The sequence below is a fragment of the Ahaetulla prasina genome, chromosome 1, assembly GCF_028640845.1.
Source record: "Ahaetulla prasina isolate Xishuangbanna chromosome 1, ASM2864084v1, whole genome shotgun sequence".
Lineage (NCBI taxonomy): Eukaryota > Metazoa > Chordata > Lepidosauria > Squamata > Colubridae > Ahaetulla > Ahaetulla prasina.
Genome location: NC_080539.1, coordinates 254094818 through 254238996, shown reverse-complemented (window position 1 = coordinate 254238996; position 144179 = coordinate 254094818). Strand labels below are relative to the sequence as shown.

Here is a 144179-nt window from a genome sequence, read left to right as displayed (position 1 = left end):
CTATTGAAGAACCATTTCGCGCCAACACCGTCCAAATCGTCTGCGTTTTGAATTTGGAGGCGCAGACAGCAAGAGGCGAATCCATCAGCGATTACATGGCCGCCCTGAGAAAGCCTCCAAAGACTGTGGGTACCGAGACTTGGATGAGGAGCTGTTAGAGCAACTCATCCGTGGGGTCAGAGACATTCGTTTGCGGGCGGCTGCTATCAAAAAGCAATCTAACGCTGGCAAAGCGCTCTGGGCGAAGCCAGAGCTCATGAGATGTCCACCCAAGCGGCGGAAACCCTGCAAAGCCACTCACGCCAACGGCGAGCGAGCAAGCGAAATCAACCCGGTCCACAATGAAGAAATCCAGACCGAATCAGGCGGCGAGGATGAGGAAGGAGTTTGCCTCACCGAGAGAAGGGGCAAAGAAGACCGGGATGAATGCGGAAGTTGCGGAGGGCAACACCAGCGTCAACGATGCAAGTTCAAGGGCGCTACATGTCGGTGCGAGAAGAAGGGCACCTGGCTCAAGTCTGTCGAGCACCCCAACCTTCCCGAAAATTCAAACCAACCAATCAGGCGCAGGATCGGCAAGGCGACCCGCGATTGGTCAAAACAAAAGGCGCGAATTCAAATCGAGCGACCGTGATCATAGGCCGTGCAGCAACCCGTCGAGAAGAAAATCTTCACTAAACCGAAAATCGAAGGAGTGCCGTGCCGACTAGAAGTGGACACAGGGTCAGCGATCACAATCATGTCCTGGGACACTTTTGCAAAAGCTTTGCGAGAATCGCCAAACGCAAACTGCAAACACAACGGCTACGAGTGCACGACTACCAAGGGAATCGCATCCCTGTTCGAGGGACCACCTCCGTCCGCGTCGAGTACGGACCACACAAGAAGACCCTGCCCATCACGATAGTCGAAGGGACCCTGCCAAGTCTGTTGGGACTAGACTGGTTCCGTGCATTGGGCATGGGAGTGACTGGCATCTACAGAAGTGACTTTAACCTAAAGACACACTCATGACCGAGTTCGAAGATGTCTCCAAGGACTGCCTGGGCAAGTACAAGGGCACCCCTATTTCCTTCAATTTAGACCCCCAGGTAGCCCCCATTAGGTTAAAGGCAAGGAGAGTCCCTTTTGCCCTTAAACCTAAGATTGACAAGGAGATAGACAAGCTCATCAGTCAGGGGATTCTGGTGCCAGTCGATCACGCAAAGTGGGAGACGCCAATCGTCACCCAGTGAAACCAGATGGGTCAGTTAGAATCTGCGCTGACTACAAGGCGGCGTTAAACAAAGCCTTGCAGAAAAGCGCTTACCGGTCCCGTGGTGCAACACTTGCTGCACTCGCTGGGGCAAGGACACGTTTTGCCAAGTTAGATTTGGCTCAAGCCTATCAACAACTGCCCGTGAGCGCCAACACAGCGAAGCCCAGACAATTGTGACTCACAGAGGTGCTTTCAAGTGTACCCGGTTACAGTTTGGGGTGAGTGTGGCACCTGGTCTATTCAAAATTTAATGGGCGACTTCTGCAAGGGCTCCCGGGGTAGTCCCTATTTCGATGATGTATTGATATCAGCCGAAAATTTAGAAGAATTGGGGGCGTTTGAGAAAAGTTCTGGGCATTTTCGGTCAGCGGTCTAAAGGTTAAAGTGAACAAATGCCAGATAGGGGTAGAATCCGTAGAGTTCTTGGGCTACAGAATAGACAAGGAGAATTCACCCACTGAAAGCAAGGTCAAGGCAATCTGAAGGCTCCAGCGCCCAAAAACAAAACAGAGCTACAGGCATTCCTGGGTCTAGTGAATTTTCGCGGTCTTTTTAAAAATAAGGCAACCGTTGCCGAGCCGCTACATAAGTTACTGGGAAAGAATACTGCTTGGTCTTGGGGAAAGTCGGAAGCTAGGGCTTTGAAGCAGTAAAAACCTACTCTCGGCGATAGCTTACTGATTCAGTATCATAGCTCATTGCCATTGGTATTAGTTTGCGATGCTTCCCCTTACGGGTGGGGGCTGTGCTCAGCCACAGGTTTCCAAATGGCACAGAAGCCCCAATAGCCTTCTACTCCAGAGCGATGTCCTCGACAGAGGAACTATAGCCAGTTGGATAAGGAAGCGCTAGCTATTGTGTCAGGGGTAAAAAGTTTCACGAATCGTTTTGGTAGAGACTTTGAAATTGTGACAGACCATAGACCACTGTTAGGGATACTGGCTGGCGACCGCCCAACGCCTGTGGCACTTTCGCCACGATTGACCCGATGGACTATCTTCTTAGCCGCCTATTCCTACAAACTGCAGCATCGGCCGGAAAGAGTTGGGGCATGCGGACGCATTAAGCAGATGCCCACTACCAGGGCGATCGAAGACCCCACTCCGGGCGCCCATACTGTTAATTGACTCTCTGGACTCTGGCCCAGTCACATCTAAGGAGGTGGCTCGGGCATCATACCGACATTACTTTGAGAACTGTACTCGGTTGGGTACAAAGAGGGTGGCCCGCTGCGCGGCGTTTTAAAGAATTTGTAAAAACGTGGGGAACTTTCGGCTCAAGGGGTGCCTGCTATGGGGGATAGAGTGGTGATCCCAGAAAATTGAGGAAAAGGGTGTTGGACCTCCTCCACGAGGTCACCCAGGGATCGTTAGGATGAAGGGTCTAGCGAGAAGCTATGTGTGGTGGCCCTTAATGGACTCAGAAATTGCTGAAAGGGTAGGAAATGCCAGGCCTGCCAGGAGTCAGACCGCTACCCCCAACAGCCCCGGTTCGGGAATGGGAGAAACCCCAGGGCCCTGGTCTAGAATCACATTGATTTTGCCGGCCCCTTCCACGGCCAAACCTTCCTGGTCGTAGTAGATGCCTACTCCAAATGGCTGGAAATCATTCTCATGAGATCCATGACAGCCGAGGCCGTGATCTCAGTCCTACGGCACCTATTTGTAACCCATGGGTTGCCCGACACGCTAGTTTCCGATAACGGCCCGCAATTCACGGCAACCCAATTTGAGGAGTACTTGGCAGAGGAGGGCATCCGACATGCCCTCTCGGCGCCTTTCCACCCCGCCACGAATGGCCTTGCAGAGCGTCCCGACCGGAGCGCAAAGGAGGCATTGTCCAGACTTAAGCCAGGCGACTGGCAAACAAAAATCGATGTTTTCCTGGCCGTCCAACACAGAACCCCCTGTGTCACAACCGGCAGAAGCCCAGCCGAATTATTAATGGGCCGAAAGCTCAGGTGCCCCCTAGACCGTCTAAATCCAAACTATACCGGAGGGTTACAAGGGAAATAGGAAAAACAAGAGAAATGGACATAGGCGACCGGTGTGGGCACACAACTATGGTGAAGGCCCAACCTGGATAGCAGGACAAATCCTAAACAGAACAGGTCCAAAATCATACTTGGTGGAGTTAAAGGACGGCCGAGTATGGAGGCGCCATAGACCAAATACGAAACGCATAGCCGAACAATCTGAATTAATAGAAACAGGCCCTGACTACACTGTTTGATTCCACAGCTGACTCAAACCGGAGAACTCGCAGGACTTATCTGAAATTCGGAGGTCCAGCGACGCCCACAGGTTCCAGTAGAAAACAGCAGGGACGACTCTGCTAATAATCCAGGGCGGATGGCCTAGAGAAGGAGCTGAGAGGAGCAAACAGCCCTCCGGTCAGCTCGACCCACTCCCAGGAATGTACTGCGCAGGTCCGAAAGAGTCAGGAGGCGCCCAGTCTATTTGCGTGATTACGTTGAAAAATAATATGTAAATATCATGTAAATATGGGTAAAGTGTTTTCTGGGAAGGAGTGTAATGTATCTTTAAATATTTTGGGAAACAAGCACGTTGCTGATTGGTTAAAGCCGCGGTTAAACTGTATATAAGGAGAGGTTTTTCCCCAGCCTGTTGCTGGGTTCACCATATATTAAAGAGCCACTACACGAAAATCCCAAATTGGTTATCTACAAATGGAGGCAATGACATAAATACAATAGACCTCAATAAAATGGTAAGATACTTAGAAAATTTTAGATGAAAAATAATTAAAATCAGTGCAAACATTGAAAAAATAAGGATAAATATGGAATAGTGGACTTACCTACAAATTAAAACAAGATTTAAAAAAGACAAATTCGGTATATATGAAAAACAATTGGAGCTGGATAAAATTTTATTAGGAATGGGGAGGGGGGAATGATTACAAAATTATACAATTTTTTACTAAGATATAAAATGGAGGAAGAAGTAGTAAAAGAAACGATGATTAGCTGGGCTAAGAATTTTGGGCACAACATAGAATTAGAACAGTCAGACAGACTATGAAAAAGGAACTATAAACTTACAACAGTTACAAAGAAAACCTCTATAAAATGTTTTATAGATGGCATTAGCCCCCAGCGAGATTGGCCCAAATGTACCCAAATTTATCCCCCAAATTTTGGAGACGCAACCACAAATCTGGAACATTCCATCCAGTGGTGGGTTTCAAATTTTTTTACTACCGGTTCTGTGGTTGTGGCTTGGTGGGTGTGGCTTGGTGGGCGTGGTAGGTGAAGGATAATGTAAAATGTCCATTCCCACCCCAATCCAGGGGAAGGTTACTGCAAAATTCTCATTTCCTCCCTATCAGCTGGGACTCGGGAGGCAGAGAATAGATGGGCAGGGCCAGTCTATTTGCGTGATTACGTTGAAAAATAATATGTAAATATCATGTAAATATGGGTAAAGTGTTTTCTGGGAAGGAGTGTAATGTATCTTTAAATATTTATTTATTTATTTATTTATTTATTTATTTATTTATTTATTTATTTATTTATTTATTTATTTATTTATTTATTTATTTATTTATTTATTTATTTATTTATTTATTTATTTATTTATTTATTTATTTATTTATTTATTTATTTATTTATTTATTTATTTATTTATTTATTTATTTATTTATTTATTTATTTATTTATTTATTTATTTATTTATTTATTTATTTATTTATTTATTTATTTATTTATTTATTTATTTATTTATTTATTTATTTATTTATTTATTTATTTATTTATTTATTTATTTATTTATTTATTTATTTATTTATTTATTTATTTATTTATTTATTTATTTATTTATTTATTTATTTATTTATTTATTTATTTATTTATTTATTTATTTATTTATTTATTTATTTATTTATTTATTTATTTATTTATTTATTTATTTATTTATTTATTTATTTATTTATTTATTTATTTATTTATTTATTTATTTATTTATTTATTTATTTATTTATTTATTTATTTATTTATTTATTTATTTATTTATTTATTTATTTATTTATTTATTTATTTATTTATTTATTTATTTATTTATTTATTTATTTATTTATTTATTTATTTATTTATTTATTTATTTATTTATTTATTTATTTATTTATTTATTTATTTATTTATTTATTTATTTATTTATTTATTTATTTATTTATTTATTTATTTATTTATTTATTTATTTATTTATTTATTTATTTATTTATTTATTTATTTATTTATTTATTTATTTATTTATTTATTTATTTATTTATTTATTTATTTATTTATTTATTTATTTATTTATTTATTTATTTATTTATTTATTTATTTATTTATTTATTTATTTATTTATTTATTTATTTATTTATTTATTTATTTATTTATTTATTTATTTATTTATTTATTTATTTATTTATTTATTTATTTATTTATTTATTTATTTATTTATTTATTTATTTATTTATTTATTTATTTATTTATTTATTTATTTATTTATTTATTTATTTATTTATTTATTTATTTATTTATTTATTTATTTATTTATTTATTTATTTATTTATTTATTTATTTATTTATTTATTTATTTATTTATTTATTTATTTATTTATTTATTTATTTATTTATTTATTTATTTATTTATTTATTTATTTATTTATTTATTTATTTATTTATTTATTTATTTATTTATTTATTTATTTATTTATTTATTTATTTATTTATTTATTTATTTATTTATTTATTTATTTATTTATTTATTTATTTATTTATTTATTTATTTATTTATTTATTTATTTATTTATTTATTTATTTATTTATTTATTTATTTATTTATTTATTTATTTATTTATTTATTTATTTATTTATTTATTTATTTATTTATTTATTTATTTATTTATTTATTTATTTATTTATTTATTTATTTATTTATTTATTTATTTATTTATTTATTTATTTATTTATTTATTTATTTATTTATTTATTTATTTATTTATTTATTTATTTATTTATTTATTTATTTATTTATTTATTTATTTATTTATTTATTTATTTATTTATTTATTTATTTATTTATTTATTTATTTATTTATTTATTTATTTATTTATTTATTTATTTATTTATTTATTTATTTATTTATTTATTTATTTATTTATTTATTTATTTATTTATTTATTTATTTATTTATTTATTTATTTATTTATTTATTTATTTATTTATTTATTTATTTATTTATTTATTTATTTATTTATTTATTTATTTATTTATTTATTTATTTATTTATTTATTTATTTATTTATTTATTTATTTATTTATTTATTTATTTATTTATTTATTTATTTATTTATTTATTTATTTATTTATTTATTTATTTATTTATTTATTTATTTATTTATTTATTTATTTATTTATTTATTTATTTATTTATTTATTTATTTATTTATTTATTTATTTATTTATTTATTTATTTATTTATTTATTTATTTATTTATTTATTTATTTATCAAAATTTCCGCTACTGGTTCTCCAGAACTAGTCAGAACCTGCTGAAACCCACCTCTGATTCTATCACATGTGGTGGATGTGGCCATCACAAGGAAATACTGATACAAAATTCAAAAATGGTTGGAAGAAATCACAGAGCGAAAAATAGATTTGAAACCGGAACTATTTTTATTAGCAATACTGGACTCGAAATGAATAAAAAACTCCAATATATTACACTACACATACTCACTGCAGCAAGAATCATATTCGCACAAAACTGGAAACAAAATAATATACCCTCAGACGAAATAGTAATTAGGAAAATTCATGAATGCGCAGAAATGGACAAAATGACTATGGAGTTAAAAGAGAGGAATGATTTGGACTATTATGAAGTATGGAATAAAATGTACAGTTGGTTCGAAAATAGAAACCAAAACAAGAAATGTTTAAACTAGTAGTGATGAAATTTAAATTGGAGCAACTGAACAACATTAAATAAAAAGATGTAAATATAAATGAATATAAATCGGTAGATAAGAACAATACTATTATGTGTGTCAATATATATATATTGGTGCAATGTTTTTATTCCAATATCGAGAAGTAAATAGAGATGATAGAATAGAGAACTACAAAAGCAAAATACGTATGCTGATACAGAAAGCTGCAAAATGACTTTAGATGGTATGTATTGTTTGTTATGTTTTGGTTTTTTTACTTTATTTGTGGTTGTTTTTTAATGTTGTTTTTAAAGACAAAACTGTTTAATAAAAATTATTTTTTTAAAAAAGAAAATATATAGGGTCACCTTAAGAGGGCTATACGTAAGAGATGCCTTTGCAACCTGAGAGATTTGGGGTGCGTCTCAGTGGTGGGATCCTCCCAGTTTAACAACTGGTTCGGTGATTACATGCTTTGTGCCCATACGTGCTTGACACACGCCAGCGTGCCTAATGCGCATTGTGCACGCATGCAAAGTTTGAAGAAATTTTCACTTCTGTGTTTCTTGGAGGAGAAACACAGCTGCGACGCAGCAATCTGCTCTGCCACGCCAATCAGCTGAGAAGATAAAGGTAGGAAAATAGCACGGGCGGGTGGGCCCATTGGGGTGAATTGGTCTGCTCCCAGCTGATCGTTGGAGCTACCGGTTTGCCCGAACCTGTCTGAACGGATAGAATCCCACCCCTGGTGCTTTCGCAAGGAATACTGGACAAAGATTCCCAAGGAAAGATGCACCAAGCTGATAGGCTCCTACCCCAAAGACTGAATGCTGTCATAAACCAAAAGGTGCTTCAACAAAGTTTAAGGTTGTGCATCTTTATGCAGCCATATTATTCTTGTTTTTTATTATTTTTCTCCCTAAAAAAATTCAGTTTGTTTTTCAATTGAATTGCACAATGCATAGCTTATATGTTATATTAAAGGTGGGAAAAAATTCTGAAATGATTTAACTTGGTCTGGTTTTTTTTTTTTTTTAACATCTCAAAAACCTAGCATTTTAACAGGGGTGCATATTCTATATCCAGTGTTGGTTTATATACAGTATATGTATGTAATATTGACTGATTGAGAGAGACAGAGATACAGATACAGATGGTGAACGTCCTTCAATATGGCACAAGTTTCGATTACTACATTTCAACACTCAGGCCCAGGCTAAATCAGAAATCGGAAATAGGATATAAAAAAGAGTCATCTTCTTTAGTTCAATTTTTTTTAACACATAGATTCTAGTCCCACCAGGCCCAAGGTTGACTCAGCCTTCCATCCTTTATAAGGTAGGTAAAATGAGGACCCAGATTGTTGGGGAGGCAATAAATTGACTTTGTAAATATACAAATAGAATGAGACTATTGCCTTACACACTGTAAGCCACCCTGAGTCTTCAGAGAAGGGCGGGATATAAATGTAAATTAAAAATTAAAAAAAAAATTGTTGAGAAACCCGCAAAAATGTGTTCACTCTCCTGTTAATTCACATAATTGGGAAAGCTATAATTGAAGTATGTACCATGAAGTTATGCATAGCAATACACTGGTAATAGAAAAAAAAATTCTGAAGATTGTTGTAAAAGCATGGAGATATTTGACAGTTACCAAAGTGTAATGTACTACAACTGTGTACTTAAATATTAGCAATACTATAATTATTTTTAATAATGAGATCCTCTCCCGAATTTATTAAGCCTAATAGCAGGTTACAGTAGTGTAAAATTTGCAAATGATTTCCAACTCAGCAACTTCATACCAGAACTATCCTTTGAAATGATTTTGCTAATGTAATGGCGATTTCAATGTCTCTTGCAAAATAGCCAGACTTATTCACCAGGTATACTTTGATAGTCATAAAAGTTGCCATATTGTACTTCATTAGCAAGCAGAATTTGGTTTCACCTAGTGCAATTAAACCATTTTCTCACTGACTGGATTTCATTTTTTATGTTGTGATATACAGGCAGTCCTCGACCTATGACCACAATTGAGCCCCAAATTTCTGTTATTAAGGGAGATATTTGTTAGGTTTTGCCCCATTTTAAGACTTTTCTTGCCTCAGTTGTTAAGTGAATCTCTGCAATTGATACATTAGTAACCCAGTTGTTAAGTGAATCTGTCTTCCCCATTGACTTTGCTGGTCAGAAGGTCACAAAAGGGGATCACATGATCATGCAACAGTCATAAATATGAACCAGTTGCCAAGCATCTGAATTTTGATCACATGATGATGGAAAATCACAAAATTTGTACTGGAAAAAAATTATGTCACTTTTTTCAGTGCCGTTATAACTTTAAATGGTCACTAAACAACTATTTTAAGTCGAGGACTACCTGTACTTTTCACTCTCATTACTGTCTCGTCTAGGCTATTTGTGCTGAACTATCTAGCAAACTTACTTCTAGCTCATGAAAATGTGTGCTACAGTACATGTGTCTTTCAGTATACTGAAGTATTGTAGTAAACATCTCTTAAAGTGTACTGTATTGTATATTCTCCATACAACTATGTATTTTACACAGGTACTGCTATGCATTTTACATATAGATCAACATATTTTCATGAGTTGCAATGTTGTGCTAATTTCAGAAAAGTGTTTCTTTTTCTCTTTAATCCATCAAGTAACTTGACTATTTCCTTAGCACCCATCTTTTCTTGATGTGTCACAGACTGATAGGCAACCTAAGTTCTTAGAACAGCCAGAGCCATGCTGATTAGGCCAAGAAACCATTCTATATTAGCATCTTCTCTACTAATTATCAATAATTTGTCTCAAACCTTCAGAAAGGAATCACAAACAGCCATTTTCTTCTTGTTGTACCTCAGCAACTGGCATTAAGTAGGACAAGGCCTCTGAGGAAAGAAATTGCATAGCAGTATTGATAAATTTATTTTCCGCTATCTAAAATAGTCACTTCTTGGAACAATGAAATCCATATATTTAGCAGTGCGTAGTATGAGGGATAATCTATATACTTTCAGAAACAAAGCAGTTTTCCCATTTTCATATTTTTAAAATCCCTACTAGATGATTTTTCCCTTTTATGAAATTCATTCTTTCCACTTATAATTTTAGATGCTATTTTTGATATCTCTGTTCTGCAATAGTTTAAGAATAGAATAGAATAGAATAGAATTTTTTATTGGCCAAGTGTGATTGGACACACAAGGAATTTGTCTTGGTGCATATGCTCTCAGTGTACATAAAAGAAAAGATACGTTCATCAAGGTACAACATTTACAACACAATTGACGGTCAGTATATCAATATAAATCATAAGGATTGCCAGCAACAAAGTTACAGTCAAACAGTCATAAGTGGAAAGAGATTGGTGATGGGAACTATGAGAAGATTAATAATAGTGCAGATTTAGTAAATAGTTTGACAGTGTTGAGGGAATTATTTGTTTAGCAGAGTGATGGCCTTCGGGAAAAAACTGTTCTTGTGTCTAGTTGTTCTGTTGTGCAGTGCTCTATAGCATTGTTTTGAGGGTAGGAGTTGAAACAGTTTATGTCCAGGATGTGAGGGATCTGTAAATATTTTCACGGCCCTCTTCTTGATTCGTGCAGTATACAGGTCCTCAATGGAAGGCAGGTTGGTAACAATTATTTTTTCTGCAGTTCTAGCAAGTAAAAGTTCTAGTTAAGTAAAAGCAACCAGAATGTAGTCATAATACTTTAAATATAGCCATTTTTCCATAAGCATTATGATATTGGTCAATTTTTCTACCCACCCATTCCTAATTATTTTTGTCATGGATTTTGCCTTTTTCATCCCTTTCTGGGTTGATGATTTTACTCAGGCTGTCATCAAAACTTCCAGTTTTGCTTGTTGCTTTGGGATATGTTAGTTCGTATATCATCAGTGAATATATGTCATGATGTGTCATTTTAAATTTACATTTGATCATTTAACAGTTTAGACAGCTTGCATTTTTTCCTTCCTTCTGAACTCAGTAGCACCATCAGCTACAGACGGAAGGCTTTGTTCCCTCAGCCATGTCGGGATGTATTAGATGCTGCCTAGCTGCCTAGCTATGCTTGTCTATTCTTTGTGGAAGAAGCTCATTTCATCTCTACCACAGAAGTACAATGGAGTTATTATGATGTATATTTTCTCCTATGTTGTCTTCTTCTGATGATTTTATGCTTTCCTGTAGGAAAGAGTCAGCAAAGCAACGGCTATCAAATGAGGAATAAAGAGTCACTGAAGTGTTTTCAGAATGCCACAGGCTTTATGTTGTGGGAAAATATTTTTATATCATGCTCTTGTTAACACTTCTAGCTGCAACTTATTTTTAGGTAAATTTGACATGACATTCATGACAATGAAAGGAAATATTCATTGAAGACCCAGTGAAATTTCTAATGAGAAACATAACATGTTTTTTTTAATGGATCCAACTGTTGGTACTGTATTTTCAGATCAAAGAACATTATGAAGTGGGGTGTCAATGTTGTTGGTTTTTTCTTTCTTTTTTTTGACAGAACTAAAGTTGACATGAGGCAGAAAAAAACCCATCATATTCTCTGCGGTCTACCCTTTAATTGAAAGGAGAGACTCTCCCATTCTAAGCCAGATATATTTTAACGAATTGCTGTATAATTCTGTTATGATGTTTTGGATAAGCAAGCGACTAGCTGTTGAAAAGTTGTTTGAAGCTCTTATATGTATTTAAAATATAAACTATCTACTTTTGGTTCTTTTATTACATTTGTTACATTTAATTTTTTGATCTTTGAAGATGTGTAATCTGTATTGTAAAATTCCTCAAATTTACAGATCTGTCCATTAAAGTGATTTGAACCAACTAGGATTATTAAAAAAAAACCCGGAAAGAAGGTTAGCAGAAGATTTATGAGCAAAGTCAAATACTTACCAGATGCTGAAAATACAAATTGACTGGCTTGTAAAAATGTACTTGTGTTGTCCAGATAGGTATCAGAAAATGCCAGCAATAGAAAACAACACTTTAAAAGACAACTGTCATGTGACTATCTTGTGAGGTAAGTCACAATTTACTACTCAATTTTAACAAGGAGAACTGAAGTCAGGAACTATTTCTCAAATAAGGTCAACAGAAGGTGTTAACTTTCAGTGTCTGTGTGGAGCTCCTAACCTTCTTACTTACTCAGTAACAGCTTGACCATCTATCTATAATTAAAAGTTTGGGAATAATTCATGAAGAATGAATTAATGAATTATAAAATGAATTATGAATGAATTAATGAAATGAACTAATGAGTTAATTAATAAAATGAAGATATTAATATGGTTCCCCAGAATCAGGACTTGATTCTGGGAAACAATATTAATTTATTTGGTTACAAGAATATATTAAAACTATACAGGTTATTCACTGTTTATAGCTTTCTTTAACACCATGGATGGCCTTTTTTATACTGTTCCAGAGGAAAAGATTGGTGGTATGTATAGCAACACTTCTACAACTTTAATGTTTTTACTACTAAGCAAAGTGTATTACTGTGCCCCCACCCAAAAAAAGATTCATTACTGTACTATAATCCTGTAGAGCATTCAGCTGTATTTTATCTAAATACTATGCCCAATAGAGAAGGTAAGCAATAGTCAAAGTATGAAATTATCTGATAGACTGAAGAATTAAGAAGAGACATGAAACACAAAATACAAGTCATACAAATAGCAGCTGAAGAATATGGGTATCTTTAGCCCATCAAATAACTGTAAGGCAGGGATATGCAGAGATCTCTTTGGGCTAACGGAGGCATTTTATTTTGAAGGTATGACATGGGTGATCTCATAAAATAATTATCATAAAAGAAGGCATAGCTTGTTGCAGAAAGTTATCATGATCAATTGTGAGGACTCTCTGACCCTGGATTTCTGGCCTGTCTTTTGGACAGGTAGACACATTTCCAAACAGGACATTTGAGCTGTGATCGTCCATCATTTGTGTTGTTTAAGTGAGCATTTCTTAAACTTTTTTCTTCTCTGAGTTTTAGATTCATTCTTGTAAGTGAAAATGCTAGAGATACACATTGCTTTATAGCATGCCAACTACTCATTTCTTATGTTAATTTTAATTAAAAGAATCTACTGTCAGATAAAACAGGCGCCAAAGATGGTGTCTGGAAACAGACTGGTGCCCACAGGCACCACAATGCCTACTTCTGAAAACTCTGTTGGTAATGCTCGATGGTATCACGTGTATAGCTGACATTATCAAAGAAAATAAACTTACAAGTAAAGAGAAATTGCCTTATGGGGAAGAACCATTGAGCAATTTAACCAGTTGTTCAAGAAAGTTGGAGAACCTTCTTAAATATAGCCAAGGAAATATTATACAGAAGAAAGGGCAAGCTCAAAGGCCAGCAGGTCCAAATAAAGTAGGACCTTCAAAAGTGACAATATTGCAAATTAATTTATTTATATAGCACCAGTTATGTACATACATATAACAAAGGATTGATTTAACAGTCCTCTGTCTCAAAGAGACTTACAGTTTGCACAAATGCACACACGTGGAAAACAGAAAGGAGGTAAAGAAAAAAATGTGAAAGAATATGCCATAATTTCCAGCGTCTTTGACTTAGAAAGAAGAGCCAAATCAGATATACCAAACCAGTAGAGATGACAGTTCCAAACAATAAAAGGAAGGCACATTCTGCAGGAAGGACTCACCATCATCTCCTGCGCTAGCTGATCTGGGAAGAAATAGCTTTTTTTTTTTGCTTTCCTAACATCAACGTTGTACCCACAGTACGAGCATTCTATTGAGATTAAACTGATACATCTTTTCACACATTAGCAATTTAGATCAATAATTTATTCATTTAGATATAGGCTGCTTTTTTTCCAACCTAGGAAACCAGTTAAGTTAGCCATATGTCATATGGAAGCCTCTCATAGCAAGACAAATATAGCCATTCTTGTCCTCAAACTGGCCAAAAAAGGGAAACCAATAATGAATAAATTTCAAAATTCTAAAGCAGTCTAAAGATTTCAGGCACATCTTAAGTGGTTCCATTTCCTGTTAGTCTGGATAAGATCTTCTTCCTCTTCCTCTTCCTCTTCCCCCCTTTACAGATTGCTGCCTGGGTTTATATCAGATTTTTATGAAAGCATTAGAAAAGAGTGTCTATCATAATTTCCTTCACTTACTAGGTCCTTGTTCTTCCTTTCCATCATTTTGCTTACTGGAGCTCCTCCCAACATGCCAGCATCATTTCAAAGCTTTAGTATACATTGATTGAGCACTGAACTTTTGTATTTTGTTCATGAAGACTTGTCCATTAACATATCAATATAGATTTTCCAACGATTGTGTTAAGCATTAAGCCTTATGTGCACATTATTTTCATTCCATTTCAAAATTCAGAGATTAAGTTGCTTGCTTACTGGCAGTACCTTATTAATATTGGACATAGCCCATCAATAATGTTAGAATTAAAATAAAAGTAAAATTAGGCATGTTTTTATCCTCTGAATTTAAGGCTCTTGTAAAGTGCTTAAATTTGGCTGGATTGTAGCCAACATTGTAGCCAACAGGGTGGTTCCATCTGTTTGGTTAGTGGGAGAGGCAGATATGGCGGAAGTGAGGGGCAATATCGATCTTTGGGGGCGTGTGCTCGCTGTTTAAAAGCGATCAAACGCCCCGACCCCTCAGACTTTTCCCATTCCCCAGGCGGCCAGGATCCTCAGAGCTTGGGCCTCCGGTTGATGCTGTGCAATGCACGGTCCGTGGTCAATAAAGCCCCCCTGCTTTGCGATCTTATGCAGGAGGGATCCGCGGACCTTATGGGCATTACGGAGACCTGGTTGGGCACAGAAGGGGGAACTCCCCTTGTCGAAATGTGCCCACCGGGTTTCCGAGCATTCCATCAACCGAGGGCCCAAGGTAGGGGTGGGGGGGTGGCGGTTGTGATTAAGGAAAGTCTGGAACCGAGGGAGACCACTGTGCCTCAGATAGCCGGTTGTGAATCCCTCTTTGTGAAATGGGGTCATAGGGTGCAGGTGGGCTTGTTGATCACGTACCTGGCTCCTTGCTACGTGACTACAGCCCTGCCCGAGCTGCTGGAGGTGCTTGCCGGGGTGGTGGTGGAGACCGCCAGACTTATAGTCATGGGGGATTTTAACTTACCATCAACCGGCTTGTCATCAACGGCAGGTCGGGAGTTCATGGCCTCCATGACGGCCCTGGACCTGACACAAATAGTTGATGGCCCTACTCACATGGGGGGAGGCACACTGGATTTGATTTTTATCTCTGGACAGTGGTTAAATGATCTGGATTTAGGAGATTTAATTACCGAGCATTGTCATGGTCAGATCATTTTCTCCTTCGTCTAGACTTTCAGACCGCCGCTCAACACCGCAGGGAGATGGGACCAACACGCTGGTTCCGTCCCAGGCGCCTGATGGACCCGGAGAGGTTCCTGATGGAGCTTGGGCCATTTCCCGAGGATCTGGCCCACAGCACGGCTGAGGAATTAGTTGCAGCCTGGGAACGGGCCACGACTGGCGCTTTAGACCGTGTCGTGCCTTTGCGGCCTCTGACCCAGTGCAGATCTCAACCAGCCCCCGGTTCTCCGAGGGGCTGAGGGAGATGAAACGCCGGAGAAGACGCCTAGAGAGTGCCTGGAGATCCAGCCGTTCCGAGGCTGACCAGACACTAGTTAGGTCCTATAGTAGGACTTACCTAGTGGCACTGAGGGAAGCGAAGCATTCCTACGTTTCCTCCCTCATTGCGTCGGCAGATAACTGCCCGGTGGCCCTGTTTCGGGTGACCCGCTCCCTCCTTCATCAAGAGGTGCGGGATGACCCCTTACAGGGCCGTGCCGAGGAGTTTAGTGGTTATCTATATGATAAAATCGTTCAGCTTCGGGACGGAATGGATCAACAGTGGGTAGATCCAGGTGAGGGGCTGGAGACACGTCTTGTTGAGACTCTTTGGGATGGATTTGACCCTGTGACTCCCGAGGACATGGACAGGTTGTTGGGGCGGTTGAATGCCACCACATGTTTATTGGACCCGTGCCCCTCCTGGTTGGTGCTGGCCACACAGGAGGTGACACGAGGCTGGCTCCAGGGGATTATAAATGCTTCTCTGATGGAGGGTGTTTTCCCCGCCGCCTTGAAAGAGGCGGTGGTGAGGCCCCTCCTCAAGAAGCCCTCCCTGGACCCGGCTGTTTTAGGAAATTATCGTCCTGTCTCCAACCTTCGCTTTGTGGCGAAGGTTGTTGAGAGTGTGGTGGCACGTCAATTACCCCAATACCTGGAGGAATCTGTCTATCTAGACCCGTTCCAGTCTGGCTTCCGACCCGGGTACAGTATGGAGACGGCTTTGGTCGAGTTGGTTGATGATCTCTGGAGGGCCAGGGCCAGGGGTTGTTCCTCTGCCCTGGTCCTATTAGACCTCTCAGCGGCTTTTGATACCATCGACCATGGTATCCTGCTGCACCGGTTAGGGAGTTTGGGAGTGGGAGGCACCGTTTATCGGTGGTTCTCCTCCTATCTCTCTGACCGATCGCAGATGGTGTTGGCAGGAGGGCAGAGATCGACCGCGAGGCCCCTCACATGTGGGGTGCCGCAGGGGTCGATTCTCTCGCCTCTCCTGTTCAAAATCTATATGAAGCCGCTGGGTGAGATCATCAATGGCTTTGGGGTGAGGTACCAACTGTACGCTGACGACACACAGCTGTACTTTTCCACCCCAGACCATCCCAACAAAGCCATCGAAGTGCTGTCCCGGTGTTTGGAAGCTGTACGGGTCTGGATGGGGAGAAACAGGCTCAAACTCAATCCCTCCAAGACGGAGTGGCTGTGGATGCTGGCACCCCGGTACAGTCAGCTGCAGCCGCGGCTGACTGTTGGGGGCGAATCATTGCCCCCAGTGGAAAGGGTGCGCAACTTGGGCGTCCTCCTGGATGGACAGTTGTCTTTCAAAGATCATTTGACGACCGTCGCCAGGAGGGCTTTTTACCAGGTTCGCCTGGTTCGCCAGTTGCGCCCCTTCCTCGACCGGGATGCCTTATGCACGGTCACTCATGCTCTGGTTACCTCTCGCTTGGACTACTGTAATGTTCTTTACATGGGGCTCCCCTTGAAGAGTACCCGGAGGCTCCAGTTGGTTCAGAATGCAGCTGCGCGGGTGATAGTGGGAGCCACATGTTGCTCCCATGTAACACCTCTCTTGCGCAGTCTGCACTGGCTACCTGTGGTCTTTCGGGTGCACTTCAAGGTGTTGGTGACTACCTTTAAAGCGCTCCATGGCTTAGGGCCAGGGTACTTACGGGACCACCTGCTGTTACCGAATGCTTCCCACCGACTTGTACGCTCGCACAGAGAGAGACTCCTTAGGGTGCCATCCGCCAAGCAATGTCGGCTGGCGGCCCCCAGGGGGAGGGCCTTCTCTGTGGGGGCTCCCACCCTTTGGAACGAACTTCCCCCTGGACTTCGGCAACTGCCGGACCTTCGGACTTTCCGCCGAGAGCTGAAGACCTATTTGTTTGTTCGCGCAGGACTGGCATAGGATTTTAATAGGATTTTAATTGGTTTTAATGTTTTAACATTTTAAAATTTGGAGTTTTATTCTAAATCTTTTAATTCGGCCATTTGTATAATAAGTTTTTTAAACTATGGTTTTATGTGTATATTGCTGTTGTTTTTTTTATGGCTGTAAACCGCCCTGAGTCCTTCGGGAGAAGGGCGGTATAAAAATTTAATAAATAATAATAATAATAATAAAATAATAATAATATTGTATTGTATACTATAGCTATATATTACCACAAAGATTATTAAATTACTTTCTCACAACCCTTTAGATTGAGAAATTCTACTATGTTAACCTAGGTAATAATTCCTGGGTTTAGCTGAACCACGTCTTTTAAAAATCTTTTTAAAAGATCCATAATGTATGGAGGATGTTGTCCTATTGGGGTGTTATATTGAAATCTTAAATCATTTGAGCAATGTTATTATGTCAAAGCTGAGGGAACGGAGCTGTCCGAGATACACACAACATGACAGTCATTTGTGGCAGTGTGCAAATTTTATAGGACATCAAAGCTTTATGAAAAAATTTGGAAAATGAACCAAGAATCAGGAAAAAATAGATTCAGAAGTAGCAGATTTCTCTACTACTACTATTGTAACCAATGTCTACAAATGGTTTGTGGAGCCATTCCATGGGAATTGTATCTGGCCAAAATAGTTTAGAATCAGTAATGAAAGTGTTTCTAGCTGTTACCTTTTTATAGAGAAACTCTGTAATGTGTTACAAATTTTGAAAATGAAGGGAGTGCTGTCTCTTGGTTTCTGATAATATGAAACGTTCTGCAGATGTCTATTTTATGCAATCTTCCATTATTAGGTTGTTTTGATCATCTCTCATTCAACATTTTTTAAAAAAAAATTTTCTCAGCACATGTATAAATTTCATAGGTGTGCCTACACAAAAATCATAATACCAATTTCTGACAGCTTCATTTTTTAAAATTAAGGTGCATCCATAATGAAAAATATAGAATCAGTAGATCAGTAGATTGCCTATTAAGTATCCAAAATTATCTGGAAATTTACACATCCTCTTTTCTAAAAATCAGTTTGACCTTAATTATAGGTTACCCTATAATAACACTTGTAAAGTATTCTATAATTTGTAGTTACATTCTGTTTAGGTGGAAAACATACTGCTCTCTTTATGGCCATAACGTTTGAAAATACATTAAAAAGTAGCAAATGGAGCCGAGAAGTATTTATAAACTTTTGCACTTAAAGGCATTTAAATATTTGATTCTATTGAATTATTCTGCTCTATTAATCACTTTGAATTGGTAACAGATGAGCAGAATTTCAGATGAAAGAGTAGAATTTTAGTTTTCTGCAGTTTGTAAATTAATAGCAACACAAATAAGAGTTTGACTTGGCATAGGTTAAAACCATAACAAAGGAGTACATTCAGTTTTGAGATCAGACATTTTTAATTAGGAGTTAATTCCTTAAATCATTAAATAATTTCATTCTAGCTTGAAGATTAGTTATTTAATGAAATTAATTTGTAATCAAATTAAGTTCCCATATTACATGATATTCTAGGATGAAACTAATTTAAGTATATAAGATGAAATAATGCAACACATTGTGTAAGGATTAGTTCCAGTGGAACTTTAATGAGGCAGTGGTCTATCTTCTCAGGAAACCAATATTGAATCGAATTGTATTGGTCATTATTTACCAGTCCCCAATCTTAGGGAAAGTTATAGAGAAGGTAATCAGGCTACAGTTTTAGAAGGCCCTGGAAGAAAGAAATTGTCTGGATTTATTTCAATCAGGTTTCAGCCCTGGGCATAATATTGAGATAGCATTGACTGTACTTGTGGGTGACCTCTGGGGTGGGCTGGCTAGCCTTTCTTGAGTTGGTGGTTTTTGGTACCACTGAGGCTGAGGCTGAGCCTTCTGAACCAACTCAAGGGTTGGGAATGAGAAGCATAGTATTTAACGGCTGTTCTTCCTTTCTTCATGACTACTTCCAATCTGGGGAATGGGGAAGATTGAGCCATAGATCACTTATGTATGGAGTGCTTCCATGAATGACTTTCTCTCCATTTCCTATTTCATATATATGAAGCTTTTGGACAAGGTCAGGTATTGGGTTAAGTATCATCACCATGCTGATAATGCCAGTTATTTATCTCAACTCATTGAAGTATGTATGTACAGTATATAAGTATGTTTAAATTGTTTTATATAGCCATTCACCTCACTAATGCAACTGTGGATGACTAGTAAGTTTTAAAATACAATATAAAAATACCTATCATGACCAACTAAAGCACCCAGCTGCCAAAAATATTACATACCAACAATACAGACTGCACTACAGAACACCAATTACTGTTCTGACCCCATGCCTGGGAAACAGCAAAAGCTTCAAAGCTTCCCAACAGATGGTCGGGAGTCAGGGCCAACCTATATGCTGGCAGTATGTTCCCGAAGGCAGAAGCAGCTATGGACAAGGCATGCTTCCAGGGTCCTACTATACAACAATCCCTGATTGTAAGAATTCAGAGCATGCTTATCTTGCCCAAACTAATGGGATGGGTAGAAACATTGGAAGCAAGGCAGTCTTCCAAATCTCGACCCTATGCCATCTAGGGTTTTGTAGGTAGCAACCAACACCAGAGGTATATTGGGAGCCAACGGGGCTCACAGAACAAAGGTGTAACATGATATAATAATTTTGACACATGGGCATAGAATGGCCCATGCAACCACATGTAGGACCAATTGAAGTTTCTGGATGTTCTTCATGGGCAGCTTCATTTAGACTGTATTGCAGTAATTCACTTGGAAAGTGACTAAGGTAAGAGTGAGCAGACCCAGTGCCTCCTGATTCAGGAGAGGTACGATTAAAGTAATTCAACTCCCTTCCCTCCCCACCCCACCCCCGACCATGATTATTCTCTTCTCTTCAAACAGGAATTGTGAGTCAGGACAACCTGAAATTGTTATACTGGTTCTGTCTGGAGTACTGCAACCCTATCCAGAACTACTGTAAATATAGCAATAGATCAAATTCAAGAGGTCCTAAAATGCAAAGCCATTCCATTTTGTTTAGGTTGAAGCCCCTTATTCCAGATCCCCATAGCCTCCAGTCACTGGAACTGAACCTTTACAGCGGAGATGTCCAAATGTGGCAACTTTCAGAATTGTGGAATTCAGTTCCCAGAATTCTGGGAGTTGAAATCCACATATCTTAAAGCTGCTGAAGTTGGAGACCTCTGCTTTACAGCATGATGTGACTAGCAAAGGACAGAGATACACCAGAGCATTATCAACATACTGATGATTCCTTACCTACCCTTCACGTAGCTTCATGCAGATGTGAGGAGAGAGTCGATCTCTAAAGCATCCAACACAAGAGACCCATGAAGCAGATGTGTCCTCCGCACCAACATCAACCAGGACTGACTTCAAAGGAGGAGCAACACAATTGTGCCCCCAACTTTTAACACTTAGAGCCAGAAAAGATGTTTGTTGGTATCAAAACACACTGAGATCAAGGAGAGCAAGGACAGCTGCAGTAACCCCATAGGTCATCCGTGTGATAAATGCTATTTTACTCTCATACTCTGTCTTGAAACCAAGTTGAAACTGGTTTGGATAATCTGCTTCATCTATTGACCTCTGAAGCTGCAAGGTAGGCACCTTCTCAACAACTTTCTCTAAAAAGGGAAGGTTAATCACAGAAAATTAGCCTAGGGATGGCTTCTGAAGGAAATAATGGTGGAACTGTCCCCTCCCTCACAGATGAAGTCACATGACCCAAACTCAAGCACTCTCTTGGACAGCATTGCCAAGATGTATGTTAATCTAATATCAAGGTGACTAAAGTTAAAGCCCCAAGAAGTTGCATGTAGGTGGTTAAAATTATACCCCAAACTAGGATATCCTTAATTCAACTCTATGGATTCTGCACCAAAGCCAGAGTCCAATGTGAAGTGAATTATCAGTATATGGATGCCATGGGAGTCTGATAGAATCAAACAGGCTTAGGTTCAACACTAGAAAGGCCAAGTAACTGTGGATTTTGGGAATAACAGGCTTCAGAGAGGTTTTGTTAGTTCTAGATGAAAATACCCAAGATAGAATTTGTGCACAATTCAAGAGTCCTTATATATATGCCTAGCTCCCATTTGTAGGCCTCTGTGCAAAATAATATTGTGCCTGTTCCTGGAATGGGGGATTGTATTCAGTCATTCACATCTTCAGTATTTCTCATTTGGTCTACTTCAACATGCTGTCTACAACGCAGCAGAACAACTATTTATACATCTCTGAACATTCATGTAACATTGCTACAGAGCTGCACTACCATGTTTTTCCGAAATTCAACTCATGGTGTTAATAGTCACCTATAAAACCCTTTCTGGCACAGAATGGGCCATGAATGTTTATGGGACTGCTTCTCCTGTAAGAACCAATAGGGCTGGCATTCTGTAGACCCCATAAAAAATACATTATGGGATCCAGAGGGGATGCTTTCTATGGCAGCTCCTTCTCTGAAATTCTGTTGTCTAAAACCCTGACAATCTTTAAAAAGGACCTCAGATTCACTCCGAGGCACTGGCTCAATTGTTAAATATATGAGTTGGGCATCTGGCACATCTTATGCTTTATTTTTCCCCCCCTTTGTTAGATGTCTTTAACCCTTGCTGATCATCCAGCCACCTAGGAAGTGGACAGTCATATCAATGAAATAATAAATTAGTAATTCTTTATTGTTCTGAAAGACAGTTCAAACTGCTATATTTGAAGACAAAATATATAACAATTGTATTGAATTTTTAATGATCTTAAAAATTTAATAGCTTTTACAGCATCATCTACTTTCATAGTTCCGTTTCTCTAGCCTGTGACATGGTCCAGTGCATTAAATAGAGTGAAAGCATTTTTATTGGTTCTTTGTCAATCAAATTATACATGCACATTCCCTTCTTCTATGTTTCTGCAATCATTCGCCAAACCATTCAAGGAAAATTCATTCCATTTTAGCACTTTTCTCTGTCTCACATTACCTAGTTAATCACTTTTTAAAGATGTCTAGTGAATGAGGTTATACAGTGTTTGATTAACTCAAGTTCACATTTTTAGTATTCTGAGTGAATTTTGCTCTCAACAGAAATTGTGCTTTCGAAACCTATTTTTTCATTCGTAATGTGTAATTAGTTAACCCTTGGTTCAGAACTAAGGTTAAATTACATGAATAACCAGAAATTCCTAATCAACATATTTGCATGTTTTTCCATGTGTAAATAGCCACAGTGGGATCAAAAATATGCCTGCACTGTAAGGAAACCTAATTAATTTTTGTTTAAGGTTCCAACAAAAATAGTTTAGCCCACACATTGTTTAAATTAGAAGGTAAAATCTCACTGGTGTCAGTGGGAAGGCAAGGTGGTATACAGTTAAGTCCTTGTTTTATGATGGCAAGGGGGGGGGCAGAATTTCTTTTAAACAATGCAGCTGTAAGGTTGACATCACTTAGGGATGGTAATCCCTACAGTCACAGCTGATTTCATTAACTGAATCCCGTGAACATTAAGCCAGGAAACTTCCTGCTGGTTCCCACAACCAAAGTCAGTGAGAAATCTGGCAGGAAGTTGCAAGTCCCAGGCCTGCAGGCTGGAGGAAGGAGCAAGAGTATGTGCAAGGATGTGGGGAATGGTTGGGGAAGGTACACTAGACACATACGTGTGGGGTGAGAACAATGCATGAATGGGTGAGAGGCAATCCCAGGATGGATGTGCAAGAGGCACAGTGCTGATCATGGTGGGTGCATGAGGTGCATCCAATGAGAATTACACAAGGGGGTGAGAGAATGCTAAGATGTGTTGTGGATCAGGGAAGGTGCATGGGTGGAGGAGACTTATCCCAGAGATTTGTGACCCTCCCTGTCAACTTCCCGACTGGCTTTCTAAGAAAACAGGCAGGGCAGCTTGCAAATAGCAATTATGTGATCACAGAATGCTTGGCAACCAGTTGTAAGTGTGAATGTGTTGCCAAGCATCCAGATCACTATCATAAGAGCACAAATGGACGTGCTACCGACAGTTAGAACACTATGGACTGGTTGAGGACTACTTGTAGTGGTTAAAAGTGCTGCCACAGGATTAGAGAACTGCATACAATATGTATTCATGTTCACCATCCATGAACTCCAGTGGGGTGACTTTGGGACAAACATTCACAAATTTGCTGGTGTGGATTCAGAGGAATGTAATACATATCACCTTGAATTCCTGGAAAAAAGATGGGTCTTAAAGCAAGAAAATTTTCACTGGCATCAAAAAAAGATTGTAGAATTTATAGATTTTTCCAGTCATTGTTTTGCTTTTTCCTTTTCCTACTGGGATTGCTTAGTTTTATCCTCAACTTGATTTGGATTTGAAAAATGCCTTCTAAGATCTTATGTCACAAGAGATTTGTTATTTCAGTGTGCCATAAGACTCTTTGGTATTATCTCATTTGTATTCTAGTCTCAAAAACTTACTTGGCTGAGCAAGGTTCCTCTCCTACATATAAATTAGCACTGTATTTTCCTCACAGAAATAACCTCTAAATAGGATTAGAGTCTGAAGTGAGGTGAAGCCAGATTTAATAATAAATTAAGAGAAGCATCTTGATCAGTGCTTGACAGGTTTCCTCACTGGGAGTTGGAAAGGCATTTTTAGGTGTAGAGGGTGAATGGTCTTGTACCCGAGCTGCATCCTCCAACCTAAATCCCCAATCTTTATAATTAAGTGCTATGCTCTCTAGGGATGAATGTTACAAATCTAGAAGCTCTAAACTGGCAAACCTTATTACCTGAAAAATACCCATTAGGGGCCTAACCCCTGAGGCAATTAGAAACTATCTGAACCAAGATTTGTAATCTGGGTTATAAATCCCAGGTTACTTCATAATTGATTGTGGAATTCTTGGATTGTAAATGTTACAATGCATAGTCCTCACTTACCTGTTCAAGAAAACCATCTGAATTAGCAGAATGGTGGCAGTTACAGTGGCCAAACTCCAGAAGCTAGTGGTCTACTGAACAATTCTGGGCCTACTGCAAGCAACACTGATGACCACCATCCACAATGTTCCAGTTAACAAAATAAAAACTACACAAGAATAGAGGAAGTGGCTCATTGTATTCTTTTATTCCTCATTTTAAAATGGCTAGTCATAATAAAAATAAAAGTGTGGCTTAACGGAGGCCACAGTTTAGATATTGCCATAGAGAAAGATTCAGTAGAGACTTAAATGGTTGGATTCTTGGTTTACTGATTTCTACTGCCATGGGCTTTTACATGTGATGAGAGATTTTTGGCATATGAAAAAATATTGCTTTTTGGTTAGTTTCTCTCTCTCTCTTCTTTCTCTTGCCCAGATTTGGGAATAAAGAACTGTGACACCACAAGAAATTCATATGGAGCATTTCATAAAAGCAAGGTAAAAAACACAGGAAACCACTTGGGAGGATTTACCAAATGCAAATAATATCTCCACACAAGGGACTCAGGCCCACTGCTACCCTTTCCATTTAGCACCTCAATCCAAGGCTGTAATGATACATAATGAGTATTTCACATGCTTCCTGGTTCAGAGAGAACAGCGTTTGCTCTCTGGGCATCATTCAGAAAGAGATCTGTCTGGATATTGAAAAAGTATGAACCCAAATTCTCCCCTAGTTTTCCTAAATCCTCCGAGATCTTCAGGAAAAAAAATATTTGTGGGAAAATTTTCAACACCAAAACCCAAAGATAATAGAAGTGGTGCCTTTGTATGCTCCCTCCTGGAACAAATCTGCCTGCTCATGCTTGGCCAGAGGCAGAGAAAACCAGGCCAGACCAAATGTCCTAATGGCATTTCTTCAGCCCTACTGGGGTAGTGATTTTGCAGTGATTTTCACTGAAAGTGAACCAAATGGCTATTCTGCTCTATCCCACCAGATTCTCCTGAACATGGTTTTTATACATGGTTTCCTCAGGCCCAGCTGATGAAGTTATGACCAGGCTTGCCTCCCTTACTTATGGGTAGATATAATTTCTTTTTCTTTTTATATTTATATATTTATAGATATTTATATATACACACACCCAGTAACTCAGAAGAGGAAAAATATAGAATCCGTAGTAATAATAAAAAAAATTAAAAATGATCAACCCCTACCGCACTAGGCGAGTGATTGCACAAGGTCCACAAATTTAACTGTTCTGTTGGTATCAAGACAGGCTACAGTCTGCACTCTCTTCTGTGTGAGGAGGCTGACACCAAGTCCTTCCCTTCACTCTCGGCAGTGTGCAACAAACTGCAGTCTCTTGCTGACTGAGAGGGAAGAGTGCAGGCTGTGGAGGTGAGCAAGGCCGAGATCCCATTGTAGTGTTTAGAAACTCTCTTTGATAGTTTAGTTTTAAAAGGTAATTGTCCCCTCTGTTGTTCCCACCCACTGAAACCTGGATTTATTTCTTTATTTTTAAAAGTCCATGCACGTGATGGAGCAACCATTTGCCGAGCAACATCCCTGTCTCCTGCTCATCAGGGACAGGACGCTTGGAAATCAGCCAAAGAGGAGTAGACAGTGGGGAGATCAGCTCCTCATACAGAAATCTCATATGTGGTCCCCCCCACTCCAGAGACTTTCTTGACTCCTCCTCGAGTGGGACTGTTGAGAGGTGGCTGGCCAGGGATGGGTGAGGTTGAGCCCAGAGTCCTGGGCTGTCCATTAGACTTGCTGTAAGAGGGTCTCATCTGCACCTCGTCTCTGGGAAAAAGGAAGGATACAAGGGCATCAGGAAGTGAGCATTCATTCAATGGCAATGGAAATGGAGGATGCCTCACACGCAGATAGCTTAAGGGAAGGAAAATTTAGAATACATACTGGCATTGCCTGGGATGCAAAGGGAAATACAGCAGCAGCAGATTGTCAGCCCACAAAGAACTGACAAGGCGCTAGAAATATTTTAGCGTCCTAGGACGAAGAAGCTAAAGACAGAAGAGAATAGGACTCTACACACGGGGAATTCCACATTTAGCCAAAATACAGCACTGTATGGAAGGGACAAACGAAAGTGTACTACAGACCAAGAAAGGGTTGCAGGAAAGGGCACATATATCAAAAGGACTGTTTCTTATAACCTGTTCCATCTGCTTATTGAATATGGCCTCAAAAGTATCATAAGAATACACAAGAAATAGGGAAGAGGAACACAGAAAAATAGGAAGATGAATTGTATCACTTATAGCGTTTTTATATATGAGGTAGTAATCAGGCAGGCAATATAAAGATTCAAGCATCTCATATGAAAGCCAATGACCATCTCACAGACCCACACAGCTCACAAAAAGGAATGTGATACTATGCAATGTACCCTGCATTATAGAGCTAAGGGTGAGGAAATGGATTGGTTCACACACTGGAGAATGGGAAGGAAAAGGGAGGGAAGAAAGGGACAGACGAGAGCAGACACTATCTGTAGATCACTCCCAGCTGTTTCTTTCAGATGTTGCTGGAAGGAATCACAATTATCTTGGAATCCTTTGCCAGAGCAGTGGTGGGGCGAATCTAAATGTGGTTCATCCTCCACTAAGTCAAGGAACACTTAAAGAATGAGACAAGTGTCACTTGTACTTACTTTGGTGCCAGTAAAGGCTGCAAGGCCACCTCCTCAGTCTCTGGGACGACAGCCTGAGGCGACTGTTTTTGGCTGCTGTAAGACATAGATTTGCCCATGTGGGAAGATGAAAGCTGGTCTGGTGAGCCCAGCGCGCGCACTCTAAGTGCATGTGGTGGTTCTGGTTTGCCAAAGCGAGGTGCCACTGGGCGGGTGAGTGGGTTTTTGCCCAAAGGTGAACGTTTTGAATCGTCCGAAGAGGAACTCGTTCGTGGGGCATTGCTGGACCCTGGTGTGGACTGTATCCCAGAGTCCCCTAGGCCTGTATCTTCCTCTTTAGCCAGGGGTGGTGGCATAGAGGACTGCTGTAGCAACTTTTCCCGTTCCTGCATGGAAGCCACAATATGGCGTGAAAGATTGTCATAGCGGACGGGTGAAGAATCACGAGGTTGCTGGTGCTTGGGTGAACCCGAGCTTGGAAAACGACTGTGCAAGTCAGCCTCCCGCTGTTGAGCAATACGGGCTGAAAGAAAAGGAGAAGTGTATCCCATGAGTGGGTCTGGCTCTGAACTTGCCTGCACCGACTCAAAATCAGGGCTATCAGATGGTGTGAGAAGACTGTCATACGACAAACTCCCATTGCGTGTCTGGTTCACCAAGCTCTTGTAAGATGTTGAAGTAGTGCCTTCGGAGCGGATGGACTGAAGATGGCCCATTTCAAAGCCTGTGCCTTGAGCTGATTTGAGGCTGGAAGAGCGGGAACCACTGGATAGAGGATCAAAATGGAAACTCTTGCCAAAGGTGGGTGATCGAAAACTTTCTGGTTCCAGACTTGGTTCTGAGCGGTAGCTGGGATTTCGGCTGCTTTCAACGATAGACGTTGGCTCCTTCAAACTGTCTCCTCGACTTAGCTGTTATCGGGAATAAAAGATGCAGGAGTCATTCAATAGCTTCCTAGGCTCTGCATAAGAACTGAAAAATAAAGTATATTATCTGCTTCTTCAAGGCATCCTATAGGCATATCAGAAGGAAAATAATTTTCTCAATGTAGAGATTGAAAATTTGCAAGTTATTCAAGTTACATGTTATAGTAATTCACTTAGTGAAAATTAGCATAATGTAACTCAATTCTGAATATGGCTCTAGGATGCATATATTTAAATTCTACCTCAAGTATAAATGCTGTGGATGATATGGGTTTGGTTATATTTCTAAGCCGAGTCTGTTATAATTATTTAATCAGTTCATAGGGCATCAAAATTGTATGTTAAGCCAAAATGCAATAAATTAAAAAAACCTGTTAAATACATAATAAATCATACAAAACCTTAAAATATTTCAAATGTTTTACACAGCTAGTCTGAAGATAAGACATCCTATTTGGGTGGAGGAGTAGGAGGGAAAAAAGGGATAAGTGGACAATTAGGGGAGCTAAACTATGGAAAACTATGGAAAAATACAATACATTCTGGTTCCTGCAGCCCGACTGCCTAATTTGGCTTCTGATGCAATCATGCTTAACATAAATTTAAACTTGAGCAGGCAATGATTCTATGGTTGACAACAGCTGAAATTTTCTTAGATTTGTTTGTTGGAATTCTATCCCACTTTCATTCAGAGGTTTGAGGTGAATATACAAGATTTCCTCTTCCTTGGAAGTAAACTGCTAGAATTTAGTAAAATTTCCTTTTGACTTGTAGGAATCACTATAAGACCACCAACTTTTAACAATATCACAATATTTCTGCTATTCTTTTCCTGCACCTGTTAATACAATTAACCCTTTTAAAGTTGCTTATATGTAACACTTTGGGCAGCTTAGGTCTCACGCAAGATAGTACAAACTAAAAATAGGAAGGAATGTTGGTAAATAGTTTTCCCATTGCCTTTACTTGTCAAAAGGATGGAAAAAATGATCACATGACCCCAGGAGAATGTAACTGTCATTAATATGAGTCAGTTACTAAGATCTGAATTTTGATCACGTGACCATGGGGATGCTGCAATAATCATGAATGTGAAAAATGGTCACAACTCACTCTTATGATCCACGGTGGCACAATGGTTAGGATGCACAACTGCAGGCAATTTCTGCTGACTGCCAGCTGACTGCAATTTGACAGTTTGAATCTCACCAGGCTCAAGGTTGACTCAGCCTTCCATCCTTCCGAGGTGGGTAAAATGAGGACCCAGATTGTTAGGGCAATAGGCTGACTCTGTAAACCGCTTAGAGAGGGCTGTAAAAAGCACTGTGAAGCGGTATATAAGTCTAAGTGCTATTACTAGTGCTATTTCAGGGCCATTGTAACTTTGAACGGTCATTAAATAAACTGTTGTTAAGTTGAGGACTACTTGTAAATATTTTTTTAGAGTTCTGTATTTCTGGCATAAAACTAAGTATTTTATAGAGCAGCAATGAGCAAAAAAATCTCTGGAAAATTTTCATTAATGCTCTCCAAAATCAAATGATTAAACAAGTCTACTTCTCAGTTCTAATCAGATTAATAGTCCTGTTCTGAAATAAGAATTATATTTATATATGTAAAGTATTCCCCCTATACATTATTCAACAGATGACTATTTCGATTCTTTGATCCCTTATTTTTTCATCTGCTCCAATTAGTAGGTCTCAGAGCTCTAGTAAAAACTAAGGCAGCTCCAACAAGTCTGAAGTCTGCCAAACCCCTTCCCCACTTAGTAAAATGTACATCAATCCAATTAAGGCGTTATAGTCTCAAACCAAATTCCCTTTCCAACACGTCCCCCTGTATGCATCTACCGCAGTCTATACTTCATGCTAAGCAAGCTTATTTACCTTGGCACTGGTGGAGTGAGGCATTGCAGCTGAAGCACTGCTGCTACTATAGCCAGGTCGATACTTATACATGGTTGGAGTTGGAGGGCTGTCCTTACTTAGCAAACTGCTATCTGTAAAGAGAAATGGAAAACAGTTTGGATGTCCTAGATGTTTCAGTGTCGCCCTGGGTATCTCCTTGAATCTTTGTCTCAAGTGCCATAGAGATAGCAAATGATTGAACTGTGAGAACCAAGTTACGGTAATCTGTCCCAAAGGTTAAGGAATCAACCAGGAATTAAACGTGCACAAAAGGTGGAGATAAAAACAGGGCATCAGGAATGTTTTCCTTTTTATGAGATCACATCATAGATCGTAATTATAATGTAAATGCATACTTTTAAAAAACAACAACAACACTTATACATAAAGTGCTTGAAAACTGAAAAATTACAGAAGAAAAAACAAAGAATTATGTATGGCTTTTACACACACACACACAAACACACTCTTCAGGTTATAGAAATGTATTAGAAATATTTATTTGTTTATCTATCATGCCCTTGAATATTATATTTCTCTCTGCCTCTCCCTTAGTTTTCAGCACTGCTGGATGGGAGGCAGTAGTACAGATCTGAGAACTCAAATGAAAACCTGCAAAACAAAGTGCCAAATACATCCACCCATATTTTCCTATATATTATTATAAAACATACAGATGTATAATATAGGCCAAATAACAACTAAGATCATATCTTCTATTTACTACAACAATTGAGCCCGGAATTTTGTTTTTATGTAATGTAATGTAAATTGTTGTTGTCATAAATCAAGTCACCACGTGACTAAACTTGATTTTACAGCTAGTTTTATGACAGTCGCTAAATGAATTAAATGGTTATTAAGTGAATCATATGGCTGCTAGTACTAATCCAGATGGGTGTTTTTTTTGATGGAAAATGGCAAAAAATTGTCACAAAATGCAATGTGACCATGGGATCCTGCAACCTGTCATAAATGAGATGGGTGATCTCAATCATCAATGAAATTATGTGACTGCAAGGGTGGTGCGACAGTCACAGCTTTGGGGACATTTGAGGTCTTAATTCTTTTTCTTTTGAGAGTGGCCACTGGAATTTCATTTTCATGTGTGCCATTGTGTACACAGAAAAGTGACAATAAAGGTTGTCTTGTCTTATCAGACCTTACCTCAGCAGCATTTACTGAATCTGCACTACTATTAATCGTTTCATCACCAATCTCTTTCCACTTATGACTGTATGACTATAACTTGTTGCTGGCAATCCTTATGATTTATATTGATATATTGATCATCAATTGTGTTGTAAATGTTGTACCTTGATGAACGTATCTTTTCTTTTATGTACACTGAGAGCATATGCACCAAGACAAATTCCTTGTGTGTCCAATCACACTTGGCCAATAAAAAATTCTATTCTATTCTATTCTATTCTATTATCAGCTGACCCACTAATTACTTCAAAACTAATCATTACGTTTTAAGTTCAATAGCCTGGTTTTGCAGCGATGCAGAGGGTATTTCCCTGATACAGACAATCACCCAGGTACATAACTGACTGTGTCTCTCAAGCAAACCCCTCTTACCCTCATTGGTGGCCAGGGTTAAATGTGTCCTCAGACCTGTGTAGCGGCTGAGGTCTGGTTTGGGTGGTGGTGGTGGTTCAGCATCAGCAGACTGGCTCTCTGTTACTTCAAGGCTTCCTTTGGACTGCAGAGAAAAAAAACCTAAGCACATTGGTACAATTGGAAAAATGGCAGGAATCAATGTTATGAATATTGTCCTTGGTTGGATAAAGGTGGAATGCTCTTAAAATGACCAATTACTCCTCCAGCATTTCCACAAATGTTTTTGAAAACTGTACATGTATCTGTTGCTGGACGAGAAGTGAAAAGCAAAAACTAAATGATCTAAGACACAATTTTTTTGTTGTATTGGTTACACAGGAGGGAAATGTAAGTTCAAGTTCAACGCCTGGAGAAGCAGAAACAAGGAGTGATATTACTAAGGAATAATGCCTGAAGTAATTATTTGAAACCTACTCACACTGCCAAAACCCTGAGAATAATTTGAAGCCACTGCTTGTGCAGCATTTTCATTTCCTCCTCACCTTTGTTCTCTTCAGTTCAGCCTGGATACCATTATCCATTATCTTCATAGCAACCTGTCCGTCTGATATTTCTGGCCTTAAGAATGGAGGCCTCACTAATACAGTCTGTTCTCCCTTTGGCCGCCCAAGATACCTAGTGAATAGTGAAAAAGGATTTAAGTAAAGTATAGTAAGATAGTGCTTTTAGTAAATTATTTGTTTACCTGGCTTAGCAAGGCAGTGTAATGTCAGAATAAGGTTTGAAATACGTACATTTTGCAATTTGAAGACATTTGTATATAGGTAGACTGGTCATTTATCAACTATCAAGAGTTACAACAGTGCCCAGTCCCAGTGCTCTTTGACATTTCATGGCAAAAACTGCTTGTTTGGCAGAATGAGGTAGCACTTGGCATCAGCTACCCAAGTCCTGCTGTGCACACTCCACACCTCACCAGCCACCTGCAGAAAACCTTTGCTCCCTCTTCACCCAATAGCAGCTCTTATCTACCTGCTGGCAAGCCACCTGAGACATGCAATTTCCTCTTGGCTTCCCTGTTGACTTTATTGTTTGAAGTTGGCAGCAAGTTGTGAGAAGATACTCACTTAAAGACCCATGATCCTTGCTTAATGATGGCAACAGAACTGCAGGGATTGCTGTTGCTAAGTGATATGGTCACATGATAGTGCCTTTATGACCGTATCACTTAGTGACAGAAATTTCAATACAACTGCTATGGTAACTCAAAGATTACCTTATTATTGTTTTAAAGATGTAGAAAAATGATAGTAATTTATTAAATTTATATGCTGCCAGATTCCTAGTTGTACTGGTGGTTTACAGTGGTTAAAATTTTTTTAGAAACAAAGAATAGTACAAAAGCACAAAAACAACAAAAGCAAAGAAACCAAGGTGGCCAAAAACATCCCCAAATTAAACTTGGCAGTTTCTAGAAGTAACTAGAAGTAATGAAGAAAGTAACAGATAAAATGGCTGCTATATAAAATTACCTTGCAATTCCAATAAAGGAATAACATACAAAACAGAATTATACAATAGGAAATGTGTTCTACCCTTTTGTCCTTCCTTCCTTTTGTAATTGATCTTATGCGAAGACATTGCTTTTCTGCAATGTTTATTTTAATATACCGTATATACTCGAGTATAAGCCGAGTTTTTCAGCACGTTTTTTGTGCTGAAAAACGTCCCCTTGGCTTATACTCGGGTCTATACGGCTTATACTCGAGTTGTTTTTTTTTTTTAAGCCCCTCGGCTTATACTCGAGTATATACGGCTTATACTCGAGTTTTTTTTTCTTTTCTTTTTTTCACATTTTACCGGACGGCGCGGGGAAGCCCTGCCGGTGCAGTGAGAGGGCGGGGCGGGGGAGCCGCCAGCCTTCTCAGCTGAGGGAGGGAGGGTTTCCCCAACCGGTAGGTGCCTCATTTCCCACCCTCGGCTTATACTCGAGTCCCCAGTTTACCCCAGTTTTTGGGGTAAAATTGGGGACCTCGGCTTATACTCGGATCGGCTTATATTCGAGTATATACGGTAATTTAAAAAATGTGAAGAAATGAATACATGGAATACAAGTATTGTTAGGCAGGGAAATGTAGTACCTGTAAATTCTGATTCATTACAAAGTAGGTGTGTTGGGTGCAGAAAAATAATCTAAATACAGCTGCACAGTTAAGCAACAAAAACATATGCCTACAGAAAGCCGCACTGTCCTAATATATTTTAGATAGTGACAGAGGTTGAAAGGGAAACTTGGTTTTATGGTAACTCATACAGTCTTCCTCTTCAATCATGCACAAAACTAGTACAAAAGCAAGTTGCAACTGGAGGCCTCAGTAATATTTTTAATTTGGAGCTAATTAGTGTTCCTTATTATCTAAAGTGAGAGCCAGTTAATGCGGTTAAGGCATCAGGCGAAAAACTAGGAAACTGAGTTCAAGTTCCACCTTAGGCAGGAGGCTAGCTTGGTGATCTTGGGTCGGTCATCTTCTCTCAGCCCTAGGAAGCAATGGCAAACACTTCTGAAAACCCTTGCCAAGAAAACTCCAGTCAGTCTGAGAACTGAACATGACTGAATGGACTAATATAAATCAGAAAGGTATTTTTTCCCCAAAGAAGTAGAATGCTTGGAGCAGCAATTCGTCTTCTGCTCCAGGAAAGTCTTAGTTTAGATGACCAGAGTCAGAATTTAATTGCATTCATTAATTTGGAAAACAGGCCACAGGCACTTTAAGAGATCACTTAGTCAGTCTTTATACCAAATTAATACTCCTACGTCTTTAGATACTGATCAGCATGCACCCCTTACAATCTACAAGGGAGAGGAAAAACACAGCTGCTCTGTCCAACTTCAGTTTCCCCAGGGAGAACCAGAGATCCTAATTCAGGAAAACAAATATGATGTGGTAGGCATCACTGAAACTTGGTGGGATAATGCTCATGATTCATGCACAACATTGGAAGGGTGCAATTTATTCAAAAGCAGACTGAATAGAAAGGGTGGGGGCGTTGCACTGTACATGAAGAAAAAAAATATACTGAACAAAAATTCAGCAGAGAATGGAAATCCTATAAAAAGTATCTGGGTAATGATAAAAAGAAAAAGAGAAAGGAAAGTGATACAACTGTGGGATTTTTTCACAGACCACCTGGGTAGAGAGAAGAAATGGATGAGGCCTTTCCGTATCAGGTGATCAGGCTTTCACAAAGGCATGTAACAGGGATAATAGGGGATTACAATTAGGTCTAATAAATTGTTATCTCTTGCTGATAACTTTGTCAAAAAGTGGAAGAAAGAGCAATCGTCTTTTTGTTTTTGTGGATTTAATCATTATCAACAGGAAGAATTGGTTGAAGAGATGAAGGTAGCTGGCATCTCTTGGGAAAATGAACGTCTTATCCTTTATTTGTAATAAGCCAGAAAAGAAAGAATTGAGAAGAGTCAGACTGCATACTACACCAAGGTATTAAAGAAATTACAGGTAGTCCTTGACTTATGACAACTGAATCCAAAATTTATGTAGCTAAACGAGACCGTTGTTACGTGAGTTTTGTCCCATTTTACAAACTTTCTTGCCAGGGTTGTCACTACATTTGCTAGGTTAGTAACACGGTTGTTAAGTGAAACTGGCTTCCACATTGACTTTGCTTGTCAAAAAGTCACAAAAGGTGATCACAGGAACCCAGGACACTGCAACTGTCATAAATATATGCCAGTTGCCAAGCATAGGAATTTTCATTACATGACCACGGGGATGCTGCCACAGTCATAAATGTGAAAAATGGACATAAGTCACTTTTTCAGTGCTGTTGTAACTTCAATTTTTTTTACTAGTTTCAAAAAAGATGAAGGAGGCAGACTCACAAAATGACAAACCTGTCAATTTTAGCTCTGCTGGTTGCCATGGGGACCAGATGGGGGGTATTCCAGGCTGAAGGTGGCTGCTAGATTGATGGCAGACTCCATCCCCGTTCTCTTGCTCTCTATCATCCTTTTTTTTTTGCTTACCATATTGATGTATTATTCTCTGTATTTGTTCCTTTGTCACTGTTTACTTATTGTTCTATTATTTTACTTCTCTTCTGTTTATTATTGTAAGCTACCTACAGTAGCCTCATGGCAGGAGAGGCGGAAAATACATTTAATAAACAAATATAATTTGTCATCTACTAGGCAAGTTTCTCCAGCAGCTGACCAAATAGCATGTTACGGGGAGGAGGTTAATAATTAACCAAATCTGGCTTTGTTACAACTGATCATTCTGGACTAATATCATATCCTTCCTTGACAGTTACCACCTTAGCAGATCAGGGAAATACTATCAACATAGAATGGAAGCCAATAGAAAACCAATGCTGTGCTCAAAGCAAAGATGCATTGTGGATTCAACCAAGGCTGAATCAATTGAAGCTTTCAAGTGGTAACTTTAAAAGCAATCCATGTTCTAATCTGGGTGAGTAGTGACAATGTCACGAATCCCTGTAGTGTGGCATCTCCCACCCACAAGACTGGCCAAGATGTGCAAAAACTGCTCACCGAAATGTTGGAAATGCAAAGCAACACTAGGCACCTATTATCATATGTGATGGGGATGCCCGAAGGCCAAGGACTTTTGGCTTCAAATAAAACAGTGGCTAGAAGAGATGTTAACTCATGACGCCAGAACTCTTTCTTTTGGGTATAGTAAGGGATAATTGCAAAAAAGAAGAAATATATCTTATGGTACACATATTAACGGCAGCAAGGTTGACCTTCGCACAAAATTGGAAATGCAAAGAGAACCCACAGAAGGAAGAAATAATCAACAAAATATTGACCCGTGCAGAAATGGACAGGTTAACAATGGAGCTCAAAGACAAAGATGAATCGGAATTCCATGTAACCTGGAATACATTTTATAAATGGCTAGAGAAAAGGAGGAACGTAGGGATAGAGAATTAGAAACAAAGTGAAGAATAGGGGAGAAAAATAAAATAATGTAAGAAATATTAGATAGGAGTAAACAGGATTTGAATAGATACGAAGGGAATATGTATGTAACGAGTGTGACTGAATGTACAAAAAGTATACATGGAATATGCATGATGTTATATTGTAATCTACACAAAGAAAAAGTGTTAGAAAAGTTTGTACCAGATAAGTCGCACCATGTCTAATGTTTTTAAATTGTATATTTAATAAAATTTATTTTTTAAGAAATGAATCACTGTAGTAAGATCCTCTTGCTCCAGTTAATGCTGCAACTGTTGAACCAGCTAAAGCTAACTTAATGCTCTCCTGGTTTCCACCTACTCTTCAGGCAGAAATCACAGATCTGTTCCTTCAGGAGTAGTTTTTTCAACTATAAGCGATTCCACTAGTATTGGCTGAGCATCCTACTGGATAAACAGTAACTTTGTCTTGCTAAAATTCAAGATTAGTTTGTTCTCTCCCATCCATATTGTGAAGGATGTGGAAAACAAAGCTCTATGAAGAACATTAAAGGAGTTAGGATTATTAAAAGGCAGCTGTTGGGGACATGTGATGTTACTCTAGTCTCCAAATACCTGAGGAGTTGTCTTACAGAAGAAAGCCAGATTTCTTCTGTTGCCATGAGCTAGAGAATACAGGTAGCCCTTGGTTAACAACTACTTGTTCAGCAATGGTTTGACGTTACAACAGCGCTGAAGAGTGTGGTTACAATCAGTCCTTGAAGTTCCAGTGGTTCCCAGGGTTAGCACTTAGGTGCTTACAGCATCTTGTGGTAATGTGATTGCAAATGGCAACCTTCCCTGCCAGTTTCCCACAAGCAAAGTCAATGGGGAGGTGGGCAGAGAAGGTTGAAAGTTGATTGGTAACTCCCCCACCCATGCACCTTCCCCCAACCCTTCTGCAGTTAAGCCTTCCAACCACCCACACACGCTCACCAAGCCTTACTGTGCTTGTGCCACACCTCCCTGTACCCTTGTGCGTCCATGCACGCTCTTCCCAAGCTTTGCTGAGATTGTGCCTTTCTGGCCACTTGCACAACTATGTGTGGTCCTTTTCTCCCTGGCAGCAGCCGCTTACCTGCCTGCCAGCTTGCTTACAAGACACCTGAAACTTGCAAGTCCTGCCAGCTTCCCCACTAATTTTGGTTGCTGGAAGCCAACAAGAAGTTGTGATGAGGTTACAGCTTAAGAATCCACAGTTCTTGCTTAACTAAGGTAACAAGAGACTGAAGAAATTGCTGTCGCTGAGTAATGCGGTAACATGATGTTGCACTTTATGACCACATTGCTTAGTGACAGAAATTCCAATCTCCAATTGCCATTGTAACTCAAGGACTACCTGTAGGTTTAAATTACAAGGTTTAAATTGCTGAATCATTCATATAATTAACCGTGTCTATAGAGATTCTCAGTTATCAAGATCATGGTTGCCCCAAAGGTGCTTTTTCCAAGAGGCAACTGGATTTTCTGGTCCAGAAAGTCCAGTTGCCCCTTGAAAAAGCACCTTTGGGATAGTTAGCCATGAGAAACTTCCTCTCACTTTTCACACTAATAGTGAAGACAGTAATTCTCATGTCCCCTCTTCTCCATCTTACTTTGGTGGAACAGAATTTACCTGGGAGCTGGAGAGCTGCAGAGGACACGACTGACATTCTTACAGCAGCCATTGGTAAATGGGTTTACCCCACCTCGGAACTTGCCCGTAACCTGCAAAGACCAAAAAACTGGTTAGGCAAAATTCAGTGAAATGAACAACAAAACAAAATGGGAAAAACATACTTGTTCATTGGTAGTGCGACCTCTGGCTACTAGTACCACATGGAATCCTGTAAGGCCAGCTACAGGAATAAAGAACAAACCAGCCACACACATCACGGCCATACTGCAGCAAAGTCAAGGAACAATACTGAAGGATCACAATTCATTTCTTATCTGGAGATTCATTTCCCACCTGATAGGTGGCACTGTCTTAAGCAGATCTAAAAACTCCTTGCCAGGTTTCATTTTTATCAGGGAGCCTTTTTTTTTTTTTTTTGGGGAAAAGATTAAAGGATACGTAACAGCCATGCGGATTCCAGAGAGCTCTTCCACTTGATATAGGACATACAGTAAACCGAAACCAAACACACCCATGATGTGCGCTGTAAGTGAGAGCAGGAACAGGAAGAAGTAGCGGTAATTGCGTCTTCCTATGCAGTTGTTCACCCATGGACAGTGATGGTCAAATTCCTTCCATAAAAAAAAAAAGGTTAGGAAAATAATCCCTCTAGAAAGCCAGGCTACAGTTTTACATAATTAATAAAACCATTCTAAACTACAGTACATCTGACTACAATTCAAGTATTTATTTCCATTCATGATAGAATGTAAAACGTAACTCCTATAAGAATGGTATAGCCACAATGAATTCGTTGATCCGATTGACCTTCTGCCTTTCCTCTCTTTTCATGTATTCTGTGTGTTTGTGCGTATATGTGTGTATAGACAGACAGAGGAGTTTTGACATAATGAATGTCAGGATATGCATTCTTCTATAACCACTCTCTATACAGTTTGTAACATCTAGCCAATTTCCCAGGATTCACAAGCAGAAATAACAAAGTTACTGAACATGTTCCCAAACATTACTGTTGAATTGCTCAGCAGAGAAAATCTGATTCAAATAGTTTGCTTCATCTCAGATAACTTTTCCTTGCTTTAGCTCCAGGGTGGAATTCTGAATCATAACAACATTCTGTCTACACTGACTATGATGAAACAACTGGGGAAGGGTAGCCCCACTTTTTGTCAAAGACTCTTGGAATGCTTCCCTCTTTGGCAAATGAATAATTTCCTTCAGACGCTGTTTTAAGAATCGCATTCCCCTTCCCACCCCCATATTAGCCAGTGAAAATATTAATGTCTCCCTGGGTTTACATCTCAGGCAACCCATTTTCCATCTCTGTGATTCCAATATGCCTTGGCAAGTCTCTCCCCAAATGGATTTTTGCAACTGAAGAGCTTTCCTTCCAAGATGCTTTTAAGCTTCAGAGCTATCCTGCTATACACCTTTAAAATAATTCTTTTTGGGCCCTGCCAGTCTAAACCCTACTCTGAATGTCCACAAATTCTCAATGCTATTTTTAGAGTAGCATCGAAGAAGCATCTTGTGGCATCTGATAACTTTGGTGTTGAGCTTGGATAATTAATATGTGGTGGCCTATATGAATTGGTATTGCCTGAAGACAAGAAAAATACATTCAATGACTGGTTATATGTAGCCTGTGACTAAGGTATAATCTGAAAACAGGTGAAATTCCAATCCTACTGAAGTTAAGCAGGTCTGGGGCTGTTCAAACGCTGGGTGGGAGGAATCTGAAAAGCTTATTTCAGGGGAAAAGGTGACATAAAAGGAAAAAAGGAACAGCAGATTTAACACCCACCACCCCTTCTGAAAGTCCTGTGAGTTCCCTTATTCCCTTCACCTTCCCTTTTTCTTTCTCAAGATTACAGTTCTGGAATTGATTAAAAGCAGCCCAGATTATGCCAAACAACATTCCATGCAGAATAAGCATTTTCAATCTCTTTAGTGGGGCTCTCTTTTCTCATTTTATCTTCTTACCTCCACACAGTTGTCACAGACACTACAATGGGAGCAGCGTGGGGGCCGATAGAATCTGCATGTTGCACACCATTTCATGCGCACTTGAATACCCTTTATTTCCACAGTTTTGTATAAGGGAGCTCGGAAATCATCCTCCTTGTCCTCATCTTCTTCAGCTAAAGCAGAAGAAAGCCATCAAATGCAATAGAAGAGGAAAAACAAACCAACGAACCAGAATCAATACGTTTCCACCTTCCAGATTTGAAATGATAAATAAGTTATACTGATGGCAAGACAGATTTTTTTTTCAGCATGCTGAAACCAAAATTTATTACAAGTAGTCCTCTATTTACAACAGTTTGTTTAGTGACCATTCAAAGTTACAACAGCACTGAAAAAGTGAGTTACAACTGGTTCTCACACTTATGACCATTGCAACATCTCCATAGCCACATTATCAAAATTTGGGCACTTGGCAACTGGCATGTATTTATGACTGCACTGTCCCAGGGTCATATAACCAAAATTTGTAACCTTCCCAGCCAGCTTTAACAAGTGAAGTCAATGGCGGAAGCCAGATTTGTTTAAGAACTGTGTGATTCATTAAACAACTGTGGCAAAAAGGTTGTGAAATGGAGAGCAAATCGCTTAACAACTGTCTTCCTTAGCAATGGAAATGTTGGACTCCCTTGTGGGTTGTACATTGAAGACTAATAAGCTTTATAAGCTGTTGACTGAAGCAGTCAAGACAACATGGATTATACATTGTAAGCAATACACCAATAATCATAACCAAGCCTGTAAGTCAGATTCCCTGGCAAAAGGAACCAGGCAATAAAGGAAAAAAGCAATGCTATGTGTTCACTGCTAAAACTGAGAAACTCCAATTTACTACTTTAGGCAAATATGGTCATGGTTGTCCAATAATACTGACCAAGTATTTAAAATTCTCAATATTCACTCTTGGACCTATACTAGAAAGGCAAATATTTGCATTTTTACAGGTAGTAATTATGTTACAGGTAACACAATTTCTGTTGCTAAGCAAGGCAGTTATTAGGTGAACTGTAGCCAATTTTATGACCTTTTTGCCATATTTGTTAAGCGAATGATGGCAGTTGTAAATTGTGTGGTCATTAAGCAAACCCAGCTTCCCCCACTGACTTTGTTTGTCAGAAGTCAGCTGTGTCACAAATGGTGACCATGTGACCCCGGGACACTGCTACCATCATCATCATCATCATCATCATCATCATCATCATCATCATCATCATCATCATTATTATTATTATTATTATTATTTATTATATTTGTATACCGCCCATCTCCCGAAGGACTCAGGGCGGTTCACAGCCAAAAAACAACAGAAAACATATAATACATATAAACAGCTAAAAGAATAGACAGTTAAATTCAATTGATGCCCTAAAACTATAAGTATAAATTTTAAAACCTCATTTAAACCCCTTTTTTAAAAAATCCCAATTTAAAAACTACGTTCAAGCTAGTCCTGCTCTTCGAAATAGTAACGTCTTCAGCTCGCGGCGGAAGGACCTGAGATCATAAATACATGCCGGTTGCCAAGCACCCACATTTTGATCATGAGACTGTAGGGAACACCACAACAATCGTAAGTCTGAGGAACGGTTGTAAGTCACTTTTTTCAGTGCCGTTATAACTTCTAACAATCGCTAAATGAATGGTTGTAAGTTGAAGACTACCTCCATTGTGATGAAAAAAAACCTTATACAGACGTAAAAAAAAAATGCCTCACAGATGAAAAATTGAAATAACCATAGTCATAATCCCCATTTTTAGATTTATGATTTGCAAGAAACCGGAAGACTGCTTACCTCTAGGGAATATGCCAGGATCCATGAAAGTGGCCATACTGAAGTTGGCCAGCACAAAAAGGAAGACCACAGCATTGTAAATGGGTATGATTGGGGAGATGTAAAAGCTGAGTCCTGGACACCTGTACAAGAAAAAGCAATCCAAAAAAAAAAAAAAATCACTCTCTCAACTTTATTAACTGCATTTGATATTCAAACATTTTCCTTAATAACTATGTACTTGCACTTTGTCATTGCAAATTTGTTCAGAAGCTCTTGGAACCAATTAGCAGTGAGAAAGTATTGTTTTACTCAATTAACAAAATTACCTAAATACGTAACATCTAATCTGAAACAGAAATGAATTACTTGAGTTCAACCTCATTGGACAATTTGTGGATAACCTAACTCACAAGTGTACCTTCAAATTTAGAGTAGACCTACAGTACACAGAGTAGACAATTTCAAGGTGATACTCCTTCAACATGCATTACTGGTGTATATATTACATCCACTATGTAGAATAATCTCTTCTCCCCTAAGAGAAGCTGTGTAAGAACACTATTTAGATTAATACAAACATACTGCAGCAAGCCTGGACATCAGGAAAAGGAAACAGAACCCTTATACAACATCTTGCAACAAAATGGATCCCATGTAAATTTACCAAAAAGTGCCTACCATTCAACCCTCTATAGCATAACCAACACAAGCTATGAAAAAGATAGCACTGCTATATATCAAAAACACATGAGAAACAACCAACACACTATTGCAACCACATGGCATCATAGTAACACACCAACCAATTAAAGCCCTCCAAAATATTTTAAGTAAATCAAAAGACCCTGTAGCCAGAAGAACAGGAATCATCTACAATCTACAGTGTAAGGACTGTAATACAGCCACTATGTAGGACAGACAGACAGAAGACTAGCAGACTGTATCCATGCACACCAGCTAGTAGTCAGAAGACATGATGAAAATTCTTTAATTGCACAACACATTAAGAATAGTTTCAACTGGAAAACTATGAGCATCCTAGACCAAGCTAGCCCCCCCCCCACCCCCCCCCACCAATGCTAGAGAATTCCTGGATACCTCTTACTGAGAGGCACAGCAGGCACATAGAGATAAGCAACATTTACATATCAATCAAAAATGACACTCAAAAAGCTACAAAGGAAACAAAGGATCAAAAACACCTCATCAGCAACACTCAATAAGCAGGGATTAATACAAAATTAATAGCAAACCAACAGTCAAGAGGTAACCAATTCCCCAATCAAGGGACTACCAACTCAGACAAACAATCAAACAGTAAACAACAGACACTTTTAGCATTGAAGATGTTGCTTGCCTAGGTAACAAAATGTCTGCAAAGAAACAACCAAGCATAGAGAACACCAAGGACTCCTCAGTTCAACCCTGAGCTATAAATGTTCTCTTCTTAGTATTAAAAACCTCCTATCTGTATCTTTTCATAATATTTCATAATACTATAAAGTAACAATTTTCTACTTACAGATTCAGATTCCTTAGTCATGAGAAGATCTCATGCAGAAATACATTACCTACTGAGATAGTTCTTTATATCCAGATTGCTAAGCTTAATATTCATTCAGAGATGAGCATAACAGAATGAAATAATTCTCTATTCCAATTGACAGAAAAGCTCCTTAATAATGCTGATGTTACATTCAGCTCAAGAGGGAATATGTATTTTTATTTTTTTTATTAAATGCAATTACATGCCATCATTGACAATAAGTTTCTACAGAGGAATGTGCACCTTGGATGGGATGGATTGAGCTCTAAACAATAAGGGTATTATTGAAGGAACAGAAGCGTAAATCAATCTTTAGAAAAGTTATTCATCATTTTTTATTTTTTCTTTGTCTCTTTTCAATTTCTTCTTTAATCTGTGTTATGTTAATGTACCATAACATATTTCTGAATTCTTAATGGATCGATAAGATTAACTTTAGCACATATTTTCCTTCTCCAGTCAAGCTGGGCAGTAGGGGTGGATCGCAGTGGAATGCAGGGCAGCTAAAAAGGCAGAGATGGGGAGAAAGATAGGCTGGTGGGAGGGGAGTTGAAGCAGATGATGGAGCTCTAAATGCGGTGGGGGGGGGAGGGCAAGCACCCACATTTTTATCACAAGGCCCTGAAACGTCTTTAACATCAAGGACTGGTTGAAACTACTATTTGTTCAGCACCATTGTAACTTTGAATGATTGCAGAATGAATGGTTGTTAAGTGAGGACTACCTGTATTTTCCTCTTCCTCAATTTACTCAGTTCTGTGACACTGTAAGAACTACTGACTTTTTTAATGTAAAGAATAGCAGTTGGGTACCTAGTCAAAATACTCTGTCTATAAGGCTGGATGTCTTGAACTTTCTAAAAGCAACTGCAACTGGCTTTAAGCAAGAAAGGAAAACAAGACAAGCTAGTCTGACTAGATGGATAGGGAGAACAAGAATGATGAACTAAATATAATGCTAATGACTGGAAGAGAAGTACAGCAAAAGCCCACTTAGAATCAAGCTAGATAATCCTTAAATGTTTACTAATGTACTGAAGATATTAATGGAACAGAGATAAAACTATATTAGAGCTAACTCATTTTAATTTTTAATGGAACAGAAAAAAGCTCTCTATGCTTTAATGAAATATGGGAATAGCCTTAGGGTCCAAGCTACCTGAATGTAGATATAATGAAGAATGAAATTTTATCATGGGCAATGACTTCAGATTTATCATTAATAATTAAGTTCAACATTGCTTCTCTCATAACTGAATATAAAGAATACCTACCTACCTGCTTTTGAAGCTAAGATACAAATGATTCAACACTGAATGGTTGCACATAACTACTATCTTCTATAGTGAAAGGATGAAAAGGGTATAATTTTTCAAGCCTTCTAGTGCATAATAAATTGGGTTTAACAATAAAAAAAAAACAAAATAAGGATCTGCAGGTTATTATTCTAATTTAACTGGTCCAAAGTAAGAATATGATAATGAGTACAAAATATCAAGCAAGGATGAACAAATCACAACAAAGACTTAAATACATTTAATCAGTGGCATCATAACACGGAATAGACCACTTTTGGCTCAGAACTTCACCACAGAACATGGACAAGACAGGATAAACTTTAAGTGATTAGCCTAGAAAATTACAGGAATTATACCTCAAAATAGTTCTGCAGCTAATTCTATAAACCAGTCTTGTTCTCAAGCCCATATAATAAAATTGTAATTACTTTACATCTTTGCATCAGATGAAGAAAAACTGAGATAATAGGCCAAGAGAAGTACCATGTTTTAAAATGCTGCCTTGTTATAAGACAGCAAACAATAATATTAAAAACAACCTGATCAACCCTAGCAAAGAGTCAAAGATATTTTCAGGCAACCTGGTGAACTCAATAGCTATTTTATTACCCTTCATATAAACTAGTGAACGTCTACTGGGGTTTGGCTTCAGTGGTACGGCCTGGAGGTACTCCTTGATTGTAGAGCTGGTCCTTTCAAATTAATTTTCAGTGGAAATCAGGTTAATTCCCATTTTAACTATCTAGAAGCATGTTACAACAGTTCTCTTCTGGAGGGTATCTGGATTGTGATGTTGTCTTGGCTGAAATCTACAGATTGACTGCTGGGGGTTGCTTGTGCTTTATTAATTTATGTCTTTGTATTTTAAACTCAGAGTGGGTGTTTCATTTGTAATTGCAAAACACCTGTGACCCACTGAGAGCCTTTTAGGATTGTCTCAGGTTACAAAGTAATAGTAAAAACATTATGGTGGAACAACTGGAGAGGAAGGATCAAGCTGCCCTGGATCATAAGAGAAATGTCACTAATATTCTCATATGTTGGATAATTATCAAGAGATAGTAGGCATGTTCGATAATTAGTAAGAGATGGTAAATATGTCTTTAAAGGCACCAATTTAATTTAATAATTACAGGAATGGTGTATGATCTTACAGCAGGGTCTCCCAAAGGTTGATAGGACTATTCAAAGGGTTGCTAAATGTCTGAGGGTCAAATGGGAGGGCAGTAAATATCTGGGGATCAATATGTGATCAATAAATGATGCAAGGTTGATTGGGGTTAATTAATCTATTGGGTTTTCTGTAGAACTCCAAGCTAGTCTCTCATCCTGAAGGTGAGATGACTAATGGCAATATAGTGTTACTCAGGGTTAGATGATCAGCTGCCAGGGACAGTGGCTTTGAGTTGTCATTATCATAGTACTATTAAAGTAGTATTTATTATTTTCATATAATTGTTTGGGAGTTGATGAACAATCTGAAACTTCATGAAGGGATGGTTAGCTGAAAAGTTTGAGAACCCATACGTTCCAGTGACCAATATAGCTTAGATGGCAGTAACAGTGACTATGGGATGAAATGTTATACCAGAATGGAAAGAAATATTTCTCTGGATCCAGAATTTCTTATGTTATGAATGAGAGGCCTTGAATAGAATTGATTATTTCAATGCAATTTTTAGTTTTGTTTGGAGATGGAGATAACTTTCAGTTGCCTGTCTATACAGGAATCGGAAAGTTGTCCTAATCCACTCAGGAATAAGATAGTCATCTATATTTCTCAATGATTCTATAGTTTTTCCAGGAGCTTCATTATGCTAATGACGTAAGATTTAGTATAAATTCATCCTCCAAAGCTTTTTCTTTTTAATATTTAAATCAATTGAGGAAAACTCATAGATCTGTGAAATAGTTACTTTCTGAATTGATGTTTCACCATATAAAGGGTTAGATGAAAGTCAGCAAATTAAAATTTAATCAAAACAAGAAACAAACGTCTCTGATTAGGAGAAGCCCCATCTGGGGATAAGGATTTATCTTATTTTAGATGAAACAGCTTTCCCTTGAAACAAAATTGTGTGAAATCCTGGATTTCCAGGTAGCTATGATCAGGAAAAGTTTTATGCAGCATATTTTGATATATGCTAGTTGCATATATCTAGGAAGATCAGGCCTGGTCAATCAACATGTATCTTAGTTAGAAGTTGTACCACTTCTTTCAATGTGCTCTTTGGTGCTGCCTTATAAAAGTCTCTAGAAATTTTAGAAATATCCAGACATGACAGTAAGAATCTTGGTAAGTGTGCATCCCTGGAAGCACACAAGAACAATTCTCATGTAGCTGTATTGCCCTCCACTTTATTTTCAGGTTCTTTTTATCATCTTAAATGTTGTCTTTTTCCATGACAGCATTTTCACACAGCACAATTTCCTCTTTATTTCCACACCAAATCCCACACAAACCAGTCTGAAGCTGACCTTCAATTGTTTCAATTCTGTTGTTCTTGAAACTGAAACGGTTAGGGAACAGCCAATGAGCCAGTTTTCTTTCTAGCTGACCAATAAGATGGGTCTCAAATAGCATCTCTCTCTGAGCTGGCAGCCACAGCTACTAAGTAAGAAACATTACTCCATCATGCATAAAAACACTAAATCGCTTATTGTGCTCTGCTTCAGTTTTTCAATCTGTGTTGTAAAGTATCTGTCTGACCATTTGTAAAAAGAAAAAGCAACTGTAATGAGGAAACCATTCTGTGGTGAAGATAACATTCCTTTTACTTTTAATAAAAGTCTGCTAGCAATGCTGCTGAAAGAATGCATGGCACCATTTTTGCAGCTTTTCACAATAGTTGTAAACATAGTTATAGGCTGCAGTATAAGGCCTTGGAAGTGGGCAAAGAGTATCAGTTTGCTTACTTGAGCCTAGAGACTAAGTGAAGGAAATGTCTGTATGCTGAACAATATCATGCTGAACAACTGAATTTGTAAATTGTGGAACAGACTAGAAGAAATGTGATAGGATTACAACACTACTTATATAAGCAAGAAAATCAAGTTTCATTAGTAAGGTTTTTTTTTGAAGTCCTTTGCTAGGACAGTTAGCTTGCAGTAGGCACTGAATAAGAGCTTACTTGTGCTCAGGAACTGGAAGGTATGATGAAACAAGACCAAAGTCCATTTAAAAATAGCTTAGCGGCACCAGTATTGAAAAGAAAATCTAATTTTGTTTGGTTTTAGAAAACTAGTATAGCACCAAAACAAAAAAAGACATGGACAGATCCAAAGTCAACCTGGAAGTGCACAAGGATTAAATGCCACACACTTCTGTTCTTGAAGTTGTTATAGAGACAATAAGATTTTAAGGATAGAGGAGACAAGTCTGTGTATTTACTAATTTGGTAGCACTGAGATAGCACTTGGAGACTGAGGGTAACTTAATTTTTTTTCCCAGTTAAGAGGAATGAAAAACAATATTGTATATTAAAATAATGAAAGAAATGAAAACAATCAATTATAATAAATTTTGCACTGAAAGGATAAACAATCATCACACATGCTACAGCAGAAGGCCTCCATTCCTCACAAGTCGTCACCACAACCCCTTTGGAACATCCAGGTCTTAAGAACATGACACAAGCAGGGCTCTGTTGGATCAAACCTCTGGCCCATTTAGTCCACAAGTCTGTTCTCACAATAGCAAACCAACTGCACAAGGAAGCTTGCTAGTTTCCCAGAAGATGGCCTTCAGAGGCAGCCACACCACCATCAAGCAGCCACTGATTCCTGTGATATCTGTGAATTGATCCAATCTTTTCTTGAAGCTAGTCAAGCTGGTACCCAGCATATCTTGTGGAAGCAAATTCCAAAGTTTAATTATACATGATGTTTAAAAAAAATCCCTTTGTCTATCCTGATTCTTCCAGTATTAAATGTTCCTTATTTCTAGTATTTTAGGAAAGGGAAAAGTTTCTCCTTGTCTATTTTATCCACACTTTGCATAATTTTGCACATATCAATTACGTTCCTTCTTGTTTCCCTTTCTAGACTAAAAAGCCCCAAGTATCACAACCTTTCCTCATAAGGAAGCCGCTTTAGCCCTTTGTTTATTTTAGTTGTCTTCCTCTGAACATGCCCTAGCTTTACTACATCTTTTTCTGAAATACTGCAATCAGATCTGCATACATTATTCCAGATGCAGTTGGATCAATGATTTACTGTACATAAGGCCATTAAGATATTGGCATCACTTTTTACTATACAATTTCTTATTAAAACCTAACATGCTGTTGGCCCCTTTACAACAGATACACATTGTCTTGATAGCTTTTTAGAATATTAACAAGTCAAACCTATCCTAATCTCACATTGGAAGCTGTTCCAAAGGGGGAGGAGGGATGTCTGGGAAGGCTCATCCCCAGGATTCCTACAAATCACATTAACTGAAAGAAGGGTTCTGATTACAGCCTATTCCTCCTGATCTTATGAATGAGAAGAAACCAGTGGGAACTGGAGATCCCAAAAATATTCAGGCCCCAAGCTATGTAGGGCTTTATGGTATATATGCTAGGCAGCATCTTGAATTTTATCTTAAACTAACTGGTAACCAGCACAACTCCTAAAGCAAAGATATTACATGAGGATGCTTAGCGGTAGCTGTTGTTATTGTGCTACCGTATTCTGGACCATCTGAAGTTTTTGTGTGATCTTCAAATGTAGCTCCATTATAGTATTCCAAATAAGAAGTGACACAAGATGGGAATGATCATAAATAATGCCTATCATGCCTAGATAAGGTCTTAACTGATATAGCAACCATGTCTGATTCTTGATCTTGCTAAAGGCCTTTTGTTTATTGTAAAACTGCCATATTCAGAATCTTGCCTATTCTCTTTGAACCGGTGCACACTCTTTTTGTCAAATCTCCGTTTCAGACTCCAAACCAGGGATTCTCAGTTTTTCTACCATAACCACCTGTAGAGAAAAATGAATACATATAGACCTCCCTGCACTATGAATACATCTAACGATTTCACTGGGGTTACACCTTAATATACCAGTAGTTTTAACAATTAAACATCTCATAGTTGAATATGCTTTACATGGGGTTGACTCTGAAAACTAGTCAGATGCTACAAACTGGTTCAAAATGTACCATCTTCTAAACAACCTTCCCTAAAAATAAAATATTTGAGATTGAATAATAATTCTGTAACGTTGCTGGGCTAAGCTATGGCTTTTTTAAAGGAAGAAGTATACTATTGCTACTTTCAGGGTTGGAGGTAGCCACCCCCCACCCAAAATGCATCAAACCCTGGTATGACCCAATACCTCACTTTCACCAACTACAAACACCAAGATCTAAACTATAGGTGGCAGAACTGTTATCACATGTTCACTTTTTCAGAATCAACATTTTCAAACTCATCTCGATAATATTACACTGAGGTATCGCCATAGGACTAGTTTAGCTGGCATCCAGCTCCAAGTGAATCTGAATGATTTAAGAGAGTTAGGACATTTATAATAAATGACTGACTGACTGAACTATCTCTAGGTCTATGCTAATATTAGCATGTTCTTTCCTACAAATTTAAACTGGCTTCTCTTTTATTAATTTTCTACAATATGGTAGGTAATATTTCAGCAATGATACTGCACTTTTAAAAAGTTTCTTTCATTGCTTAGAATATTTTGTAGCTTCTATTGCCACTTAAAATATATGACAATATTTAACTGGTAGTTCATTTATGCTGCTCTAAATTCCCTAACTTCCCTTTTATGCTGCTCTTTCACTATACCGTATTTTTTTCTAAATAAATCATACCAAACAATACTATACTGCCATATTGCTAGTTCTGTTCATCAAACAGAAATTATACCAATAGAAATCATATTATAATATCCCCTCAGTTTCCTCTGGTAGAATAAATTCTTCCAGATTCTTCTAACAGGCTTGGGGGGGGGGGGATTACATAAAATATTTCCAACTGTAGAACTGCAGGGGACAATAAAGAAAATTAAAAACATGCAACTATTTCAACTGACTTTTTATAAGCAATGGATGATGGACTGGCAATCAGTAAGAAATCATATTTATCAGTTTGAAACTATTGATCCACTTGCTCCCTTTGCTCAGAATATGTATTTATCAATACAGGTAGTCCTGGACTTTCAACTGATTGCTTAGCAACTATTCAAAGTTTTGAGGAATCTCCCCAGAGCTATTTACAAGCCAGTTCTGATGGCCACCCCCTTTTACAGTCATGTGATCATATTTTGGGAGCTGTGCAGCCAGCTTGCATTTACAGATGTTTTCCATGTCACACAGTAATGTGACCATGTTATATGATGCTTTTTTTGCCAGAAACTAGTGTCTGCTTCTGATTTCTGACAAAAAGTGGCCATCGGATACAATGGATTTGCTTAATGACTGTGGCATTTATTTAACAATCACAATGTTTGCTTTGCAACTGCAAAAAAGGTCATAAAATCAGGTGCAATCACATGTTAACCCGCATAAAAACTGCCATGACTTATGACCGTAATTCTTGGTTCAATTATGGTTGTACTTATACAACAATTATTGTGTAAATTCTACATAACAGCATAGTAAAATGCTACAAAATAATATGACATTAACCCTTTAGTTTCTATGGAGATTGTCAGTCATCCAGGTCATGGTTGTCCCAAAGGTGCTTTTTTTCAAAAAGCAACTGAAAAAAAAAGCACCTTTGGGACAACCCTTTAATTTGCATCTAACTGTTATGGGCCAAATCCAGATTTACCCCAAAGAAATTAATTTTGTTATGTCATTCTTTTGCCCTCAAAAAAGGCAGCAGATAGCCAATTTTGGAATCTATTAACAGGCTCAACCCTAACTCGCATTTGGATGGAGGCTCAGCTGGGAATTCCAAAGCTATTGCTAGTCTGGCAAGGTGTAGAAACATTGCAGATGAAAGGGGCAAATCACTTCCCTAAGACTACCAAGAAAACTGCAGATATAAACAACAAAGCTAAACTAAATTGAAGATTGTCATTATTATTTTTTTATGGATGCACCAACGTCACAAAGAAGCATTGGGAAGAGGTGGGGATTTATGTAGTAGATTTTTAATGTTGTAAGCCACCTGGAGTCACCTGTGAGTTGGGCAGCCATATAAATTTGTATAACAAATAAAAACATAGATAGAATCTGGGCTACAAAGCTTAATTAAAAGGTGGGAGGTGTGGATTAAGGCTGCCTTCTGAAATAATGAGATTTTACTGAAAACAGAACAAAACAAAACAAAGAAACAGGAGCTAGACAATTATCTGACAGGGATGATGCTGTTACAAGAGGGGAAGTGGAAGAAAGGGTTAAACAGATTTGCTGAGAAAACTTCCCAGATACCTTTCAACTCTAAATTTTGATGATAAACTTCACTAAAGAGTCCTTTCTGTGGAAAAGCCTGGGCTCAAAGGCCAGCAGTTTTTCTCCTTGAAGCTGATGGTATAATACCCTAATCTGCTTTGTTGCTGAGAATTTAATCCCACAGATTTAGGGCAGCATCTGTCCTTCCTTCCCAAGTCAAAGGATTCTATGATAAACAAATAAATTTATACAAAATGAGCCAACAGCCAAGAAGAAAAATGTATAGGTAGCTTGACAAAATGACATATGTAGCAAACTAGGTAATTTTTAAAAGTTGCTTCTAAAACTGATAGGGAATCAGCAATCGTTACGTAATCGGCAGACTCCTACTTCTTTGCATCATAAGATTGTGAAAAAGACTCAAAAGGTTTCTGCCCAAATGTATGTACAGATATATTGGTTCTGAAAAACATTAGATCATATGACAGAATTCTTATCAATTGCGCGTATAGCTTGCTAAAGAGGGCTTGATGACCCTTCTGCTTGGGAATTTTTTTTTGTTTTTTTTAATTTGAATTTATATCCCGTCCTTCTCTGAAGACTCAGGGCGGCTTACACTATGTCAAGCAATAGTCTTCAGCCATTTGTATATTATATACAAAGTCAACTTTTATTGCCCCCAACAATCTGGGTCCTCATTTTACCTACCTTATAAAGGATGGAAGGCTGAGTCAACCTTGGGCCTGGTGGGACTAGAACCTGCAGTAATTGCAAGCAGCTGTGTTAATAACAGACAGACTTAGTCTGCTGAGCCACCAGTTTAAGCAGCTACCAAAAGTGTGATATAGTATGAGAGTTGGATCAGAACCCAAAAAACCTGTCCAATATTGTCATTACATTAGCAATGGGGATGAAACACTCCTCCCAATATATTCTAAATTCTCCCCACGATCAAACTATCAATAAGGCAAATGCTAATTCAATTCCATCTTTATTTTGTTATGGGTCAGTGGGAGGCAGAAAGCACAACAGAAGCAATGGCAGAAACTAAGTATATTTAGTTTCTACAATATTTAGATATTGTAGTAATATATACTCTGAATATGTGTGATCAAGATGCTTTGTACACCTCCTTGAAATACTGAAGTATCCCTGGAGTATCATTCTAAATCAGGGGTGTCAAACTCAAGGCCCATGGGGTGCTTAGATCTGGCCCGTGGAGCCACCCTGGAAACAGCGAAGGACCGGCCTGCAGTACCTCAGAGAAAACAGAGCTTGTGATGACCACACACAGCCCTCCTGAGCTCTGTTTTCGCTGGCAGAGGGTTGCAAGAGGCCATTACAGTCAAAAAAGGAGCTTGGCAGAGTGCTCAGGCCACCACAGGTGCTCCCGACATGAGTGATGTCGAGCTGGCCATGACCACACTGGCCATTCCCACCCCAGCCCCTGAGATCAAACACAACCCTGATGAGATCCTCAATGAAATTGAGTTTGACACCCTGGTTCTAAATAGAAAAGAGACAGAAAAGAACCACAGAAACTTCCATGAAGAAAAATAAGAAATGATAATGGCACCTAACCTTCCAAAAACATTAATTAGTGTCTAAACTAACTATGGCCGTTAGTGAAATAACTTTTGGGAAGAGGAGATCAAAGGCACTGTTTGGGTGAGCTGTATACCAATAATAACTGAAATACGTTTGCATTGATTACACGTGAGAAAATTCATTTGTCAACCTTGGCATTCAACTTCTTTAGAATGCTGACAAGTACAGGTATTCCTTGGTTTATGAAGACTTAGTGACTGAAGTTACCAAAGTTATCACTTAGCAATCAGTTATTATGCCTGACCCCAAAAAAGGGGACTTATGACCAGGATTTGAAGTTCCAACAGTCAGACTCCCACCACAGTCATGTGACCAAACTCTGGACACTTGGCAACCCGACTGCATATATGGCTGTTTTCAACTGGTGCAAGGAAGGTTGCAAAATGGGGCAAAACTCACTTAACAACTGTCTCAATTTAGCAACAAAAAATCTGGCCTCAGTTGTGGTAGTAAATCGAGGACATATGTAAGGAGTTATTTAAAGAAATTTGTAATATTTTTGCAATTTCTTCTTATAAAGCCATCAAAAAGTTGGTTTTCAATTGATTATATGGCTGCATTGAATAAAACGTTTGTGAGCTATTTCAAAAATACCCTCTGGATTTAAAATAAAACACTATCAATTAATCTAAGAGCACTGTTCAGTTTTATATGCAAGCAATATAATAAAAATAATATAAATATTATTATGAGCCAAATGATACAGTTGGTTCAAAATGCAAACACTGCCACAAACACTGCTATGATAAACTCTAACCAATAAAGTCAAGATAATAGTGAAAGTAAGTTAATAGTGAAAGTAAGTCTTCTAAGCTAAAGGTTTAATCTTTTAATACCAGACCTTTTTTTAAAAAAACTGCGGACTTGGGCCTTCATAATGGAATGAAACTCATTAAAAAAACCTTACATTATAATGCATAAATGGAAAGTTTAACACTATGGTTCAGCAGTGACACCATTACACAGCTCAAGTCACAAAGAAGCTATATGAACATATGTCTAATTTTTTGTAATTAACAGTAAGTTTAGATATAAATATTACTATGGAGTTTTGAAGCCTATTTGCACGCAGTATAACTGAAATTAAAAAGATATACTGGAACAATCCATAAAACTTAATGGAGTTTATTTCAATTACATATACACTGGTTTAATGTACAAACATCACCAAAAGGTAGATATTACACATTTTTAACTCCCATTTATGTCCTGCTTCATTCCATAGATCTATCCTTGGAAACTACAATTGATTTCGATTTAGAACTTGTGTTGGGGACAAAATTAATTCTGACCATTCATTTTGAGCTTAATGTAAAGGGATTTATCTAACAAAAATATATTTCTATTATGAAATGATAATGGCACCTAACCTTCCAAAAACATTAATTAGTGTCTAAACTAACTATGGCCGTTAGTGAAATAACTTTTGGGAAAAGGAGATCAAAGGCACTGTTTGGGTGAGCTGTATACCAATAATAACTGAAATACGTTTGCATTGATTACATGTGAGAAAATTCATTTGTCAACCTTGGCATTCAACTTCTTTAGAATGCTGACAAGTACAGGTATTCCTTGGTTTATGAAGACTTAGTGACTGAAGTTACCAAAGTTATCACTTAGCAATCAGTTATTATGCCTGACCCCAAAAAAGGGGACTTATGACCAGGATTTGAAGTTCCAACAGTCAGACTCCCACCACAGTCATGTGACCAAACTCTGGACACTTGGCAACCCGACTGCATATATGGCTGTTTTCAACTGGTGCAAGGAAGGTTGCAAAATGGGGCAAAACTCACTTAACAACTGTCTCAATTTAGCAACAAAAAATCTGGCCTCAGTTGTGGTAGTAAATCGAGGACATATGTAAAGAGTTATTTAAAGAAATTTGTAATATTTTTGCAATTTCTTCTTATAAAGCCATCAAAAAATTGGTTTTCAATTGATTATATGGCTGCATTGAATAAAACGTTTGTGAGCTATTTCAAAAATACCCTCTGGATTTAAAATAAAACACTATCAATTAATCTAAGAGCACTGTTCAGTTTTATATGCAAGCAATATAATAAAAATAATATAAATATTATTATGAACCAAATGATACAGTTGATTCAAAATGCAAACACTGCCACAAACACTGCTATGATAAACTCTAACCAATAAAGTCAAGATAATAGTGAAAGTAAGTTAATAGTGAAAGTAAGTCTTCTAAGCTAAAGGTTTAATCTTTTAATACCAGACCTTTTTTTAAAAAAACTGCGGACTTGGGCCTTCATAATGGAATGAAACTCATTAAAAAAACCTTACATTATAATGCATAAATGGAAAGTTTAACACTATGGTTCAGCAGTGACACCATTACACAGCTCAAGTCACAAAGAAGCTATATGAACATATGTCTAATTTTTTGTAATTAACAGTAAGTTTAGATATAAATATTACTATGGAGTTTTGAATGTGAAAAAGAAAAAAAACAACCTCGGTATAAGCCGTATATACTCGAGTATAAGCCGAGGGCTTAAAAAAAAAACTCGAGTATAAGCCGTATAGACCCGAGTATAAGCCGAGGGGACGTTTTTCAGCACAAAAAACGTGCTGAAAAACTCGGCTTATACTCGAGTATATACGGTATACTGGAACAATCCATAAAACTTAATGGAGTTTATTTCAATTACATATACACTGGTTTAATGTACAAACATCACCAAAAGGTAGATATTACACATTTTTAACTCCCATTTATGTCCTGCTTCATTCCATAGATCTATTCTTGGAAACTACAATTGATTTCGATTTAGAACTTGTGTTGGGGACAAAATTAATTCTGACCATTCATTTTGAGCTTAATGTAAAGGGATTTATCTAACAAAAATATATTTCTATTATGAAATGATAATTTATCAATATTAATATTTTAATGGAAGCTAAAATTAAACAACTATAAATACAGATTTCTACTAAATGGATACCCCATAGGAAGAATTTGTGTTTTGATAAATCAACCTCACATGTATGACAAATATAAATAATTTGTTTAGACTTCTATCCTGCTTTTTTTCATATATAACGCAAGGCAGTGAATACTCCTTCCTCCTATTTTCTCCACAACACCCTGCAAAGTGATTTGGGCTGAAAAAGACTGGCCTAAAGTCACCCAGCCGGTTTTTCATGCCTAAAACAAGATTAGAACTCATAATAAGCTCCATGGCATAGGGCCGGGCTATTTACGGGACCGCCTACTGCTACCGAATACCTCTCACCGACCCGTGCGCTCTCACAGAGAGGGACTCCTCAGGGTGCCATCGGCGCGACAGTGTCGTCTGGCGACGCCCAGGGGAAGGGCCTTCTCTGTGGGGGCTCCCGCCCTCTGGAACGAACTCCCCCCAGGACTCCGTCAACTTCCGGACCTCCGAACCTTTCGTCGCGAGCTTAAAACTTACTTATTCATCTGCGCAGGACTGGATTAGTTTTTAAATTTATGGGTTTTTTAATGGGTTTTTTATTATTTATCCTAAATTTTTTAATCTCGGCCAATTGAATAAGTTTTTTTAATTGTATTTTAATTGTATTTATATTGTAATATTATTGTGTATTTTTATCTGGCTGTGAACCGCCCTGAGTCCTTTGGGAGAAGGGCGGTATAAAAATTTAAATAATAAATAAATAAATAAATAAATAATTTATTGGTTTCTATGGCAACACCTTAACCACTATATCAGTTTTTGTTAATGTATACTCCAATGGATTTTTGTGAATTCTTATCAATATACCGTATTTTTCAGACTATAAGACACACCAGAGTATAAAATGCACCAAGATTTCGAAGAGGTAAACAAGAAAAAAAAGTTTTTGCTCTCCCCGGCCCCCAGGAGCACTCTGCATGCCTCCCAAACCCTCTGCGCGTCCCATTATTGCAAAAAACGAGCCTGTTTTTGGCAAAAACAGGATGCACGGGGTGGGGTTTTGGGAGGCCAAAAATGGCTGTATTTGGTATATAAGATGCACCAATATTTCCACCCTCTTTTAAGGTGGAAAAAAATGTGTCTTATACTCCGAAAAGTACGGTATATTCTAGTAAAACCAGATAAAATGCACATGGCATTAATCTTCGCTACTTGCTTTTTCTTCATATCTTCCTCCCTCATTTGTTTATCCTTTATTCTTTTCATCTAAAGTTTCATCTGACTATTGAATGTGTTGTGTGCCTTGCTCAAAAACAGCAGTCCACATTCTTTTTCCTTTATTTTGTTTCTTTCTTGCTTCTTCTGTACACCTTAAGAAAGTGTGAAGATTTTTCTTCAGGTTTGCACATCTTTCCCGATCTCCTTTAAATATCGAAAACCTTTTTACTATTTAACGAGAAGTGACAGTACAGGTCATATCATCTATAGTACCAACTATTTTGAATGAGAAACACTTTATGATGCCACATATTTTACCTCTCTGGGTTGTACTGTAAAATTCATCCAGTTTTTTATCTGACACAAAATTATGTGGCTAAGGCCTTGTAAATGGAAAGTACACAAGATTTTTCACATATTGAATTTGACTTGTTTATTTATTTATTTATTTATTTATTTATTCGATTTGTATACCACCCTTCTCCTGAAGGACTCAGCCAATAAAAATACAAAAAATACATATAAAACAGGTTAAAAACAATATAAAAAACTAATTCAATATATGGCCTAAAAATTGGAATAAAATTAAAAACCCCATTTAAAAACTACATTTAAGCTAACCCTGCGCGCTGAAACAAAAGCGTCTTCAGCTCGCGGCAAAAGGTCCAGAGGTCGGGGAATTGACAAAGCCCCGGAGGCAGCTCATTCCAGAGGGCAGGAGCCCCCACAGAGGAGGCCCTCTCTGTGGGAGCGCACAGGTCGATGGGAGGCTACTGGTGGCAGTAGGCGGTCCCGTAAATAACCCGGTCCTATGCCATGGAAAGCTTTAAAGGTGGTGACCAACACCTTGAATTGGACCTGGAAGACCACTGGGAGCCAGTACAGGCTGCGCAGGAGAGGTGTCACATGGGAGCCGCGAGGTGCTCCCTCTATCACCCGTGCAGCTGCATTCTGGACCAGTTGGAGCTTCCAGGTGCCCTTCAGGGGGAGCCCCATTTAGAGAGCATTGCAGTAGTCCAAGCGGGATGTAACAAGAGCATGAGTGACCATGCAAAGGGAAACCCGGTCCAGAAAGGGACGCAACTGGCATATCAGGCGAACCTGATAAAAAGCTCTTGTGACTTGTGGCAACATTTAGCAATTCTGACAATAATATCACATGGGGGTCATGTGAATCACCTTTTGCAAGCTTCTGACAAGCAAAGTCAATGGAAAAGGATGTTGGTCTTACTGGACATGTCTCTTCTCAGTGCGCTGCGGGAGAAAGCCAGATTCACTTAACAATCATGTTAAGTGAATCTGCAAGAAAGGTGTAAAATGGGGAAAATTTCACTTAACAAATGTTTCACTTAGCAACAAATTTTGGGCACAACTGTGGTCTTAAATCGAGGACTACCTGCATAATCTTCCCTATTCTGATGAATAAAACTCATGTTTTCCCAGAGATTTGCTGGCTTTTAGGAAGACAATTAATACCTGGTTCTTCCTACAGGCTCCTTGTGAATCATTGAGTATGCAGGGTGTTTGGGATCGATTGGTTTTCCTTTTCAGCACTGTTACCTTTTAAAATGTAATAATTGATTTTAATTGCTTTTAATTTTGTAAGCTGCCCAGAATTGTTTGGCAAGTGGTTGGCCTTAGAAATGTATTTAAATAAAATAAAATGATAGAGCTGTTTTAACAGCTTTAAAAGTAAAATGGATAAAAATGCTGAACTTCACAAACATATATGCTTCTACAGATACCCCAGAAACAATGGACATTAGAAACCACGCCAAGAAAATGCCCGAGACAAATATATACTTTTGAGAGAATCCATACCTGATTTTTGAGGTCAGCATTAACCGATTATCAGCATAAGCTTTAAGATTATCAGTATGGGTAGATTAATGTAGGATTTAAATTGGGGAGAGATGGGGGAGGAATTGTGTGTGGGGGGGAAGAAGAGCTAGGTTAGCTACATGTGAGAAAGATTACTTTATCAATTAACAATTATAATGTGTTAAAAGTCACAGTTTTTAACACAGTAGATTATTAAATAAGATGCTTTTAATCTGTCGCCCAGGTAACTTGCATAACTAACATGTCTTACCCTCCCTTCCTCCATCTCATCCCAATTTAAATCGTGCATCAATGTAGCCACTCGATGCATCTGATGAAGTGAGCTGTAGCTCATGAAAGCTTATGTGCCTTAATAAAACTGTTAAGTCAGAAGCTACTAGAGTCCTGTTTTTCCTCCCACAGACTAACACTGCTCTCCTCCAAGTGATTGTCTCTTATGTTATAATAGTTTGTCACATAATCAATAGATGGCAGTTGTTACACTCAGTAGAGATTTTGTCCATTTCACAAATATTTTAAACAAAGTTATCTGTCTCCCAATTTCAGGCTGTTTACAATATCTTGGCTTGAGAACCTTCTTCTAAAGCTTAATATCCCTTGTTGATAAGGAGTAAGTAGCTTGCATCCCTCAAGTTTGCTGAAAATACTGAAAAAGGGATTAGGTTAACTTTCTCTACAAAAGAAACTAGTGGATCAATTCAGGAAAAAAAATCAGCAAAAAATAATTACTAAGAATTCAATTGGGCAATGAATTCTACATTTATTTTAACCCTCTTTGAAGATTTTAAAAAAAAAATAAAATTCTGTAAAAGTTGCACTATGCAATTATTCACTAATATGCCTTCTCTTTTTCCTTGAAAAATGCAAAAAAGCCCCACAACAACCTGTAAACCTAACATGGAATAGCCAGAATTTCAGGATGACAACAGAAACGAAAATGATTCCAACATGAAATGATCTTTAACTGAAAAATATATTCTCAGAATTAGAAAAATTATTTACTGGAAATATAATGATGTTCCAGTTTTCCCAGGAGCTCTAAAGTTTGAACTATAATTCTAGGACAGGATTTTTAATTCCTTTTTTCATTATTATCCTGATTCACATACTCCACACCATCCAGCCTGATCTTTATTTTGTTAGAACTATTACCTTTTAAAATGTAATAATTGATTTTAATTGCTTTTAATTTTGTAAGCTGCCCAGAATTGTTTGGCAAGTGGTTGGCCTTAGAAATGTATTTAAATAAAATAAAATGATAGAGCTGTTTTAACAGCTTTAAAAGTAAAATGGATAAAAATGCTGAACTTCACAAACATATATGCTTCTACAGATACCCCAGAAACAATGGACATTAGAAACCACGCCAAGAAAATGCCCGAGACAAATATATACTTTTGAGAGAATCCATACCTGATTTTTGAGGTCAGCATTAACCGATTATCAGCATAAGCTTTAAGATTATCAGTATGGGTAGATTAATGTAGGATTTAAATTGGGGAGAGATGGGGGAGGAATTGTGTGTGTGTGGGGGGGGGGGAAGAAGAGCTAGGTTAGCTACATGTGAGAAAGATTACTTTATCAATTAACAATTATAATGTGTTAAAAATCACAGTTTTTAACACAGTAGATTATTAAATAAGATGCTTTTAATCTGTCGCCCAGGTAACTTGCATAACTAACATGTCTTACCCTCCCTTCCTCCATCTCATCCCAATTTAAATCGTGCATCAATGTAGCCACTCGATGCATCTGATGAAGTGAGCTGTAGCTCATGAAAGCTTATGTGCCTTAATAAAACTGTTAAGTCAGAAGCTACTAGAGTCCTGTTTTTCCTCCCACAGACTAACACTGCTCTCCTCCAAGTGATTGTCTCTTATGTTATAATAGTTTGTCACATAATCAATAGATGGCAGTTGTTACACTCAGTAGAGATTTTGTCCATTTCACAAATATTTTAAACAAATTTATCTGTCTCCCAATTTCAGGCTGTTTACAATATCTTGGCTTGAGAACCTTCTTCTAAAGCTTAATATCCCTTGTTGATAAGGAGTAAGTAGCTTGCATCCCTCAAGTTTGCTGAAAATACTGAAAAAGGGATTAGGTTAACTTTCTCTACAAAAGAAACTAGTGGATCAATTCAGGGGGAAAAATCAGCAAAAAATAATTACTAAGAATTCAATTGGGCAATGAATTCTACATTTATTTTAACCCTCTTTGAAGATTTTTTAAAAAAAATAAAATTCTGTAAAAGTTGCACTATGCAATTATTCACTAATATGCCTTCTCTTTTTCCTTGAAAGATGCAAAAAAGCCCCACAACAACCTGTAAACCTAACATAGAATAGCCAGAATTTCAGGATGACAACAGAAACGAAAATGATTCCAACATGAAATGATCTTTAACTGAAAAATATATTCTCAGAATTAGAAAAATTATTTACTGGAAATATAATGATGTTCCAGTTTTCCCAGGAGCTCTAAAGTTTGAACTATAATTCTAGGACAGGATTTTTAATTCCTTTTTTCATTATTATCCTGATTCACATACTCCACACCATCCAGCCTGATCTTTATTTTGTTAGAACTATTAGTTTTAGAAAAAATGTGACACCCTACTTATAATCTATCAGCTATGAACTACTATGTCACAGAACTAGAAATTATTGTGCAACTTGTGGCAAACTATGAGACAGGCAATAGTACAAAATTACTATCCTATAGAACTTTCCTCCGATGATAAAATTATCTCTGGAACATGGCAAGCATTTTTTTTCTTGATTTCCATGGGACCTCTCTACTACAGCAATCAAGAAAAATATATATCTAGTTTATTTAATGCTGCTTTAAATGAGATTCATGAAATAGGATGAATTTCTTGAATTAATTTCATGTAATTCCTAGATAAGGATTTTTGTGAGCCAATTACACAGATTTATGATTTGTAAGGACCTTATATAAGATAAAAATGAGATAACACAATTAAATAACTTCCATAAAAAGAAAGTTATTCAATTAAAACTCTTTTTCCAGGCATTTCAAGTTCTGGTCCTGCCTGGGCTGGACAGCCTTGGGCCAATCACATTCTCAGCCTTAGGAAGAAGGCAAAGGCAAGCCAGTTCAGGAAATCTTGTTAAGAAAACTGCAGGATCCAGTCTACTCACCATAAATTGGTACAGACTTTGAAGGTCAACATGCACATACCCACAAGGTTTTCTAGGGACTACTACTTTATTCCAGAATAAGTACTACAGACTAGGAATTCTGCAATAAAATGCCTTTCTCTGAGTAATCCTGCTGGAGAAGGAACATTGTACTTACCTGAATGTTCATTCTATGTGCGCTGCGTGAGAGTTCAAGCAATGGGTACCTTGTCTTATTGGCCAGAGACCGAGCTGCAATTTGTTTAGTCATGCCTCCTCCTTCCTGTTTAGCTCCAGTTTGTTAACGATGGTCTGGATCTGGAAAAACAACAACAACAACATACTCTCCCGAACCCTGGACCCCTGTTAGAAAATTAGGGAGGGGTTGGACTCTCATGCAGCACACATAGAAAGAACGTTCAGGTAAGTACAACATTCCTTCTCCTGTGTGCTGCTTAGAGAGTCCAAGCAATGGGATATGCTCAAGCTAAGCATCCCTAGGGTGGGGAGTAGAAACCTCCAGGGTCCTGTTGACTGGAAGAACCTGCTGCAAGACCCTACTCCCAAAAGCCACCTCTGCTGAGACAAACATGTTGAGTTTGTAGTTTCTGATGAAGGGAGAAGGTGATGCCCAAGTGGCTGCCCTGCAAATTTCTAGTATAGAAGCTTGAGTGGCCCAAGCCGCCGTTGTGGCTGCACTTCTTGTAGAATGGGTCGTAATGTGGCCCGGAATAGGTCAAGCCTGATGATTGTAAGCCAGCGAAATACAAGCCTTGAGCCAGCGACCAATGGTGGATGGAATCACCTTCGTGCCCAGAGACTGGGGCTGGAAAGAGACAAATAATGCCTCTGTCTTCCAAAACGTTGCCATCCTGGTGATGTAAATGTGCAGGGCTCTGCGTACATCTAAGGTGTGCCACCGGTGTTTCCTGGGATGTTTGGGATTTGGATAAAAATTTGGTAAGATGACCTCCTGGGCCCGATGGAACCAGGAGTTGATTTTTGGAACGAATGTCGAGTCCAGGTGGAGGATGACTCTGTCAGGATACATAATACACAAATCTTTTTGTACTGAAAGAGGCGCCAGTTCCAAGATTCTATGAGCAGAAGTGATGGTGATGAGAAAGGCGACCTTAGACTGAGATTGGCGGAATTCAACGGTTCGAACGGAGAAGATGTGAGTGCCTGTAAGATGAGAGACAGGTCCCAAGAAGGGTATCTGTGAACAGGTGGAGGTCACAGATTGGAAACCTCTTTTAGAAAGCTGTGAACCCTCGGATGTTGAGAGATGGTTGAAGCTCCCTCGCAGGAGAGAATAGTTGCCAAAGTGGCTACTTATTTATGGACGGTATGAACCGATAATCCTGTCTCTAACCCTTTCTGTAGGAAGTCCAATACCTGAGGAACAGTGACCAATACTGGGGCTAGCACCCTTCTAGTGCACCAGCGGCAAAAAGAAGTGTCGATCCTTGCTCCCAGATGGACCAGATTGGTGGAAAGTGTCATATGACTCTTCTCCCAATTCAAGGTAAACCTGTGGTCTTGGAGGGTTTGAACAGTGATCTGGAGATCTAGACTCACCTGCTGAGGGGATGAGGAGAGGATCAAAATGTCATCCAGATAACATAGTAAATGTATGGGTTTTGTCCGCAAATGAGCAGCCACCATGTCCAGAAGTTTTGTGAATATTCTGGGGGCAGATGATATTCCGAAGGGCAGAGCTTTGTATTGGTAATGTAGTCACACATAGGAGAACCTGAGGAATCTCCTGTGAGACAGTCTGATGGGCACATGCAGATAAGCCTCTCATAGATCTATTGCTGTCAAGAGATCTCCCTGTCTGATGCCACCCAGAATGGTGTGCAGGGATTGCATTTTGAAGCATTTGTACTTGATGCGTACATTCAGCTTCTCCAGATCTAGGATGGCTCTGCTTCCGCCCTATTTCCTTTGCAGCAGAAAGAGTATCGAATATAAGGTGAATCCCTGATGATGAAGAGGTACTGGTTCTATGGCCTGAATGGCCAGCAGATGCTGGATTTCAGCTTCCATCAGAGACTTCTTGGTGGTGTCCCGTGACACTGAGCATTGGATAAACCATTGAGGGGGTTTGGAACTGAACTCTAGGTAAGGCCGAGTTATTGTCTGCAATGCCCAGGCATCGGTGGTTGTGTGTCACCAGCAATTTGCAAACCTGCCAAGGCAACCGCCTATCAGGCTCTTGTTGGGACAGTCACTTGGTCCGACGGTAAGGTCAGTAGCCAGTTCCCCAAAAGAGACGTCTGGTCTGTGGCTGTCTGGAGCAATCCCGAAAGGGATATCCAACCTGTGGTCTGTCCATGGTTGGTAGAAAGGATCTTTGGTAAACCATGCTCTGAAACCTCATGTCAGATGCTCGAAAGGACTGCCTACGGTATGGAAAATCGGTTCATCTGTCTGCTCGCTTGTAGACATGGGGAAGAATCTTCCTCTTATCTTTGCCTTCAGCCAAGACAGGGTCTAGGGCTTCCCCGAAGAGAAAGCCTCCCCTGAATGGAGCTGTTCTGTTTCCCTTCCCCCAATACTCCCAGCAAAGAGTCAGTCAGAGGCCTCCTTTTCTGATTTATCTACATATATATAAATGTCCTGGCTACGTCTACCCACGGGCCTGCCAAGTTTCTGGAGATAACAAGGAAATTACAGATAAGGCCAGAATTACTCACGAATATATTCTTCCCTCCGCTGATACAGATTGCCCGCGCAAATTCATTACGTTGTCCAAGACAAAAAACCAGGAAGTCCCGCCTCCTATTTATAGTCTCTGCAGATGTCACTGCATGACAATTATGACTTGGCTTTGTCCCAACTCTTCCGCTGCTGCGCACGCCGGTCACATCTGCGTAATCTTGCATCACTCCAAAACTGTTCTTGGGGCGTTGCCAAATCAGAAGGAGGCTCCAGGGAATCAGGCTTTGCCGGCCCCTCCTCCTCCCTTTGAGTGGGTGCCAGGGAGGGAAAGGGCTCAAGAGAAGCAGGGCTGGCCAGGTCTTCTCCCTCACTTTCTGAATCATCCGAGTCCAGGAGTCCGGGTCCAGGAACCTGGGTCACAACAGGAGCCGCTGCTAGTTCCCATTTTGTTTTCATGTTGGCCTGGCAGTGCCTCAACCATAAGAGGCGTCGGGAGGTAACACTGGACACTAAGGCTCGTGAAGCAATTTAGCCAAATTGAGCACTGCATCTGCAGAATATTCTGCAGCAGCAATCAGCTTATTTATGTCCTGATGCAAGTGGGTGTCATTAGGAGACGCCCGGGATTGCATTTGACAAAGCCAGGTTAGGGATGTCCTAGAGAAAAGGACACCGCTGTAGTGGAACGAATGGTCCAGGCAGCTGCTTGGTGGGTCTTATGAGTGGCAAGCTCAGCCCTTCAGTCCTCAGTTTTCAGACCTGATTGGCTGAATCAGAAAGAAGGATGTTAGATGTGGCCAAGCTGTCCATTGGAACAGCAACGGTTGGAAGTTTGAGGAGGTACTCAAGTTCTTGTTCCACCGTGTACATTTTCCTATCCATACCACTAGGGGCAGAGACGGATCCGAGCTGATTCCACTGTTGTTGTATGACGTCAACAAAGGGCTTGGGCAATGGAACAGCCTCTTGTTCTGTGACTGGCTCAGTAAAAAGAAGAGCCGAGGGATCTTGAGGGTCTAAAGATCCCTCAGGTTGCCCAATAAGAGCCCCCATAGTGGCTGTCAATTTTGGCTTATACAATAAGGTTTTAAATAGGTTATGACGGAACAGACCTGTGGCCACGGGCTTGTCAGGGATGACCCTTTCATCCTCGGAAAGATTATAATGTGTCACAACCTCTTCTTCGCCCATAAGTGACATCTCACTATGTTGCGATGGTGAAGGAAAGTGAGGGTCTAGAATGTACTGTCAGAATGACCCATTGGTGAAATGGCCCTTAGATTCAGATCTGCTGCTGACAATGGGGCCAAGAAACCTCTTTGGATAAGGGCAGCATCAATGCCCTTTGTGATAGTTTGGGCAATCATATAACACAGGTGTTGTGACAGTGCAGAATCTTGGCCTTCCTCTGGGCAGAGCCCCACTGTGCTAGGAGTGAAAGTGGCAGAAGCACTAGACGCCCTATGGTGGTGAGAGGGCCCTGGTTCTGGGTTGGTTACCCCCAAAGGAGGATCCATGCTTGCTGCCTGAAGCTCCTGCCTGGCAGTAGAATCAGAAGGAGACCAGCCAAACTGGTGTGGTTGGGGCTCCTGGATCAAAATGTCCTTGTCTAAAGGATCAGTTGCTTCCCTGCTGCAGACAGGAATAGAAGATTCCTTGCCAGCCTCCGCCCTTTTTTGGGCCTTGTCAAATTGTTTTTCTAAGGCATGTTGTTACCTCATGGCATCCTTATCAGATGCAGATGAAGTGAAGGCTTGTACAGAAGGCTGGGATCTAGTTGATTTCTGCTTTTTTTTGTAACTGAGCCTCTGAGGCTTGATGCCTGAGGGAGGAAGAGGCACAGGTGCAAGAAGGAGAGCAAGTGCAACACACCATTTTGAAATTCACAAGGTGGTTATATTTCAGCAGAAAAAAACTTGTTTGAAAACCTCCGATAATTGCTGCCAATTGTTTTGTAATTATCTCCCTGGTGATTAAAAACACTAGTACGGAGGACAGTTGAGGGCTGTAGCCACGCCAAGCTGACATTACAGCTTGAAAGCAGGAATAAAGTAAGGCTGTGCGGGTGGGGGGGAATCCAAAATGGCACAAAGCCTACACCAAGGTTTTTCAGCGCTGATTACCACAGCTAGCCCAGGGAAGCTGCAATCCGACACCACGGATCTGTGGCCAAGCCCAAGAGTGCAGAGCCGACACCACGGCTCTCCACGCGCCAATCTGGCACCTCAACTCACAGAAACTGCCTCTGGAGCGATCAAGCCAACGGCTCCATGTGCCCTGCAGTCCTTCCAAAAGGGAATTTTGCTGCCGCTGATGCTCAGCTGATGAGCACGTGGCCAGGCATGGTGCCAAAAACCGCTTGTAAAGCAGCTACGAAGCTTTTATAATATTTACTTTCTCTGAAACTCTGCTGAAAGAAGTCCAAGCAATGGAGCTCAAATAACAGAAGTCTCTCTAGGCCGACTGAGTTAACAAAATGAAGCTAAATAGGAAGGAGGAAGTGTGACTAAACAAATTACAACTCTTTCTCTGGCCGATCAGACAAGGTTATCACCCATTGCTTGGACTCTCTAAGCAGCGCACAGGAGAATATATGAAATCAAGAGCACAGCTAGTCCTCAATTTATGACTATTTCTTCAGCAACCATTCAAAATTACAATGGCATTGAACGAAGGGACTTACAACCCATACCTGAAGTTACAGCCAATGCAATGCTCCCCTATAATCACTTGATCAACATGCAGGTCTCCCTCCCTCCCTCCCTCTTGTAGATTACAGAAATTAATGAATGGATACTTCCAAACAAATAAATAGTTCCAAATTGTTTAGGATATGATATACCAGTACAAATTATCCTAAGACTGACACTAGAGAAAAATGGCATATTTCAGTATAGGTTTAATATGTATACATTAGTCAAATTGGATACCTTAGGGTATCCAATTACTACTTGTAATCCATCCTAAAGATGCATATAGCATGTTACAGGTAGTCCTTGTTTAATGATCCCACATTCACTATTTAACAGTGCTGAAAAGGACTTACTACAGGTTCTTGTAGCTGCAGCATATCTACCACCACGTGATAATGATTTCAGCAAACCTGCATGCAATTATAAGTTATAGCATCTTATGGTCATGGGATTGCCATATGTGACTTTTACTGCTGGTTTCCAATGAGCAAAGTCAATAGGGAAGCCAAAAGGAGGTTGCAAATGGATCCTGTGATGTTACATCTAACAAGCATGCAAAGACTGCTTAACAACAGCAACTGGAACTGCTGCAACTGCCATCATGGATGTAGTTATATAATATTGAGTTTTGTGACTGTGTGTCATTTAGTGACAGAATTGCAAATCCCAATTACTGTCATTAAGAGGATTACTGTACTTTAGTTACCACAGCATGAACTGTGTTGTCCCAATCAAGGAATAGGTACAGTTGAAGTATTAGCAACCCAGATGGTAATAAGTGTTCCTAGCCAGCTAGTAATAAGTGTTCTTATGCCTCCAGCAATAAAGATAGAGCCAGGGAAATTCTAGATTGCAAATTCTTCTTCAGAAGTACTATATTATCAAAGGATGTACAATTATTCAACAATTGCCTCAGATTTACTGAAGATAAGAAAGGTACTTTGGATATGGCATGGGCATGCTTGCTGTATCTCTCTGAATGTATTTAAACAATCATTGTTTTTCTTGCGTTCACACAGTAGTGTATTATTCTTGCCTATTAAGTGAAACCAGAAGAACATGTAGCTTCTTCAAAGCAGGCACACTCAAGCCACATTTGAAAAACCTTTCCTGCTGTTAATTCAAATACCCACCCATGCCATTCAGAGCTAGCCCCTAATTCCAGGCCTATGAACCATTCCCTATAACACTTTGATCCTAAAATTTAATTTCAGATGAACTCTCATCCGATCTGTTGCTTTTAATACCAGTTTAAGTCATTCTGATGTCATTAAGAAATAGGGCTAGATATCATTAGCATCCTGGTATACTTTGCTTCAAATTACCCAGCAATGACAGCCAACAGCTTCATATAGAAATTAAATAGCATTGGAGACAAGATGGTGTCTGGGGCAGGGCAGTGTACAGAATGACTGCAGAGCCTGCCCTACAAATGGAAGTAGAAGTTCAGAACACACCATAAAGGATGTATTTTAAAAGTTTTGTGTATAATAGCACATAATGTCTTTAATCCACAATTACCAGATTTACTGAGTCCGGTACCAGATTTTATACAAGATTAGACCATCCAATACTGGCAATCTATTGTAATTGCTAATGTATACACCTTTTTTAAAAGGATTACATAATCCCTGGAAGAACAAACTGAAGGACAGCACCCTCATTCCATGTAGCTTGCTGGCTCTTACGCTGAATGCAAGGCTCCATGAATTATTCTAATCAGGCTGCACTTATATGTAGAAAAGACAATTCTCCACAGAACAAAAAGAATTTAAGAATTTTTTGAGTTTTTCTTCTAATGAGTCCATTCTTATCACTATGCCTAAAAATAAAGATTTTAATTTTAAAATTGGAAACAAAGGTGCTTTGCAACATGCCAGTTCATTCCAAGCATGTCCTTAGAGTCTACCTTAGGGGCCGTGGTAGCTCAGGCTGTAGAAGCCTGTTATTAAAACACAGCAGCCTGCAATTACTGCAGGTTCAAGCCCGGCCCAAGGTTGACCTTCCATCCTTTATAAGGTAGGAAAAATGAGGACCCAGATTGTTGGGGGGGCAATAAGTTGACTTTGTAAAAATATACAAATAGAATGAGACTATTGCCTTATACACTGTAAGCCGCCCTGAGTCTTTGGAGAAGGGCGGGATATAAATGTAAATAAATAAATAAATAAATAAATAAATAATAAATAATACCTAGGCTCCTACATAAGTTTTCTTAGAAAATTGAAACAGTGAGTAATTATAGTGCAATTCCTTGTTTGTAACTCTGCTCACTTGCCCAGGAAAAGGCAAAGATAAGATGGGAGTTGATAGCGAAACCTAAAGAACCAACAATTTAGATCAGAGGAGTAACATACCATAGATGGACTAATCTAAAAACATTTAGCCTGCACATTCTCAGCAGCCATTGGATATGATTAAACCATTCATTATGTGCCAATGCTGCAGCATGTTTGCAGTATTGGGTTAATTCATATTTTGCAATTTCAAAATTAAACATTCATACTTCGTAGGGTACAATCTGATATAAGCGTTTACACACACACACACACCTTTTGAATACACAGAAGAGGAGCTACCTGGAAAGATATTTACATCAAAGCAGAAACTGAACAGTATTTTAACAAATACCTCTAAAAATTTAATTACAATGTCAAATAATATAATTTGATGTTAAATTATACAAGTATTGCTTTATTTTTATGTTCTATTTTTAAATACATATATATCTCATTTTAAAAATTTATTTAATGACTTCAATGTTGTTTTTTAAGCTTTGAAAGCAGCTTTTAAAATATATTTGACAAGTCACATACATTTTTAAATTTTTGGTGAGCCTATACATTTGTTCTTTAGCTTTTCCTATCAAGTTCATTTTTCTCTTTTGTAAATTTTTCCCCTTTTCTTGTGTTTAGAATAATATAAACATTTTATATTTGTTCAAGTTTGTAGATTGCTTATTCTAAAACTTAAAATACACATGAAGATAGAACCTGCTAGGCATACTAATATGGATGATGAGGTGCAACAGCATTATCATAGGGCAGCATGGGTGAGGCAGCCATAGCCTGTAAAACTAGTGAAACCACTTGCTATTAGTAAAGCTTTTCTTCAGTGTATGCACTATGCCAACAAGCAGTATATATCTAGCTATCATGTAACATAATTTGTTAGAGAGGCAGTGTCTCATCCATCCTCCTTGGATTCACAAAGTTACTGCAATAGTAACTTCCCAAAAGATGTGCATGATTTAAAGGAGGTCTTATGTATATTCCAAATCTTTTTCCTTTGAATCCAAAAGAATACACAGCCTGTTTACATAAGAGATGGATAAATAAGTCTAGCTGTAAATCTGAAATTGCCCCCATCTTGTATGACTAAAAATAAAGTTAAGATTAAAAATGTCACCATATTGTTTAATTAAATTCACAGAAAAGAGTACAGAGTTATTCTTTTAATTATGTCAGCCATTATTTAATTTAAAGAAAAAAATCCTGATATTAATAAATAATAATCAAAGACAAAAACTTAAAAGGATCACATTTGCAGCAGTTTTGCATACTATTAAATCCAGCAGCAATTTTGTTCCAAATAAAATGAAAATATTTCCTGTATTCCTGAATTATATACAATACCACTGTGTTTATCTCACACGTTTATCATACTTAGCACATTTTAGAATAAAATGGGCTCCTTTTCACTATTTACAATCTTCAGTTAAATTTTACGGATAAGTGTGCTTGTAAAATTCTAATTAAAACTCTAATTATTATCCTAACAAATTTCTTGTTGTTAGGACAGCAGTTTTCCTACCAGAAGTTGCAGATAAAGATTTGTACCATGTGTTGCTGACTTTTGGCAAAGATCATCACCATTCTGCATTGCCTAAAACCACAAATCAAACATAAAGCCACCTTAGCACTATTATCAAAACCGGACTCTTTCATCCCTTACTACCAAAAGGAAGATTTTATGCTATACCCGTGATGGCGAACATATGGCACACCTGCCACAGGTGGCACACACTGCCCTCTTTGTAGGCACGTGAGCAGTTGCCCCAATTCAGCTCTGCTGCGCATGTGTGCGCACCTCCCACCAGCTGGCCATTAGGTCACTGCTGCGCATGCGGGGGAAGGGCACACATGCACAGGACACGTGCGGGGGGCTCATGCGGGGGCCGCGCATGCATGCACGGGGCCGCATGTGAATTCGCGTGCCATCACTCTGCTATACTGACATACATTTCAACATCAATTTCTCTTACATAAACTTTATCTTCTTTTATTCTGCTTCAATCCTAACTCTACTTCTGCAAAGTTAACGGAACAGAACACACCTCTGATTTTTATATACTCTTGTAATGGATGCTCAAAAACAAAGATACCAATATCGCATCATTGTTCCCCAGTCCATTCCATTGCAGATCCCAGTAATAGATATTACTGACTCACGTAAAAGCGAAGAAGAGAGTGGTGGCTCCTACTAAGAAGATTGCAGCAGCTGATACTGGGACATACTTGCTAGGTTTGAATCTCTTTCCAGATGCTGCTGGCATGATGGAGCTCTGGTGGGTGATCTGCCCTGCAGCATAGCCCAGGCCCAACGGGAGTCAAGAAGGATAAGAAAATTAGGGAAAGAAGCTTTCTCAAAATACAAAACAAAACAACAAATCAGGGAAAAGCTTAAGAGTATCCAAGTTCTCAAAGTTATCTGTTAAGAGCCAGATCTTATTCACAATTATAAATCAAGATGGCATTGACAAAAAAGAATAAATCTGGGTAGAATTATTAAATGAACAGAACAGGATCCAATCAGGAGAATAATAAACCTAATCCCAAGATTCCTTTTGAAAAAAAAAACCATGTAAAATTAAATTCTGGAAAAAGTAGTTGCTGTGTAGCTTCTGGAGAATATCATCTTCTGAAGGTGAAAAAATAGTTCAATAAGGCAGAAAACTGCAGCTGGACTGGAATTTTTAGTGCAAGACGACAAGATGGATTGAAGAAAAATTCCAAGAAAAATGATGTACTAGATATAAGCTCCCAATAGTTTTTCACGTATTATTACTTCATATTATTTTCAGAAATTGCACAATAATTTTCGAGGCAGTTTTTCCTTTCTAATCTGTCTTCAAGATAAAACAATGCATTGTGGGTGATGTTTGGGGATAGTTACATTATTAGTAAATAAGCTAGTCTAGAACACATGTTTTTCTGCATCCAGAATGCTCTTTTCTCCCAGGGAACCCTGCCCCCCTGATTTCATCAGGAACTAGGACTGAGTGGCAGTTGCTTGCATTTATTTTTCTTTTGAATACTAAATCCTAGTAACAGCTGGTAGATGGCTGAGCTGAAAATCCTTTTCGTTCAAGAGGAATTGTGAGGAGCAAACTGGAGGATTGGTCCTGTTTTAGTCTTCTTAAACCCTTTATAAATATAATTTTTACTTTTTAAAATAGAAAGTACGTTTTGCTTCTTTAAAGGTGCATCAATTGTACACACAGTAAATCCAGACTGGGAGCCTCACAATTTTCAAAGGTTGTCATAAAAATAAAACAATTGACAGAAAACAAAAATGCAGTCTTCTTCCACACTTATGTCCTACAACATTTTGTTTGCTCCAGATTGATTCACTGTCACAGGTCTATCACATATATTAGTCTTTATTCATATTTGCTTTAATAGTCTTCACATCATTTAAAAAATTTGACATCTGGAACTCTTCTCTTTATCTAGAAAAAAGAAAGAAAATATTTTTATTTGTAACATTTTTAAATGAAAGAATGATTTATGAATAACACTCTTTGTGTGATTTGGTTTCTATAGCTACACATCTGGAATAATTCTGACTTTGTGAGATATGGCACATTTTGTATTCAACCCTCAAACATCCCATAATTATCTTTAATTTGGATAAGATTAATGTTAATAAAACTAATACTTAAAGATTACATCTAACATAAATGGAAGAACTTATTAAACTTCAAATCACTCACTTTTCACATGTTGGACTGAAAAATATTAAGCAATTATACAATATTACTCATCAGCATTTCCCCTCTTTCTTTCTCTCTATGGTAAAAAATCCATTTTAAAAAGTTGAGGCTGTCACCCAAAGCAGGTGTAAGGAATGTCCAGTAGGGAATGGAAAGAAAAAGTAACTTATTTCTTCTATTAGCAGGCAGAAAACATTGGCTAAACACTTCCAAACTACCTATTCAAAGAAAGACTAAAACCTTGTTGGTTAGGAATTCCATAACACATCTTGAAACATAAATTCATTGTTAAATCAACTTACTTTTGAAGCAGATGAAAATAATATACTTCTTTAATTTGCTTCCCTTATATACACTTCCATATTCTCTCTGCAAGTACTCTCCACATTTGCCATACTATATTTTCAGTTATAAACTCTTCTTTTTTCTCTAATCGGATTATCCAGAAGTATAAAATCAAGAGGTGATATAAAAATAAGGAAGTCTGTGAATCTTTTAGAATTATCCATATTTCTTTAGTATCATGAAGTACAATATGATCAGAGATTCATTTAAGTCTTATTAATGAGGAGATTTTAGCAAAACAAACAACCCAAAGAGTTTATTATTTTTATTGAACTAATGGAGCCAGTATGACCTGCCTCTGTTAGAAACACCTAGATAATCAACTCATTTAAGAGAGTGAGTTGGATAAAATATTAATAAGATCAGATTTGGTGTTCCCCTCTCCAGAACAAAACCAGCTATTTTTAACCCCCACAGTAAAAATTGTGGAAATGACTCATATCCTGATCAAAATAGTAGTTGCAGATATGAGCCCCAAAAAGACTATAAAATTACTGACAAAGATGTTGGCTTTCATCAATTCATGGTCCAGTAGAGTGCAAAAATGGAACACCATTGCTACTCTTCCCAGAAATAGTCATCCAAAAACATTACCTTAAAAGAAAGTTATATAATACTACATGAATAAAGAAAAGGGGCTTGCAGGCTACTAAGTAATGGAACTTCACTGTTACAGCAAAGGATATACAGATCATTTTTATAATGTCTTATGTCAGGAAAAACTGAAAAGAGAACATTCATGGGACTAGTCAAGGATTCTGTCAAGCTTACTTGGCTAAACAGTAGGTTATGAATAATGCTTTGAGAACAGTTGAAACAAATGTGCAAGTTGTTGGCATTAATGAGAAATGCTGTATTTGGAAAAAAAACCACTGCGTTTCAACAAAAGCTCATCCCAATTATGACACATGATGGTAGGATTATCATCATTTGGAAGTGCTTTGCAGATTCAGGATCTAGATGGCTTACATGAATTCTGAACTTACTAATTCTACAGAAAAAGGTCAGAACATATATAATATATAACACAATAAACTTAAATATTGAGAGAACAGAATAAATACTGAGTTTTGGAAAGGTCGAGTCAAAGTCCTATCCTTAACAGGTGAAATGTTGTAGAATATCCTAAAGCAAACAGTTCATGCAAAGAGCAAAAAGATATGCAAGTTGAAGCAATTTTTCAAAGAGGAATGGGTCAAAAGTGATAATGTGTGGGAGAAAATATTGTGCCCCTCCCCTCCACAGTCACATGACTGCATTTTTGGGCTCTTGGTAACTGATCCGCATTTACGGTTTCTGGCAAAAATGCCCAATGCCCATAGAGAACAATGGCCTTGATTAATAACCATGGAATTTGCTTAACAGCAGTGTTAAGCAGCAGACTATGACCACCACATAGAAAGTTTGTAAAATCGAGGGGTGGTCACAGGTTGTCACACAAATCACTGTTGTGATTTGGGACCATAATTGCAGGCTTAATTATAGTCATAAGTTGAAGACTATTTGTAATGCTAAAAGAAGGGATCTACCAATTACTAAATCTTAAAACTACTGTTTTGGAAACACGTAACATACAACTAATATTGGCTTAATAGTTGTTTTTTTTAATCACGATACATTGTTTTTTCGTGCTTTTTAACCAGAATTTCTTCATCTATTAACAAGCCTTAGATAAAATTCAGATATTGTAAGTAACAATACTGAAATATGGATAATTCTAAAGAGTTCACAAACTTTCTTTCTCCGCTGCAATCTGCCTTCTTGTCTTGTTCTTCTAGGTTTGACAACCAAATATATTAGGGGCCTTATATTTTTTATTTATTTGTATAGTGCCTTTATTTCTACAAATAACTCAAGGTGACTAACACATCCAACACACCTTCCTCCTATTTTCCCTACAACAACAATTTTATGACATGATTTGGGTTGAGAAAGCATGACTGCCCCAAAGTCACCCAGCTGGCTTTAACAGCTAAAGAGCTGTGGTGAAATGTAAAATTTGTTACTACCAGTTCTGTGGGCGTGGCTTGGGGGGGGTAATGTGACTGGGTGGGCGTGACCAACTGGTTTTTTAAAAAAAGTTTTAAAAGCATTTTTTCTACAACCTCTTTGGCCGAAGAGGTTGTAGAAAAAATGCTTTTAAAAGGTTCTGATGATCCCAGCTGAGCCGCACGATCATCAGAGGCTTTTTTTTTTTACTTTTAAAAGCATTTTTTCGGCTGAAGAAAAAATGCTTTTAAAAGTAAAAAAAAAAAACAACCTCTGATGATCCTGCGGCTCAGCTGAGCGGGGTGGGGGGGTTTGCTACTAGTTCTCCGATGACCTGCTGCCATCACTACCACATCAGGTGATCCTCTTTTAAAACTCTGTGAATTTGTTAGAAACCCAAGCACCTTTTTCCTTCGGTGTCTATAAATCACATTTAAATATAATCATGGTTCAACTTTCTCTACAGTTCTGGAAGACTTAGAAATCAAGCTCTTGTTGGATTCAAAATTAAAACAATGTAAAGCCATATTTGCATCCAAAGGCAAGCATCAATCTGAACCAAATATCACTATGAAAATAATGTACATATACAATATAAATGATAAAAGCATCACTTACAACTTATACTGGAGATCAATCACAGTAGATGTTAGAGCTAGACAACATTGCATGTTGTCATTCTATATGTCTGACACTGTATTACTGAGAAATGTGAGTGATCAATCTTGTAAATTATTCATTAAGAACAGCAGCTACTTCTGCTGGCAGAGATGATTAAATAGTACATGTAGAGTAATAGAACATTTTCTGAAAACCTAGCAATTTACATGGCAGAAGCCAAAAGGCAGTGAACTACAAAGGAGGAGAGCAGAATGAATGCAATTTCATTGCTGAGCCTTGTTATTACTGCAATTCTAGTCAGTTTCATATGCCCGCGTTTATCATTTTCCACTGCATCAAGCACAGAGTCAGTGTCAGTAATAATCCTTTCTATGCATTCACAAATATTTTTGAAATAAAATACAAATAAAGCGCTTAAAATACAACATAAGGCAAAAAAGTATCAGCATAAACCATGAAATCCAAGTAAATGCTTTGCTGATTTAGTAATGTTCTCAACCAGAGTGTCTTCTAGTTTTAAAAGAGGATCACCTGATCTGGTAGCAATGGCAGCAGGTGGTTCAGAGAACTGGTAGCAAAAATCCCTGCCCCCCATGCCCAGCTGAGCTGCGCGATCATCGGAGGTATGCTCCTGAGGGCCAATCTTTTGGTTTGATGAACTGCTGGAAACTTGACTCTGCTATAAACTTTAACTAACAGCTTGTGGTGGTTACCAATTGATTGAAATCCCTTTTAAATTGAAATTACTAAAAGGGAAACATGTGAAAAAAGAAATAAAAATTAAAGACATCATTTCTAAAATTCTATCTTCAGTTGTTCTATATTTTATATAATTTTATTAAACCTTAAAAATGAGTTAAAAATAAATTTCCTAACTGCCTAAAGAAGAAAAGAAAAAAAACTGAGCAGAAAGCTAAAAGTGCAAGGGAAAAAAAGTTGAAGGAAAATAGAAAAAAAAGGGAAAAAATGCAAGTGTCTTCTGATATTTTTCATAGCAGTTGTAAGTACAAATATATTTTAATCTCTGTAAAGTTACAGCACAATATTCTATTTGCCCTGTTCTGTGGTGGTCATTAAGCAAATGCCATGATCATAAAGTGACCACCACAAGCATTAAGCAAACATTTGGTCTGCTATTGGTTGGTTTTTTTTAAAAAAAAAACTTAGTACATTAAAGGCTGGTTTTCAGCAAAATACTGTAATATGTGGTCATGTGAGTGCAAGATATTGCAAGTGGCTGTAAATGTAGGGCACTTGCCAACGGTCTGAAATGTGATCATGTGACTGTGGGAGAGAGAAAGGCGTTGGAACGTTAGAACTGGGTTATAAGTGCCCCCAAGGAGGTCCACCATAACTTCGCACAGCTGCTAAGTGACCAGTCATAAGTGGAGGATTACATGTAAACATCAAAGATATAAATCACAAGTTCATCTTTTTAAAAAAATTATACAAAATATCTATAAGGGGTTTCTATTCAGCAGTAACTGTAGTTTCTTCTCTCTAATCAAATAAGTTAAATGATCTCAGCAAGACCATTCCTCCATAATGAATAGTGTTGAACTTTTTCATTACTATGCATTTAATCATCTCTTCACAATAATCATAATTGAAATGATCTTCCATGGTTTTTTTTCCTGTTTATCCATTAATTCTAAAAACAAGTTTTGGTTTTGATTGAATATTAATCTTTAAAATCCTCTATATTGAAATATATATTTCAATTACATATCTACCAAACATGATAAAATGTCTCCTTGTATTGTTTACATTGGCAACCTACTTTTGAAATATCTTTATACATTCTAGATAATTTCTCTGATATCATATACTAACAATACATTATTCAATAAAAATTCCTTTAAGATCATAATAATGTAAATTTTGACATTTTAAAGACTTTCCCATTGACCCATTTATATATAACTAAAATTCCATGTTGATTTTATCAACCTGTTCTTTTGTTTCAAATTTCAACAAAAGTGTATTTTAGCAATTACATATTCTTCATCAATACACAACTATACTTCAAATTCCTACTTCACTTCATATCATAAATCTTTTTGCTGGTTTGAATTCTTCTGATGAACCCTTCTGTAAATGGGAACCCCATCGACAACTACCGGTACATCCTTCTGCTATTAATTGTTCCCTTGATTTAATTTTAAATTCCCCCTGATGGTTTTCCAATAATTCTTGATACATCAACCATTTGTCCTTGCCTGTTGTTCCTCTTCTATTACAGGCTTATGAAGCTTACATCCCTAAGGGGGGTTTGGGTTACAACATGTGTTTATATCTATTCCATATTCTCAAATGTTCTCAATAATAAAATGATTTTTGAAATCCATATTAACTTTAAACTTCATTGTACTATAAATACCCATGCTATCTAAACCCCAGGTGATAATCTTCTAACTCCAAAAGTCTTTTTTTTTTCTCAACAGCATGCATTCTTTAATCCAGACCATACAAGCAGCAAAATACAATTTCAAACCCAATCTTCCTCTGTCCTTTTCATCTTGTAACACTTTATATTTAATCCCTGATTTTTCCCCCTTGCAAATATATTTAGATGTATTTTTACTGTTTAAAGGTACATCATTCAAACCAGGTATTGGTTTGAATCTGAACGAAAACATCAATCTTGGCAAAATATTCGTTTTTATCACAGATATTCTCCCCACAGTGACCATTTTAATTTCTTCCATCTTAACATGTTGTTCTTAATCTCCTCCAGTCTCTTAACATAATTATTTTGAAATAACATACAATTCATATTTGCCATAGTAGTATCCAATCTTTTTTCTCAATCTAAAAATCAGTTTTTTCCATCAGTTATATTTGTTCTAATTTCATTTTCTTGTTTAACCTCTTTGTCTTCTGATTATTCTTAAAATCTGCTAAAATACCTAAGACCTTTAATCTACCCATTAATATTTCTACTCCCTTTAGTGGATCTTCTAAAATTAGACTAAATAATCCACAAATGCCTTTAATTTATAATTCGTTTTTTAATTTTAACTCCCAACCATCTTCCAAGTTTATTTGGTTGCAAATTCAAATTTTTGTTTTGCATAATCCATCTTTATTTCCATATCTCTCACTGTTAATATAATTGCCGGTACAGAAGCTTAATTTGGTGAGTAATATTTGACATTCCCTGGAGATTTTAAAATTCCTTTTATCTCATCCAAAATCATTTTTCTTGCCTTTTCTTTTTAAATTCACTATTACATAATGTAAGATATCTTCTTACAAAAGCTTCATTTGTATACTGAACCACCCTTACTTTTGTGCCTTTATTATTATTCTAAAAAATTTCCCTCAACTTTTTATTTATTTTATTTATTTTATTTTTCATATTTTTATACCGACCTATCTCCCTAGGGACTCAGGGCGGTTCACAACCAGATAAAAACATACATATAAATACAAATAAAACATCCATTAAAAAACTTATTATAATTGGTCGAATAATTAAAATAAAAATAATAATAAAAATAATAAAATCCCCATTAAAACCAATTTGAATTTAAAATCTAGTCCAGTCCTGCGCAAATAAATAGATGTGTCTTAAGCTCGCGGCGAAAGGTTCGGAGGTCGGGAAGTTGGCGAAGTCCTGGGGAAGCTCGTTCCAGAGGGTGGGAGCCCCACAGAAGGCCCTTCCCTGGGTGTCGCCAGCTGGCACTGTCTGGCCGACGGCACCTGAGGAGTCCCTCTCTGTGAGAGCGCACGGGTCGGTGAGAGGTATTCGGTAGCAGCAGACGGTCCCGTAAGTATCCGGCCCTATGCCATGGGCGCTTTGAAGATAGTCACCAAAACCTTGAAGCGCACCGGAAGACCACAGGTAGCCAGTGCAGTCTGCGCAGGAGAGGTGTCACATGGGAGCCACGAGGGCTCCTCTATCACCAGCGCAGCCGCATTCTGAACTAACTGGAGCCTCGGGTGCACCTCAAGGGAGCCCCATGTAGAGCATTGCAGTAATCCAGGCGAGACGTCACGAGAGCGTGAGTGACCGTGCATAGGGCATCCCGATCTAGAAAGGGGCGCAACTGGTGAACCAGGCAAACCTGGTAAAAAGCTCTCCTGGAGACGGCCGCCAGATGATCTTCAAAGGACAGCCGTTCATCCAGGAGAATGCCCAAGTTGCGCACCCTCTCCATCGGGGCCAATGACTCGCCACCAACAGTCAGCCGGCTGCAGCTGACTATGCGGGATGCCGGCATCCACAGCCACTCTGTCTTGGAGGATTGAGCTTGAGCCTGTTTCTCCCCATCCAGACCCGTCGGCTTCCAGACACCGGGACAACACTTGATAACCGTTGGGGTGGTCCGGGGTGGAAAAGTACAGCTGGGTGTCATCAGCGTACAGCTGGTACCTCACACCAAAACCACTGATGATCTCACCCAGCGGCTTTATATAGATGTTGAACAGAAGGGGCAAGAGAATCGACACCTGCGGCACCCCACAAGTGAGACGCCTCGGGGCCAACCTCTGCCCCCCTGTCAACACCGTCTGCGACCGATCGGAGAGATAGGAGGAGAACCATCGAAAAACGGTGCCTCCCACCCCCAATCCCTCCAACCGGTGTAGCAGGATACCATGGTCGATGGTATCAAAAGCCGCTGAGAGGTCTAATAGGACCAAGGCAGAGGAATAACCCCTATCCCTGGCCCTTCAGAGATCATCAACCAATGCGACCAAAGCCGTCTCAGTGCTGTATCCAGGCCGGAAGCCGGACTGGAACGGGTCTAGATAGACAGTTTCAACCAGGTACTGGGGTAATTGACATGCCACCACACTCTCTACAACTTTCACCGCGAAATGAAGGTTGGAGACTGGATGATAATTACCTAAAACAGCTGGGTCCAGGGAAGGCTTCTTGAGGAGGGGCCTCACCACCGCCTCTTTCAAGGCGGCCGGAAAAACCCCCTCCCACCAAAGAAGCATTCGTAATCTCCTGGAGCCAGCCTCGTGTCACCTCCTGAGTGGCCAGTACCAACCAGGAGGGGCACGGGTCCAGTAAACACGTGGTGGCGTTCAACCTACCCAGCAACCTGTCCATGTCCTCAGGAGCCACAGGGTCAAACTCAAACTTACAATCTTCCAGCATTTTTTTTGTAACATCGTCTTATCAAATCTCAACCTCAAAGATCCATTTTCCTTTTAAAAGTTAAAGCCTCTAGGTCGTAATCTGAAAGTCTTTGATAATGTCTGAACTTTATAAACCTCTCAGAAATCCAAATTATAATCATTCTTGAAAAAGATGCCTCTCAGAAAAATAAGTGTATTCTTTTGACTCACCATTTTTATATCTCCATATACCAATAAGCTCCTAATTATTCATTAAATAGATAAAAATCTTTGGTAATTTACCTTATGTACTTTTAACATTTTTCTCAGACACTTTCTGTGGGGAAACTACTGCATTACAATTTCCCGGGAGTTTTAGAAATGTTAATATCCGTACTGCCCATCATGGTATCTTTTTAAAGACTAGTAACTGTTGTGGCATTTGATTGGTCATATGTCCATTAATACTTCTTCCAGTTTTAAATTTTTTTACCAAAATATTTCTTGCTTTCTATAGTTTAGTCTCAATCTGTGGTGTTTAAAAATAGAAATCACTCCTTCCAACCTTTTGTTTCTTCTGAGTTGTCTGTCAAAAAAAACCCTTTCTCTTGTGTAGTATTCTAATTAGAATTATCAAACCTCTATCTAGTATAAAAATGCTGCTATAAAATTTGGTCTATGGTCTTTTTTATGACAAATTGCAGAAAGACATCCCTTAATTTCAAAATTAATTTCTTCATTTGGCAAGTTATGTAAATTCTATAGACTTGATCAATCTCTGTTTCAGTATCATCTTCTTCCCAGTCCAGGAAATTAGACAGTTCTAAGGCCCAAATTAGGAAACAGATCAAAGATATTGCACATCCTCCATGTTTGTTTTGGATATATAAGCATACATATATAAACAATTAAAACAAAGTTGATAAACAGGTGTGGAAATACTTCCTTTACTAGGAGATAAGAGTATTTTAAAATGATGCTAATCAATACTTGCACATAGCTCCAAAGTCTAAGACATATAGCTCAAAGATCCAAGAAGTGTTAGATATAATAAAAGCGATTGTGAAATATCACAGCGGCTGACAGATTACTGTACTATATGCCCAATAGGGAAAGAAAATTCAAATGGAAAATCCAGTACTCCCAATTTACTAAGTAGAAATTAGAACAGGCTCTTTCCTACAAGAAAATGGAAAAGTAGGAAAGGAATGGAAGAATGCCTAGATAAGAGAAATATGCCATAAATCAGATGCATTTGAAAACTGAAAAGGCAATTTATAGAATTTAATGTAAAACTACCTCTATTATAAATAGAGGTAGAAAGCCCATTTTGCAACCAGGGAATACACTTTTAAAAATTCAGCTGTGAAGGAATCCAGATTGAAGGGATATTCCCATGAACAGATGAGCTAGAATCTTTGCATAGAAGAATCCAAACAAGGATTTAAGATAAATTTTACTTTAAAAAAGTGCAAAGAAATCACAGCAGCTATTTGAAAGTTTAGGAACAAACTTCAGTAAAAACAAACTTGGGTGGTTTTGGATGCTACAAAGAAAAAACAATGACCAAAGCTATTGTAAAGCTGTTTTATGATGTTTGTTTTTCCCTTTTGCTGCCCTCAAAATCCGGTGAATAATTTTGGTAAAGTTTCCCACTATTTCAAAGCACAAACATATATGAAGACTGGAACACAACCATATAAATAGGCGTATTAAAGGAACCTCCTTAAAATTTTCCTAAAAATCCAAACCTATCCATGCCTATAAAGTTCTGCTTAATTAGTAATCATAGGGTTTGCAAAATTATTTGTAAGAATATGGGACTTATACCTAATATACAGCTAAAGAAAATGCTGGATTTTATTACTTATGTTAATAAATGTTTTGTATGAACATCTGTACACTTGTAACACTTAATAATCTAGTGTATATATATATATATTTTAAAAGAGTGTTTTAATGAATGAGAGAAGCAGCTCATAATATTTTATTGGGAAAAACTATTGTTAACCTGTATTTTATTTTCAATAGAAAAAGAACCAAGACTCCTTTGCAACCTTAAGAGCAAAATATGAAAACTTTAACTTTTGCTATATCACAGCCCCCCTATCCATTGTGCTCAGAAAACTTAACATTTTATACCAGTTAATGGTATTTAGAAGTTAGGCATGTTGTTAAGGGTAATCTGGGTTCACAACCAAGATTGTGGACTGTTGAGCAGAGTACCCTACGCATGAAAAAGACTGAGACTGGTTGTATATAATAACAGTCACTTGCAGACAAACTGGGGTTTGATATTCCTTTACTTTTAGGGAAAAGGCCAAGTCATAGTCCAAAAACAATTCCATGTCATACACATATAAAGTCAGTCAGTCTTCTTACCAATATAGACTTGTAAAACAAACAAGGTCTTCTTTCAGTTCAGCAAAACACAGTTCAATTTACAACAGACAGTATCTTGAGGAATCAGTAACTAGCCATGATCAAGCAACGATCATAAAGCTCAAAATATACAGTTGCAGCATGTCATCAGGTTACAATGCTGTAGTGTCTCTGTAAATTCCCCAACAAGCTATAATTTAATAGTCCTTTTATACATTGGCTACAGAGCTCAACCAATCAGGATGCTTGCATGATGCAGCACAGCCTTAAAGCAATACCATGCCTTTATACAAACATACATAGTTAGTTTATATATTGCCTGGCCATCTAGTTAGGCAAATAACAATTTCCTGACACATGTGATTAATTGTATCTAAAAAATTGTGCTGTATCAGCCATCAGCTTCAGACAACCTGGTAATTTAGTACATGAATAACTTCTAAGTGACTCCAGCCTTTGTTACTAAATCATATACCAGATCTGAAACTTCAGAAATATCAGTATACTTTATAGATTCTGAAATTTTTACTTCTCATATCATAGTTCAGCATTTTTTTTTGAATAACATTGTTTGGATTTATTACATTAATATTAATTCCAAAGGAATGCCTTAATTCCAAACTAAAGTTAACTTTAAGATACAGAGTTTTCTCCTACATAAAATAGGGAGTTTCTTAAAACAATGTGAAGTGAGATGGGAAGCATATACTCTGCCCATTCTCCTATTTTAGTTCCTAAACCACAGCAAACAGTTATTTCAAATGCTTATCTTCTTTTAATTATTTCACAGTTCACACCAGTTAACATATTTAAAGCAAGGACTAGACCTGTTATTATCTTTCCTGAGTGCAGAACATAGAGAAATGGTCTTAAATTATAGGAAAAAAGTATATTAATACATTTTAGAAGACTTTGACAATAGGATTGAATCTGGGTTGCGGTATAAACTATTACTCAATAATGTATTCCAGGGGTAGTCAACCTTTTTATACCTACCGCCCACTTTTGTATCTCTGTTAGTAGTAAAATTTTCTAACCGCCCACCGGTTCCACAGTAATGCCCCGTGTATCGTCCACGCATGCCTCTTGCACATCGTGGATTGGGTTTGGGGGGAGGGGCGCTGACTACCAGCTCTGCTTGTCTGTTACAGCTGGGTGGTGTGGGGGGAGATGCGCAAGCTGTTCTGGGACAAGCTCTTTTGTTTGCAGTTGCACTATAGCGCCATTTAGTTTCACTTACATAACATGAACTAAACTTATGCACGGGCGATACAAATAGCATATTTTCAGATATTTAAATTGTCACGGGGAATTTTATGAAAACCTAATGAAAATGTTTTTAAATAATGCTATGAAATTTTTTTAAAAAGTCAATTAAATTAAAAAAAGGAAAGTGCTTCAGTATCGGACAAAACCCTTACCGCCCACCATGAAAGCAGGAATGCCCACTAGTGGGCAGTAGGGACCAGGTTGACTACCACTGATGTATTCAAAGTCCAAATGTGTTCATGCAAAGACTAGATCCCCTTTATTAGAGGTCCTTTAATTTGGATTCCTGCATTAGATTCATTGCTCTAAATCAGGGCTGTCAAATTCACAGCCGGATGCATCACATGCTGGCCACGCCCATGCCCGGTTTAGCGAAATGGAAAAAAGCCCTGATACATCATGTGATGCCACCATGATGCCACGAGTTTGACACCCCTGCTCTAAATGGCCTTGTTCAAGTCTAAATAGTTTGATAAAATAAAGTTTTCAATTTTCTTCTTGTCTTCTTTTCCAGTTTTAAATATCCTTTTGCACATTCAGCTATTGTATTTTACCCTGCAGACACTTTTTGTCTTAATCTGAACCTTTTCCTGCAAGGCACATACATAAGGGCGTACAGGACAGCTTCCTGATGAAATCTGACAGTTGAATGTCAGGAATGCCTTTTAAAGATCTTACTTCCCCAATGGGCACTTTTACACTCATACAAATTAAATTTAATTAAAAAAAATAGTTTGCTTGTTCCAGGAAGTGTGACAAACAGAATTTTTGGAGATTGTAATACATATCTCTTTAATGATTCTGAAACAGAATACCCAGATGCTATGTAGAAATATTATTCACCAATCTTCATGTTCTTTAAAACTGTTGTTTGAATTGATGAATTTCTCTCTCTCTCTCTCTCTCTCACACACACACACACACAGAGTTACATTTTCATTTTATATGTTGCTTGAAAGAAAAAACTAAGAGTCAAGAAGGCAAGTTAATCTTCTTAAAAGGAAGAACCTGATGGTATAAAAGAATTTATACCTGATGATATAAAGGAATTGAAAACCTCATGGAATAAAAATTAATATAATGTGCCAACATACCAAGATTTCATTCTTGTGACAGATATTATAAACAATTGTATCTGACACTAAACCACCTATTTTCACATGAGTTATCTTGAAATTATGCCATATTGTTTTTTGTATTAGATTTCACACTCTGAAGTCCAACTAAACCAGGTGTTTAACATTGTCATTCTATAATACATGTTGCAGTAGATGAGCAAAAAATATTGATGCTTATTATCATACAGCTTATCCTTCAATGCATCATACAAATTCTGAATTGTAAGTTGCTATTCAGAATGGGGAAAAGGAAACCAGATGCCACTTAAATTTGGAGGAGATAAATCACTAAAGTGATTGACCAGCAAGTTAAATTAAATTGAATTTATAGAAGCTTTAGTATAAAATACTGAAAAAGTATCAGAATGCCTGCTCTTGTTTTAGGTGGAAAGCCATCCATCATTACCAACTGGCTCAAGAGCTAACAACAAAATTACCTAAGAGCAATCACTATTAAAAGCTTATCCACAATTTGTGTTAAGTAACAGATTAATGCAGGTAGCCTAATCACTATAAGGATCTAAACACATAATTTTGGAAGAGGTAACTATCATTCAAAATAAATTGCAGGTATCGTTTTTCTCCCAAAAAGTTAGTTAGGCTGTATTCACATAATATAGCTAACTGGTTTGTTGCTACCCTGAGGTAAATATTTAGTCCAGGAATATGATGGCAGATAAATGAGCAGCAGAGCAGCCATCTTTGCAGGAAGGCCAGCTATCAGGAAAGTAGCTGGTAAACTGTCACTTCCTGCTTAAGGAAAAAGCAAAAACTTGATAACATGATAAGGGCTGGTACAGAAAGGGAGATTATGTATCTGCTATTGTTCTAACTGCCCCTAATGGACAAAGGGGTGGGGAATGAAAAGAAGAAAGCTCTGAGATAAGGAGAACTTACAGGTGCCCCATTTTTGAGAAACCACTCTAGGCAATTCTCTCTTTAATAGCAGGGAAGTATCAACACTTTGTTACTTATCCTTCCTATTTCATTCAACCTAGGATGGTTAGTTAATCCAAAACAACTTTCTCTAACAATAAACTGATTAGGTTATGGGTGGTTGCATTACATATGAACTACTCCTTGACTTAAATATTTGACCCAAACTAAAATAGGTTTTTATTTCTACTGTTAACAATTGTTTTTTTTTACAAATGGCTACCAAAATCTTCCACTGCCTCATGTCATTGTCTAAATACCTGCTATTATCTATTCACTTTCTTATTGGCAGTAAAACAAGTTTCTCATCATACATAGGCTTTTTAGTACAAAAATCAGCTTACTGACAAATGTCCTTATCTTGTCTGCCTTCTGTGCTATATGACCCAAGGCCGCCTAACAACTGGATGATAGTTAGGAAGTATATACAAATATAACCTATTCCTTTACTTTTCCTAGCCAAAAAAAACTCCTTTATAAACAAATTGTATTGGTCTCGGTCTAAACACCATGCATATAAATTATTTAAATATATTATTTAAATATATTTAATATATCTTCTAATGTGCAAAAGCAGTATGAAATTTTTACATATGTGGGCAATTTTAATTCATAAAAAAAATGAAAAGATATTAGTGCAAAACAAATAACATGACCATCAAAACCACTTCTGGGAATAAAAATCTGCATAGCCCAAGAAGGTTGTCAAAGTACCCATCTTACCACAAATAAAAGCAATTACAGAAAAATCTCTAAAGATTAATCCAAAAAAGGGATACTCAAAAAAGGGATAGTGGATATGAGATTAAAGCAAAAAGCATGAGAAGAAAACAATGGTATAAAGCAAGGGTAGTCAACCTTTTTATACCTACCGCCCACTTTTGTATCTCTGTTAGTAGTAAAATTTTCTAATCGCCCACCGGTTCCACAGTAATGCACCGTGTATTGTCATCTGCGCGTGCCTCTCGCACATCGTGGATTGGGTTGGGGAGGGCGCCGGCTACCAGCTCTGTTTGTCTGTTACAGCTGGGTGGTGTGGGGGGAGATGTGCGAACTATTCTGGGACGAGGCTCTTTTGTTTGCGGTCACACTATAGCGCCATTTAGTTTCACTTACGTAACGTGAACTAAACTTATGCACGGGCGATACAAATCATATATTTTCAGAAATTTAAATTGTCACAGGGAATTTTATGAAATCCTAATGAAAATGTTTTTTAAATAATGCTATGAAAATTTTTTAAAAGTCTATTAATTAGAAAAAAGGGAAAGTGCTTCAGTATCAGACAAAACCCCTACCACCCACCATGAAAGTTGGAACGCCCACTAGTGGGCGGTAGGGACCAGGTTGACTAAATAACAGACTAACCAGGCATGTAGTGCACAAGAACATGTAACTTGGAAACAGGAAAAAAGTAATTGATAGAATATGAACTAAGTTAGAGATTTCAGTTTTCAACATCAAAATTACCTCTAAAATATTTTTGCATATCTATTCTGTTCTAATTTCAACTATTGAGCTGCTTTTTAAAGCAAAAGGTCTACAGGAAAGTCTTTTTCTATCAACTACCAATATGACTTTTTGTGTAAAGAAATTGTTACAACAAATTTCCCTGATTGCAGACTTCGTACATGAAAACATGGGATCTTACACTATATTTGATTAAGGAAGCCAAAATAAAGCTGCTCTCAAACAACTCTAGAGAAGTAATAAACACTGTTCATTTTTCTTTCATTTGGGAAGAAACTGAAACTGAGTTCCAGCTCCAGACTGTGAGCGAAACGGAGTATAAAAGTGACTAGTAGTATCCAAAGTCTTTTCTTCTACTTAATATTGCAAGATCTCTTTCTTATAAAGAGTGATCCTACACTCCCAATACAAAACGCAGAAGAGCTTGAAGGAGGAACCCGATTTCCTACCTGCCTACGAGATACCTGCACACCTCGAGGCGTAGCCTACAACTATGACCTCCACGCTTTAATAGTCCCCGTAAGTGATCCTCGAGGTGCCGCCTTGAAACAGATCACTCGGTAAAGATCAAGGTTTCTGAAGCCGAACTCGAAAGGAGGCGGGGGAGGGTGACCGGCAGGAAGTTTGGAGGACTATCCTGTCCATCCACCGGTTCCATCGGTGGGACAAGACGACGAGGAGCAGTAAAAGTCGGAGCGGGCCGGGGAACCTTCCTAACTCAGCCACAGACACCGCAGCAGGAGAGGCGTCGGAGCCCATTCGGGGTGTGACAAAGAGCGGCGAAAGCCGCGAGAGAAGAAGTGCGAGGCGGGATCTTCTGCGTGGCTGCTTAGCCGAGGCAGAAGTTGCACCGGCGGAAGGAAGAAGGGGGAAAAGTATGGGGGAAAGGGGGCGAGAACCTCCCTCGCCTCTCGCGCCTTTGGATCCCGAAGAAGAGCCCGAGAGCCGTTAGGCCCGCGGAGCCCTCGCCCCACGGACGAGGAAGGACCCCGCTCCACGTCCGCCGCTCCCTAAAGAGGAGACGACGCTCCTTCCTTGGCCGCCTCCAACCTTTAGCACCTACCCGCCAGCGCCGTCCCTTCCGTAGCCGCGCCTTAGCCGCCGCTCCGCGAAACCAAGTAGTCGGTCGGTCGGCCCAAGCAGTCACAAGAAACACCAGCACGGGAAGTAGGGCGCGCATGCGCGTTCTCAAACCCGCTCGGGCTCGCCGGTTGGCCAGCCTGCTGCCCGTAGGCGCGCGCGCAGTCCCCTTTCCTCTACGCCCCCTCCTCCTTCTTTTCCTTCGAGCGCTCCTGCGGACATGCGCAGTAAGCTACGTCTGGCGAAAAACGGGAACGGATTCGTTTGCGTAAAGGGGCGGAACTGCGCCGTTAATAAATCACGACTCGGGGAACGAGGAGCTCCAAAGCTGGAGCTAGAAAAGGACTTATCCGCATGCGTGCGAATGACGTTAGGCGTCTGGAAACGCCCGGACCAATCGTTTGCTTGATAAATGAGGAGGGCAGGGCTAGAAAACCGGAATGGGCATGCGTGAATCGTAGAGTTTGCATTTTTTTATTTTACGATCGAAGGATTGAGGATCGCTGTGAAATTTTTTTATTTATTTATTTTATTTTGTCACAACAGTATATATAAGCATAAGCATGAAATAACTATACCATATGTAAGCATAAATATAATCATAAGTATGTAATAACTATATGAAATTGGATACAATCAAGGGGAACATTAGGACAGGAATAGTAGGCACATTGATGCTCTTATGCACGCCCCTTACAGACCTCTTAGGAATGGGGTGAGGTCAATAGTAGATAGTTTTTGGCTGAAGCTTTGGGGATTTTGAGTAGATACCACAGAGTCTGGTAGTGTGTTCCAAGCATTCTCTGTTACTGAAGTCATATTTTCTGCAATCAAGATTGAAGCAGTTAACATTAAGTTTAAATCTATTGTTTTGCTCTTGTATTGTGATTGAAGCTGAAGTAATCCTCAACAGGAAGAACATTGCAATAGATGATTCAATGAGTTAAACATAGGTCCTGTCGAAGGCAGCGGAGTTTTAAGTTTTCTAAACCCAAGATTTCAAGTCTGGTGGCATAAGGTTGAAGGGAACATATATACTAAAATACTAGAATTAGTAGGAAACTTGCTAATGATATTTGATGTCTTGGTCTCTTGTTTGTATAACTGCACATGGTAAATATCTGTTTCCCATAACACTGACATATATATATTGTGCCCTTTTGTGGTTAGAACATAAATATGCCATCATGGATGGTTATGGAGGTCACACTGACTAAATTCCTGAATTGTTACTGATACCTCATCCCACCAATGACAGTCTCTGGAAATTGTCAGAGTCCATCATTTGATCTCTCCCCACCCCACTCTGGCTGAGAACGTATATGTCATCCTCCAGGAAATCAAGTGGTAATTAAGAAGACAAATGGAAAAGATAACACCACAGAAAGAAATCAGATTACATACACTGACCCTTACTATTGTGTGACCTGATGTAAATCCAGAAGTTAGTTTACATTCACTGACTTATACTATGGGAACATGCAAACCAGATTCCAGAATACGCAGATGCCAGAGTTGAGGATTTATGACTTTTTGGGTATAAGAGGACATCGCTTTCTGTCATAAGTTCGTAGTTCTTCCTTGCATGTATGTATGCACCATTATGTGTTTGGAACAGCTAACCATTTAAGCTTGATCAAGATTAAATGCTATTTTACTCAAGCCTCTGTTTAAGTCTCTTGATTGGCAGTTATGAGCTTAGACATATTAATAAATGGACTTTACATTTGGCGCCCAGACGTGGGGCTCGAAGGCAATGCTTTTCTTCGAAATGGCTACATTTAGCCCCCCACAATTCTGAACTCCATTGAAGTTCAGCAGGCCTTCAAAACGGTGGGCAGGAAAAACTGGCATGGGCCATAGACAATGTCAAAGAGCGCTCCCAGTACGTTTGAACTGGTGATATTGGACTGGCCGGATGCCAGCAGATCCTGATTCCAGCCGGACCTGAACGCCCCATTGAGGCTTGAACCGGGAAGATTCTACAATCCTAGGTGAGTAGAAATTTTTTTGGGGGGGAGGTAAGAGGGGAGTGTTGCTTTGCGTGTGTGTGAATGAGAGGAGGGAAATTCCTACTAGAGGTTTGCCCTCCAAGTGAGTGCGGAGATCCAATTTGCGGTTCTGATTATTCGCGAGAATATCAGCCAGAGCGGATCGCTTTGAAAAGTGGGTGACTGTTGGAATAAAAAGTCTGCAGTGAAAGGGTCGTTCTGGTCAAAACTCTGAGCTTGAAAGGGGAGCCCAAGAAATCCTTTTGAAAAAAGGAGAGTTTGTCAGTTCCGAGCCTAGGAAGTGCCCGAGAAAGCCCCTCACTGGACAAAAGCCCTTACTAAAAAGAGGGAGGGTTTTACTCAAAACCCCCTGACCGAAGAAGCCCGAGAAAGTCTCGAGGGAAGAGATGGGTCTTTGGCCAAGAACTTCGAGCTGTCCCCGGCCCGAGAGTGAGGCAGACCCCGAGCTTGTGTCAGGTAAAATCCCTTACAAAAATAAATAAAAAATAAAAAAGAATAAAATATATAAAACATAAAAAATAAAATAAAATATAAAAATAAAATGGGCAACCATACTGGTAGCCTTTTTGGAAAGAGTAACCTCTTTGGAAGAGTAGAACTGTGTTTCCCTCTAACTGTATTTAGTGATTGGGACACTTTTCAGATGATTTTAGACCTTATCGTAGCAATCAAAGTTGCTTTTAAAACCATCTGGCCAACCTACTAGCGTGGGAGCTTGGCCTCCAGAAGGCAGCTTTGATTTAGATTTTATCAACAAATTTGCTGATTTTTTGGCTACCATCAGATGAACTGAAGAAGAATCCTTTGTTGGTTTCTTTTTCAACCTCCTCTGTCAGCCAGAGATTCAGAGAGCGTGTGGGCTCACTCCAACATCCTCTCCCCCTTGTCACTTTCAGAAAAAGAAACAAACTAGCCAAAGTGACTGAGGAGGAAGGAAAGTTTCCCCCACACCATATTACGATGCAAATGCTATGCCTGGCTTAAGTGCCTACAGCAGCACTCCAATTCCTTTCAATTGGAATTCCCACCTTGCAGGAGTGCCTCATCCTCCAGAGAACTAGGATTTTGTCCTGCAAGGATTAAACCTGGGTGTCCCAAAAGAAAAACAGTAAACTTCCACTGCATTCATCAGATCCTTCAAAATCCCCCACCCTTTTTCTGAATCGTTTGAAGGATTGGTTTTGCAAAGTTTACTGACCAAAGTTTACTGATGATGTTTTGCTGAAAATAACTTTCGTGAGTCAAAGCACCTCCGACATAAGAAAGAAATTGCAAAACTACAAACCCCCCACCCCACTGCAGAGAACCGTAAGAAAGGAGAATGCAAAAGCAACCCGCTCTTTTAGCAGCTGCTTCCTGGAATCCCCAAAGAAGAGGGAGGGGAACTTCAGTTACCCCTGGAGTACCTCCATCCATAGAGATCAATGTTGTCTTCAATTTGCCCATTGGAGGAGATAATGCCCTTTGAACAACAATGTCCCAGTTCAGTCACTGGGCGGGGAGGCTTCAGGCCAGAAACCCCAAAACCCTAGCTCCTTCACCCCTCACATCAGCCCAGACCCCTGAATTTTATCCTGAATTTTATTGATGGGGCTCTGGAGGGCAAATTGCTTCCCTCAGACTCTCTGATGGAGATAAAAGTAAGGAACAGATCTCACTCTTTTTAAGTAACACAAGCTACTTTCAGGGACCATCACTCAAGCGTTCCTTTCTAAATATTGCCACAATGTTTTGGGAAAATGTTTTGGGAAAGGATTCCCTAGCAAAGCTGGGAGCAATTGTAAAATGCACTCAGCAGGGAGTCCCCCTTAAAATTCCCCCAGGAGTTTTATCTGTTTCCTGGAAAAGTGAATGATCCTTAATAGCCCTGACTCTAACAAGATAAACGCCCACAACACCCCAGGGCAGAGACATTCTACTGCTTAAAGAGGTGGATGCTGTTATGTGTGGTAAGAAGACCCAGGATCAATTTGGTGTGAGTTCTGCTAAAATTCTTGGGTATGCATGTAGAATTGAATGTGATTGAATTGATTGTGATTTGTATGGCCAGCTTGCAAATTACTTAAACTTCTAGTAGTGTAGATTTAGTAAATAGTTTGACATTGTTGAAGGAAATAAGTTTAGCAGAGTGATGGCTTTCCTTCATGGAAAAAACTGTTCTTGGGTCTAGTTATTCTGATGTGCAATGCTCTATAGTGTCGTTTTGATGGTAGGCAGGTGGGTAGGAAAGAAGGAGGGGAAGATAGGATAGGAGAAGGAGGGGAAGATAGAGGGTTGGAAAGGCTGGCAGCGAGAAGCGGGAAGGAGAAGAGAAGTAGGAAGAGAAGGAGAGGAAGAACGAAGAAAGTAGAAAGAGATGGAGGAAGGAAGTAAGAAAGTGAGGAGGAGAAAGGATTAAGAAAGTAGAAGAAGGATGAGAAGGGTAGAAAGAATTACGGAAGGAGTGGCCACTGAGCAGGCCCAATTGAGCATAATTTGATTATAGGATTGATTGTTGGATAAGTGATTGTACTGTACTCTGGTTACATTTCTGGCCTGATTGTACAGCATTTTATCACCTTTCCTGTAGGCTTCCTCTTTGGAATGACTTAGCTGCTTAAGTTTAGGTGTGAACCAAGGTTTGTTGTTACTGTATATTCGTAAGTTCTTTGTCAGTACACATAGGTCTTCACAGAAGCTGACATATGATGTTACAGTCTCTGTGAGTACATCCAGGTCTGCAGTGGTATCTTCAAAATGTTAGATCTCCCAAAATAATGGCCAGTGAATCAGGGAATTTGACTTCAGCCTCCATGGTTTGGTCAGCTAGAAACTGCTCTGAGTTTTCCCACTTGAAGGGAGAGGATTTAAAGAGACAACTTCCCCAGGTCTGTAAATGTTGTTTGATGGTGTGTGTGTATGTATGTATGTGTGCCATCATTTCCAGACCTGCATAAGAATTGTTAAGAGAGTGAAGCTTGTAAGAAAGCTCCCTGAGATAATTGTGATGCTTGATTTGCATGGAATGCAGCCTGATTGCAGTGTTAGAGAAACTCATTGAGAAGGTGTGAGATTTCTGTATTGTCTTTTGGATTTGCAAGAAATGTGTGTGTGTGTGTGTGTGTTTGGATACATGAGAGAAATGGAGCAAGCAGCTTGACTGCTGCAATGAATTACTTTTGGAATTTTTTCCTAACCCTAGCCCTCACTGATTTAGTCTAACCTCCACCCCCCCTCGCTCTCTTTTGAGCCAGGTTGGGAGGGGTGAGAGAAAGGGGGGCTGGACAACAGCCATTCCCCCCCCCCTCAGGGTGGACTTTTTGATTTTTTTTTTCTCTGTGTCATCTTAACTACCCCCCCCCATCACTCCCTGTTGAGCCAGGGGAGGGGGTGGGCGAAGGGGGAGAACCATTCACCCCCCCTCCATTTTTTTTTTTCTCTGCTGAGCCTGTCTGAGAAGGGAGGGACAAATAGGCTCTTTGGAGCTTTGCTTTTCACTGATTTGGAATTTCTTCCTCTGCATAAAAGCCCTGCAGATATATTTTCTTTTCCACCCTGAAAACAATTTTGATTCTAATTTTTAACCCTGTATACAATTTTGATTTTGATTTTAATTTTAATTTTAATTTTTATTTTTTCTGGAAATGTTTGAGGTTTAAACTGCCTGATTAAACCTATACATTTATAAATGTTTTCAAAGCACACAGTTGATTAAAAATGTGTCATTTAGCTTTGTATTTTGAAGCTGTTAACATACATAATAAGAGTTGGAAGGGACCCTTGGAGGTCTTCTGGTCCAACCCCTGCCCAGGCAGGAAACCCTACAGCATTTCAGACAAATGGCTATGTATGGGTGCATTTTTATTTTTTTAGCAGAAATCTGTATGTTTTTTTTTTTTAAATGCACTCAGGTTTTCCACATAAAAATAATCACCTAAAAGCTTACAAAATGCATTTTTTTTTTAATCAGAGTCAAGGCGCCCCTTATTTGCTGTTTGTACTGTTTATTTATTTTTTTTTAGTAGCACAAGATGTGCCCTGTTTTAAGAACTATTTCAGAGATAAGTTAGACAATTATAAGTTAGACAATAATGCTGGCAATCCTTATGATTTATATTGATATATTGACCATCAATTGTGTTGTAAATGTTGTACCTTGATGAACATATCTTTTCTTTTATCTACACTGAGAGCATATGCACCAAGACAAATTCCTTGTGTGTCCAATCACACTTGGCCAATAAAATTCTATTTATTTATTTATTACAAGATGTGGAAAGAAACTTAGAAGGATACTGGTGCTATGAAGAATTTAATTTGTTAAGTCAAGCTTTGAATTTGAAGCTTGAAGCACTAAAATAACGGTTTGATGATAGGAGTTAGGAGTTATAAAAGTATGAACAAGTAAGACAAATGGTGATTTCACTAAGATATGATGTGATTTGTTTTTGGAAGTTTTTGATACTGTGGATTTGTTAGTGAACAACTTCCACACATGAATAAAAAGGGTGGGAGATGGGTTTTTGTTGATTGTCTTTTTCTCTGCCTTCCACATAGTATGTTTTTGTTGATTGTTTGTCTTTTTCTCTGCCTTCCACATAGTATGTTTTTGTTGATTGTTTGTCTTTTTCTCTGTCTTCCACATAGTATGTTTGTTAAAAAACTGAGACTTGTGTGTAAACCACCTCCCCAAGTTGTGTCATTTCTTCTTTGTCCCTACTTTTGTGTGAGTATGAATTTTAAAAGTGCTGGAAAGAAGGAAAATGACTTTTCGTCCAGGATGGACCAGCTGCCTTTTCTCATATGGGAATATATTGTACCAGTTTATCTGTTTATCTGCAAGCTATCTATTCTCCTTTGGCCCCCTCCCTAATCCTCCAACAATGCCTTTTCTCACCTAGAAAGGGAGGAGAAGGGGACCCTTTCTCATGTTTTTTAGTCCTGCAGATGACTCAAACCTGTGGAAACCAAATACATGGGTCAAGATGCTTTCCCCAAAAGAGACATTCCATCCATTTGAGCCAGCCTCTACTGAAAGTCACCAAAAACACCAAAGTGGAGCAGAACTTCCCAATAAAGAAATGGACATATAATGCTTGGACATGTAATGATCAAAAGACTCTTTTTTCAATCCCCAGATGGAGGAAGGGTGGCAATTCATTGTAAAGTTTTCTTTCTTGTTTTATATATTCATGTAAGGATTGTATTTGAGTAACTGTCACAACAAGTCCTGAACACCTTAGATTTCTGCAAGCAGCAAGTCCTGAACACCTTAGATTTCTGTCAGGTGGAAGAGAAACTTGCTCCATGAAAGAACTCCACAAGTGCCAACTGATTCCTGGAGACCAACTGAGAATGAACATTTTCAAAAATGTGGTCATGTTGATGCATATGTTTTGTTTGGAATTTTTCTCTTTGCAGGAGAAACAAGTTTTGCCTTACTGACCTGATTGGTGGACTCTCTTACTCTATCTGAAGATTCAAAAGCAGCTGTACAACCTTGCACTCTACAGATTGTGTTACTGAATGCTGTTGTTATTATTGATTGTACTTGTGAACTGCAACACTGTGATTGTTAAAACGTGCAAGGGATTGCTCCTATAGAAATCTGATCATTAGACCTAGGAGATATTGATATCATACTCCCTGAAAATTTTGAAGGTATAAGAATGCAATGGTTCAACATTTGAACTTTTCTTATGCATAGGATACATGGGAGGAGCAGATGATGGTGAAAAATCATACATTACCAGCAATTATGAACTGATACAACCTAGTAACCTATTTGAAAATAACTAGATTAGAATAGGTTATGGACGGATGTGGTAATTGGCATGCTCCAGATGGCTTATATTGGAAATTTTGCCTATGTGCAATTGCCTAGCCGCTGGAATAAAGCAATTTCTTTTTATATATATTCTGCCCACCCTGTGTACCTGTTTATAAGGAAGTAGACCAGAGAAAGATTGCTGGTCTCCAGAGTTCAGGTATAAGGCTGACCACCTGGGCAGAAGCTGGAATGTATGCTCATAGGAACGCTCCCATTTATATGCTGAATAGAATAAGGTTATTCACCATGATGGCATGCATACCATCATATTAATTCAAAAGGGAGGAATGAAGGGAACATATATACTAAAATACTAGAATTAGTAGGAAACTTGCTAATGATATTTGATGTCTTGGTCTCTTGTTTGTATAACTGCACATGGTAAATATCTGTTTCCCATAACACTGACATATATATATTGTGCCCTTTTGTGGTTAGAACATAAATATGCCATCATGGATGGTTATGGAGGTCACACTGACTAAATTCCTGAATTGTTACTGATACCTCATCCCACCAATGACAGTCTCTGGAAATTGTCAGAGTCCATCATTTGATCTCTCCCCACCCCACTCTGGCTGAGAACGTGTATGTCATCCTCCAGGAAATCAAGTGGTAATTAAGAAGACAAATGGAAAAGATAACACCACAGAAAGAAGTCAGATTACATACACTGACCCTTACTATTGTGTGACCTGATGTAAATCCAGAAGTTAGTTTACATTCACTGACTTATACTATGGGAACATGCAAACCAGATTCCAGAATACGCAGATGCCAGAGTTGAGGATTTATGACTTTTTGGGTATAAGAGGACATCGCTTTCTGTCATAAGTTCGTAGTTCTTCCTTGCATGTATGTATGCACCATTATGTGTTTGGAACAGCTAACCATTTAAGCTTGATCAAGATTAAATGCTATTTTACTCAAGCCTCTGTTTAAGTCTCTTGATTGGCAGGTATGAGCTTAGACATATTAATAAATGGACTTTACAAGGTATTTTGTTGTTTTCAGAGGAATGAAGAACTCTTCTTGTAAAATATTTCTGGACATGTTCAATTGTATTGATGTCTGAAATGTGGTATGGGTTCCAGACAGTCGAGCTGTATTCAAGTATTGGTCTAGCAAACGTTTTATAAGCTCTGGTTAGTAGTGTAGTGTTTCTGGAGAAAAAGCTACGTAAGATTAGGTTAACAACTCTTAATGCCTTTTTTGCGATGTAGTTGCAGTGGGCTTTGGCACTTAGGTCATTTAATATAAAAACTCCAAGGTCTTTGACTGGGTGGGGGTCATCTGTAAGGTAATGTCCGTCAAGTTTGTATTTAGTTTTTGGATTCTTTTTTCCAATGTGTAAGACAGAGCATTTGCTGGTTGAGATTTGGAGTTGCCAGGTTTTAGACCATTCTGACACTTTCTTTGTAGAATTTGCAGCTTCACTTCAGATTAAACTGTTCAGAATGTCTTGAGCAGAATCTTCGGTTTTATTTCTGGTAGAGGATATCAAATGTATAGAAATCATGTTTCTAGATTCTAAAATGTCCAATTAAGGAAATTTATATAGAACACAACGAAGTAATCTAGAGATTAAGGGAATATAGTAGGTCTCCAGATTCAAGGTTCACAAATTGCCTTTTAGCCTAACAATTGTTTTCCATATAGTGAAAATGCTGTTTTTTAAATTGTAATTATCTATAGATATAAGTTCCATCAAGTTATGGCTGGCTCATTTAGACCAAATAATTTTGGCTCAGTGAGGATTTTGTTTAATACAAGCTGATTTTAAACTGTAATACCAAAGTAATGACTTACATTTTCTATTGTGAATTCAGTCCTTGCAGTTTAGAAAGTATAGTGCTACAACATTGGTGCACACTTTGTCAGTATGAACTGTTGTAATATATGTTTTCAGAAAACTATTTTGTTCACAATGCTTTTAAAGATGAAGCACATTGAAGCGATATAGAAACATGTAATGCAAATAATAATTGCAAATAAGATGAAAGAAGAAATATTGTTCTCTGAATTTTATATCCGATGCTTTTTGAAGTATATAAAGAAAAATGATAATGAATTAACCCAGGTTTTTTAGTACATGATTTTGACCATGGTGGGATTTCTAGTATGAACCATTTTATTAGTTTATTTGTGTCCATGTTAAAATAATTTTGTTACTGCAAAATCTCTTAACATTTTTTATCTGATAAGTGGAAATAGAATTGAGCTGTAAGACAATCTCCTAAAGGAGGAATTTAGCATGTTACAAGGCTTTTGAAGCTTTAAATCAAATTAACCATGATATCAATCTTGGAACTTGCAGTTGGAAGTTATTTTACATATAGATGCCAGGGCTACTGGCCAGGAGACTTGTTTCAAGAGCCAAACCAAACACTTGCATTACAGCTTTTGTTAGTAGAAAATTGAGTCATAGGAAGCTACCAAGCCCATAACTGTAATTTCAAGCACTATGAGAGGATAATTTCCTATTTAATAACAATAAAATGATGACTGATAACCTACTTGCGTATATACTATCATTTGAAAACTAGCTGGCATCAGTGGAGTTATTGCTTTACATCTTGAGATTTACAGTGATCAGGTAGAGCAAATGTATTTGAAATGCTATTTCTGAGAGGAGGAGGAAGCAGTAATGCAGGCAGAGAAAATCGATTATTCTCCAAAATTTGACAGACCCCTACGGAGTGAAACAGATGGAAGTGATGTCTGCAAACCACCTGTCCAAATTCTAGCTACAATGCTGAATCAGCAATCTGACACCACAATTTATCAGTCTCAAAGAACTCAGCTGAAAGTTCAACTAGGCACTTGAGAAGATGACTAGAGAGAGAAAATATATGAATATGTGCATGTATATAATTACTAGAGTGACACTATAGAAGTACCTTGTTTTTTAATGCTTGGAACCAGCCATTCTCACCATTGGGGACAAAACTTCCAGGACTAAATGAGGTACAGTAACTCATCAACAAGGTGTGAAGGTTTTGAAGTATAGATTGCATTACAGTATACCTACAAGTTAGCCATTCAGCAGTGAAAAGCATCAGCAAACTAATAAACGCAATATAGGATGCTAAAATATTTTGATTCACAGTTGAATTCAGGGGTAGTATTTTAGTATGTATATATGTATGTAGTATGTATATTTTAGTATATTTAGTATATTTTAGTCTCCAGAATCACAAAAGCTTGTTGGCTGAAGGAAACCAATGGTGCATATTATTTTGAATCAGCTGGATGAATTTCTCTGAACATCTGTGAGTGTGCAGAATACAACAGGAAGACAAAGATTTCACCTCAAACTTTTTAAAATAATTTCCATTTAAGTTTAAAATTGCAATAACAAAAATAATATCAACTAAAAAAGATTAAAAAGGCCAAAGGGAAAAAAGAAAAAATGAGTTTGGAGAGGCGATCCATTCACTGGCTCCTCTTTCCATCACGGACATTGGCTCCGCTCTCTGCAATTAAGTCAGCCACTGCTTCCCCAGGGATCCCCGGAAAGGCTTCACCTAAACTCAGCCCACTTAAGACTCTGAATTTATTTTGTCACCTGAATGAATATTCGACACAATCATATTAGTTGTAGGACTGAAAAGGCATGATAGAGAAAAACAAAAACAGTATTAGAATCCATATAGCATGGTGTTCTGGACTATAGCCTCCATCTTTGTATTTTGTAAGTGTCATCAAGATGACGGAAACAGCAATCTTGTTTATAGGAGACAGTTCCATACACTTCCATAGAGCCGTTTGAATTAAAGGAAAGTATTGATGTACCTTAAAAATCAAGCTGGATTAATATTAGACCATTTTAACGATTATATTGTAGAAACTTTGTTCAAGAAACTTGAATCAAAGTTTAAGACGGTACTGTAATTATTGCACTGTAATCACTTTTGACATTAAATTCTCTAGAAATTAGGGAAGAGACATATTCTTACATAGAAGTGTGCTGTTGATGTGATTATATTTTAATAAAGGAGACCATGACCATCCCCAAGTTAAAGTTGTTTATTTGTTGGACTTCCCTCCCACCTGGATAGCTAAATAAAGTTATCTTTGCTAACAGAATAGCGAGTTTTATCTAATGAGATCTGGGAAGAACAAGCATTTTGTCAAGAGTTGTTTTAAAGGTGCTGAAGTTCAGTAAATAAGAATTACCAGTGGATCAGCAGGGAATCCTGAATCATCTGATGATGAAAGGATTTTTTGGGGAAAGAAGGGACAAATAGGAGTATCTTGGCTACTTGAGCCTTGTGAAATCTGTGTTTTCATGGTTTTTGCTGTGAAACTTTCTCTTTGCACTAATATAGTATAAAGGCAAAATAACTTGCAAGATTGTAAGACCACTTTTTGTAAATTCAGTTCTTGCAGGACCTAGACATCATAGTGTTACATAGACAGGGCCACAAATATACTACTCATATTTTTGTGATTTATTGAAATAGATTGATTTAAAAATGTCTTTAATATGAAGGGAACTGGAATCACAAACCGCTCCAGGTTCCTCAAAATGGAGAATAACTTAAACTACAATTGTAGATTTAAAAAATTGGAACCTCTGTGCAAATACACTTTCTAATCCTATAAAATTTTCTAACTTGGCCTGCAGATTGCAAATATATCTATTCTTCAAATATTCTCCATCAATATGGGGAGGTCATTGATAGATGGATCCTTCAAAATGTATATCACTAACGACTTCCATGCTTACACATTTATGATGGAAGCCTTATGATGAACATATTAGGCAGAATCCCAGTTTCAGAAAAAGAGGCTCAAGTAAAAATGCAAACCAAATAATTCTGAAGTCTGCAACTATTTTATCTAATATAGTTGTTCGTGAGCCAAAATCTATGAATCTTCTGAGATTCAGGTTTGAGAATTTTATCTAATGACGGATAAAAAAACAGAACTGACTTTTTTCCCTTTCAAATGACTCAACTTCTGTACTCAATTCTTATACCTCTTTTTTGTCATCTCCATTCTGTATAGCAATTATTCCATTTAAAATTGTAATTTTATTTGTAAAAGAGCTACTAGGAACTTGGTGGAGCTTTTCCAGTCTGGACACTACTTGAGATCCATGAAACGAATGTCCATGATGAGCAGGAAATTCTTTGGCAATGGGCGTGGTGCTGGTGAAAGCACTGTGAACACTTGGCGTTCCAGATCTACTCCAGTTACCACAATGAAACCAGCCACACTGGTCTCAGAGATGTTCTCATCAGTGCCATCTGCAGTGCTGACACTTAATAGATGATGAACCATGTCACGGCCGGGTGTAACTGGGACTAGCTTGAGTTGATTGTCTTCCTGTGACATGCCCAGAGGCAGACATGAGTCAGGGATAGTGGGAGCTCCCACTTTATATATCTTAACATCAGAGAACTTGACATCAAAAGCATGTGGATAGAAGCATCCTCGGAAGCCATAGAAGTATTCACGTATGCGGTCATCACGAAACTCCCGCCGGAAATCTTTAGAGCGCTCTACCACTCCACCTGATTTGGGAAGTAGCACAGTTCTAACAAAGTGAGGCAGGTCTCGTTTCAGTTCATTGTAGAGGCGTTCTTGATCCAATACTACAACAACATCAACTTCAAAAGCAGAAGCAGCATGTACAAGTGCCTGATATCCAGATCCCTTCACCCAGCCACAAGTATTGATGATACAGCCGCTGATTGAAGCTCTGCGGTTCACTTCACAGCGTTGATTAAACACATCAGCCAAGCGAGATGTGATCTACAGAAAAACAACAAAATAGAAGCATATAATTAACAGGAAACTATAAAACTCATGGGATAAAACACTTAGGACGTGAAGTGAAGCTAATCCTTTTTGGAAGGCTCAGCCCTTCTAAAGTTCATACTTGTGAGAAAGGGTTTTTTAAAAGTTATGAAACTGCCTTTAGACAAAGACCATTTATTTGTCACCATAGCCCATCAGGGCCTAATTTGGTTTAAGCCTCCATGTTACCCACAATATTTTAGCCAACTACTAAAACTCATGAGCTAAAATACCTTCCCATTAAGTTATAACCATTTCCCTCTTAACAGTTTTAAATAGTTGCTACCACAAAGACCCTGAAAACATCATTCATATATCAATCTTTACTCATTATGTAACCTACTCCTCAACCTGATAAATCTTGGATATATCCTAATAAATCTTGGATAAATCAATACTTTGCATCCTGATTCAGGGTTACCAAGCCTGCATTCCTAATTTTTATCATGAGTATAGCAAGATTTAAACTACAATTATGTTTGAATCAGACTTCCAGTTCATAAGTTAAATAAACCTGATTAACATGATAAAAGTAAATAAACATCGATTATAGATTAAGAAGACTGTTTTTACCTGGCTGTATTCTTGATAAAGCTTTGTTTATACAATACATTATACCATAAATCACAGCTAACAAACCAGAACAGCTATGTTTCCTATAGCATGCCTAAACAAGTTTCTGAGGTTTTTAAATTACAAATAATAATAATAATAATAATAATAATAATAATAATAATAATAATAATAATAATAATAATAATAATAATAATAATAATAATAATAATAATAATAATAATAATAATATTTTAATTTGTATACCGCCCTTCTCCCGAAGGACTCAGGGCGGTGAACAGGCAGATAAAATACAAATACACACAATAATTAAAAACATCCCTTAAAAAACTAATTTAAATGCCCAAATGTTAAAATTACATACTCCCCCATAAAATCACAAAACTTTAAAAACCCATCAAATAAAGATAAAAATCAGGCTAGTCCAGCCATACAAAATAAATAAGTTTTAAGTTCGCGGCGAAAGGTCCTAAGGTCAGGTAATTGTCGAAGTCCGAGGGGAAGTTCGTTCCACAGGGTCGGAGCCCCCACAGAGAAGGCCCTCCTCCTGGGGGCCGCGAGTCGACAGTTTGGCTGACGGCAACCTGAGGAGTCCCTCTCTGTGGGAACGTACCGGACGATGGGAGATAGAGGCCGGCAGTAGACGGTCCCGTAGATAGCCCGGTCCTAAGCCATGGAGTGCTTTAAAGGTGGTAACCAATACCTTGAAGCGCACCCGGAAAACAACAGGTAGCCAGTGCAGTCTACGCAGGATAGGTGTTATGTGGGAGTTCCGAACCGCTCCCTCAATAACCCGCGCAGCCGCGTTCTGAACTAGCTGAAGTCTCCGGGTGCTCTTCAAGGGGAGCCCCATGTAGAGAGCATTGCAGTAGTCCAGGCGAGAGGTAACGAGAGCATGAGTGACTGTGCATAAGGCATCCCGGTCCAGGAAGGGACGCAACTGGCGGATCAGGCGAACCTGATAAAAAGCTCTCCTGGAGACAGTCGTCAGATGGTCTTCAAAGGACAACCGACCATCCAGGAGCACGCCCAAGTTGCGTACCTTCTCCATCGGGGCCAATGATTCACCCCCGACAGACAGCCGCATCTGCAGCTGACTGTACCGAGATGCCGGCATCCACAGCCACTCCGTCTTGGAGGGATTAAGTTTGAGCCTGTTCCTCCCCATCCAGACCCGTACGGCTTCCAGACACCGGGACAGCACTTCGACAGCTTCACTGGGGTGGCCCGGGGTGGAAAAGTACAGCTGAGTATCATCAGCGTACAGTTGGTATCTCACCCCAAAGCCACTGATGATCTCACCCAGCGGCTTCATATAGATGTTGAACAGGAGGGGTGAGAGAATCGACCCCTGCGGCACCCCACACATGAGGCACCTTGAGTCGATCTCTGCCCCCCTGTCAACACCGTCTGCGTCCGGTCAGAGAGGTAGGAGGAGAACCACCGATAAACGGTGCCTCCCACTCCCAACCCCTCCAACCGGCGCAGCAGGATACCATGGTCGATGGTATCAAAAGCCGCTGAGAGGTCTAATAGGACCAGGGCAGAGGAGTAACCCCTATCCCTGGCCCTTCAGAGATCATCCACCAGTGCAACCAAAGCTGTCTCAGTGCTGTATCCAGGCCGGAAGCCGGACTGGAACGGGTCTAGACAGCTTCATCCAGGTACTGGGGTAGCTGACATGCCACCACTCTCTCTACAACCTTCGCCGTGAAGCGAAGATTGGAGACTGGCTGGTAGTTCCCTAAAACAGCTGGGTCCAGGGAAGGCTTCTTGAGGAGGGGTCTCACCACCGCCTCTTTCAAGGCCGCGGGAAAGACCCCCTCCCGCAAAGAAGCATTTGTAATCCCCTGGAGCCAGCCTCATGTCACCTCCTGAGTAGCCAGTACTAACCAGGAGGGGCACGGATCCAGTAAACATGTGGTGGCATTCAGCCTACCCAGCAACCTGTCCATGTCCTCGGGAGTCACGGGATCAAAGTCATCCCAAACCACCTCAACAAGACGGGCCTCAGAACCCTCGCCTGGATCTACCCAATTTTGATCCAATCCGTCCCGAAGCTGAACGATTTTGTCGTATAGATAACCGTTAAACTCCTCGGCACGCCCTTGTAGGGGGTCCTCCCGCCCCTCCTGTTGAAGGAGCGAGCGGGTCACCCGAAACAGGGCGGCCAGGTGGTTATCTGCCGACGCAATGAGGGAGGAAACGTAAGAATGCTTCGCAACCCTCATTGCCACTAGGTAGGTCCTACTATAGGACCTAACTAGTGTCCGGTCAGCCTCAGAGCGGCTGGATCTCCAGGCACTCTCTAGGCGTCTTCTCCGGCGCTTCATCTCCCTCAGCTCCTCGGAAAACCAAGGAGCTGGTTGAGACCGACGCCGGGTCAGAGGCCGCAAAGGCATGACACGGTCCAAAGCTCCAGCCGCGGCCCGTTCCCAGGCCGCAACTAGTTCTTCAGTCGAGTCGTGGGCCAGGTGCTCGGGAAACAGCCCAAGCTCCGTCAGGAACCTCTCCGGGTCCATCAGGTGCCTGGGACGGAACCAGCGCATTGGTTCCGTCTCCCTGCGGTGGTGGGTAGCGGTCAGAAAGTCTAGACGAAGGAGAAAATGATCTGACCATGACAAAGGTTCAACAACTAAATCATTTAAAACCAGATCATTAGACCACTGGCCAGAGATAAAAATCAGGTCTAGGGTGTCTCCCCCGACGTGGGTAGGGCCGTCAATTAACTGAATCAGGTCCAAGGCCGTCATGGAAGCCATGAACTCCTGAGCTGCCGAAGATGCTACGCCGGCTGATGGCAAATTGAAATCCCCCATGACCAACAGTCTGGGGGTTTCAACTGCCAACCCGGCCAGCAACTCCAACAGCTCAGGCAGGGCTGTAGTCACGCAGCAAGGAGCCAGGTACATGATCAACAAGCCCACCTGAGTCCTACGACCCCACTTCACGTAGAGGGATTCACACCCAGCTATCTGAGGCACAGTGGTTTCCCTCGGCTCGAGATTCTCCTTAATAATAACCGCCACCCCTCCACCCCTACCCTGGGCCCTCGGCTGATGGAATGCTCGGAAACCTGGTGGGCACATCTCCACTAGGGGGACCCCCCCTTCGGTGCCCAACCAGGTCTCCGTAATGCCCATAACGTCCGCGGTCCCTTCCTGAATAAGATCTGAAATCAGGGGGGCTTTATTAACCGCGGACCTGGCATTACATAACATCAGCCGAAGACCCAGGTCCCGATTACTCTGGCCACTCGGGTCACGGGAAATTCCTGGGGGGCCGGAGCATGCAATCGCTCGTAAACAGCGAGGGTGAGCCCCCGAAGCCTGATGTGGCCCCCCCCTTCCGTCATATCTGCCTCTCCCACTTACCGTAGTAATAGCTCGACCCTGACAAACTGGAACGACACCCCTCGCCACAACCCCAGGACCTATTAAATTACAGCCGCAAATACATGGTGGACCTAGCCCCCTCCCTGACGGGTTTTCTCCCCCACCCATCCACCCCCCCCATTAAAATTCCCATTAAAACTCCCCTTAAAAAAACGGGTAAAACAATTAATTAAAAATCCCCTAAGTCTCCTATTTTTGGCATGCCACCTCTCGGGGTTCCAAAACCCGTCCTCAAGATGGGCCCTCGATAGTGTAGGGGGCCAAACCCACGAGAGAGGGGAATCTCGCAGGGCAAGAAGGTCAGCCGCTGTGAATGTCCGCATAATAAGAGTCCGGCAAACAAGCCCATCCTGGACCAATCAAGATGATAATTGATAATTCCGGCAATTCCGGGTAAGAACAGTTGAGAAATAGTTCTTGGGCGGTAGATGAATAACACCGCCATGATTCAGTCAGTTTCACCAACCCCTCATTCTACAGTCCCGAGGGGTGGTTAAAGGAGGAAGGGGGAAGCTGTTACACTGTTAGGCCAGGGGCATCCACTAGGCCAGGCCGCTCAGCTGCTAAGCCATGTCTCTCCCAAAGTCCGGGGGGGGGAGCAGGATCTTAAAAAGGTCTTAAAAAAGTCCCCCCCTGCAGGCGGTCCATAGACATCCTTTAGGTGGTAAAGATGATAGAGGGGACGTCCACTAGGCCCGAGGACAGCCTCCAGATGACACCAGCAAGGCGTCCATCGGGCCCACCTGCGATCTCCAAGTTAGGCCGCCCAGCCGGCCCGGCCGCCAGGCCACTGGAATAGGCCGCTGGAATAGGCCACTCGCCCGCTGGGCCCACTGGGCCACACCACCGGCTCCGACCCCCAGGCCAGTTCGCCGGGCCCAGCGGCCCACCGTCGGGCCAGGCCGTCTCCAGACCGGTCAGGCCAGGCCAGGCCAGGCCGCCGCTACCGCCGTTGCCGCCGCTGATGACCATACCGCTGGGGGGGAGAGAGCTCCAGGCTCCTCCCAAGGAAACGCCGAGCCGGCCGCCGCTGCCGCTGCTACTGAAGGCCCGGCCGCCGCCGCCGCCACCATCGGCGGGAAAGACCAGGCCAGGCCGCCATCACCGACGATGGTCTGTCGATGATGGGAGAGAGCTCCGAGGCTCTCCCCAAGGCCATGCGAAGCCCGGCCGCCGCCACCGCCGCCGAAGAATCCGGAAAAGCCCGGCCACCACCGCTGGAGAAGGCCGGGCCATCGCCGTTGGGGGGCTCTCCCCGAGACCATGCGGAGCCCGAGGCCATGCGAAGCCCGGCTGCCGCCACCGCCGCCGGAGAATCCGGAAAAGCCCGGCCGCGGCCGCTGGAAAACGCCGGGCCATCGCCGTTGGGGGGAGAGCACTCCGGGGCTCCTCCTGAAGCGACCCGGAGCCGCCCAGCCCCAATCTACCCCTCCCCTGACTGAGCACACCGCCCTCTACCCGGGCGGGGGGGTCCAAGTTCCCAAAAAGACCCCCCCAAGCCCGGTCGGGTCCAGAAGAGGCCTGTCGCCGCATCTCCCGTTCAGCGGCGCGGCGCCATCTTGGACATGTGTGGTTGTATAACTTGTACAAAACACAGCTGTCAAACTGTCAAAGGTAATGGAGTGAATTCTCATACATTTACAAAATCTTAATACGACATTTTTCAGACCATAAGACACACCGGTGTGTAAGACGCACCGGTGTGTAAAACGCACCAAGATTTCGAAGAGGTAAGCAAGAAAAAAAAGTTTTTGCCCTCCCCAGTCCACAGGTAAACTCTGCAGGCCTCCCAAAGCCTCTGCATGCCCCGTTTATGTGAAAAATGGGTGTGTTTTTCACAAAAATGGGTGTGTTTTTGCCCTCCCCAGCCCACAGGAACACTCTGCCTCTCAAAGCCTCTGCGCACCCCATTTTTGCGAAAACAGACCCATTTTTCGCAAAAACAGGACGTGCGGAGCAGGGCTTTGGGAGGCCAAAAATTTCTGTATTCAGTGTATAAGACGCACCAATATTTCCACCCTCTTTTGGGGGGTGGGAAGTGTGTCTTATACTCCAAAAAGTACGGTAGTTATCTAAATAGCTTATACTCATCAGCTTCAAACTTCAAGAAAGAGAAATTCTACTTTCTTTATGAGTGAGTTTTGTATGGTAAACAACTTACCATGCTAATTTCTCTCTCATTATCTATTATGTTAGCACAGGCTATTTCTCTGATAATGGCCAATCACAGTTCAAATGGAATTCATAATTGGAGCAAAATGACAATAGTCATCTCCTGCTTATATATATCATTTAGTAATCAAGGGAATGAAGAGATTTGATTTATCATTATATCTTTTCTCCATGTAAAGAAAACAGGAAAAACTATTCCATAAAGGTCCAAAGAAACCAGACAATGTGTAGTTAAAAATGGTGCCTCAAGTTTCCATCCCAAAGTTCTATTCTGAGATCATTTATGGAGCCAAACAGAGGTCCACCTTGTCATTGCTTATTTCATCACACGATACTTACTTTGTTATAGAGTTTGATGTTTGTGCCTGGTGTGGTGGACCCAAAATGATAAACTAGGGGAGCTTGAACAGAGAATCCTTCTTCAACATCTGCAGGCCGCTCAATATAGAGTGCTCCCATAGTGCCTGGGATTGAAATTGAGCCCTGGCCTACATCCAGTTCCACAAATGTGGGTCGGCGTCCAAGACGCACAGCATAATTCAATAGCAGGCGGCAGACAGTTGACTTGCCTACATCTGTGGGGCCCACCACCATTACCCGAGGTCCCCGCTCATCTTCACGCTCAGCCTGCCACCGCATCTGCTCCAGAGCTGTGTGTGTGTTGAGATAGAGAAGCATGGGCGTATCTTTGGAGACATAGGCTACTTCAGTCCGACCAGTTAGTTGCACAGAACAACCATGCCAAGTAAATACAGCAACTTTAGCACCAGCATCAAAGGTGAATTTCTTGTTTCGTGTTAGCTCAGTTCCAAAGATTTCAGCCATGCCTGTCATAAGTTCCAGCTGGACAGTTTGTGAGGCCTCAACTTCAAAGCGGAGTTCAGTCTCTCTCTCCAGCTCAAACTTGGCAACCAGTTTCTTTTCATCTCCAGTCTCCTCTGCCATCTTGTGTTATTCACAAATTCTATGAGGACAAAGCATAATTTGACAAAATCATTTTAAAAAGTTTGTCATTGGATGCCAGACTTATGAAAAAATTTTCAAATTCTTTTTATATGAAACAGTGAGTGTTTCTCTCCTAAATATGTTCTCCAAAAGATGAACATATTTTGATTTCATATTTATAGTCTAACTAACTGTTCCTAAATTGGATCTCTCTTTGTATGTTGGATTACAACCCTCTTTAATAACAGATACTACTGTTGCTGGTTGAAACTTACGGGAACTTCAGTCTCAATAGCTAAGAGAACCCAATTTCCAAGGATTTAGGATAATTGAGTACAATTGGAAATACTCCATACTTTCCCAGAAAGACCAACCATTTTTTGGTAGCTATGATACTGACCTAAACCACTTTGATTGCTTCATAATGCTAATTCCTTCTAATGTAATGACCATATGAATAAAAAGTCATTCCTCTTTTTGTAGCATGTAGTAAAATGGAGACTGCATACTGAAAGCTTGCGTACATATTTGTTATTACTAATATTATTAAAAGATACTCTCCAGAGACACTGTGGTCTTAAATTACAATTGGATAGCTGTCCTTTTCAATGTACAGCTCTAGTATCTGAGGTTCCAGTTAAAGTTCCTGCTGATGACTTGACAAAAATGCAGAAATACAGTCTGTTTGACAACACTAGGATTTTGTTATGATTTCCCATCAAAGTCGTCCTCAGGAACGACTGTGCTTGGCTTTTCAAAACTAGTTGGCGTTTGCCGTGCAGCTAACAGTCAGATGAAAACTGGGCTGTATGTTAGTTCTAATTAGTCACATTTTTACTGCTTCAGCATCATAAAAACTCATCAATGAAATCTTATCTATGTACTCTCTAGGAGCATACCATGACTTGATGGCATGTAATGATGTAATGATGGCAGACTATTTACTGAATCTGCACTACTATTAATCGTTCCATAGTTCCCATCACCAATCTCTTTCCACTTATGACTGTATGACTATAACTTGTTGCTGGCAATCCTTATGATTTATATTGATATATTGATCATCAATTGTGTTGTAAATGTTGTACCTTGAGGAACGTATCTTTTCTTTTATGTACACTGAGAGCATATGCACCAAGACAAATTCCTTGTGTGTCCAATCACACTTGGCCAATAAAAATTCTATTCTATTCTATTCTATTCTATTCTATTCTATTCTATTCTATTCTATTCTATTCTATTCTATGTAATTAATCAATCAATCATGAAAATCACTGAAAAATGTTAAGGATTTATAGTGTGAGCTGATTATAGCAAAGAGATACCTCTCCCAAACGGATTTCAACCCCATCATTTCATCAATTACCAAAACAGCACATGAAAAACAGCAAGACTAAGGCAGGACCAAGAATGACATGTTCCCAAGGAAAAAAGAGAAGAGCCGCCTGGTGGACGGAATAGCTTAAAAGTTGAGCCATCCCTATAGTAACAGAGTCAGAAGCGTGAAGAAAGCAGCAGAAATCCACCCACTGATTAAATCCACAGGGATCCAAACGCTCCAGTCTCAAATTGACTTGACAACAGAACTGCAGTTACTCCGGAAGTGAGGGAAGCATGACAATTAGACAGCCATTTGATAGCCACTTCTTTCAAGGCAGCCTCCTCACCCAGTGGCACAAGGGAAATGTAGTTTACTGGTGCGTAAAAATCAAAAGGTGAGGAAATCCTGTTTGCCTGCTTCTGGGAAATGTGTTTTATGTCAATGCCACAAAGAGAGCTTTTCCTTAGATATTTTAATAATGATAAACTAAGAAAATCCTTTTCTCACCATATGAGAAGTGCAGTGGTTGGTGGATTGTCACTGGAGTCAAATTGTGATATTTCCAGAAAAGGGAGAATGTTTCTAACGCCACACTTCTATGTACAATAGTTTCTTCAGCTTAATATTACTTGGTGGCTTGATTCTTGCAAAAGGCATACTTATTTCTCTGTATTGCTACATTACTAGTATATTTTTGAAGGGAGGAGCTGCTAAATCTTCAAGTTCTCAGTATTAAAAGTGACTCTACCTGCTACTTTCTGTTCTAGGGAGAAGCAGTAGAGAAAATATGGAAAAGGGAAGTAACTGTCCAGCAAGGAGTTCCCAGTTTTTATTCTGCTGCACTTCTACTCCACAGCAGAAGCTTTTAGAGTTGTGCTTAGTATCAACAGCAGAACAGAGGACATAAGATGCCACAAGGATACTACTTACAGCAAAATCTAAAGTTCATTCATGATGATGATGCTATCTGTTAAGCTGCTTCCACAGTTTTTGATCTCGAATAGCTTTTTTTCAATTGTTTTATTTTTAATGTGATATTTGATGGTGTCTAGCCACTGTGTTCTTTGATGACCTAATTTCATTACCGCTGACCATTATGAGCCTAACTGCCTTTTTCAGTGAGTTTGATTGCATGACATGACTGAAATAAGTAAGCCAGAATTTTGTGATTTTTGCCTTCCAGCAATATGATTGGTTTTATATGATCCAATGCATTCATTGCTTTGATCAATCTGCAATCCCAAGAAAGTGAATTCTTGCATGCATCTGATCTCTTCACTTTCAACTGTTAGGCATTTTCATTATTCACAGTGATCATGAACTTGGTCTTTTTGATGTTCAGGGAGAGGCCAACATTTTTGTTTGCATCTTTAATCCTTTTAATCAGATGTTTCTGAAACGAGAATTGTGTCATCAGCTTATCAAATATTGTTGATCTTCCTTCCTCCAATCTTAACTTCAAGTTTTGAGTCTTCAAGTTCTAGCTTTCTATGATTACTTAAGCATAGAAATTGAATAAAAAAGGTGAAAACATGCAGTCTTGCCACATTTTTTCCTATACTGAAAAACTGCAGAGAAATATTAATTTGGAATCAGAATTTGCACTGAGTAATATCATTAGTGTGTTCAGAAAAGGGGTAATAAATATGGGACTAAAGCAAAAAGCATGACAAAACAATGAAGTATAAAGAGTGAAAAATTACAGACTAACCAGGCATATAGTGCACAAGAACATGCATGTAACTTGGGAACAGGAAAAAAGTAATTAATAGAATATGAGCTAAGAGAAGACTAAGTTAGAGATTTTAGTTTTCAACATCAAAATGTAAATTTAAAATATTTTTTGCATATCTATTCTGTTCTAATTTCAACTACAGACTGAGCTGCCTTTTTAAGCAAAAGGTCTACAGGAAAGTCTTTTCTATTAGAATTAGAATTCTTTACTGGCAAAGTGCGATTATGCACACAAGGTGCATAAGCTCTCAGTGTACATACAAAAAGAGTGGTAGATCATCAAAATCATTGCAAAAATACATTAATCATAAAACATTAGATATAACACTTAGTGATAGTCAAGGATACTAAATAAGCAATCAACATAAATCATACTGGGATACTAAGTAAACAATATAAATTGTAAGATACAAGCTACAAAGTTATTCATAAGGAGATAGATAATAGGGAAGTTGAGAATGATGATAGTAATACTGCCTTTCTAGATAGTTTGACAGTGTTGTGGAAATTAGTTGTTTAGCAGAGTGATGGCATGGGTGGAAAAACTGCCCTTGTGTCTAGTTGTTCTGATGTGCACTGCCTGATAGCATCGTTTTAAGGGTAGATGTTGAAACAATTTATGTCCAGAGTGTGAGGGGTCTGTAGATATTTTCACAACTCTCTTTCTGGCTTGTGCAGTATATATGGAAGGCAGGCTGGTAGCAACTGTTTTTTCTGCAGTTCTAATTATCTGTGAAGTCTGTGTTTATGTTGATTGGTTGCAGTGCCAAAAAGTTATAAAGGTGCAGATGACAGAATCAATAATTCCTCTGTAGAACTTTATCAGCAGCTCCTTGGGCAGTCTGAGCTTTCTGAGTTGGCACAGGAAGAACATTCTTTCTTGTGCTTTTTTAATGATGTATTTGATGTTAGGTGTCCATTTTAAGTCTTGAGATATTATAGAACCTAGAAACTTGACAGTCTCTACTGTTGCTACTGTGTTGTCTAGTATTATGAGTGGTGGTAGTGTAGGAGGGCATCTCCTAAAATCTACTATTTCTACAAGTATGTTCAGTTCAAGACTGTTCCGGCCAAACCACAAGGCTAGTTATTCAACCTCCAGTCTGTATGCAGATTTGTCTTCTCAAATGAGACCAATCACTGTTGTATCATCTGCAAACTTCAGTACTTTAATAGAGGGATCCTTTGAGATGCAATCATTGATATAGAGCAAGGATGTCAAACTCAATCGTGTTGCAAGCTGGATTGTGATGTATCACAATGTTTTTTGCCTTTGCGGAACCAGGGTGGGCAGGGTCTGCACGGGCCATATCCGGCCCACATGCCGCCAGTTTGGCAGGCCTAGTATATAGAGAGAAGTGGAGAGAGCACATATCCCTGGGGGTCCTATGCTAATTGTACAGGTGTCTGATGTGATTCTGCCTAGCTTCACCTGCTGCTTCCTGTCTGTTAGAAAGCTTATGATCTGCTTACAAGTGTGGTCAGGCACAGCTAACTGATTTAGTTTAGCTGGAACAGTATATGGAATTATTGTATTGAATGCCCAGCTGAAGTCTACAAGAAGGACTCTTGCATATATCTTGGGAGATTCAAGATTTGTAGGATGTAGTGCAAAGCCAATTACCAATATGACTTTTTGTGTAAAGAAATTGTTACAACAAATTTCCCTGATTGCAGACTTCCTACATGAAAACATGGGATCTTACACTATATTTGATTAAGGAAGCCAAAATAAAGCTGCTCTCAAACAACTCTAGAGAAGTAATAAACACTGTTCATTTTTCTTTTATTTGGGAAGAAACTGAAACTGAGTTCCAGCTCCAGACTGTGAGCAAAACGGAGTATAAAAGTGAGTAGTAGTATCCAACGTCTTTTCTTCTACTTAATATTGCAAGATCACTTTCTTATAGTGATCCTACACTCCCAATACAAAACGCAGAAGAGCTTGAAGGAGGAACCCGATTTCCTACCTGCCTACGAGATACCTGCACACCTCGAGGCGTAGCCTACAACTATGACCTCCACGCTTTAATAGTCCCCGTAAGTGATCCTCGAGGTGCCGCCTTAAAACAGATCACTCGGTAAAGATCAAGGTTCCTGAAACAGAACTCGAAAGGAGGAGGAGGCGGGGGAGGGTGACCGGCACGAAGTTTGGAGGACTATCCTGTCCATCCACCGGTTCCATCGGTGGGACAAGACGACGAGGAGCAGTAAAAGTCGGAGCGGGCCGGGGAACCTTCCTAACTCAGCCACAGACACCGCAGCAGGAGAGGCGTCGGAGCCCATTCGGGGTGTGACAAAGAGCGGCGAAAGCCGCGAGAGAAGAGGTGCGAAGCGGGATCTTCTGCGTGGCTGCTTAGCCGAGGCAGAAGTTGCACCGGCGGAAGGAAGAAGGGGGAAAAGTATGGGGGAAAGGGGGCGAGAACCTCCCTCGCCTCTCGCGCCTTTGGATCCCGAAGAAGAGCCCGAGAGCCGTTAGGCCCACGGAGCCCTCGCCCCACGGACGAGGAAGGACCCCGCTCCACGTCCGCCGCTCCCTAAAGAGGAGACGACGCTCCTTCCTTGGCCGCCTCCAACCTTTAGCACCTACCCGCCAGCGCCGTCCCTTCCGTAGCCGCGCCTTAGCCGCCGCTCCGCGAAACCAAGTAGTCGGTCGGTCGGCCCAAGCAGTCACAAGAAACACCAGCACGGGAAGTAGGGCGCGCATGCGCGTTCTCAAACCCGCTCGGGCTCGCCGGTTGGCCAGCCTGCTGCCCGTAGGCGCGCGCGCAGTCCCCTTTCCTCTACGCCCCCTCCTCCTTCTTTTCCTTCGAGCGCTCCTGAGGACATGCGCAGTAAGCTACGTCTGGCGAAAAACGGGAACGGATTCGTTTGCGTAAAGGGGCGGAACTGCGCCGTTAATAAATCACGACTCGGGGAAGGAGGAGCTCCAAAGCTGGAGATAGAAAAGGACTTATCGAAATGCCGGTTTCGTTACCAGGCTAGCTGAAGACGTTCGCTAGCCTGATAACGAAACGTTCGGAAACCAATCCACAAGCTCAAAGTAGTTATTCGCATGCCTGTGTGACGTTCGGAGTCTGGAAGCATTTGGAGCTGAAGAAGCTTCAAAGAAAAAACAAGAAAATCCAGTTGCCTTTTTTGAAGAACTTGCAAAAAGAGATTCCCTTGCAAATTAAACTGTTCAGAATGTCTTGAGCAGAATCTTCGGTTTTATTTCTGATAGAGGAAATGTGTAGAAATCATATTTCTAGCTTCTAAAAATGTCCAAGATACTTTTGTATAGTTTTGCTACCAATATGGATGAAAATAAATACGTGGCTACTGGTAGTCCCATAGTTGTAACTTCAGAGTTTTTAATTCTGTATAACTTTTGAAAACCTGTACTATAGTTAGTATTAGTAATATTATATTATATTATATTATATTATATTATATTATATTATATTATATTATATTATATTATATTATATTATTATATTAGTATATTATATTAGTATAATATTAGTATTAATATAGTTAGTATTGGTCCAATACACCTAAAAAGCATAATCATTCCAATTATACGTTTGGCAAGTTCTTTCTCATCAACTATGAACTTTCAGATATTTGCACTCTGCTTCTGTGCACTAGAATAACTCACAGAAAGCTAAGAAAGGAAATATGTGGAATGATCACTTGTTCTCTCTAAAACCACTGTAAAATTATTCCTTTGAGGCTATTTATAGAACTGTTATTAAAGTGATTCTCTAGTCCTCTGCATATGACCACAATTGAGCAGAAAATTTCTGTTGCTAAGTGAAACATTTGTTAAGTGAATTACTGCAGTTAAGTTAGTAACATCATTGTTAAGTGAACCTGACTTCCCCATTGACTTTGTGTTTCAGAAGGTTGCAAAAGGTGATCACATGACCTTGGGATAGTGCAACTGTCATAAATATGAACAAGTTGTCAAGCATCTGAATTTTGATCACGTGACCATGGAGATGCTGCAATGGTTGTGTGAAAAACGGCCATAAGTCACTTTTTTCAGTGCCACTGTAACTTCAAATGGTCACTAAATGAACTGTTGTAAGCTGAGGACTACCTGTATGGAGAATTTTGCTGTTACCAATGTGAAACTGACTGACATTACCATGGCTACAGGTTTTTCTTCTTCCACCTAATACAAATAAATTTGTATTTCTAATGTATTTTTCTTTTTGAAGAATGGGCTCATAAGCAGGATTTAAATTACAATTATAGTTTTTAAGAGTTGGAATTTCAGTGCAAAAATATTCAACACTTTCCCAGAGAGACCAACTATTTTTTGTAGCAATGATGTGGGCCTAAGCCACTTTGATTGCTTCATAATGCTAATTCCTTCTAGTGTAATGACCATATGAAAAAAAAGTCATTCCATTTCTTTTTAAAGCACATAGTAAAATGGAGACTGCATAATAAAAGTGTGCATACGTATCTGTTATTACTAACATTATTATTAAAAGATACTCTCGAGGGACACTGTGGTCTTAAATTACAATTGGATAGCTGCCCTTTTCAATGTATAGTTCTAGTTTCTGAGGTTCCAGTAAAAGTTCTTGCTGATGACTTGACAAAAATGGAGAAATAGTTTCCTATTGAGATCTTCCAGGTTTACAATCTCTTTGACAACACTAGGATTTTGTTATGGTTCTTCATCCAAGTTGTCATCAGGAACGATCATGCTCGGGTTTTCAAAACTAGTTGGGGTTTGCCACGCAGCTAACAGTCAGATGAAAACTGCACTGTACTTTAGTTCTAGTTAATCATATTTTTGTTGCTTAAGCATCATACAAACTCATTGATGAAATCTTATCTATGTGCTGGCTAGAAGCTGACCACGGCTTGATGGAAATGTAATCAATCAATCATGAAAATCACTGAAAAATGTTAAGGATTTATAGTGTGAGCTGATTAAAGCAAAGAAATGCCTCTCCCAAAGGGACTTCAATCCCATTGTTTCATCAACTACCTAAACAGCACATGAAAAACAGCAAGACTAAGGCAGGACCAAGAATTACATGTTCCCAAGAAAGAAAGAGAAGATCCACCTGGTGGACAGAACAGCTTAAAAGTTGAGCCATCCCTATAGTAACAGAGTCAGAAGCGTGAAGAAAGCAGCAGAAATCCACCCACTGATTAAATCCATAGGGATCCAACCGCTCTAGTCTCGAATTGACTTGACAACAGAACTGCAGTTACTCCGGAAGTGAGGGAAGCATGACAGTTAGACAGCCACTTGATAGCCACTTCTTTCAAGGCAGCCTCCTCACCCAGTGGCACAAGGGAAATGTAGTTTGTTGGTGTGTACAAATCAAAAGGCGAGTGAGGAAATCCTGTTTGCCTGCTTCTGGGAAATGTAGTTTGGTGACAAACGATTAGGACAACTGTCATTTCTTTTTGTCAACGCCACAAAGAGCGCTTCAGATATCTTTTCCTTAGATATTTTAATATAATGATACAGTAGTGGCCAAAATTGTAGAACTCTTTTGGGAAAAGTGTATTTTTGAGGTTTGATGGCTAATAACACCACTTTTATCTGGAGTCTCAAGATAATCATATTCCACTGCTGGAATGGCCTGGGAATAGTAAAGATTTTAATCCAATTGAAAATCTATGGAGCTGACTAAAGTAACTTGTTAGTCAGAAGCGACCCAGCAATAAAACCCGGTTAATAGAAGCAATCATTCAATTTTGGTTTCACATTATAATAACTGCAGAACCAAAAGACTTGGTTCATTCCATGGGAAGATGTTGTAAGGCCATAATTCATGCTAAAGGTTACGCAATTAAGTATTAACTGACTGATATTTTTTGTATACAGTGTATCTCATTTTTTCTATGGTGATAATTTTTGTATATCTTGTTTTTTCTATGTGTTTCACTTCTTTATAACTGCTATTCTCACCATATGAGAAGTGTAGTGGTTGGTGGATTGTCACTGGAGTCAAATTGTGATATTTCCAGAAAAGGGAGAATGTTTCTAACTCCACACTTCTATATATAATAGTTTCTTCAGCTTAATATTACTTAGTGGCTTGATCCTTGCAAAAGGCATACTTATTTCTCTGTATTGCTACATTACTAGTATATTTTTGAAGGGAGGAGCTGCTAAACCTTCAAGTTCTCAGTACTAAAAGTGACTCTACCTGCTGCTTTCTGTTCTAGGGAGAAGCAGTAGAAAAAATATGCAAAAGCAAAGTAACTATCCAGCAAGGAGTTCCCAGTTTTTATTCTGCTGCAGTTCTACTCCAAAGCAGAAGCGTTTATAGTTGTGCTTAGCGTCAACAGCAGCACAGAGGACATAAGATGCCACAAGGATACCACTTACAACAAAATCTGATGATCACTCATGATGACGATACTATCTATTCAGTCATGTCTGATTCTCAGTTATTCTAGGGACCTATGCTATCTTGTTCAACGGTTTCCACAGTTTTTGATCTTGCATAGCCTTTTTTCAATTGTTTTATTTTTAATGTGATATTTGATAGTGTCTAGCCACTGTGTTCTTTGATGACCTCATTTCATTACCGCTGACCATTATGAGCCTAACTGTCTTTTCCAGTGAGTTTGATTGCATGACATGACTGATAATAAGTAAGCCAGAATTTTGTGATTTTTGTCTTCCAGGGATATGACTGGTTATATATGGTCCAATGCATTCATTGCTTTGATCAATCTGTAATCCCAGGAAAGTGAATTCTTGCATGCACCTGATCTCTTCACTCTCAACTGTTATTTTTGACATATCTGTTCCCTACAGTGATCATGGTCTTTTTGATGTTCAGAAAGAGGCCAAATTTCTCATTTCCATCTTTAATCCTTAAACCAACCTAGTTTGGTTTCTGAGAGGAGACATGTGTCATCAGCATATCAAAGATTGTTGATGTCCCTTCCTTCAATCTTAACACTGAATTTTGATTCTTCAAGTTCTAGCTTTCTATGGTTGCTTCAGCATATAGGTTGAATAGGAAAGGTGAAAAATGCATTCTTGTCACTCTCTTTTTTTCTATATTGAATCAATGTTTGCAGTGGCTTCCTGATCTAGTGACTGCACCAATTAATCAAATGTGTTGGTACCCCTAGATTTTCTAGGGCTCTTCATAGCTTGTCCTGATTGGCACAATCTAAGCCCTTCTTGTAGTCAATAAAACGGATGTAGATATTCTTTAGATATTCTTGAGAAGCTTGCTAATATGAACAATGAGGGCAATTGTGCAGTAATTGGAATCACCCATTTTTGGCAGTGAAATAAACACTGATTTTTTTCCAATCTTTTGCCATGTGTTCATTTCCCAAATTTTCTGGCACAAGTCTGTGGTGGTTGTGAGTGGTACAGGGTTCAGATATTCTGCACAAATGGTAACACCTAGGATCTTACAAAGATGACTTCTTCCTGAAGGATGACTGACTCTATTTCTACTTCCGTTTCTTCACTATCCTAGAGGAAGTGGGCCTCTGCTGTTGGCAGACAGCTGTCCATTACTGTATTGCTATACAAATGACTCTTATTTAGTGACAATTGGGATCAGCAACTTGGTTGTTAACCAAAGCAATCACTAAATGAAACCACAGCTGTGTTTATGATTTTATTTCTGTTTTCCTTTGCTTTCCAGATAAATTTGAGGACTGGTCACGAAGATATTTTTTCATCACAGTCAGTCATAACTGCAAACGGTTGTTGCATGAGGAAATCACTAAATGAGGACTATCTGTAATAGAGCTATAATGGAAATTGACAATAGGGACAGCAAAGTTCCTATTGAGTAAGGGAAGGAAAAACTACTAGTCTAGGACTAAGAATATGTATTATAGATTTTTTTTTCAAAATTTATTAGTATAATTTTTGAAGACTATTTTGCTTCATTTCCAGATTTAGCTGCAAGTTCCCTGTTGGATTAAAGCAAATGCCTCACCGTCCACTAGCCACCCAAATGTTTCTGGGAAATGTGTTAAGTGTCCTTTAATTCATGCTAGCTAGTCATTAGTATTCCTGTAATAATAGCCATGACTGGTAGCCACTAATAATCTTATACCTCATGAATTTGTCTAGTTTCATTTTAATGCCATCAAATTTCGCATCATCTCAAAGTTGCAGTTTTCATCTTATCTACTGTATATGTTCAAAACCTTTTAACTAATCCCTATCCTCCATCATTCATTGTCACCAGTTTTAGTTCTCATTTACAGTATCTTCTTTATTCCATGTACTCATTTTGATAAAGTTGCAACTCACAAAATTTATCCCTTTTAAAAACTATTAATCTATCAGATTCTTTCTGATTATTTGGGTTTTCATGTATTTCATACCTGCCTGTCTTTCTCTCTACCATATATAAAATAATAGCTTATATTAAAACATTTTATATATTTTTACTTATCCTCATTTTAGATTGAAAGCCCCAAATATAATTTCTCTCCTCAGGAAAACTGTTCCTAAATTATTGTACATCTCTTATTCTGCACCTTTTCCAATTCTGCATTAGTTTTTAAGTGTGGTGAGCAGAACTGTAAACTATAGTCAGTGAATGGTTGCAGTCACTCATATGTATAAAGCAGGGGTGAAATGCTCCCGGAACGGATGGGATCGTGTGATCCGGTAGCGATGGCAGCTGCTGGTTCAGAGGACCGGTAGCAAAAATCCCTGGCCCTGCCCCCCCCGCCTCTGCTGAGCCGGACCATTTTTTTTTTACTTTAAAAAGCCGGTTTTGCTTCAGCCGAAACCTGCCTTTAAAAGTAAAAAAAAGCCTTTGAGGATCCCGCCCCTCAGCTGAGATCAGCAGTCTTTAAACTTAAAAATTAAAATTAAAATTAAAGGCTACTCTGGGGATCTCACCTGAGTTCCTCATCAGCAGAACCTTAAAAAACATGTTTTCTGTAGAAAACATGTAGAAAAACTCCTTTTAAAAGAGTCCAAGCCACTTACCTGATTACTGATCGACCTCATGGCTTTTCTCACAGCCGGAAAGCCCCAGTTTCGCTTTTAGCACTAGACTGAACTAATCTAAACTTAGCTAATCTATTTCACCACTGAGTGATTAATGCTGTCTGGCTGAGGAACTCTGGGAATTGAAGTCCACAGTAAAATAAAATAAAATAAAATAATAAAATAAAATATTTGTGCAGCTTTCTGAGATTTGGTGTGTTTCTGTAGTGTTTCACTCTAACTACACAAACACACAAAATCTCAGAAAGCTGTATGTGGATTTTGTGTGTGTGTGTGTGTGTGTGTGTGTGTCAGATGTGTGTGTGTAAAGTGTGAAAGTTGGTTTTTGAGCTTTTTGCGGCTGTGTGAAGTGTGAAGTGCAGCTGCTTTTACATTGTGTGTGAGTCAGTTGTGTTGTGTTGTGTGTGTGTAAAGTGTGAAAGTTGGTTTTTGGTACCTCTTATTGTTTTTTTATACTTTGTTTATTATTTTTATTATTTATTGTTATTGGCCACGCCCACCCAGTCATCTGACCACCAAGCCACGCCCACCAATTAAGCCACTCCCACAGAACCGGTAGGGAAAATTTTTAGATTTTACCCCTGGTATAAAGATATTTCTATTTTCATTTTACTTCTTTTGTTAATGATCTCTGACAACAGAGTAGACAGCCTTTGTGACAAGTAGGGGAAAGACTGCTTTGACTGTAAGCTAAGTTGAAATACACCAAAGAGGTTGTAAATTTTAAAAAAAGAAAATGTTTGGGAGCAAAGAAACAAAGTATAAGATAAAACAAGAGATTCAGTTAAATTCATCAAATTTAGATACTGCCATCTCACTCATTCTTTTGTTATAGCCTTATTATATCCAGCAAAAATGAAGTAATCTTTGATACATTTGCCAGTATTAGAGATAGTTGTTCTTGTCATGAAGGGAGGATGGAAAGTTGAACAGCTTCCAAATGTTTCTATGCCCAGCATGACTGATAAAGGCCCTGAAGAAAAATTAATCAATTTGGAATGGCAGTCCAAATATTGGGCTAGTGATTGTAATAATGTATTTAAGAAAACATTGTTTTCTTAATATGAATTACTAATTAGAAGTTAGTACTGGTGAAAGTAGCATGATGCATACTAGTCAAATTCTAAATGCAATAACAGTCCAATAGAAGTGCTGCAAAGGTTCCAAAGGCACCTTTCCTTCCAATCTTAAAATTAGGACAGACTGAGCTGTCTGCAATTTAGTGAATCATAGGGTAATCCTAGAATATTATCTAACATAGCAATTTAGGACTAGGCTTACTTACATGAGTTTCTCCCTGTGGCCGTCAAGGTTTCTAATAAATTGTAATTGGTTCCAAGATGTGCTGTCACTGTTTTCAGTGCCAGATATAATGATAGCCTCTCAAGACAAGCAATGCAAGAATTGCATATGGCAAATAGATTTGCTGATTGTAGAAGCCCTTAAAACAATCATGACTGCCAAACCTATCTTGAAAACCCATATGATGAATTCTGTACTATTCTAAGGTAGAACCTGCATATATTTAAGCCAACATGAGCTGCTCCGTTATAACATTTTCTAAAGAAAGGCATAGCTCCGTTTAGTGTTTTGTGCCTCAGTAACCTAGTCCATGTTTGCACGGAGGCAGGCTTGGGTTGGGAATGTTTTGGTATACATTTGTTGATAAGTGAAGAAAGGTTTATTGATTTTTGCAATGGGACGGAGTTTTCCTTTCTGCTGTTTAGAAACTAAACGATTGCAATTCAGTGCCTACAGATGTCAACATCTGAACTCCTGCGCGATTTAATGGGGCCAAAATCATATACCAAGCGATTATTTACTTTTGAACTCCAAGCCCACATCTGGAAATGCGTTCTCCTCTGGGGTATCATAAACCCGCGGACCTAGCCATGAAGGGACGTCGGTTTGGAGGACGTGAGGGGAGGGTTAAGCAATGGCGAGGCTGGCAGAAATCGAAAGGCGAGGAGGAGGACCAAATTCTGGGGCTTCGGGCTTTCACATGCTTGAGCATCACATGCGCCGGAGGGGGAGGCAGCGAGAGTCCCGGGAGCATTTCCCGAAGGACTGGACATGTTGGGGTCTGGGGTTCGTCTGGACTGGGCGCCTCGAAAAGCGACATTGCAGCTTTCCAAGCCGGCGGTGACCCTTACGCAGCGTCTCTCTCCCTGCGTCAGAGTTTGCCCCAGGCAGCCACTGAGGGGAGAGCGATCCCTGCGCGCCTTTCTCCCAGTCAGGGCTCAGGTCCGCCCGTCTTCTCTCAGCTGCCTCCCCCCCCCCGCTCACCCCATGCTGTCTTTCTGCCCCAGAGTGCCTGGGCGCCCTCTCTCCCCCTCCGCCTCCCTGTCGGGGTGACTCCAGCTCGTCCCCTTCTTCCTTGATCCGTGTCTCCGACCCCGCTCTGACGTAGCGGGAGACCGAAGGGGGTGGGGGGAGAGGAGGAGGAGGAAGAGGAGGAGGGATGGATGACTCACAATGTTATGATGCGGTTCCACAACACACCGCCACATTCGGCTACAGACGGTGCACAAAAACAGCCCTCGGGCTGCTCTGAAGCTACTGCTGTCCCCTTGCTACGACCCCGCGCGGAGCCACAGCCGGAACAACCGGGGCGGAGAAGAATCCCCCGGGAAGCAGGTTTCAAGGTGAGCAGCGGAGAGGGCAGAGCAGGCGCCGCCGCAACTTTCCCTCCCCTCCCGCGGCGCCTGACCGTCCCTTAGCCTGGCCTAAGAGCCATCTTTCACTAGGCAGCGGGGGGGGGGATGCAAGCCGCCACCCGGTCCGCCCTTCCATCCGCTCACCGACATCCCCGCCAGGAGCGAGTCCCGCGGGGAACTTCCCCACGCCGCCTTTATTTTCTTTCCGCGCAGGCAGCCACGTGAGTCAGACTCTGCGGTGATTAACGCGGTCGGTCTTCGGGCTCCTCCCACTTTCACTTATTTTCTCGCCCCCTCCTCTTTTCTTTCTCTTCTCCCCCCCTCCCCCCCGTTCGTTGCTCCTAAGAGAGGAGGAAGCGGTGGGCGGGTGGGCGGGAGAGAATGACAAGCGACGCAATACAAGTTGCACCCAGGCGTAGCGAGACGTGTTTTTTTTTAAAAAAAAACCTGCATTAATCGAAAGCCGGACAGTTAGGGACCTGGAGTCGTTTGACAGATTCGACCTCTTCCCACGTGTGATTCGCTGCGGGACGGAACGAGGGTTGCGAATCGCAAGGAGACAAACGCGCAGACTGGGGGGGAAGGCGGGGGGGGGGCTCCCGAAAAGTCAGCTTACTGAGGTGTAATGCCTGTTTCTTACCGGCAGGGAGCGAACTCGAGGGGGTGGAAGCTGTCAGAACTGGGGAGTAGGCGACTTTGAATGAATGTGCATGGTGAGCCGTATTATTGAGTCCCTGGAAAAGGACTTTCTTAAGCACGTATGATGGAGGTATGATGGGGGGAGGGGGGACGTTTAATAAGTAGGAATGCGTTGGGGAAACATACATTATCGTCAGTTATTGCTAGCAGCTACTCGGGAGATCTTTAAGAAAGAGGTCTGTGCATTACAGTAATTAAACAATGCTGGCTTGTCATGCTGGAAATAATATAATGAAATATTATTCAACGACAGCTTGGTAGCTTTTGGCAGGTCGTATTTTTATGTATGACAAGAACTTCTTCAAATTATATGGCTGTCCGTCTCAACATCATGACTGATACTGATGATACTGGGTTATTGACATAATGTCTGACAGTATGTGAGTGTTACTGTGTTAAAGAACAAAACAATCAAAAACTGTTTCTAAATCAGCTGGGTGATTAAGATGAAAAGAGTAATGCTTTTACTTCAGGTAAGGGATCTGGTTCAGCTCAAATTTTCAGTATTAAGCACGCTTACCTAAGAAAAACTTAGTTCTAAAAGTCTGGAAAATATGTAAAAAAAAGCATACTGTATTGTTTTTACACTCATTGGCAGGGAAATAATTCATCATCATTATGGCAGTTGAGCATCTATTAGGTGCTTGGGCCAGGAAAAACTGAAATCTAAACGTCTGTGGTTTTCTTCATCTTAAAAGAATTCATGAACCTGATTTATAAAACAATAATGTGACTTGAGGATCTCCATTCAACCAGCTGAAATCACTTGAAAGAGTTTTGGTTGGTGCACTCTCAAATTTAATATTTGTTTTGAACATGCATGACAAGGTCCATTCCTTCCATTTCCCAGCCTCCAATGGTCCACGGTTTGCATTACTCCTTTGATTCCTTCCCCTTTTCTCTCACTAGGTGTCTCCCCTTTCGGTCTGGTTCTCATCTGGGGGGGCCCTGGCAGTGCAGCCCCCCCAAACTTCACTTTTTTGAAAAACGGCTCTAGCCAACCTGCTCCGCTGCTTCACTTGTGATCGCTTATGTGGGGGCTGCACAGCGCCAGCTCCCCCACCTCGACAAGGCATCGCTCTCCAGCCTGTCATGCCCAGCTGTGAGCCAGTGCCACCAGCTGCCTGTCTCCCTACCAAAACTTTCCGCAGTTACCTGCCCCGGTGCCACCGGACTTACAGCTGTGTCCACTGCAGGGCACACTTGGCCAAACATGATGAACTCATCTCCAAGGTATGTATGCTGTCAGGATCACAATGATAAGCTTAGTTATACCTATCATTATGGCATTATGCTTCCTCACAGCATTGCCTGTTCTGGGATACCTAACTGCAGCTCCTGGGATCCCCCAGCAATATCAGTCTGTCTAGGAACAGATGTTTCTTACAACTTGGGATCCCTACTGAGCGGTTGGGTTTGGGAAGGGGATTCAATCATCTTATAAGGGAGAGGACATAACTTTTATACTTTATTTCCACAGTCCTTCCAGGGAAGTCATGGTCGCGCCTATCTTTTCAATTCTGTGTGAGTGTCCTCCTGCAATTGGTTTTATTTGGTGGGAATGGGATACAGGTGAGGAGCATGCAAAGTGGAAGCAGGCAAACATATGGTTTTTGCCTTGGAATGGAAGAAAATAGCTTTCTTGTAAAAGAGGAGAATTTTAAGTATTGGGAGATCAATATATATATAAAAACTAAAGCTATTGGAGTGAGATGTATAATTCAATATTCCTCCAAATAACCTGCATGTGACATATATCTGTCATATCTTACTCAGTATCCTCTGTATTGTAACAGTCTTACAGTTACAGCTCATCTGCCTCCAAGGCTAATTTGACCAAATTGTGAAATAGAAATAAGGAATTACATACACAATAAATAGGCTTCCCAGCAATACTTTGGAACATTTCTGTCCAATTTTTGCTTTTGATATGTTACCATCGCCATTCTATAACTTGGCAATGGACCTCCAATATCATAGCATTTATTAGGCTTTATAAAGGGAGCCCAACCTATTGCACTCTATCATTGGAATTTTCTCTTAGCTCCACCACCCAGAGGAAGATACATTCCTGGTTTTAAAGGATGGTCTACTCCTGATTCTAATTATTGGAGATGACATCTCTCCTTTCCCTCTGATCTATTAATCAGTTCCTAGAAAGCGGTCTCTTTCTTAATTCTTTTCCTCAACTCCCAAATGTCTATTCCTCTGTTCTTTAAAAGAATCAAATTCATTCCAAATTCACATACAAAGGTTGACACCTCATTACTAAAGTTCCATTATACAGAGATTTGAAAATTGCTGATCAACCTCCTGATTTATAATGCCAATTTTTGTAATGTATACTAGGGGTCTTGAAACTTGACAATTTTAAGAATTGTGGATTTCAATTCCCAGAATTGCCTACCAGCATGACTGGTTGAGGAATTCTGGGAATTGAAATCCACAAATCTTAAAAGTCGCCAAATTTGGAGACCCTGATATATACAAATAGAGCTTACAATGCAGGTTTTGACAAATGTATCATTTTCATTCTCTTTATTTCTAATTGGCCTTTAGCAGAAGCTCAACTATAACTCAGTGAGACTGAGTCAGAAATGTAACACACCTCTGATATGGATAGTGATCCTAGCCAAGCAAATTGATCTGGAGCAGATTCCTTTGATTCCAGAAATAACCACTCTTCTTGAAGTGAAAGGAATATACAGGTTGACTATCTTGACTATAGCAAAAGATCTGTTTGACCATCTCTATTGGAAATTACGAACTACTTATATATTCTTATTTGGCAGTCCTGATGAGTTTTCTCCATTAGTTATTCAAGAGCTGACTAGTAAGTAAGTGATGGTTACATTGCTCCTTATCTGCTTTTGCCTTCAAATATAATGTGAAATAAACCTAAATAGAGTACTATTTCTTCCTGGTTGATTTTCAGATAGTTGCACTGCAAAACCTCCATCTTTATTACATACCTCTGCATAACAGTAGTTAGAAATAAAATTATGATACCTTGCATCTCAGGAAGGGGAGATTGGTAATGCAGTAGGTATAACCCAAATAACTGTAAGATCAAATTGAACAATATCTAACTTCTTTTTCTTTCTACCAGAATGTCCTAACCCCGTTTTACAGCAGAATTTAACTACTTCTTGATATGTATTAATTTAAAACAACTGAACCATTAGTTTGAAGTGTTTAAATAGGCATGCATGAAAATGTGGGCAACATTTTCATGTAGTTTTTTTGTTTTTAGCCAAATTCACAAGACAAAGTCAGGAAAATGAGAAATGGAAATGAACAAAATTACTAATTCCCTTGTTTCAGTAGATTAAATAGAATTATCCAAGTTGTCTCTCCCTAGACACTTGTAATCAATAAGAGTACTATTGATGTGGCCCAATTTTTAATATTCTTAGCACAACATACTGCCTGTAGACCCTTCTTTTTGCCACTGGAGGCCGCTCTGAGATTAAATTTAGAAACCATTTTCTATTTCTTGTGTTGGGTTTTCAGATTTCCTGGCAAAATGTTTTTTTTTCTTTATAAAGTGTAAATACATAATTATTGTAAAATGCCCACATTGTAAAAATCTATTCATTGCATTGTCATCTGAAACTGAAACTACTAAACTATTATAGCCAAGTAAGTGAATCATAGTCCAACTAATATATGTTCATAAAAGAGTTGCTTGAAAAAAAGTTTTGTGTTTTAAAAAACTTTCTCCTATATGATCACTTCAGATATCATAGGACAGGGATATTCCTCATCCTAGTTTTTTTGCAAGCTATTGGCAGGACAGAATTGGGGCCATATTCATGGTAAAGACAAAATGAGATGTTGACTTTTGATTTGATTACAGGGTTAATGTGGGCTGTGGTCCAGCAGAACAACGTCTTCTGCTCACTGGTCTCCATTCAGTTGCTGATATATTTTGTGAAAGCTGCAAGACTACACTGGGATGGAAATATGTGAGTAAATTCACTTCAGAAATGTAATTCTAGCAATCAAGTTTTTGGAAAGCACCCAAACCAGGGAGATTCAGGAAAGCAATCTTTAAAGGAGAATATTTGTAGCTCGGGATTGAAATGAATTGAAATCCTTGGTACACTCGGAACTTGGTTATTTTCTTGCATAATCAGCACTATCAAAGCAATCCTTGTGATTCTATCCAATTGGGAAGATTAGTGCAAATATACTAGCTTTTGCATGACCTCTCTCAAAACCATGGTGCTCTGAATTTATGAATGCCAGTTGCTGCTTGTCATACTGTCCCAATGGAATTGATTCTTAGAGCTTTGCTATCTTTCACCTACTATTTCATCTCAAGATAGCAAAGTTTGTTGTAGTTTTAGAGAGGGAGAGGCATTTTCTAAAGTAGGTAGGTTCATGTCTAATAGATAATATTTGTAGGTGGGATAGAGCTGTGGAATCCTTGATGTTAAGCTTGGTGTTTGTTTGCAGTCGTTTCATTACCCAAGTAGGTAACATCAGTTTTTAGTGCTGGGTTTGTATCTCCTATTTCCTTCTTTGCCAGGAACAAGCCTTCGAGACCAGCCAGAAGTACAAAGAAGGGAAGTACATCATTGAGATGTCCCATATGGTGAAGGACAATGGCTGGGACTGAGAAGGAAGTCTGGGTTCATACCCTCCTGCGTAGCATGCCGTGCCCTTTCGTAACCCCATTGCCACAAGTGGCACCCCAGCACAACCAACCCAGCTACCCTTCCATCAATCTCCTGCACAGCATCATCCAGGAGAATGGAGCTTCCAGGATCTTTCTCCCAAAGCCTCTTTCTGAAATACTGGACTCACTGTTTGGAGGACTCTACCTGTCCCCTAGAGCAGAAGAGGAAACATGCAGATGGTAGAGAGTGGGAGACTAATGTGGGAGATTTTGGATTGGTTTTTCCTTGGCCTGTGTTGGTTATGTTATATCCTGTTAGCATTTGTCAGCATAACAGTGTGGCAGCCAGAACTGAGAACCTGGAATCAGGTGTGAACTTTGCATCCATTGTGTAAGAAAAAGAACCAAAATACTCAATGCAATGTGAATAGTATGCTTTGGGGGAGGGTCAACAGATCAGTTTGACACATAAAAGCTGAAGAGATCATCTCCAGTATCTCTAGCTTAAATAAAGAAGGGCTGTGGCAGAACTTGGCATGCCCCTAGATAACTCTGGACAGATAATGTTGACAGCGTTGAGCTGGATAGAGCAGTGATTCTGTGCATTATAAGGCGGCTTCTTGTTCTTCTCCTTTCTGAGGAGAAATTAAGAGTGGTACATCAGCCTGCTGATATTGGGCACTGAAGGTTGGATGGCGTAGATCACATGGGGAGATAAAAGATATCCTGAAGTAGGGGACAGAGGAACAGTCTCTCCAAATGGCAGTTATTGGTCCCTTTTCCAGACACTGCAATGGTATTTTCCCCAGGTTTATTCTATGGAGTCCATTAATTTAGGTGTGAACCACCGTGTGCTTGTAATCCCTGAGCACTATGCCCCTTCTCTCAACTCCCTTACCATACACGAAGGGTGGGGCAGTGGGGGGGGGGGACAACACTTTAGCACTGTCACCAGCGCAGGAATTTTTTTGTATAATAAAATTGTTTTATATTTTAAAACAAGCAATCCATACTATCAATAGTTTCTGTCATCCTGCTTCCTTTGCAGATTTAGTACCAAGCCAGAAGTTCTGTTGGCGGGAAATTAGCTTTCTGCTGGTTAAAGTTTTTAACAGGCACAGAATCCAGAAGTATTACCTGACTGCATAAATTTGAAATCTTCATACCAAATCATCCAAAAAACCCAAACCAGTATGTTTTATCCCCTCAGACAAAACTGCACACTCAAAATTATCATAATCTGCAAATCGGCTCAGATTATGCTTGGATCTTGTTTTTATGAATAAAGAGAGCAATTTCCATTTCCATAATCTTTAGCCATCTTCTAAAGCACAAAGCATACCCAATATATGTAAGCATACCCAATATATGTGAGCATTCAACATTCGATGGTAGGTTGCCATATTATCTCAAAACAGACGACAGAAAAATGACCAATATTTCAGCTGCTGCTTGAATACCAAATCATATTGGTATCCAATTTATCCAAACCCAGCAACTGAAATTGAAAACTCCTCTGAAAGGAGTCTGAAAGCTCTTGTCATAGAAACTACTGTTCTAGAAGGACAAAATGGGGATTTTTTTTCTCCATTATGCCTCACGTAACAAGTCTCCATGCCTGGCCTTTCGTCTTTACCATCAATGGAAGTATAAAGAATTCATGCTGCTGTGGCCACCAACCCAATGCCCTTTTTACATTGCACTGCTTGGTCGGGCTCAGTAGCACAATGTGAAAAGAGCCTCGGGCAGGGGCCGTGCCCAGTGCATCCGAAGGCCCTTTGCTTTGTCCACAGGAACAAGAGAGTTACCTTCTCATAATCTCACTGAAGGGTGAAAAAGAGCAGACAAGAGCTGTGATTTATTTTATCACTTTCTTTAGTACGAGTTTCTATAGAATACTGGGCGGCTGCACAGAACATGTTAATCAAACCATTCTCTTTAGTCTTCATCCAGCAGGAGCATCCAGTTTTATGTTTCAAGAAGACTGTTCAGGAATTCGACCTAGAAAGGGGAAGGGTAAAATAAAGGGAAATAACTTGCATCTACCATCAATTCTCCTTTCTCACTACAACACAGTTGCAATCCTAAAACATGTAGGAGTTAACTCTGCCTTGGGACAGCATTACACAAAATAACTAGTTCTCTTTACAAGATTTTAAAAAATATTTAGAATTCATAGTATAAGCCTACATTCAAAGAAGAAGTGTCAGTTATAAAAAAAGCAGTTTCTCAGCTGCATTACCAAACAAATGAGAAGCACAAAGCCTGAATCTTCAAGATCACATATGGCCTCCCCAAAAATTTGACTGCACCCTTCAGATTTCTTCAACAATTGCCACTAAATTTGAATTTGCAATATGACAATAGAAGGCTATGTTAAATACAATCAGATGTTTAATTTTAATTCAAACAAATTTAGTTGTTGAGCAGCTCCGGCTACTTTTTATGGCTCTGGCCACTTAATAATGTGAGACCTCCAACTTCTCAAAGGCAATATGTGACTCTCTACTAAAGATTGTGCAATGTTGTGCTAATCCAGAAAGTTACCCATAGATTCTGCTTGCCATTACATTTTCCTTTATGTGCTCTTTAAATGCAGTCCCTCCAGAATTTTTCTTATCTGAAATCCTAACAGTCACCTTATTGAATAATCCGGATCTATACATGATAAAACTAAACCCTGTTTCTTCTAAAGATAAGCATTCATATCTTTACAAATATTTATTTGTAGTAAATCTTAAGACAATCACAGCTGACTTAAATTACAGTTGATTTACCCTTCATCTCATCTAGACTACTACTGAGTCCCAAATTACCAACCTCAGAATAATGAATATAATTAATTTATATTTTTCTGGATATAATCTTTTTTTACATACAAGTTTTGCCTCTATTTCACATCTCCTGTATTGAAATGTGAAGGACCAAAACCAACCCATTTCCATCATATAGTTGAAAAACAGGAAAAGAGCAAAGAAAACGCCTATAGCCAAGCCTATTTCTCAATTCTAAGCTATTGTAGCTATGGGCATTCATGGGAGGGGGTGGGCACAAAGGACATTGTATCGTTCATGATATCATTATCAAGCACAGGAAATCATGAGCCAAGGTGGTTCAAATGAATATAGGTTTATTGCATGCTAACCCTCTCTACAAGAATGGTTAGTCAAATTGGCAGTGGATAAGATTCAATTAAATTCAAGGTGGACTGGATCATTAGATCAATTGTGGGTGCGAAGGGACTCCAGACTGATGGTGCTCTGGACCCTTCCCTCAGGCTCAGCCTGGTCATTTCCTACATCACTATGTAAGTAACGTATTTCACAAGTATATAATTTCTGTCATCTATGTCACAACATGATGCATGCAATTTTGTTTTCTCAGGTGGGAACATCAGGCCTACTTGTTAGGGTTCAAAGTAGCTACTTTATTGTTCTATGCCTATTTCACAGGAATCTCGGCGTATTGGCAGCTTTCACCTGGGAAAGACTAGTTAAGGAGGGGAAGTCAGACCTTGCCCTCTTGTATTTATGTTTACGAGTCTAGACTAATTCCCCTTTTGAATCCTCCTTCTGACTAGGATAGTTGCGTTCCACCATATTTTGATATATTGTGGCTTCCACTAGATGTCTTAAATTCTCTGTATTATTCAATACACAAGAAACCTCATACACACACACACACACACACACACACACACACACACACACACACACACCAGCTTAGGTCAATCATTTGTGTTGACCTAAGACCACATATATTGCATTTCTCTATTATTTTCACCAAGCAAAGACATAAATTACAATACAACAGCCATAGTATACATATGAAATCTATAATATGCATCTGAATCACCATAGGAGAAGATAACAATAAGCAGTATTACCATTGGAATAATTTTAACATTCAGAGTTTTTATTGCACGTAGTACTGAAATATTGAGTAACAGATACTCGAATTGGAACCCCCCCCCAAGTAAATAGGTAAGCAAAGACATGATAGGAAATAAAGGCTTAAATATGGGGGAAGGTTGGTATTCTAAAGCAATGGTCAGAATCAGCTAAAGCTAGGAATCTCTCATAGCACTGCCTTCACAAAAAGCCACACTCTGTCATGTAGCAAGGCCTTGGACTTTGATTCATGTAAATAACCAGTAGAAAAACTAACTCAGAATCCCCTTCTCCAAGATTACATCTTATAAAATTGTTTTGTCAAATGATCTCTAATAAGTAGCTGAGAGAATAATTGCATTATTTAACAAAAGAAAGCGCTACCTGGAAATTGTTTCCAGCTGCACAGTAGTTTAGCTGGAAGCAACAGCACAACAGAAGGGAAAATAGATTGTTTATACCTAGTGTTTGGGGAACTGATGCAACAGGATGTCCTTGTTTTTCATTGACAGGTCGTTCACCTTATCAATGATGTTGAACCTTATCACCAGATATGAAGGAAATAGAATTTGGGCAATAACAAGTTTCTAGAGCAAAGGGAGAACAGAAATAGCTATCAGATTTAGACAAGAAGTGAGAGACTGTAAAACCGTTTAAAATCTTTTCTATTCTGTCCTACATCATTTTTGGGAGGGTGGGAAACTATGCATTTCAGTTCCTGTATTATACATATAAAAATATATTTTGTTTGATTGCTGGAACCAGCTTTCACTTGCAAATGCATTGATTAGAAATTACTGCAAAGAGCTAACCAAGACATAAACAGAGCTCACTGGATTGTTGTTTTTCCTAACCAGCTCCATGCCATTAATACATTGTTGATAAAAATACCTTTTGGAAATAGTTATGTTAATAGAATATTCATTCAATATATTTATACTAAAAGAACAGTTAAAAATTGCAAATGGATATGAACAGTTGAGGCAGAAACAAGCCATAAATTCCTGGAAATTATAAAAGATTATAAAAGAACAGCATGTAGATTTAAGTATGAAACTCTGCTTGATCTAAGTGGAGAAAAGAGAAATATACTCAAATTTGATAAAATCAACTCAACTTGAATAAGTTTTTACTAATTTCAGATGTGTGGTTTTTATAATAGGACAGGTGGAAAAAGTCAGGAAAAAAAATAAGCATAACATTTCTTGGTTTCAGATCAATAATGAAAGAGGAGGGCAGACGAATAAAAGAGAATGAAACTCCCAACTGCAAATAAAAATATTTTATTTAGTGCAAAGCATTTCAAAAACCATATTTCTGATCTGCTCTGCAAAACTAATGCTATTAATAGAAAGGATATTATTCATGAACAATCAAGAAAAAGGCAAAAAGTATACACTATGTATAGAGTAGCTATTTTCTGAACAATAAATATATCCCCCTCTATGAAGAAGTCAATACCACATTCACTCATTTCATGTCATGCGTGTGGTAAATTATTCAAAACCACTGGAATTATAAAGACATTCCATAAACTTTTGGTTAAAATTAACACATCTATGATTGCTTAGAGCAGCTCAAATTAAGTCTTCTAGTATCATTCCATGAAATTATATACATGAATTGTAGCATGAGGACATCACATCGTTGTAGTTACTTTGTGGAATTATATACCCGTAACTGTGATGTTTCACACAAAAATAATTTTGGTCCAGATTTATCATATACCGATAGAATAATGCATGGATTGAGGGAAAAAATGTACAAATCACTTAAAACATATATAAAGCATAGACCAGATAGATGCTAAAGAAATTCTATTTCACAATTATTTTTTCAGGTTAAAAAATTAATGTGAGGAATAAGTGTAAAAACAGAAAGGAGTGTCTTTTATTGGTGTTCAGAAACAAGTAGTTGTTCACACCTTGGAAACAAATATATGTACATAGTTTAGAACATGAAGCTAAATATACAAACTAAGTAGAAGAAGTATGCTTTTAGACTTCATTTGACACCTAACTATTCAGAGGCAAGTTGTGGATCCTCTCCTCTAGCATGTACAGAATGTTCTAATTCTCTTCTCACACCTAAGTGGTCCCACTTGGGCTTAAGCATGTGGATCAACAGCTGTTCTCTACATATAGCTGCCTTATGATGGGACGTAAGGGATCAATACTGGCTTTCAACATCTGTAGCTCTTTATATTTTAAGCATTCAAGTCAAACATTGATACAGTGTTATATTTCCATATAAATAAACATTGTTTATTCAGCAAAGGGATAGCAATTTGTTACGAGATCTCTAAAGAGCCACTAACATTTCTAATCTTACTGTGATATTTCTGGATATCCCACAGTTACCATTTAATTTCCCTCAAACAGAGACTGCAGACTTAATTTTCCCACAAAACAAATTACATTGGGTTATATACATCCTTGACCTTGCAATAATAATTAGCTGAAAAACTTTCTAACAGAAAAAGCAATTCAGCAGTGAAATAAATTATCCCGAGAGATGTTTAGCTCTCCCTTCACAGGAAGTGTTCAAGCAAAGGCTCAACAGTAATCAATCTGGGATATTTTAATTTGTATCGCTACAATGAACAGGGGTGGTCTTAATGGCCTAAATCGCCCTTGCCACCTCTACGATTCAATTAATTCATGCATTACACTGTGGGAGTACATATTTACCAACCTAATAATTCACAGCTGAAATAAGCCAGAGAAGGAAAAAACGCCTTAACTTTTTTTCTTAACTACTATTCTGGATGGATGGGTGGATGGATGGACAGACAAAAAGAAATATAACATGTTTTTTTTCAATTGACTGGCAACCCTTTTTTTCATACAGTCTAGGTTTGCCTGTGTGGAAGTGTCACATCACAATGCCTAATTATGAAGATCCACTGTTTTATATTTTAACTAAGCCCATTTCAAAAAGTGTATAATCTTAGTTTAGATTTCTTTAATATCTGCTAAATATTTAGCAAATTGAAACATTCTTTTTGGATTTTAATTTCTGCAAATTATAGTCATTTCCCTTTGTTTAAATTGAAAACTCTTTAGTGAAAACTCTATTATGTTTAAATTGAATTTGCATTGCAAATGATTAGGCGCTCTCTAGTCCAATATGATTTAGCCACTAGTACTATAAAACTTGTAAATCATTTTTGAAAACAGTAATATGTCACAGTGATTGTATTTTGTCTCATTTCATGCAAGACAAGAATAAGTCGCTTAGACTAGGGTTAATATTCTCAATTTTTCTAAAAATGAACAGAAACCACCCTTTCTTTTTTTGTGTATACATCCTGAAATTGTCTTTCTGTGGGTAGATGCTTTAGCTATATGATAAATTGCAGAAAACTCAGCATTTCATCAGGTGGATATGGCTACTAATCTCTCCAGACAGGAAAACTACATTCTAACAAATGTACATATTATTCCTTAAACAGGACTCTTTTGTCTCTGATGCAATGATGCCATCATAAGGAACACTTTTTTTCAAGGACTGGAATTTTCAGCAGGTTAAACCACTAAATACAGTAATGACAGTTGCTTGGTTGGTAAAGTTTTCTAGCCTTTGAGAGCTATAGAATTTTGCAGGTACTCACTGAAAAATGCTGCAGAGAAATTTCCTTTTCAAACGAAAACTTGCAGAAATCCTGTAAAACCATCACACTTTAATTTAATAAGGTAATATTCCTCTATATAGTATTGCATCCTAGGCAGGCAGAAGTATGCCCACATGGGGCCTTCCAATAATTATTCCAATGTTTAATAGTTTCATGGTAATTCATAAAGTTTATCAAAGGACTCAGAATTGTCCAAGCCATTGTATTCTCTGTGACACTCTTATGGAAGTGAAAGCTGGAATTCAAAGAAGCAGGATAGGAAGAGTGCTGACATCTTTGAACTTTGATATTGGAAACTCTTGATAATACCATGGACAGCCAAGGGAAAAAACCCAATGATTCACTGAAGAAATCAACCCAGAGTTCTCATTTGAGGCAGAGATGACCAGGTTCAAATTATCCAAGTTTAGACATTTTACAATTTACATAAATACCCAATTCTCTGGAAAAAGTGGAAGGAAAGAAAAAAAAAGGATGACCAACAAGAAGTTGGTTGGACTTAGTTAAGGTGGCAATGAGTGCAACATTGAGACACTTGAAAGAACAGGTTAGGAATACATTATAATGGAGAAAATCTATGTGGTCACTAGAAGGCAAAAACAATTTGATAGCACATCATCAATTATCAAAGGAACTTTGACAATTCTTAAATTTGTGTTCTGTCATTAGTCCTTCCATCCCATACATAATTGAGAAATTCCAGTTATCTTGACAGAGGAGCGGTATACTTATTGAGAGTATGGAAAATATGATGCTTGAGGGCACATCTTCCCACCTTATATAACGTGTAGGTATATTCCAGTATCTTTTGAATTTCCTGTGCCAAGAATGCACAAGCACAGGTTCGAATGTTGGGTTCTACTGAACAGGGCTCAATTCCCTGACCCTGCACAACAAACATTCCACATCTACAATGAATAATAAAGTTTGGAAGCTCCCCAATTTCCTACCTCGCGTTAACATCCATCAGTGAGCATAACTATTACCCAGAGTCACCCATGTTCTAAACCACAGCAATGGTTTGGGCTTACTCTATTGTGTGAAGCTGGCCACTACGGTCTGTAAACCATTGTTTCCTTACATGTGAATTCAGTAAAATGTGGTTGGCCCAGTTAAAACCACACTTAAGCAAACCCAGCAATTAGTACACTGTATGGGGCTGCTAAGCACTGAAAGTAAAATGCTTTGAACACCACCAAAAGAAGATCTGGAAATACTATAAGGAGAGAGCCTGAAGAGACCCAGAGAAGGGATTTCTGCTCTCACCATGCTTTGATTCTAGGGCTAGGCTAGGACCACTATCCGAGTTAGGCCACACCGGGACAGAGAATAATAATCAGGGGCGCTCATCCCTTCTCCCAGTTATAACCAAAGGCAGGACGTGTTGGAGAGGGGTGGGAAAAGCCCTTCTCCGTATTTTCGGCAATTCCTCACACCTCTTCTAGTTCAGGGCGTCGTCCATGGGGCTGACCGGTATCCGAAGCGCCCAGCCGGTCGCCCCCTCCCTGGATCTCCAGCAGCCTTCTCCCGCCTTTCTCCCTCTCTCTCTCTCCTTAGACCGAACAAAAAATGGAAGCTCTCTGGATCAAACCTGCGCTTGAAACACGTTTGTGAAAGGGAAGCAGGATCGGGCGAAGCGCCTTTGCCTGTGCTGGAGGGACAACCCCTTTGTGCCCGGGAGCGAGGCCATCTTTACCCTTTCGGCAGCTCTCTGGCTTCTCCTCGTCTCTTGCATGGCCCCGCGGTGGAGGTTAAAACTTTGGCGTTTTTCCCCCCCTGCTTTGCCCGGGCAAGAAAGTGGCGGCCACTAAACAGCTCCCGCGTCTCTCTCTCTCTCTTGCTCGCGCTCTCTCTCTCTCCGCATTCCGCTCCGTCCATCTTGAATACTTGAGATTCTTGAATGGAGCCTGCGGGATCCGCTGCGCGCGGCTTAGATTGGCTACCCGTTAACCCTTCGCTTTCTCATTGGACGCAGGGCTCCTCTCGACCACTCCTCTCGCCACCACCCCCGCCCGCGACTTGAGGGCCTCCCCACCGAACTCCCCACCCCTCCCGGGTTTTGCTACGGACGTTCCTCCTGTTCCGCGGCGGGGTTGTCAGTTCCCATTTCGGTAAATTAATGGAGACGCTCCCGTAGGACGAATGTACACGCGAAGTAGATCCGTGACAATCACGAAGACCCCAGCCTGTTCTTGTAGCTTACCGCCTCTGCACAGAAACCCTTTTTTTAATGCAAACCTCTGACACAGCAGTAGGACTTTGCATGTAAACGCAGCGGACTTATTTTGTCTGGTTTGTGCGTGGAAGAAATAGAGACGCGGGACTTTTTATTCCCTGTCGGTGGCTGCTTATTACTATTACTTTAAAAAAACACCAATGTTTGCATTTGTGGCCCACCTTTAGGGAACAGACCTGTAAAGCAAGTGCCTACGGATCGTTTCAGATTTAAATTTACAGAAAGTCTGTACTTACAATATCTGCCCTGTAATATCATTTCCAGAAAATAAGTTGTATTTACTCTTTTGAAGACATTTGTAGTCGGTATTCGATTTATATCCTACTTTTCATTCAGGAATTAAGATAGCCTACAAAACTCTTCCTACTGCTTTTTCCTGAAATAATTCTGTGCAATAAGTTGGGCTGAAAGAGAATAACTGGCCAAAAAGTTACCCATTGAGCTTCTGTGTCTGAGAGATAACTAATACATGGGTCAATTTTAATCCAATTGTTTTTAGTCAATTGTTAACCATCACCCCTCACTTGCTTCTTTATTACAGTGTAGCACAAGCTGTTGTGGACTATGATCCAGTTCATCAAATGCATTAACATGGCAGTTGGCAAGTACTGTCTGGTGCATAGGTGTAGTGTAGAGGGACAATAATGTGGACACTGAAATGAGATTAGAGGAAAATGAAATATTCAGAATAAAAACCTTGGCAAGCTTAATTTTATACATAATTTTCAATGCCTATTCACAAGAGCTGCTAATAATACATATCAATAAACCAATGAACACACTTGGGTGCAAATGCATTATTTTTAGATTATACATAGTAGGGTTGCACTTCATGATTAATTGGAATTCAAAAGCTTCACATAAGAAACCCATCTCACACAAGAGAAAACAGCTCCTATCAAGTGAAAGACTAAATTGGTTTTTCTCTGGGGAAAATTTACTGGGAATAGGAAACAAAAAAATATCCCAAAGTAAAACAATGATGAACCAATTCTGTATTGCTACTTCCCCAAACCCCAGATGGATGTATTTATGAATTTTCAGGGGCTGACTAGTTTACTAGAGCCTTTACTAGTTGCAGTCACATTCTAGCAAAATAATGCTTAAGATAAAGATGGATAATTGAGAAAGCCAAAAAATACCAAAAAGAATGCTTCATCGATTATAGAAATGCCTTCAACTGTGTTAATCATGTCAAACTATGAATTATGTCTAGAAAATATGAATCCTAGAACATATCACTGTCCTCAACATGAAAACTATAGCAGGTGAGGAAGCCACAGTATGGGTAGAATATGGGAAAAATAGATGGGCTGCAGGTTGACAAAAGAGTGAGACAGAACTGTGTACTCTCCATTTATTTGTTTCACCTATATTCTGAATATATATTAAGGGAGGTAAGATTATGTGAAGATGATCCTGGTTCCAAAACTGGAAGAAGAAACATCAGAACATCAGCAATCTTTGCTCTGGTGATGACCCTGATAGCCAAAAATGCAAAGAATCTGCAATCTCTAGAAAAAAAAGTCAAAGACACCACAAACGTGGGACTAAAATTAAATATAAAGAAAGCCAAACTAATGACAAAAGATACAGCTGTCAGCCTTAGAATTGACAACAAAGATATGTAGGTGTTAGATAGCTTCTGCCTTTTAAAATCTACTGTCAACAGTAAAGGAACAAGCATACAACAAGATTAACGCTTGATAAAAAAGCCATGAAGATCTTGAAAAAGATAATCATATGCTGTGATGTGTCTACACCTACAAATATCAGAAGAGCGGGGACACTCTGGAGGTGGGTATTGGATGTTGAAAAAGCAGCACAGCAAGAGTACTGATGGTTTTAAAATTTGGTGTTGGGGAAAACATGTTCTATGACAGTTTACTCACATTATGGGGCACCCATTATTCTCCTTTTCCTTGAGGAAGAAAGCCCAACAGAGCCTTTAAACTTAGAGGATATGCTAATCTTTGCTATAGACTCTCTTTCCTCCAAGCTGCATTCATTTTTGCAGAAGTAAACTTCTATTTTTTCTTCAGCAAGTTGAAAGATAACCAGAACAATATTAGAAGCTGGTAGTAGTTGAAAAGTAATAGCTAACGTATTTTTGACTAAAAATAGCTAGAGGAATAGCTAGATTTTAATTGAAAAAAATAATGTCAGAGAAAGCGCATACATAGAGACCATACTGATATTTCAGTTCAAACTGCAATGTCAGCAGCTGTTATATGATGTGATATAAATGACATATTTATTCATCCAAGCGGGACTGGCATAAAAGGATTGATTTTAAATTGGGTTTTAGTAGTATTTTAAATTTTAAATTCATTTTAATTCTGAGCCATTTAGTAATTTTATATTTTAAATTCATTTTAATTGTATATATTCTGTATTTTATTCTGGCTGTACACCGCCCTGAGTCCTCCGAGAGAAGGGCGGTATAAAAATTTAATAAAATAAAATAAAATAAAATAAATAAATAAATAAATAAATAATGTTCAAGAAAACAAATGATTTGTTCAGTGAATAGAAGTACTTGAGGTCAACCCTCAGGCACTCTCCTTAAATAATGACCTCAACTGACCACAAACGAGAGGAACCAAAACACTTGTAGCCAAAACATAATTGAGAACCAGGATCTTGTATTAAGTAGTAACACATTTCTTCGGAAAATCCAGCCTGTCAACAAACTAGTTGGGACACTTTGTATTTACATCTAAGTAATAGAGTATTGCCTCCTAAAACATAAACTATTAGCAAACCAGGTGGAACACTTTGTATTTATATTATTCAAACTAAAGGACCTTGGAGACACTCTGTACCACCCATCTATGAGGCAAAATTCTGTGTTTTCATTTGTCCATAATCAAATGCCCGTACCTTGATCAATGATCTTCGCTGATTTGCATTTATTAAACTATGGAGAT

The 144179-nt window shown here is 39.1% G+C and overlaps 3 protein-coding genes across 7 annotated transcripts; 1 reads left to right on the top strand and 2 right to left on the bottom strand.

The window, feature by feature from the left end:
* Positions 1–24929: 24929 nt before the first annotated feature.
* On the bottom strand, positions 24930–90957 carry ZDHHC5 (zinc finger DHHC-type palmitoyltransferase 5). 4 transcript variants are annotated; one of them, XM_058196902.1, is made up of 13 exons: positions 90756–90957; positions 72946–74225; positions 72308–72379; positions 42248–42369; positions 40413–40570; positions 38868–39040; positions 38591–38693; positions 38427–38518; positions 32344–32476; positions 31820–31943; positions 30215–30327; positions 27421–28310; positions 24930–26549 (listed from the first exon to the last, which is right to left on the bottom strand). In XM_058196902.1, the coding sequence occupies exons 2-13, from the start codon at positions 73047–73049 to the stop codon at positions 26384–26386; spliced, it is 2250 nt and encodes a 749-aa protein (XP_058052885.1). In that variant the 5' UTR covers positions 73050–74225; positions 90756–90957; the 3' UTR covers positions 24930–26383. The 4 variants fall into 4 exon arrangements, with proteins under 4 accessions (XP_058052885.1, XP_058052895.1, XP_058052904.1 ...); XM_058196912.1 differs by lacking the exon at positions 72308–72379 and having other exon boundaries at positions 90756–90953; XM_058196921.1 differs by lacking the exons at positions 72308–72379; positions 72946–74225 and having other exon boundaries at positions 90756–90952.
* An 11650-nt stretch (positions 90958–102607) lies between these two features.
* On the bottom strand, positions 102608–117255 carry CLP1 (cleavage factor polyribonucleotide kinase subunit 1). Of its 2 annotated transcripts, none has more exons than XM_058196787.1 (3): positions 117132–117255; positions 110881–111505; positions 102608–104356 (listed from the first exon to the last, which is right to left on the bottom strand). In XM_058196787.1, the coding sequence occupies exons 2-3, from the start codon at positions 111484–111486 to the stop codon at positions 103685–103687; spliced, it is 1278 nt and encodes a 425-aa protein (XP_058052770.1). In that variant the 5' UTR covers positions 111487–111505; positions 117132–117255; the 3' UTR covers positions 102608–103684. The 2 variants fall into 2 exon arrangements, with proteins under 2 accessions (XP_058052770.1, XP_058052761.1); XM_058196778.1 differs by lacking the exon at positions 117132–117255 and adding an exon at positions 114117–114304.
* Positions 117256–125599: 8344 nt separating this feature from the next.
* Positions 125600–132399, top strand: YPEL4 (yippee like 4). The gene is made up of 5 exons (XM_058196764.1): positions 125600–126154; positions 127775–128098; positions 128346–128389; positions 130725–130833; positions 131400–132399. The coding sequence occupies exons 2-5, from the start codon at positions 127958–127960 to the stop codon at positions 131487–131489; spliced, it is 384 nt and encodes a 127-aa protein (XP_058052747.1). The 5' UTR covers positions 125600–126154; positions 127775–127957; the 3' UTR covers positions 131490–132399.
* The last annotated feature ends 11780 nt before the right edge of the window (positions 132400–144179 follow it).

What these genes read in the sequence shown, in the direction of transcription:
- ZDHHC5 (XM_058196902.1), bottom strand. Translation starts at nt 73,049, where the DNA reads ATGCCAGCAGCATCTGGAAAGAGATTCAAACCTAGCAAGTATGTCCCA. An exon ending in AACCCTGGCCACCAATGAGG is followed by an intron (nt 30,328 to 31,819) that starts GTAAGAGGGGTT and finishes TTCTCTTTACAG; the next exon opens with ATAGCAGTTTGCTAAGTAAG. An exon ending in CAGCCTTTACTGGCACCAAA is followed by an intron (nt 26,550 to 27,420) that starts GTAAGTACAAGT and finishes CCTTTTTCCCAG; the next exon opens with AGACGAGGTGCAGATGAGAC.
- CLP1 (XM_058196787.1), bottom strand. Translation starts at nt 111,486, where the DNA reads ATGGCAGAGGAGACTGGAGATGAAAAGAAACTGGTTGCCAAGTTTGAG. An exon ending in ACATCAAACTCTATAACAAA is followed by an intron (nt 104,357 to 110,880) that starts GTAAGTATCGTG and finishes GTTTTTCTGTAG; the next exon opens with ATCACATCTCGCTTGGCTGA.
- YPEL4 (XM_058196764.1), top strand. Translation starts at nt 127,958, where the DNA reads ATGCCCAGCTGTGAGCCAGTGCCACCAGCTGCCTGTCTCCCTACCAAA. An exon ending in ATGATGAACTCATCTCCAAG is followed by an intron (nt 128,099 to 128,345) that starts GTATGTATGCTG and finishes TTATTTCCACAG; the next exon opens with TCCTTCCAGGGAAGTCATGG. An exon ending in CTACACTGGGATGGAAATAT is followed by an intron (nt 130,834 to 131,399) that starts GTGAGTAAATTC and finishes CTTCTTTGCCAG; the next exon opens with GAACAAGCCTTCGAGACCAG.